The sequence below is a fragment of the Lepisosteus oculatus genome, chromosome 1 (assembly GCF_040954835.1).
Source record: "Lepisosteus oculatus isolate fLepOcu1 chromosome 1, fLepOcu1.hap2, whole genome shotgun sequence".
In the NCBI taxonomy this organism is placed as follows: domain Eukaryota; kingdom Metazoa; phylum Chordata; class Actinopteri; order Semionotiformes; family Lepisosteidae; genus Lepisosteus; species Lepisosteus oculatus.
Window position 1 is genome coordinate 65,128,572 of NC_090696.1, and position 116,698 is coordinate 65,245,269.

The 116,698-nt window shown below is 36.5% G+C and overlaps 2 protein-coding genes across 5 annotated transcripts; one reads left to right on the forward strand and one right to left on the reverse strand.

Moving 5' to 3' along the window:
- The first annotated feature begins 15,380 nt into the window (after positions 1-15,380).
- On the forward strand, positions 15,381-84,651 carry tet2 (tet methylcytosine dioxygenase 2). Of its 4 annotated transcripts, none has more exons than XM_015345718.2 (10): positions 15,381-15,444; positions 62,815-65,997; positions 68,039-68,129; positions 68,705-68,798; positions 70,074-70,282; positions 74,599-74,749; positions 75,108-75,212; positions 75,746-75,883; positions 79,429-79,783; positions 80,218-84,651. In XM_015345718.2, exons 2-10 carry the CDS (start codon positions 62,859-62,861, stop codon positions 81,627-81,629), a joined length of 5,694 nt encoding a protein of 1,897 aa, XP_015201204.2. In that variant the 5' UTR covers positions 15,381-15,444; positions 62,815-62,858; the 3' UTR covers positions 81,630-84,651. The 4 variants fall into 4 exon arrangements, with proteins under 4 accessions (XP_015201204.2, XP_015201203.2, XP_015201207.2 ...); XM_015345717.2 differs by lacking the exon at positions 15,381-15,444 and adding an exon at positions 28,046-28,317; XM_015345721.2 differs by lacking the exon at positions 15,381-15,444 and adding an exon at positions 28,046-28,317 and having other exon boundaries at positions 75,123-75,212.
- A 1,929-nt stretch (positions 84,652-86,580) lies between these two features.
- ppa2 (inorganic pyrophosphatase 2) lies at positions 86,581-111,514 on the reverse strand. Its single transcript, XM_006630009.3, has 12 exons — positions 111,259-111,514; positions 105,980-106,044; positions 99,845-99,889; positions 98,572-98,625; positions 95,533-95,652; positions 94,475-94,561; positions 91,469-91,595; positions 91,149-91,276; positions 90,602-90,687; positions 89,110-89,179; positions 87,387-87,426; positions 86,581-86,758 (listed from the first exon to the last, which is right to left on the reverse strand). The coding sequence occupies exons 1-12, from the start codon at positions 111,431-111,433 to the stop codon at positions 86,730-86,732; spliced, it is 1,026 nt and encodes a 341-aa protein (XP_006630072.1). The 5' UTR covers positions 111,434-111,514; the 3' UTR covers positions 86,581-86,729.
- Between the last annotated feature and the right edge of the window lie 5,184 nt (positions 111,515-116,698).

The following is a 116,698-nucleotide window of genomic DNA, read 5'->3' on the forward strand; positions in this document are numbered from 1 at the left end:
GGCTCTAGATCCCAACAAGTAAACACTGATAAGACATGATAGTACATTACAAACTAATGTCAGTAGGAATGTAAATTTTTAGGCAAATGTGTGATTCATTTCTTGTTATTTTACAGTATGATGTGTTTTGTGGCTTAGGGTTATTTTTGTTTTCCATCCATCCATTTTCTAACCACTTCTTCCAATTCAAGGTTGCAAGATTGTCAGTATGTTAGTAGCCTTCGATTTAATAAAGGACACTACAGTGGAAAGTGGTGGATTAGCTTTTTGTGGATTCTTTTGTAGCTGTCCCCCAACTTGTGGAGGTCAATGAAAGCATTGAAGTCTTCAGAGATTTCTTGGTCCTTAATCATGATCATGTATGCTACTATTGAATATCTTGAGGAGGAATATAATCAGGAGCATGTTAGTGCATGACACTTTTGACTCTCCACTCATGGAAGATGAGTCGCGGATGAGACGCGGGATGCTGACAATATGCTCTGTGACTGCATTCTGTACAAAATGCTTTCTGTGTATGTAGGAGGGGATTCTTCAATTAAAATAATTATTTTTGTGTGGTGTTTTTCACCATTAAACCTTGGTCAAAATTAGTAAAAATTGAAACCTCCACTAATAATGAAAATGGCAAACGAATTATATGAATTGTGTCTAGATTGTTTTCAGTTGAAACTGGACAAAGGCCATACAGTTACAGAGCCTTAGAAAAGCTCTGAGATATTGTATCATCCTTTTGGTTAGCCTACAGTGTGATGCAGCATGTTAACAAGGGCTGCGTTATTGAAAATGTACAAAACCTATGAGGAAATTTTGATCAGATCTCTGGAGGTGTTTTTCATACATTTGAAGTTCTTCTTATCCTGACACTTTTAAACAGACATGCAGAATGTTCTATCAACATCAGTCTGCTCTGTATTGCAGCACTTTGCTCTGGCATGTATTGCACTAGTCTGGGAAGAACCATAATGTATTAGTTGACTGAGTCATCCGAATGAATGTGGTTCGTGTTTTTTGGTTGGCAGTATGAGCTAAGAACACATTCTTCTTTTAAAGTATAAGAAGTGGTTTGGACAGATGACCAATGACACAGACTAGCAGAAATCAAAGTAATAGTGTAGAAAGTGGGGATCTCTGGCAAGAGCCTCTAGAAGCAGCAGATTGGGAAGAACATGTATTACCTGTATAATTGTGGAGGATTAGTGTATAACATTCTGACTATATTGTCAGTTACAAAATGCTTGGTACCTTTACAAGTGCTTTTCATTTTGCTCATCCCTTTCTTTGAAACTTTGCTTCTCTTTAAGATATACCACATATCTCCCTCCTGTAGACATTGGAAAGCCATAGACCAGCTTGCAAGAACATGCTGTGAGTAGCAATGAATCTGTACTGTGAACTACCACAGTTGTGTATTTATCCTTTCTTATTGCATCTAAGTAACACAAGTTCTTGTATTTAGGAGAAATAGATTTACCAAGTCAGACAACTAAGGGATTATGCTTGGCGAGTTTATCATATGTATAAACTTGTTTTCTGTGAAAGCTGCAATTTGTGGGGATCTTCTACTTTGCTGGCAGAAAAACAATGAAAATGGCAAAAGAGGATTTTGGAACCATTCTCGTGCAGGAACACAGAGTCTCTACCTTCCTCTAACAGACTAATTTATGAGTGACTGGGGTATCTTATCTATACCAAAATGTCCTCTAAAACCTCTTCCCCTTGTCTTTTTCAAACATTATCAGACAAACACATTTCGAATCTTCCCCACCAGCAAGTCTTTTTGTGTTTTTGCAGAAGTATCATGAAGACAGGTGACCAACTCTCATCCAGTGTTGTTGGAAGCAGACATTAGGCCGTCCATTTCTTGCTTCCAGCTACATCTTTGACTCACACATTGAGCCTGGTTTTGGCCAGCTGAAATATACAATATAACAGTGAAATCTATTTACAAGCGTTTTCTTTCCTTTTGGATGATGTCATGCATATGGTTGATGTATTAAATGAATATTTCACTCAAGTGATTACCTAAGAAGGAACAGACAACATGCATCAGTCAGTGACTGTCTCTCATAACATAACAAGACAGTGTTATGTTAACATTCCAAAATGTAATCAGTTGTTAAGCAACACACCATAAAGCATCACCCCAGCTCAAGACCCTTATAAGTACAGGCAGAGATAAGTTGCATAGGCTTATATATGTAGTGAACACTATGGCTTCTATTGAGGACATTTTACACGACAATAGCTTCAAAATCAAAGTCTAAGCTAATAAAAACTACTCCTTCGGACAGATCGCAGCTCATCTTTGGTTAAAATTTTATGAGTGTGTACTGTTCAATTCTGTTATTTTTTGTTTTAAACTCTTATGTAAATGGTTTGAATAAAATGTATTTCATTCTGCTACAAATATAAATAGATCTTACAAGTGCTGCAAATTACACATGTTATTTTTTGTCTGCACCATTACATCGTTTTCAATAAAACAGATCAAACTCATTCACAACATTGGTGAGTTCCACTAACAGGCTCTGCTTGCATTCTGTTTCAGTTGTGTATGAAATGTTAGTTATGAGAGCATAGTTGTTCTATAAAATAAGGAGCAGGGAAGGTGATATGGCGACAGTCTCGATATGTTCATTAGCTGCCACTCTGGACACAGCTGTGTAGTTGTTTTGCACACTGACACTGAATAAGCAGAGCAGTACAACAAAGCAACTTGTGCAATGTGCCATTCTGTCTGATATTGCTCATTGTACATTAAAGAACAAATTGCAGAGCCTGCACAGTAAACTGTATTTTCCCATTTTTATATTTGTATTTATAAAAATCGATTGTATAATGTCACCTACTCTACCATTAACTCTTTTTCCAAGCAAAAATCTCTATTTTGATTAGCTAATTTAAGGTGCCAATAGTGAAAACCTATTTCTGTTACTCTGGTTAAAATTCTTTGGAACTATTAAAATGAGCTGTGTCTTAAATTAATTAATTTACAAGAGAATGTAACTAGAAAATGTCAGATATTTTCACCTAAGTATAGTTTAATAGGTGTTTATTAAATTTAATACATTAAAGAATAATGTTGGAGATGAAGAGTGCTACAGCATATACTCTGTAGTATATAGGGAGGCTGACAGCAGTCACATGTTTTGAAATGGCTACCATTGAAACCATTGTCTCTTTTTTGGGGCAGTTTTTGTCCTGTTTGGTCTTCAATACACACAAAATCAGTTAAATCAAAATAAATGTCACAGTGTCTGCAATAATTTGGTTCTGACATTTGTCTCTTTAAAGTATTTGATTTTTAACCACTGTTAAGAAAAAACCCAGGGAATATAGTCAAACAACTACCATTGTGAATTAAATATGTAGCAGCCTTCAGTGTAATTGTTGGTCCTGTCATGTCATAGGGGCCAGAGTTCATCATCTGCCACTCTGGGGAATATGACCAAATGTATACATGAACATATGGACGTACACAATAATAACATGCATATCATATTATACTTATCATTTTGTACCTTTTTATTCTACTTTGTTCAATTGTTGTGACGCGATCTGCGTTTTTTTGTGGTGCTATCTTGTGTTTGTACTGTATGTTTATCTTACGTTCGAGGATGTTTCCTCCAGGTACTCGGGTTTCCCTCTCCTGGTAGGCTAAATGACTTTTGGGAAATTGGCTCTGGTTTGAGTGTGTGTGTGTGCTGTGAAACAGACTGTCTTCCCATCCAGGTTGTACAGTATCTTACCTTGTGCCTGTTGCTTGCCAAGATAGGCTCTGGCTCCCCCACAACCCTGTATTGGATAAAGTAGTTTTCAATATGGAGTGATATCCAATACTGTAGATTCCATTGTGGATTTTTGTGGAAGATATTTGCCCTGATATGCTTAAGCTTACAAATTTAAAGCTTACAGGATAGTGGGTGAAAACAAGACGTGGATTTTGCTCCTTCTAAATACCTCAGAAGCTCAATTCTGTGAGAAGGATTGTTCATGTCTCTGTTAAACCAGAGAACCAGCAATCTGCTGCCTAGAGAAGGTGAGAGGTTCTTCATTAGTATACAATTGGGGAAGACCAAGCTAAAGAACAGCGTTGTGACAGATGATGGGTCAAGATTTGTTTTTATAAAGGATTCAAGGATTCAGGCATAGTGCTGTATATGAAATGGGACTTTCTGCATTTTGAAGCAGGTAAGCAGCTTAGCTGCCTAGCTATATTTAGCCAGGAAATGACGAGTCAGTTAGAGCTCCATGTAGTGTTTTATGTTGTGTTTCCCTCCACAGTGTGAATAAAAAAAAAATGCTGTTTCGGTGCAAAAAAACTGTCTTTGTGTGTTTATTTCATGAGGCCCTGCCTACCTCAGAGACCTGACACCACTTCCCCCAAAATGGAGTTACAATCTGAAGTACCCTGGAAAGTGACAACAAGTGTCTGGCCTAGCAGGTGCAGGTTTGCCATCCATTAAGCTCAGTGTTTTCAATAGAAAAACAAACCTATTTTTTTAACGAAACACAAAAATTCACAAAAACTCCACTTTGGCCTTGAAGGTTCTGTTGCTCTTTACAACTACACCCTCATGGAAGTTATTGATAGTGTTTGCAAAAAGCTGTGCCATTACTTATACTCTTTATTTCCCCTGGTACACAAATACTGTGTGCTCTATGAAGGCAGCAGAAGGCAGCAGGATGATGTCTTGTGGAGAGAGATCAGGGTATCTGCTCATCAACAGGCTTATAAACAACATCATCGGGCCTACAGGGATGCCCTTAACATGGCCATAATCTCTCTTGAAGGAGTCACCATGGTTCTACAGATCTTTTCTCTACCGATTGATGCAAATCTCTCAAACAAAAGACATACAGCATTGACAACTATTTAATTACTTCACCTCAACTGCAATCTTTCCTGTTTTTCATATTCACATTTCACATGTGCCGTACCTGTGTCTTGGACCACATTCCAGTGTTCCTACTCAACGCCAGTTTGTCTGCTATTGTCCGTTTGCTACTAACCTCATAACTGAGTTCCTGAAATAATCTGGGCTCGCTCCTTCTAGACTGAAAGTGTTCTGATCAATAAGACCCAAATACTTAACTGTTACTGCCCACTTTCCAATTTGCCTTCACTTGAAAAAATGCTGCAAGAAATGCATTAGCTCTTGTGTTGCATCTAACAAGCTCTTTAATTCTTTTCAGTTTGGGTTTAGACACAAATACTAAAACTGCCTTTTTAGAGATAGTTATGGGTTTACTGATGGCTTTTGACTCTTGTTCTTTTAATATTCCTCCCTTTCTGGAATAACTTTCTACCTGGGACCTTCACTTTCATATTTCCAATCTGAATCTCAGATCTCACTGCTATGCTCCTATCTAATGTTGTTGTAACTTCTGCACTTTACAAGTGAACTGTTAAGACGTTTGCTTTGCCTATCTGATGCTGAAATATATGCTTGATGGATGATGTAATAAATGGTTTTACTTCATCCTAATTAGACAAATGCAATATCTTAATTACTGGGGTATCTTCGAAAGTATTAGATAAGTCCATTTTAGCCTGAAATCTGCAGCTTGCGAAAATAATGTGTCTGTTCTCTATTAAACGCACTTGGTGTTTGTAGAACGTAGATTGGATCATAAGATTTTTCAGCTCATATACAGTATAAGATCCTATATGGACTAGCATCAGGTTATTTTAAGATGTTTTCCATGGGTGTAGTATTACACTCAATCTGAGATACAGTATACTGATTTAAGCTTCCCTACACTGAAGATCAGGCTCAACACTATAAAGTAAGTGAAAAAGCAGCAACACATCTGGATAAACTGCTTAAAGACTCTATGGCTGTCAAAAGTTCTAAAAGACAGAGCAAGCATTACATGGTACAAAGTGACACATCAGCAAGAAAAAATTGTCCAACCAACATATGATGATAAACATTCTTCACTGGTTTCACTGTAAACATATCGTGACTTCCTGCCTTTAAATTGTGTCAGTTTAGAGCAAATATTAAATTTTTTGCCATTACATATCTGTAAAGAGACCTCATGTATTAAATGTAGAAAGGAACAAATATGTTTTTAAACTTAGATGTTAAATTTAAACTTTTTATTTTTTTTTAAGGAATGACAAGCAAAAGGCAGACTTTAATTCACAATTATTATAGTCCCAGTATTGATATTGTACTGTTATAGAATTATACTGTACTATACTATGCTATATTTGTAGTGATACAGAACTATGCAGTATTTGTACTGATGTAGAACTACAGTATGCTGTATTATGCTATATCTGCAATCTCTCTGCTTCAGTTTCAGAGAGTTACATTACAAAGACTCTGCGAAGTCTCAGACAAAAATTCAGGTTCTTAATTCTTATTTCATTTTAGATTAGAGACGACAAATCTCGAGCTCTTGTGAATTAATATAACGACAAATCTCGAGCTCTTGTGAACTAATATTCTGTTGGCCATGTAAAGCCATAGAGCATTGCTCCTGTTTAATATGGACACTTCTACATCCACGGCCGTCTTACTGTTCGAGTAAATAAATGTGAATCATGGGATGACTCCAGCCATTTCGCTGCTAAATTATGGAATTATGTTCCCAAAGAGATACGAGATATTAGTTCTCTCGATGGATTTATGGTAGATTTTTTTCTGCACGTGTGTTTTGTTTATTTATTCATCTCAGTTTAGCTTGATTTGATCAAATTTTATTTCATTTCCACTTGCGATCGTTCCACACATGCCAACTTTAACAATAATCCTTTATTTTACCAGATTAGTCAATTGAGAACAGAATCTGAATGTCTTTGCATTTTAATGCCTTGCGTGTATTGTGAGCTGACAGCAAGACAACCAGATTAAATATTGTATGTTGTAGAATATGCTGAAGTGGCTGAATTGTTTTACACTCACTATACCTTGACATATATGGTTAGCCATTATTGGTAAAAAAAAGGAAATCCATCCCTTGATGAAGGGTAGCAGGATGCATACAGAAGTGACAACCCAGAATTAAATGCAGAATATATACAGTGTATGAGAGGGAGGGAGGTTAGAGTGAGGAGCTGACTCGGTGTGCGAGCTGTAAAGGAATAAGCAGTGGTTAATTCCGTGCTGAATAGTAACAAGAGAGAAGAGAAACAGAAGGCTCTGCATCTGAAATTATGTGCTTTTAATTTTTTTTACTTTGCAGCATAGAATAAGCCTCTGTGCCTTGTACATTTATAACACACACACACACATACTGTATAAATTCAACGAGGCTGAGGAGGGATTCACAAAAATTGTGTGGTCTAAACTGTCAAATGCAGCCCTTCAGCCTAGAAAGGAAATTAGTATTGAAGGAGAGTCTGAATCAGAGCTCAGGAACGGGTCATTATCAGCTTTAACAAGGGCTGTCTAAGTGCTGAGAGTGGAGTAAAATGCAGATTTCTCATAAACACCATGAAAGACAAGAAGGGAAGTATGGCTGTCATGTTAGTACACTTTCTGTCTTGCAAACTGTGTTGCAATATTTTAGGACTCGTTGAAATCGTTGATTTATTCAAATACCATTTTTGTGGTTTGGGGAGAAAATAAATCATTCCTCCACGTATGTAGAAAGATCACAGAGCCCACCAAAACATGAAGAGAGAAGTCCTCAGAGATTAAGTTCACTCAGAGTAAGAAGCGTTCATTTGGCTTTAATTTATTTATTAATAACATGATATTAAGGCTTTATATTAAAAAAAATGTTATAGAGGTTTGGAAAATGACATGTTCCAGCCTCCATATCAGTATTAGCAGTGTTGATATTCTTTTATCCTTGACCAGAAGAGACACTTGATCAGTTACTCAGACCTATCGATCAGCCCAGCAGGTGCAAACAGAAGACTCCAGGCTATCACTCTATCACTCTAATTCTATGTGTTATCGCTTGTCCATACTGACTGATAGCTGATAAACTTTTGTGACAGTTTCTACAGGTAAACGTACATGGTACTTTTTCCATTGCCCCATGTTTTCACCAAAATTTTTCAATTGCACCATGCCATCCTATATTGTTTTTTGTCATAACTTGTCATAACTGTGTTAATTCCATAGTGTTACCAAGATATGTTTTTATAAGCAATAGAGTATGTCCTCAGACTAAGGGTGTTGTTTAATGCCATTGTGCTACATTATAATTGTAAAAGGAACCCAGCATGATCAGAGAGAACTTTAAATGTATCTGAAGGAATAACATTGGCATACCATTTTGTTTCTTATACACTCTGCTATCAAAACGTAATCAACGGTGCAAGATTTAATTGCTTTTTTTTTAGTTTTTACGTTGACATTAAATGAAGTCTGCCAATAACAAATGCAAACCATAAATAATATCATGCCTGTTGGCAGTTTACATCAACGTCTACTTCATTTTCGTCTTCGTTGACTCCTCATAAATCAGAACACTGACCTGGGCTAAAATAAAATAATTACGTTTAGATTAGCTTTAGTTTGTGGTGTTTTTAATATTGAAGGTAACCTCAATCTATACAAAGAAAAATATTATTTCATAAAGGATATAATGTAGTACTTTCATTTTAATAACTGTTGCAATCCAAACTAGAAGGGCGACGAATATTTAGATTTTAGATGCCGTGCGTTGTGATCAGTTTTAAATAATAACATCACGATGTTTTCATTCACAGAATATTACAGATGAACTGATTTTGGGTGTTGTTGTGGATAGATTAAAATTCGCTGTCTTTGCGGTGATTTTCCGTGCACGCAACCGAAGAAATCATATATAGTACGCTTTGAAATAAGTGCGAGCTGTGGTTATAAACATCCTGCTCAACCATATGAGGAGTCATATGACTAATTAATACATTGAAAATACTGCCCTCTGCTGGTACACTTTCATATCGGAAATTATTAAGATTTCTCAAATTCGTGGACAGGGTAATTTCTATAAACATTTAACACATATTTATGTATAAAAATAAAATTGGACTGATACTGGAGAGGTAAGCATTCATCTTCCCATTCACTCTTTCCCACTTAAAAAAAGCAAAACACCAAAGGAAAGGCCACCTGTTTGGCAGTGAGGTGAGGAACAAAACCTCTGACAAAGCTGGTTTCGTTTTAAGTATTTCTTTCATTATTAATGATGTTGCTAGTGATTTGTGTGAAATGCATTTACTTACTTAACTTTGCAAAATTACTTACTTTTCCCCTGTCATATCAAGTGTGACAACTATGTTGAGCTTGAGAGAGAGACTTCTGTGAAATCTGGGATTACACTGTACCTATTGGAAGAATGTGTAATGTGTTTAAAAATCAGTGATAAAGGCAAGATGTTTTTTTCTTGTTTTTAAGAATATGCCTTTGTGAATAAGGGCTGCACGGAAACAACAAAATCCTAATGACGCCAAATGTATTTATCTGAAAAGCAGTGAGTATAAGGCCTTACTTTTACAAACATTTTAAAAAACATAAAAAACAAGATGTATGATCAGATCCAGAGGTCAGGAACATGTTTTCAAGTCACTGAAAACAGGCCCCAGGATACTTATTTGGATACACTAGAATATGTATCATTTATCATTTAAAAATATATTTTTTTGAATGTAGTAACTATCACACCAAAGTGCCTGCTCTTTAGACTATATACTGTACTATTCTAAGGCTTTGATTGTGGTCTGCATTTAGCAAGAGCTATATTATATTTACTTTGGACAGCTTTACTATAGAAGCAGCAAATAAGACTTATTGAGAGCATTCCAGTTCTGAATGTGCATGAAACACTTACCTGCATTAGTGGGTTCTTCAGGAGTAAATGCAATTCTTGTTCAAGAATCAACAGTGAGTTGCTACAGTATGCCCTCAAGGGGGAGTAATACCCTGTTTATTGCAGAACACAGCAATGCCAAGAGCAGGTAACACTACTTGCACACACTCAAATTACCCATTCACTTGCTGCCAGCCTCCTGTGAATTAAAACCACCAGGTCTAGGCAGCTGGAAGCCACACTCTCACACTCATGGCAGGGTTTCAAACACACAGTTGAAAAGAACAAAACCGATGGCAAGAACAGAATCACAAAAGAACAAATTTAAAAGAATGTCTAAAAAATGATTAAGCTGTCACCTGTCCCATCAGCCTTCATTGTGAATGGCTGCACTAATTACAGTCAGCTCCGATAGTAGCAATCCAGAGACTTCCTCCTGTTAGGTTTAATGAACAGGCTTGCAGTCAGTTGGGAGGACTTCAGATTCACTCTAGGTGAAACTGACTAGGAGGTGTCTCTGAGATCTTGGAGAGCCCATTCATCAAGGTGCTTGAGCCTGGTTATGACATTGACATACAGTAGATGTGAGCTGCTGGGGGTGATTTCAACACCTCTGCTGGCTTTAGAGGGTCCCTGTGGCCTCACACACTTCCTGTAGGGGGAAAACCACTCACACTGCCACAGGTCCACAGCTCTTGAGTCACAACTCAAGAGGTTGGTGACCTCTGAAGTGGCATGCCCCACACTCTCCCTCACAAACGCCGTTACATTCCCAATCTCACTGTTTCGCGATCTCATTCCTACTGAACCCATCACATCCTCATATGCACCAGATTCCACAGATTCTCACTTCCGAACCAATTATCCAACCACGTCCCTCTCCCTTCAGTATTTAAGTTCCCTCACTCACCAACCGAAGCTCACTATTGAGAGTCCTCCTTTAGAGTTCTCTGGTGCGCGTCTTTTTGTCTCGTTGGATTTCCCGGTGTTTTGGACCTAACTTTTCCCTCTTCGATCTCATCTCTCGGATTACGCCTTTCGGATTTTCTTCTCGGTTTGTCTCGAATCTATCTGGTTACCTGATCTATAGCTTCTCCTATCGACCTTCCTTATGGATTACAATTTTGGATTGAGTGCCTCTGCATCCCGCAGAATTCACAGCTACGCACAGGATCCTCTGAAACAACCTGCCGGTTCCTGACATGAAGTTAATAAAAGTCTGTAATAGTCAATAATGGGACAATTTTGGGGAGATCTACTTCTTCCACTGGGAGAGGGAGGGAAACAGAGAAGGTAGAAGGAGGTACTAGCATGTCATCTTTGCAAACAACACACTCTGCATATGGCACAGTAGTCTGTATTCCACTAAAAGATTAAAGGTAGCCCAAACAGTCTGTTGTCTGGCCTCCAGGGCCATCTCAGTCAACAGCTCTGTCTATGGACACTAATAAAAATGAGTCTTGCATTAATCACATTGCTTAATAGCAGTGGTCTACTCTCTTTCCGTCTGTCACGCCCTCTACATCTAGAGGGCACTCCTTCTCTGTCCTGTCCCTGTGCTTTTCTTGTCCTTCCGGTGTGTCGTTGTGTGGGGTTATATATTTCCAGGTCTCCATTTACTCCTCGCTCAGCATTGAGGGTTAGGATGTCTGAGACCTGGCTAGCACCAGGTCGTCTCTTCCACGGCCCAACATCATCTGACCCCCTGAGCCCAGGCTAACCACCATGTTGCCCCTTTTGCCATAATGCATAGGGTCTCTACTGCTCTCTTTGTCATTCCACGGCATGCCCCTTCCGACATCCGTGACACTATCCTTTTCCCACATCAAGAATGTTAGGGGTATAGAAAATGTTGTCTGACAATTCAATCGTGCCAGCAGCCGCTGTACACTGCATTACCTCCAACAGCTCTGGATCTGGATAGGCTGGGAATTATTTGTGTTGATATTGTTTGGTTACAGACCCCCCCCCCCCAAGTGGCACAAAAATGTCTGTATGTTCGAGTGAAGGTGTCTGATTCAGACCCACTTTGTCTTGCTTGTCTCCATGGCTATATTGAAGACCCATCCTCTTTGTGGTTCAAGTTGTCTTGTCCAGGATTTGGCCCTTTGCTGTCATCTTCTTCAGGTGGAAGAAACCTACAGTACATACATACTATCCTGCAGCACACATATGCAATCGAAGGAAAACCTGCAGTTTTGGCCAGGCTCAACAGAGCAGATCAATATCCAGTACTGTGCGATCAGTAATGTCTCATAGCCAGAAGAAATGATAAAAGCTAAGGTTGCTGCTGAAAGAGGTGTAAGTGAAACCAGTAAGAACCACTCACTCTGCGGTCTATGTGGGTCCTAATGCCCCAGTAGAATGAAGGGGACACTGTACTATAAAAAAGGGCTACATCCTTCAGATGGAAACTCAGGTCCTGACTCTCCATGTCATTGAAATCCCAGGGCATTTCTTGAAAAGAGTAGTGGTATTAACTCCAGTGTCCTGGCTAAATTTCCCCCTGGCTTTTACCAATAATGCCCCATAATAGTTTCCATCTATGAATTGGCTTCATCATTCTGTTCTCCTCCCCAATGATAGCTGGTGTGTAGTGTGTACATCATCTGGGTGGGCGTCATATGATCCAGGTGGATGATACACATTGGTGGTGGTGGAGGGGAGTCCCCATTACCTGTAAAGTGTTTTGATTGGAGTGCCCAGAAAAGGGCTACAGTATATAAGATGTAAGAATTATTTTTATTATTTTTATTTTAATTACAAAATAAAACAGAACTATCAAACCATCAGCATGAAAATGGGTAAAGGAAGAATGTGAAAGTAACATGGAAGTGAAAAGGTTTTTTTCCATACTTCCAATAGATTCCTTACAAAATGTCCTGTAGGAAATACGTTTCAGCCAGCAAAGAAACAAAACATAATAAGTAAAACACTCAGTTCATTTCCCTGCAACTGAAACAGCCTGGGATATGAAATGAATTTGAAGGAAAGATGGGAGGTTCAAGTCATCACTAAAATCAATAGACAATATAAGGGACAAGGACATTTCAAGGGCAGGGCTGCTAAAATCACGAGTGAGCTATGACTCTGGGACTAACAGTAAAATAGATTATTTTAGCTTTAACCACAACTTTATAATTGCAGTTCTATCATGGAAAACACAACATCACTGAGTACCCCATCCACATGATATGCATTGTCTACTTTTCTATTACAGAAATAGAATATTATTCTAGTCTAATATTATCATATTGTAAGTCTTTTCTCTTTGTTTGTACTTAATAAACAATAACTAAATTATCAAAATTTTCCAATTCTGGATAATTCTGGAGAAGAGGCTTTACAAGTAGGGGTCTGAACTGACTTAATCAACTCCTTTTCAGATCTGTGAGTTCCTCCATGTAAACTACGAAAAATCTTCCTTTGTTCAACCTGAGGATATTCAGCTCATCTAGTGAGGTCTCACGAGGGACACAAGTAATAGTTGTAGATGTATTTTGGGCTCTTTTAACAGCACAAATACAAGTAATGACAATTATGTTTAAGGGTCAATTTTTATTTTTTGTTGTAATTAAAGAGTTGCATTAAAACAGTCTCCAATCTATTTAGCCTGCCAGTGGCCTCAGCTGGCAGAGGTTGTGCTGAGCAATATTTTCTAGTTTTGTGATTAGGGCCTAAGACTTTCTAACCTATCTGTCTGAGTCCTTTGATTCCACCACCAGTGAGCCATCTCAGCAATCTTAGCATATGGATGTCCATTTGTACATTTTCCATAGTTTAATCAAATGAACAAATCATTGTGACTGTCCTAGACTTTCTCTCAAAATCTAGAAAAATCAAATAACTGTGTAACAGAGATACCATTGTTTCACCTGTCATTCTGGTGATAGATTTCAGGAGGAAAAGGATCCAACCTACTCCTGTCTACATCCATGGGAGTGGCGTAGAGATAGTGAACTCATACAAGTACCTTGGAGTGCACATCGACAATAAACTGGAATGGTCTAAGAACACCGAGGCCATCTACAAGAAGGGACAGAGCCGACTTTACTTCTTGAGGAGGCTCAGGTCCTTCAATGTATGTAGCAAGATGCTATCTATATATCTATATATGTGTATATATGTTCTATCAGTTGGTGGTAGCGAGCGCCATTTCCTACGCGGTGGTATGCTGGGGCTCTGGGATTAGAGCAGGGGATTCTAACAGGCTGAACAAGCTCATCAGAAGAGCAAGCTCTGTCATCGGGTCTGACCTGGACCCCCTGGAGGTAGTGGCTGAGAGGAGAATGGTGTCCAAACTAGAAGCCATCATGGACAACGTCTCCCATCCCCTCTATGACAGGCTTGTGGAAATGAAGAGCATATTCAGCAATAGCCTGATCCATCCACGGTGCGACAGGGAGCGCTACAGGAGGTCATTCTTGCCTTCTGCCATAAGACTGTGCAATGCATCCACTTTGCGTCTGGGCAGGGGCAACATTGACATTGACCTGTTTTTGGACTGAACAGTAAACTGTCTGCTACATCTGGCTTTCCCATTTACAACCGTTTTTGTGAAATATACAGTATGCCAGGAACTTGTCAAATACATTTATATTTATACTTATATCGTGCAATACAACTTTTTGTGTACTGTTCTGGCTTGTTCTTTGTATGTTCTCAACTGTGAGTAACTCTTTTTAGTGCACTTCTCACTGTACTGATTGTATTGTATGTATTGTATTATTATTATTGTATCATTCGTTACACTGTTTTGTGTTGATTGTGTTACGCTGCCGTTGCACTGCAATTTCCCTCACGGGATCAATAAAGTATCTACCTATCTATTCAATCGTCAAGTTGGGGTTGTCCCTTTTCGTGATATACCCTCAGAAGAGGCCTATTCTTTGCAACCCAGCTATGAAATGTCACATTCATGCAGGCGACTTTGAATGACAGTTTATGACTCTGTATTGTGGAAATACAAGTGTATATTGAGGATGTCCACCTGTTGCTCTTTGTATTTATGGTTGCCTCTAGAGCCAACTGTCTCACAGCCAATGGTGTCAAGATACAGTAAACGTGTGTTATGTTCTTGCCAGAGTTGTCATTATTGCAATAGCTTTGAGGTATTTAATAATGGAAACAACAGTGGATAGTGGTTGTTTTAGCTTTAGCTTTCTGTGCAGTCTTTTATAGCCATCCTTTAACTGGTGAAAGTCAATGACCATTTGCCTTCAGTATTCAAGGAGCTCTCTGAGCTTAGCTTTGATGATGCATGCTACTACTAATGAATGTCTGGGGTATATATACCTTCTTTTATACTCCAGAAAAATAGGAAACCTTCAGAAGCTTCAAAACAGTTCCAGAGGTTTCCACTTCACTGCAAAAGACCACAATTTTAATATAGATTTGTTTTGTTGCATTTTTTTTTAAAAGAATAATTAGAGGTGTGAAAAGATGTAACCCTCTTGTTTTTTGGAATTTGGAATTTAAACAATTCTACAAAAAATCACATTACTCTGAGAAAGGCTGTTTTGATAACAGTATAACGTGACAGTGATCCCTTGCCAAACAAGTTTTCATTTCGTCAAGATGTAGTCACCCTACCTGTTTTTTCATTTAATGAGCAGATTTCCACTGACGAGCTGGGCTCTCGTAAAACATTGCCAAAATTGTTCTTTTATCACACCCTTTTGGGTAAGTAATTTTACTTTCATTACATTTTAACTTTTTTAAAAAATAAAATAAATTAAGTCTTTTGCTTTTTTAAAATAAGGTTTTATGCATTTGCTAATGACTGTGCAGTAACAATGTAACTACTATACTGTACTGTAAATGTTTTTTTCTAGCTATTGTTTATACATAAATTGGTTATTTTAAGTGTGTTTCTTGAACAGTTATCCAGCAATGTTATTATTTTTATAATTAGGTCCATTCTGTGCAGTATTAAGGTGTTTCAGGAAGCATTTTTTAATTCTGGAACAAATTGAGATTATAACATGGGAAGTAATGGGAGCAAGGGATTACTATATAACAATTTTTAAGTGTGACACGTTGTCCAGTCCATAACTCATTCTGCTTTTGTTCCAATTTCATCCAGTTTTATAAGTAAATGTGTAGATATTGCCGTAGAGTTAATTCTGAAATGCAATTATTTTAAACTCCAGAAAAGCAGGAGACCTTCAGAAGCTTCAAAACAGTTCCTGAGGCTTTCGCTGCACTTCCAAAGAGCACAATTTTATCCCAATCACCTTATCCATGCCTTATCCAAGTATGTTTACAACCTTTGATGTATGTAAAGATGCATTTCAATGTCAGAAACAAAACGTATACTTTTTGGATTTGATTGATTTATTATTTTACTGGGATACCCCTAGTAGCGCTGTGTATTACTGACAGGGTGAAGACCTCTTCGTTCAGCAGTCAAAATGCTGACATTACTTATACAAACAAAATACCTCAGAGCATGTTGTGTCACTCTAGGCCGAGCCTTAGAGAGTGATCTGATGATTTCATCTTATTAGCATCTTGCTAGGCTACTTGAGCAGCCGTTGGAAAATATGCAGTGGAACCTGCAGCTGTTCTCCAGGCTTGCTTCACCAACAGGTGTCTCTAATATGGGCTGCTGTCGCTGTTTACTAAGAACACTCCTTTTGAATACCATAACTGTTCACTTATTTAAAATTGAATCATTTTGAATCATCTGGGACAGGTTGAAATTCACTTTAAGAGTCTGAACAGCTTAAATATTTGTTTACACTTGATCAAATAATCTGCATGAAGAGTACAAGAGGAAAGGATCCAATGAATTTATGCAGCACAAATGCTCCCAGAACAATCCAGAACATGTCCTTTTATCCTCTTAAATTGCCCAGAACAATTCTGAATTAGCTGGATTATATGCAAGTTTGGATACTCAGGGAGCTGTTGTGAAAAGATTCGGGGTAATTCCTTGCAGACATTGCCTGCCAGCTGTCATCTCAGCAGTTACACAGCAGGCCACGTGCATGGCTCCATACATGTTTTGAATGCATAAGTAAACAAAGTACAAAAAATGTTTCACACCATTCCCGATGGTATTGGAAAGACACTTTCAAAGTTCTGTTAACAGCAAAGCATTCAGTAAACCCAAACCTCAATGTAATCTGTAAAACCAGGCTCTTTTACTATAGTGATTATGATATTTAGAGGTATACAGTATATGACTTTTACTGTTTATGGATATAAATTATGTATTATATATATTAGTTGGTTCTTAATGTGGAACTGCAACCCTAATTTTATATTTCGGGGTTAGAACGAATTGGCATTGATGAGTGCATTTCAAACCACAAAGAAATTAAAATGTACTGTACACTGTAAAGTGTTAAACCCTGACGTTACTTCACAAAATAAATTAAATTTCCATTGATTGAGAAACAAAGGCTATGAAGCAGCCCTATGACGTTGTAAAGAAGCAGGCTTGTGAAGACATCTCTTTTAATCCAATAGAAATAATTGCTCTTGACTTCAAGGCGGTTTTGCCGACAAATACAACATAGTAGTTAAGTACATGCAGATCCCGTTGGGACATTTCTGGGGGGAAATGTCTGCTGACAAATCCAACCTGTACTTGACACGTGACCTGGTTCTGGACATCGCAGCTCTGGCCCACAACGAAACCAGTGGTTTGCGACAATACAGCACTTTCACAAAGTTCACGATTTTGTACTGATTTCCGAATTTGTCAAATTCAGCGATACCGTCACTTAATTTTGTTATTGATATTTAATGACAGATCTGGGAAATTGGGACTGCAGTTTTCTCTTCAATTGTGGAAGGAAGGACTAGCCGCTGCAGTGACACGTGATGCTCCTTTCCTATGTACTACTAATTTGCGATCATTTTCTGTTAGAAGAAGGAATAATAATTCATTTGCTGACCAGTTCACAGTGGTAAAATATGAACAACAGAAAACAAACAACCAGGTGGCATCTATTTAATAATAGTTAAGTTATAGTATATAATATAGTATATAATATAGTAAATAATAGTTAAATCACAGGGGAATTATAGAAATACTTTATAGAGGTTTGATCTGGGAGCTTCACCACCACGTGAGCAGCAAAGCAGATGTTCGTTCATTATGCTGACATAATGTGACTGCTCAGCCTTCTTCAGGATACACCTGAAAAAGGTACAAGTTCCAAAAAGTTGTGTTTTTCTTTTTCCCACTCCATTCCTTTGAACTCCTTCTCAACAGCCGTATTGTGGTGCTTTTAGAGTTGCCAGGATCCTGAAAGGGCTGTGAAATAATGCCTGTCAAAAAGAGCTCTTTTTCTGAATTGCCCCCTATAGAATAGGAGCTGCCAGGGAGCCCACTGTTCACAAGCAGTTGTAAAGAGATCAAAGAAAAGTGGCCTGACCACAGAAACTGCCTATCCATTAAAATGTCCATCCTGAATATCAGAAGGTCTCCGCATAAAATTAGGTCCAAAGGTCACGCTCATTAGGCCTGTCCAAAATCTTACTCATATTGGAGAGATTAAAAAAAGCAATGCTGTGGTGCAAAACAGTAATAATAGCTAGGTAACCAAACAGGGGGCTAGTAAAGAAATGTCTAACTCTGATAGCTGTGCGTATATGGAAATGCTTTCTGAAAAATAAAAACAGTATAACAAATAGTGGTTTGGCTGTTTATAAATTGAGCTATTCAGATGGCAACCTACTGCTGTCCCCCTTCTTTGCAGACAGCTCCCCATCCCCATCCTGCTGCTCCTTTGCAATTAGGCCAGGAAGGGTATACAGATACAGCTCTCTCCCCAGTGCCTCGGAGATAAGTTCTTGTTCTTGTTCTGCTGCAACAGTAGCAAGGCTGAAACAGATCCTAATTAGGATTTGCTCTGTGTATCTCTACTGGCTTGTAGACATACAAGGTGTGGTGTTAAGTGAAGACTGACAGCTCTAGGGTTAACAGGTATGTGGAGTGTGCAAGCTGGCAAAGAAGGTAATCATGGTGCGTTTTGAGACTTTTATCCTTATTGCTTGGGAAAGCTGTCTTCTTGAAATAATTAGTTAATTCAAAGCTAATCAGTTTGTAATATATCACCACAGCTACCCTGTCATAATTCAAAAAAAGGAGCATGGATTATTATCATTCAGCTACCTAATTTATATAATGGAAACCGGGAGAAAAGTTTCCTCATGTTTTGTTGATAATGAGAAAGAACAGTAACTAATGATATTCAGTGTCACTCTATGTTAGCTCAGAGGCTGATAGACATGGCTAATGACTACTTTCTTGCTCAGTTTGTAGGAACACCTACTACAGGGAAAGCATATTTTGATATAGCCATTTTAAACAATTAGGATACAGTGAGATAAACAGAGGTGAGAAAAACATTAGGGAAATCTGATCATAATATAGTATGCTTTGATTGAGAGACCTAAAGAGAAGCAGAATACGAAAGGATGGATATGCAATCAGTGGCAAATGGCAATAGTTTTAAAAAAACTCCTTCCAGCCTGATGCTTCAGGCTAAGCAAATAAAAATGTCTGTATTAAAAAATATTAGCATAGAAGAGACAGAAGTGATACAAGTACTAGATACAATAACAATCACTATACAGGGCACAATATTATTCAAACAATTGTACTTATTCATCATTCCTTAACACAATTCTTCCAGCAACCTCAATACCCTTTGATTGCAAACCATCTATACAAGAGGTGACAAAATCTTATCAATAATTATGGACCAATAAATATTATATCTATTGCAAGTAACATTATGTAAACAGTAGTTAGAAATAAACTAGAGGATCATCTGTATGACAATAAGATAGTAATCATGGATTTAGAAATGTACAGTAGCTCTTGTCTTGCTTAACTAATGTCATGGAGTTCTTTGAACAAGTATAAACTGTAACAGATACAAATGGAGTGTACAATATTGTATATTTAGATTTTTAGAAGGTTTCTCTTAAAATACTAGTTCTAAAATTGCAGATAATATGCACTTAAGATAATGTGTGCACTTAGATTAATTGCTTGATGGACATGGAACAAATAATGTAGAGAAGGGGTGAATATTCACACTGGGGTCAATAAGCAAAGTTCTACAGACATTTCTGTTAGGACCACTGCTCTTTCTAATTTATATAGTTGATCTAGATTACAATATAGTTAGCAAACTAGTGAAGGTCACAGATGATATCAAAACAGAATGATCAGCAAACACTATAGAAGCTGCAAATGAAATACACAAAGACTTCAAACAAATTCAGGACAAGACAAACATCTGACTGATGATGTTTAATGTAAACAAGTCCAGGATGTTATATACGGGTAACAAAAACTAGGCTTACAGGTAATAAAAATTAGGCATAAAGGTAACAAAAACTACATGTATTGAACAGGAAAAAAGAGATTTGAGGGTGAAATGGTGGTGCAATGGTTAGCATTGCTGCCTCATAGCACTGGGAACCTGGGTCCTATTATGGAACAGGGGTACCATCTGCATGGAGTCTGTATGTTCAAGTTTTATTCATATGAGTTTCATAAGGGGTTCTCTGGTGTTCCTCCTATAGTTCAAAACACAGTGGTAGGTCAATTGCTTTTGGGAAGATTGGCCCAAGGCGTAAGTATGTACGTGTTTGTGTTATGTGTTATGTGTTTGCAAAGCAATGGACTAGTGTACCATCCAGGGTGTATCCTGCCTTGTGCCTGTTGTTTGCTGGAATAGGTTCTGCCTCCCCTGCAAACCTAAATTGGATGAGGAGGTTAGAAAATTGTTGGAGCTTCAAGAGGTTGCTTGAAATGCTTAGGTGTGTGCTTAGACACATTATTTCCATCTCTTCTAGACACTAAGCAGTATAATTAAAAAGTATTAAAAACCTTTAACCTTCAGAATGGTAGGATATACAGTAAAGTGTAGAATTTAAATCAAGGATGTTTTGTTAAAATTACACAATGCACTTGTAAACCCTCATTTAAAATGCTACAGTATGTACATTTTGGGTCTCCAAAAAATATTGTTGCTCTGTAAAGAGTCTAGAAAACCTCAGCCACATACAGTACATTCCCTTCAAAGGAATGTCCCTACTGAAAGACTAAAAGAAATTTGTTTTAGAGTCAAACAGAGACCTAATTAAAGTATTTAAAATCCTCAGGGGCATAGACAGTTGTTAAGATTCATCAGTAAATCACAAACTAAAGACAACAGGTGGAAGCTAAGGGGAAATGCATTTAAAACAGAAAAATGCACCCTTTTACACAAAGGATTCTGAGAGTACTGTTTGTAACAAGTTATCCAGCCATGTTCCAAAAGCTAATTCTCTGGCATCTTTCAAGGAATGGCTGGGTAAGATTCTTTACAATGAGCTATTAAAAACTAAATGTATTTTTTTTTGCCAGCATTGTTATGTTCATATGTTCATATGTTCATATGACTATGTAAAAAAATAGTAACACCAAGGTAAAAATATATGGCTTTTAAAGTACTCTGAGTATAAAGATGTAATAGAAGGAGAGAAAATATTTCCATATGATTATGTAATATGGACTTATATATTAACTTTATTTAATTTTATCTTCAGAATTTCAAATTGGAAATAAACAGAAGTTATCATTATAAAGGGTAATGCAATTATCCATAATTTAAATACATTAATCTTATTTCCAGAGATATGGACAAATAGAATAGTAAATTATTATGACTATGAAGCTATAGAAATTTGTACTCTAATTGTTCACTCTACCTAATGAAAGGTATATTCAGCAAAGAGATTAGATTAGGTGTTTGGTTTTTTTATGGGATATGTGCCAGTTGCAATTTGTAAGTTTTCAACACTAGTAATTATATATACAAAATGTTGTAATTATTTCTGTATTGGGTATTTTTGCTTTTCAAAATCAAAATAAACATGTGTCTATAGGATTTTTGGATAGAATAGAAATTCAGTGGTCAATTAGTATTACAACATGAGTGCAATATTTCCACTTCTCATTGGAACAGGATAGTGTGTTTGTTTTGCATCTGTCAATGGATTTATTAACCATGTAGAGAAGCCGCAAAGCTCTTCTGGTGACCCCCTGAACTTTAGAAAACAGTAGCTTTAATCCCCCTAACACTTGGCAGTCAACTTGAGGTGTGACTTCTTTCAAGTGACAAGTGTGTCTGTGTCATGATTACCTTTGGCAGCAGGGCCACTTTCTCCATGAATGAGGTGAGAAGTTTCTACTCAGGGGGGAGGAGAAGATGAATCACAAATGATGTTCTCCCATTTAACGCACTTCTAACGTACTCTTTAGGTGTAATGAAGAAACTTAGCACACCAAAGGTTTGCTAAAATAAAGAGACAGAATGAATGAAAGGGAAATATATTTTAATGTGGCATACTTTCAAAACATCAGAAAATTAGGAGATTGTTCAGTAGTGTTTAATAGAACATCATTTGATTATCTCTTTTAACATAAATCAAAAACAATTGAAGGTGTTAATAAATGGCAGCTTTATTATTTTTTTATATGTGTGTATTAACTAGTGTGTTTCATACTGAAGCTTTTTGCAGATTTTCTTTTGCTTAACATTTTAAACCAGCGCAAACATCTTTATGTTGTTATTGTGATGCCAATCAACTTCACAATTCAGCTGCAGTTTGATCCTCACATTTTATTTTTACTGTTAATGGGTGAAAGAAAGACTACACTATATGAAAACCCAAACACTTGTGAGGAAGGATCCCATAGGGTGGTTCGGTGGCTCTGTGGCTAAGGATCTGCACCTGTTGCTGGAAGGTTGCCGGTTTGTATCCTGTGGCCGGCAGAGGAATCCTACTCAGTTTGCCCCCTGAGCAAGGCCCTTAACCCCAACTGCTCCAGGGGCATTGTATAAATGGCTGACCCTGTACTCTGACTAAGCTTCTCCCTGTCTGTGTGTCTCATGGAGAGCAAGTTGGGGTATGCGAAAAGACAAATTCCTAATAAAAGAAATTGTATATGGCCAACAAAGTGATCTTAGAGGGATAACATTTCATTACTATATTACAATGGGAATAAAATGAGTTAATCTTGGTGATTTATGCATTGTAATCCTCAAACCTTTACAGGCAGCTAAAGTGTATGGATAATAAAATATATGTAAAAAACATATACAGTATAATATTTTGATCCATAGTTCCGTAGAGAAAAAAATTAAATCTTATACTTTTTGAGAAAAAACAGTTTCTTTTCAATCAGCATCTCTTTTTACCCAACTTCTATCTTTACAAAACTTTCTAAGTGTTCACATTAAAACATCCAGATGCCACAGAAAGATGTCCAAAGTTGCTCAATTTAGATAATTCAGCTGACTGCTTTACAAGATAAAAGATGTTCTGGATAATGATAAACAGGAAAGGAAGGACACACTGCATTTTGTGAAGTTTTGTTTTGCAAAACTCGTGGCCATCTGATCATCTTATCTTCTTATGCAGTTGATGCCTCAGGCTCTCATTTCCAAGCTTGTTCAGTTTCCTATCCTCCAATAACAACTGAGCAAACCCAGATTGTCTGTATGGAGAAACTTTGCCCTTATGGCACAAACAATGGGAAAAAAACAAGAAAATTGAAGACAGGGGACTAATGCAAAACAAAATAAGGGTTGTCACATATGCATGCCAGGGTCATGTTTGTAATTAAAATGTGCAGTCTACTGAATTAAATTGAATTGAATTGAATTAAAGCAGCAGTCTACTTACATGTACAGGTATCTGTTTATTTTCTGCCATTTTTTTAAGTTATACCGTGTCCTACTATTTCTATTCTGTGTCCTGCATGTTTGTTTCTGATTTGCATAGTCATTTGCCTTATTGGCTCTCTGTTCCAACAAAGGCTTCCCACTAAAGAATGTGTGAGATTAGGAAATATAGATTAGTTGAGTTGTGTACCAACTACATCAATAGCTTTCATAATATTGTGCAATGTTGATGTCCAAGGATTAGTACACAACCTAACTTTCAACTCTGCAACATCATCATTCCCAGTTGCTTCTGGTAGCTCGTAACCATGGAAAACAGCCCTCCCTCAGCAGAAACAGCCATTGAAATAAATAAAATAAAATAAAAACAGAGTCAGAGTTCTGACGCCAATCCTTATAATTTTTTTTTGATAATTTTGAAAGATAAGGTCAGAATTCATTTACAGCTTGCATTACTGTCTCAATGTGTTTTTCTAAAAATAGTGTAAGTAATTTCATTTTCTTTTCCTCCAGTGCCTGCTCATCCTTGTTACTTTGCCTTAACACTCATTTGCAGCTTTCATCGTAATGGCAGTGTGTCAAAACAGAATGTTCTTACATTATTTAATGTACACAATTGTGTTTTTCGCCTTATTTTCAGTCATAAAATGTTGATGACTAACTCCAGTACAGACTTTGACCTTCTACTGCAGGTTTTTACCTTATACAAAATTCCTGTTTATGACTATGCATTCTAGGTTACTCAGAGAAGGTCATACTCACAAAATCATATCATTTATGAATCCAAAATACATTATTTCAAAGACAGCACTGGAAAGCACAAGACAAACACACTGTGGCTTTCTCTGTGCTTCATCAAAAACAATGGCAAACTTTGTTAGCAAAAACATGATATTTGCCATTTAAAAATGTAATATTTATTCCCACCTATTCAGATTCATTAATATTGATATTTCAATAGATTATCAAGAGATATGGCAGGTTTCTAATGCAAAATAATAATAATTATTATAATAATAATAATAATAATACTAAATGTCGTTTCGTTTGGGGTTGCATATTGCCACAATTATTTTGTTATACAGTAGTTATTATTGCTACTTGTAGCCTGGTTCATATTAAGCTACAGTGTATTCTTTTGTAATTATTCTCTATATAAATTTAATTTTGAGATGTTCGTTTTTTCTCGCAGGAGAAAATATTTTATTTAGTAAGTCCTGTATGTTATATCCTGTTTTTTGGTTAAAAAGCAAACCTATACAATTAATTCTTTTGAATTCATATATGATCTTAAAAGAACAATTCACAATGCAGCATGTAAGATGCAAACATGTCTTTAATTAAATATTTGCTTTTCTTAATTAATGATAATGTTTCTTTATTAGCCCTATACAATTTCTTGCATTAGGAATGCGTCTTTTCGAATACCCCAGCTTTTTCTCCATGGAGACACAGACACAGAGACAGGGAGAGAAGCTTGGGGTCAGAGCGCAGGGTCTGCCATTGTACGGCGCCCCTGTAGCAGTTAGGGTTAAGGGCCTTGCTGAGGGGCCCAACGGAGTAGGATTCCTCTGCCAGCCACAGGATTTGAACCGGCAACCTTCCAGTCACAGGCACAGATCCTTAGCCACAGAGCCACCGCCTCTGATTTCTGTGATCAACATAAAAAATAATATTAAAACTAACATGACAGACAAATACCTACCAAGGAGTTCGTACACTGATACTTGAGATTGAAATAATGCTAGTAACGTTATTAATACATACAGTAATCCACACTAACAGGTGTGTGACAAGGAACCTGAAAACTGGATCAATTCTTCCAATATTTCCAAACTTGCACCATTTAATTCAGCATGAAAAACAGCTAATCAGTAGCACAGTGTCAGTAGTACAGGTATACTGTAGCAGGCTCATTGCAGAGTTTAAGTGCATTTATGGTTGTTGATGATGCTGTTAAATCTACCAACACAATTTTATACTGCATCACATTCCTCAACTGCTTTTGTGATTTAAAGTTGCTTTTAAGTGCCTTAACTATCTATACATCTGTTGTTTTAGTAGAAATGAGGGGAGACCCTTTCTGAGAACTGGATTATATTTTTTCTTTTAAAAAACCCAAAAGCATGATATTTTGCAGACACACCTTTGAATAAAAGTCACTAAAGAATGTGGTTAGAAGCTGACTTTCTAGCATGCAAGAGACTGAAAGCAAGATCAGCTCTCTCTGTGAAGTGGTTGCCTCTCCTCCCCTCCTCCACACTGTGTAAAAACAAATCCCCTTTTCTGATTCAAGCCTGAAACTAGTGAGTCAACAAATGTCACCACTGTTGAGCAGGGGATGATGGGAACAGGGAGGGGTCTCAGTAAAACAAAATGGGTTGATGCCAGAGGCAGATTATTTTCAGACAAGAACCACCTGTTATAACAGCCCTAGGCAGAAAAGAGAGTTCTGAACTAGCAGAAACGGGATGACGAGTTTCAGACCTTCAGAATCTGGCAGAGATCAAAATGCCTTGTTAGAAATGAGGGGAAACCAAGTTTCTATGCATGACCCCCATCTGTGTTAAAAAGCTTTCTTGCCCTGGTTCTCTTAATTCTCCACCCTACCCCTCTCTTGCCTATCTGTGTCTATCTCTTTCTCTTTGAGGTTAACTTAAAAAAAATGCATGTGTTTTAAGTGGGGTATGGGCTTCTTTCATCTTTTTTTTCTTAGAATCTACTGATTCACTTCCTTCCCACCTACATCTTAGTTCCTTATCTATGTAGAGTCATGAAGTAACACATGTGTTTTCAAGTTTTCTTAATGTTATTTTAATGTTGTATTTAGGGTTTTAGTGTATGTATTTATGTAAGCCATTTATTAAGTAACTCTTTCTTAAAAACGAATTCCCTTATATATTTTTGTGACTGCCATTCCGTTATCAGAGAGCTTCTTATTCTTGGTGAAGGTCATAGAATCCTTGCATCTATCCTTGAAGTATAGAGCTCCAATAAGAACTATATCCTGGACTGGTCATTCCAGTCTACAGATATACAAGCACACAGTTAATTTAGAAAGACCAATTCAACTTAACTAGCATGTCTTTGGAAGTCAGAAGGAGACTAGAAAACCCAAAGCAAACAAGGGGAGAAGACACAAACTCTTCATGGGTGAAGCCCCAGTCCAGAATCAAACTAACAACCATGCTAAAGGGTCAGGGTGTCTCTCGTTACTAGGGTTTTGGAATTAGACATCTTCTACATTTATTAGGAAAGTGATCAAGTGTCTTGGTTAACGTCTACCTGGATATTCTGTCCATCCATTTTTTAACCTTTATATCCAATACAAGGCCATGGGGGAGCCGGAGCCTATACTGACAAGCAGCAGACACAAGCAGAATACACCCTGAAAAGGACACCATCAGGGCACAAACACACACACTCACAGCAGGCCTAACTTTCCCAGAAGCCAGTGAACTTGCCTGTATGTCTTTGGACTGTGAGAGGAAACTGAAGCACCCCATGAACACAATGAGAACACAAATCCCATGCAGATAGCACCCCAGGAATTGAGCCCAGGACCTTAACTCTACACTCACTGAGGCTTCGAGGTATAGATATGAGAAATGCTTTAGCACTATGTTGATCAGGATACCCATTAAGATGTTAGCTTGGGGAGCTTGTTCCACTCACAGAAAGGTGTTATTTTAAGCAAGGATATAAAAATCTCACACACAATGAAATTAAAATAACATGTTCATTTCTGTGTGGATTAAAATATTCACTCAGTGAAATAACTATTTGGGCACTTGTTTTATTTTATCACAGTTCATTCTTTACATGGCAGATGGGATTGGACTTTTTATTGTTATTTTTAAAAAGGTGAAGCTGACAAAACAGAAAAAAAACTACTTCCCAACCTCTTGCCTTCTGTAACAATGGTGTGGTTGTGCAGCATTTTTCAGTTAAAACTGTTAAGACTCGTCGGCAACAGAAATACCCGGCGATCAGTTGAATGTGAGATTTAAATACCTCTGGCACACGTGGCTTGTGTAAACAGGAGGTGGGCCTTGGCTCACAGAGACAGAGAAATATGCGGGCTCTTGCAGAGAGTTTCAAAGGCTAGAGTGTAGTTTTACTCCGGTACTAAAAGTAATCTGTCAACCAATGAGTGCCTAAATAAGAGCTAACTTTGTTATGAAGGGAGGGCAGGTGTGTGGTTAGAGTTAAGCATAGTCTGGACAGTGGTACGCCAAACATAAGAGGCTTCTCACAAAATTTCTCCTCAGTAATTAAAAAAAACAACAGAAAATATCAAAAGAAAAGCAGAAGGTTGCTGATCCTTTTCTGTAGACATGTATTTCCTGTCTGAATGGGGGTGGGCTCCTGTGCAGGCAGATAAGGCACTTTGCTTTTACAAACAGCCAAGAGCAGCAGTGTGCACCTGAATGAGGAGCTGGGCCATGTTTTGTGTAATCCATTCCTGTGCTTCGGGGCAGCCACACTAGCACTCACTGTTGTGTGCCAAAGAAAAAAAAAAACTTGTCTTTTGTTTGGGAAGGCCTCAGTAGGAAAGTGATTTGCGATTACAGGGGGCCTGCCAGCAAAGCAGGCTCTCTGACACACACGGCTCACCACTCTGCATGCTGCTGTGTCTGTGACTTGCATATGCAGCTCAAAGAGGCCAACAGCGACACCAGGCTTCTTCTTCTGGTGATGAGAACAGACGTCAGACATGAATATTGATGTGGAGGATAGTCTGCTTTCATAGACGAACAGAAGGAAGCAAGATGGCTGCCCTTTAGGATTTGTTAAAGAGGAGACCCAGACTGTTTGCTGGAATTCTCAAAGTGGAGGGACGCAAAAAGAGGTCAGAATCTGTTCTTTATTTTTTTAAAGACTTTCTTTCTCTCCTCTTCATCTTTCTTTTAGTTTTCTGTAAAGCCAGGCCTCGGCATGCAAATGTCCCCTGTAAACCTAAAGCTACCATAATAAGGAGGGATATTAGATAAAGCTTTCCAACATGGCTGACATTTTTCTTTCTTTTTTGTAGTTTATAAAGAAAATACATCAAGCTTATTTGTCTATCTCCTGGGTCCTCAGACTATTCTTTACTCTGTTTTAGAGTATGGAGTTTGTTGTTCAGCACTTTTCTGAAGTAATTAATACCAAATGCTGGAGATGGTGATGAAGTACACTAGCTTCTGGTTGCATATGCATTTGTATATACATTTCTTTATTTTTTTAGCTGTCAGTTCTATGCCATTAAAAACTGTTTAAAGGGCACATTCTCTAGGGAAAATATTTTCTTTTGGATTCGCCCTAACTCATAAAGGATGTGCGTATTTTTTCTCATATTACTGTGTTCTTTCAGTCTCTCATAATTCTTTGTAGACCTTTTTGATTCAAAGTTCTCTGACACGGCATGCCCTTTTAGTCACTGGGTAACAAGTCAGGAGAGAGGCAAAAGACCTGGGGCTGAATTTGAAGTAAAAGTATATAGTTGTGTGGGGCAGTATTACACTCTGTCTTGTCTGAAGGATATAACCCCCTGAGGAAGAGTAATGTGAAAGATAGCGCCGCTTCTGCATCCCGAGAATCAGCATTCATTGCATTCGCCGGTGAATGACAAGCAGACACAAAGGCAAGCTGAGTCAAAGAAAAAAAAAAAGATTGTGGTGGTTAAGCGCTACAAGGTCAGAGGCTTTAAAGGAAATGAAACCCAATCCTACAGCACCATTAGCAGGGGGGAAAAGAGAGGGAAACTGGAATAGGTTCCATACCATCTGAAATAACCTAGAGAGATTTTCAGCCTTGGTTATATGGATAAATGCTTCCCAATTTGTAGATTCCTAAAATAAAGCTGCAGATCTTTCCTGGACATGAAAAGTCTCATTATGGTGATTTCTTTTTCTTCTCTTTTGTTGCTTGAATTATCACTTAATTAAAAGAAAATAGACTACTATTACTACTGTGTACAAAAAGACCTAAGTCACGCTTCTCTTTCATTACACTACTAATTTCTTTTACAGTGTGCTTAAAGTTCATTTCCCTTTATTTATTGTAAGGGGATCCATAAGGTTTGAAGACATATTTTCTATGTCCATGTTAAAACACAGCCAGAAAACAAAACTGAAGATGACAAACTTTACTGGATAAATTTGCTCTCAAGAAAAGAAAGAGAAAGGTAGAAGTGATACTTTTTTCAATTTGTCTCCTTCTTTAGTGAAAAAATGATAATTACCCTACGATAATTTACTCTACTGATTGATAATGTAAATGTTTGTTGGTAACAATTTTTTGGAAGTGCTAAATGCCTTCAGTCTCATTGCAGTGGGATTAGTTGAAAAAGCTGATTAACATCGTAAAGTGATAATGTAAAGACCCTTGGTAGATCAGCCAATTAGTGATAAAGAACCTTTATTTTGCATTGCTGTTGTTTTTTATTTTGTTTTCTTCATAGGACACACACAGCCTGATTTTCAGATTCTTTTAGTGAGTTTCTAATGCTCTTCTTATTAGGGGACTTAACTGTATCAGGCCTGACCTAGTAACAGCCCAAGGATATTGGCTACAGTGAATTGTTTTTATTGCCCATAAGGAGACCATTCTTCCACTGTTAACATATGAATTGTAAATGGCCTCTGTTTTTTGTGATCCTGTGGAATATACTAACAGTCACATTAGGATTAGCGTTATAATTGCCTCCTACAATATTACAGATAAAAGCCTTTGCTTGTTTGTGTATTTCGCTTGTGTATTCTACTCCCTGCAACTATCATTGGCAGCTCACAATGGTAAAGTTTGTGTGAAATGCAAAATAAGGCATGTTTGTGAAAGGAGACACAAGAGGTTTCTAATGGGATGTTGTAAATAAACGTCTTAAAAAAGGTACAAATGAAAGTTCAAGGCAGAATAAAGACCTCAATATGCCTCAAAAGGATAAGTCACTTGTTAAAAATGTTGCTTGTTAAATTTCCTTCACTAAAAGCATACTTTGCAGCAAAATATAAGCTTTTTTTGCTTTTAACATTTCATTCCGTTTCTGAAAATCTTTTTTCAGAAAAATTATTTTCTGAAACATTTTGTCACTTTATATTTCTGTTGACCTCAGACTCTTTCTTACAATTAAACATTTATCTTGTCATTAGGAAAGATATGGCAAAAGCTAAAAAAAAATAGTTAAATATAGCACTTGCCGATGACTACACTCTGTGTAAACATGCTTGTTGTGAGAGACACCACAAATTAATGGTTGTAGTGTTTTGGTCCTTGGCATTCAGCAAGTGCAGTAGTACTGTTTTGATATGGTGCACATGGTATCAGCATTTTTCAGCAACCAGAGAAAGCATGATTGCTTGAGCTGAAGAGTTTTATTAAGTATTACTAAGTTTTACACTACCAAAGAGCACTGGTCACAGAAACATGACCTTTTCTTGCTCTTCTCTTTGGTTCTTTTGGATATAGTAAGATTAATGGCTGCTTCATTCTGTTTGTAATAAATTAGGAGAAAAGACTTAAATGTGTTTCATTTTCAGCCGCATTTATTTTCTTTTTATTAATCATTTCCTGATAAAGGTATACCAGGTATTATACAGTGCAGCCCAGGCTGTGTGCATATAGTCTTACTTCCAATTTAATTTGACATGTAGTTTGTGTTCATGCTTCATGCTATCATACTTTTCAGCTACAAACAATGCAACAGTACACTGAAAATGTCTTACTACTGTATGCAAAGAGCTAGAAATTCTTTGTGATTTAAAGCACTTTGTCAGTGTTGAAGATTCACAATGTGGGTTAATCATTTGAAGCTGTGCCTTCCACTTGACATTATCAATGACAAGGATTCCTGGAATCTAGTTCAAAAGTCTTTCGATTGTCATTTCAGCAGCAACTAGAATGAATCTTTGGTTAATAGTATCCCTTGGACAAAAAAAAAACTTTTGATCCAGTTTTTCTAAGCAATGGTGTTACTTCAGTTTCTTTCACTTAATTTCACTTCATTCATTACTTGTGCATCATCACTCACTCAAAATGTAACACAGGTTTCCTTGGTTATTCAGTTTTCAAGAGTACAGGCATTGATTGCTAAGAAATTCTCATAGTGGTTTTGTCTTCCTGCACTTTCTAAAAGAGTAAGATGTTTAGAGATAATATTTTCAATGTTTTCTTTTCGTGATGCATGTGGTAGCAATTGGCACAAGTCCACCATTTTGTCTGTTTTTCTGCTTGTCATTATTCCACATTGTGGGATATATTTAAAAATGTTTGACATTATATTGATGAAACCTATTTCAAGGGTATAGATGAATACAATGCATTTTTCTTTGTCATCATCAGCAATTTGAGTAGGGGTGTAGGGATTATCAGTATTCTGACATTCCGTAGATCCCAAAATAATTCTGCAAAATCTTTGTTCTCCATCTACAATCAGCTGTCATCATACAGTTTGAACAGAAATATAAGTTCCCCCATTTAGGATTCCAACATGACTGATGAAGAGCAAGCTCTAAGAATTTCTAGTTAAAACTGCTTACTCCAGCTGGTCTAGGACTAAATCTGTCTTGACTTCAGTTGGTAGCCTTAAAGAAGAGAATATTCATATCAGTGAAAGGTGTTCCTAATTCAATTAGCGTTATATCATTAGGAAAAAAGTAATTCTATTTAAATCATAACATGGCTTCAAAACATACACGAAAATATGCACTTTCTGCTATAGTATGAGCAAAACAATAATATGGAAGAATTAGTCTTGACTTTCTCAGGTTTTTTGCAACAGCAGAAATCTGTTTACAGGCAGTCTTATGAAACGTTATTGTTACTATTTCATGCTTTAAAAGAGAGCAGTCCATTTTAGTAGTCCTTCATAATAAATGGAGTTTAAATATATACTGTATGTATATTTACTTTTTTCTATTATTGACTTTTTAGACATTAGTCCGTTTAGAGCAAGAGTAGGTACGTGTGGTCCTCTGAGTGCCTCTCTTCCTTCTGGTTGTTATCCTCAGAACCTAAGGACTAATTAAGTTGATAAGTCAAACCATCTGTACTTTCCAATTCCTGATCTGGTATTAGCCAAACATGCCTTTAAAACATGCAGGAACCTGGCAAATAAAACAAAATGCTTTGTTCCGTGCAATCAGTAAAAGCAGTCCTTCCTCTCATTATGCTCAATATGAGAGAATAAACCTGAAGTTTGTTTAAATAATGCTGATAGAGATGTTCTGTGGGGGCTACAACAGTAAAGAACTGTGGGATTCCCCTGTCAATCTCATCCTTCTTAGTACATGTCAGAAATGGACAGTTTGACAGATATTGAGATAGGAAGCCAGTATGTTCTCCACATTTGATGATAACTTTGATTACCCTGGATGACCACAACTGATCATCTCTTGCTTTTGGTAAGACAGTGAACCTGTCAACTGTCTACAGCTAACTGTCAACTGTCTACAGTCTACAGCATACTGTATATCTGTACTAAGAACCGGAGGAGCGCTCGTGTATTACCCCACTTATGTGTGTATAAAAAATAACAGTTGCATGAGGCTGTGTAGTGAATATAGAGATTTAAACAAAGATCATTCCTGACTGGAAACCAATCCCCAGAGTGCAAGATAACTTTGGACCACATTGGTAGAAATACCTGGCTTGTACTGCGTTACCAGAGTAAAGCCTGCCATCAAGGCTTCATTTAAAAAAAAAAGCAGGGCTGAGACAGCACTCATCATGCGTAGGGGAATGTATAAATTGAATAGGAAACAATTTGGACTAATGAATGTAGCTGCAGCATTTCAATAAAACATGACTTCAAATGTTGAAAATGGTCACTGAGAAACAGAAATCGAGCTGGGATGAATATCCCTGAACAAAATGCTTTACACTTACAACTCCACTTGTTTGGAATACTGTAAATGAATGGCATCTCCCCTTCATTTGTTTTCTTTATGGGAGGTTACCAGGTCTATCAGAAAGTGCTAAATACAAGCTGATCTGGTATTTGGTTTGGATCAAGATCCAGGTACTGACAATCCTGGCAAGGGAAAGCATACAAGATCCTACACACTCAAAAGGCTGAGCAAAACGTAGGTATGAGCCCAGGTGAGAATTTCAGGGTTACAGCCAGGAGACTGGATTCCAATTTGAAACCTGTCTAAGGGAACACTTCACCCTTATTGCTGGAACAGGGAAGGAGAGGACCCAGTCTGTTGTACTTCTCACTTGTGTTCTCTTATCACCCTGTGACTGCTTACTGCAAAGCATAAGAAAAAGGTGGTGAAGAGAAGATGTACCCTGAATGAAGAGTCAGTGGAGCAAACAAGAGTAAGGGACTACTGCCGATGAGGAACCCGGAGGAGGGATGGATACCAGAGGAGATGTTTACTAAAATTCCCCAGCAACTGGGGAAAAGTGAAGTTGGTGGATTTACTTGTGGACAAGCCTAATTCAGTGTCCCCCCACAAACAAGGGATCCTTAAAATCACCTATTACCCCTGTCTGCTACAGCAAGGAACTTACAGTTAATTAATTGAGAGAAATGGGGTCCACAGGAAAAGGGAAAATGGCTTGGACTGCTACTTGGAAAACCTTCCCTTGTCAGACCTGATTGATTAATTCTCTATATTGAAGGGAACTTAGAAAGTCATGAACTATTAAATGACCAGACTGCATAGAGTGTACTGACAGAGTTGAAAGAATGAATTGATATGGAATTTTAATTGTAATAGAAAGGATACTTTGGAAATGGATACTATACTTTTATAGTACCACTGTTACATTTAGAAGTACAGTTCTAAATGTAACAGTGGTTTTGAAAGTGGCACATGTAGTAAGCTAATGTCAAAAGGCTAATGTGCTGAAAACAAGCTGCAGATCAGGTTGCCCGTTGTACATTATCTAATGCACAGCTGTGGTTTTAACATTTTATATCAAAGTGAATGGGAAACAAGTGCCATTTCCTTAGAATCATGTAGTTTATTATTAATATTGATTTCAGTAGGCACAATTCCATTTGTAAAACAACAACTGCCACATAAAACATTCCAATCTGAAAAAGTAAGCACTTACCATTAAGAGAGGCTCATTGCTTTGGCAAACCATAATTATATCTTGAGATTCATTAATAATTGAAAATGTTTTCGACAGGTGAAAATCCCAAGAAAACTAAAGGTTATTCACAAAACTTTTTAGTTCAAACGGTTTAGAAGCTGACATCTGTGTGTAAACAATGGTCACAGCTTGAGAGTATTTCTAGCATTTCAAAGGGCATAATTGTTGCTTGGTAACCAGTCAGCTGCAGTTGATCACCTTATCCACGAACAGACGTTTTTGATACTGAACCATCTTTTGAATTTAATACTGAACCTCAAGGCTTACTTCTTATTTTGATAACGGTGATAACGGTGAATTTGAAGCTTAGTCCATCATACACAAGGAAATAGGAGTGAGATACTACTGCAGTATTTTACTGTATTTCTGTTCTTTCTTTTTTTCTTCAACTGGCTGTGTGTGTGGCATATTTTTCTGCTGTGTCTAACAGTTATAGAGGGCTCTAGTAAAAATACTTGATTTGGGTAAAAAAAGTATTGATTGGGTATGTGTTTAACATGATAATAGTTTTTTGTCATTGTTTAAAACTGTATATATTTAAATGTAAGACCTTAGACTACATATATCACTTGAAAGGGGTATTTTCAATGGAAGAGACATCTAAGCTTATTTCACAATTAACAGTGGAGTTAGTACAGTTACTGCATATATCTTAAGTAAACACATATCTTTGTTTCTCTTTCGTAATGGGAAGTTGAGACCACAGCAGTTTCAAAAGATCAAGCAATAAAAAGAAACAAAATATTCCATAAATGGTCTTGATTTAGTGTCGCACTAAAATCTAAAATTTAAACCTCAGTGGTGCTGTGCATTGCCCACATTAGTCATAGTTTGAATTGCACAGTTTTTTTCCATTAAGCTCTTAAGGTACAGAGCATTTATGTTGCTCGGAAAAGCAAATGTTATGTCATGAGCTAAAATCAAAACTTTGGGGCAGTTTGTCGTCATCGAGACCTTTTCTTATGAGTGCTATGTTAAGCGGAAAGGATCTTGGCCCATTGCACTCATATCAATGTCAGGGCCTACCTCTAGGGTAAGCTTCTGAGGTCAGCCTAATGTCTCACCACGTGAGTTCCGCGCACATGGCTACTGTTTACAAACACAATCCCAGCATTCTGGAGGGCTTTTATATAACAGCCCAAAAGAACACCATTCTTGAAACTTCTTGCCTGATGTAAATATTTGAACATTTAATATTATTGCCACCGCAGATACTAAAGGTAAAATATACATAGTCCCTGCCCATGGAAAAGAGATTAAGCCATTAATTAACTAGACAGGGGTTTCTTCTTCCTAAATATTAATAATAATAATTGCTTACACTTATATAGCACTTTTCTGGACACACCACTCAAAGCGCTTTAGAGGTAATGGGGACTCCCCTCCACCACCACCAACGTGCAGCATCCACCACCTAAAGGGGTGACGTCCTGTTTTTACAGTATGAGAACTTTAGAAGGTCTAACAAACTGCAAAAGTCATGCATCTCGCAAATAACTCATACTTTGAGACTTTGTCCTCTTAGGGCTCTATTTTCCTGTTTGAAGAATAGCTTTTTCACATAATGAAATGCAATTTAAATGGTGACAGGTTTTATAAATTAAACTCAATTTACTATCAGAGGTTCTGTGTGCCTTCTGAGACCTAAAATCACTAATTAAAGTTAAAAGGAGAATATGTTGCTTTTAGACTTTATAAACTTACATTTTATGCATATTCAATAAAGACAACCCTAAGTAAAACCTTAAAAGACAGTGGAAAAAATGTGATGTATATGAAATATTGCTTAAAAACTTATAAATGTCCTCTTGCTATTTCATTCTTCCCTTGTCAATGGTGCATGAAAGTACATGCATATCGCTTTTCTGATATACTTCAACAGAATATGCTCTATATTCCTAAAATAGGCAGTACCTATGTGTGGTTAATGTCATTTTCGTAACAGATTTTCTCCTAATACTCCATACAATGTGTTTTTTACTTCACTGACAGTAATAATGGTAGATAATGGTTTTGATTATGGCAAATATGACATATTAGTTCTGAAACCAAACATCAGGTTAGATGCATTGTATTTCCCACATGCAAACTTTTTACACTAAATCAGATTTTGTGTTTTGATTTTTTTTCATTTCCTAGCATCATTATCTTTGGTGACAGAGAATTTCTATGTAGAGGTGTTAATTCTTTGGTAAATGCGGTTTCAAGGAACTGTGGGGTTTACAGTAACCATCTGTTCAGCTTTAAAGGAATGTGGATTTTTTTTTCTAATGAAAACCGAGGAGGAAATACCAACATCTGAATAGTGATAAAACTTTGCCTTTGTGACACTCGTAACAATTTCCTAAACAGTTTCTCGCTCTTTTGTTAATTTTTGAAAATGTATCATTGTTAATTACTGGTTAATCAGCTAATTTGGAAAAAAAATGACACAAACTGACATGACATACTGTACATAGTACTAGATACTGTATCTCAACCTGTTTTCCACATTTTGATCAGAAAAAAAATAATTGAAAGAAAGGAGCAGGATTTATTGCACACGGCCAGTATTAATAAAGATGGACTACATAGTACATTCATTAACATGCCATTAGCAAGTCTGGTTTCCTGGTAGCGTAAATCCTAATAAATGTAATATATAATACAATTGCATTTTTCTGTAACATGATACTGTCTGAAATTACATTTACAGCTAGCAGTATGTAATCTGCCCTAAAATGCACATTAAAAAACAGTTACATAGCAGTACACAGAGCTATTTGAGTTGCCCTGGTGAAACATGTAAATACTGTATGTCTGGTGTTTATGTGGCAGACCAGACTGTTGTGTGGGATGATGTATGGGTGTGTGCTTCAATGTTTACAAAAACAAATGCACATTCCGAAGTGTTGCCAATAATCATCCTACAATACAAATACCATGAACAATGCTTCCAGAAAAGGGGAGCTGATAAATCTAGAAATAAATTGTTGGTCACTTGAAAACAAATATTTTTTGTCGAAAAATCAAATATGAATATCATCACTCAAATGATTTAGTGATCATTTACTTTATTTATCATAAATTTACTTTATTTTTCATTTCTTTTCATACAGGCCAGTGCACTGTGGAAATGAAAAGCATGTTGTAAAGAAGGTTGTGCCTCAGTATTGTGTTATCATAGCAGTGCAGCCTGTATAAAGAGAGACAGCTGCTTCTGAATGACATTCAGAGCTGTAACTCCATTAAAAGGTTTGAATGACATCATTAACTACTCCTGTGGCTTTCAAGTGATTTAGGCCGGGCTATAAGGTTTCATCCCAAGGATCTGATCACAAACCAACTGGTGTCCTGGGTACTCTGTGTTAGTTAGGAGACCTTATTTTGTCAGGTCACACTTAATTAAATTAACTAAAATCAATTTTCAAATAGCTACCTGTAAGATAAGTTTTATAGTAAAGTCTTGTCAGTAAGATAGACACCTCCAGTACCCTCAGCCTGTTTTCCAACACACGAACTATCTGATCAACACTATTTTTTATATTGTATTTCTAACTGTGTTAAGTAAGATTATCAACTTCTAGTTTTAATAAAAGTAGAATTTGGGAATGAAAAGAACTGGATCACTAACTCTATGTACAGAAAAATTATGTCTCACAGTTTTTAACTTAGTCTGATGAAATGTTTTCATTAGTTGAGCATAAAGAAGAAGATCTGGAAAATCAGCTAATGGATCTGGTTTAAATTCACTGGAAAACCTCAGTTCAAAGCTTAATGAGAAACACCTCCAAATCTAACATGCAGCCAGTCTATCAAAGACTGAAAGAAGGGCTAGATTGTTCTACACTATTGAATCACCCAAGACTTACTGTACACAGCAAGGCTTTGACAAAACTGATGTCTGTCAAGTCATTTTACAGAAATGCTAGTATAGAAGCTTTTGCAATAGACAATTCAGTAACTGATGGCATGGAATCATCTCTTGACATAAGGCAAAGCAACAGAAATTTTTGTGACTTTTTTTTGGTTAATTTTGTGCATGTAGGGTTCTGAGTACTATTGTCCTTCAAATTTCATTAGCTTGAAAAGCTTGAAGAAAATGGTAGGACTCTATAACCCAGTGTGAAAAATTGGTGACTGGACAGCAAAACATGAAATGTCACTTTGTTTGTATCCACTTAAAGCTTACTTCAAAGTAATGCCATGATTACCCATTTAGAAATCACCATCTCTGAGTTATCCGCAGTGGTTCCAATGCTTACACTAAAAGGAATACACTACATTTAGAGGTGAGGTTTATAATGACATGATTGATCAAAACAGTTTACATAAAATAATGGTTTATTTTGATTATGGAAATAAAAATGAAGGATATAAAGTCAGTTTACAGTTTTAATTTGATGGGTAATTCAAACTCTTATTATTAATTATTAAAGCTTGTTTCGATGATTGTTGTACTTTAACATGGGTGTGAACATGGGGTAACTTCATCCTTTACTTTGAGATGAACTGAGTATAGTATGCAGTATTAACTGCATATTATTTAAATTATTTAATTATAACTAACTATGCTTAAGTGTTTAATCACTTTAGTGTTTTCAAAACAATTTTGAACCTTAAGTAAAGCTTCCCTTTTTTTAGCTCCATCGACATGAATATTAAATGTTAATACATTAATTTTAAAATTGTAAATGTTGTAATTGTGATACTGTACATAAGATATCTCAGTAGTCTGTGATGAGTACGCCTATTTTAATTCTGCCTCCTTCACAACTCTATTTACAGTACTATTTGTCCTTTATCTCCAGTTCTCTGTACTTCAGTTACACCATAAATCCATAACTCTTTACATTAAAAAATCATCTTGTAGACATGTATTCAGTTTAATTTGTAACTGTCTAGCACTAGTAATTTGTTACATACCAAACAGTCCATGCAGTGAGAGATGTATAGGAAAGCATTTACAACAATTCGCCAATCAAAATGATGGTGATTGCAGTTGTAGTAACAGTTGTAGCAGTGGTGCTTTAACTCCTGGCCAGAACAATTACTACTCATGCACGCTGAGATCCTGCAAGCAGCCAGTCCTGCCTCTAACTTGAACCCCAGGCAAATACACCTGTGTCATCATTGGCAGATCTTGACCTCTAATTTGCCAGTCAATCGAACAGATACATACTGTTCAAGCAGATATGTACAAATGCCACGATAGCACTCACTAAAATAGCAATGATTAATATGTTTTCATTTACAACCCAGTGTGCAGTAACCAAGTACTATTCAGTTTGTAACTTCACTACACTTCTGCATTGACCTTGAGGAATATGAATAACGTTCTCCTGCTCTGATCACTGAGGTTAGTTAGTTCCTTCTCTACCACCAAAGAGAACAGAAACAGTCAAGTTAAAGTGTCAGTTGGGGAAGAGATCTGTGTCTTGCACATGACCACTGTAAATTCCCCAAGAGAGAAAGCCAGCAGTACAGCCATTATTTGGCACAGCAGTCTCCAAGATTCAGGCCTCCTGCTGTACTCAGTCCAGAGAATCACTTACTGCTCCTTGCTCTACTTTAAAGTGTTTAGGTAAATATTTTGAAAAGCAAACAGCACAGCCGATAAATGGCTACATGGTAACTATAGAATATCCCTGTTTCCAGCTGTATGACCCTGTGTGCCATATTTGGTTATTTTATTAGATCAGGATTTGAAGTATAAAGATTTTACATTTTCCATTCACACTACCAGATTCTACATATTTTGAGATTTCATTCATTGATATAAAAAACCTGTAGTTATTACACTTGTATTAAGAGAAGCATCAACATAGGAGACAGTAACTTGATCAATATATTATAAAACAATATTATTCTGGGAAAATATTACACCAGTCTTTAGATATTGAAATATATTTTATGTATAAAAGCATAGCCTGATCATTTAGGACTTTGAGTGTAAAAGAAAATGTGCTGCACTTAGTGCATTACAGACAAGCATTTGTTAAAGGTTTATTCATGCCTTAATTGAAAGTAGTAAATTGTCATTTCAAAACAGGAAACATGAGGTCTAGTTACAACAAATATACCTTTACATGGTTATTATTACTCTTCAAACTCTAAGCTTTTGAACTAATAACTGAAACAGTGACTTGGAGTTTTTAGTGTTGTGCTTTGATCCCACACAACCAGTGCTTGAAGCACATGTGGGACTGCTAAAGTATGCATTTTGTTCCTCCTAAGTTAATGTTTAAAACAGATGGGTTTCATACACGAATAAGGAGGTAACTATGGATACTGTGTGATCTGAAAGAAATCAACTTTGCACTGCAGACACGTTAACTAAGTTGATAATATTGACTGACAAACAAAGGGAGGGTGGGCATGAGATCTTGACAAAACAGAAGACATTTTGTATGGTTTTCTGAGAGCCTTACAGGTCTTTACTGTAAGGTGATTTGGATGCAAAGCCAATGGTTTTGATCTTCCATTAATGAAAGTCATTTCTTTCTACCATTGCTCAATGTATTCAACAGCATATGCACCGGTTTTTAGGTGATTTTTCTGGGTAGCTTTTGCTATCACCATTCCTGTTGAACAGGTTTGGCAGGAATTGAGGAACAATGTTTCTTCTAAAACACAAAGCAGCCAGGCAGCTGTGCAGACATGAAGGAAAAGTACTAAGAATAATAAGATATTTTTAATTGCAGGGATTTTCATAATTCAATACATTAATATTTTAGCAACTTAACATTGTCAAATAAAAAAAGGGTGCAGTCCTGCCTTGTGTCCTATGTCTACGCTAGGCTTTAGGTTGCCACATCTAGGAATATGAACACCTACTAGGAACAAGTGAATTAAATTTTTTCTAATTTTAAATATGTATTGATGGAGGTTGTGGAGTACTCTGTGAATAAACTATAAATAAATATTTCTTATACATATACACACCTGTATTCCTACTTGTACTCAACATTATCATTCAGCTTGTTGGGCATTTAAACTGTTTCTGTTTGAAAAGCAAACAACATGATTAGTGTAGAGAAAGATTGAGATTAAATCTGTATGTCATCATCTGAGATGATGTTGGACCTCTCTTTGAAGTGGTACATTCAGAACCAAATCACAACCAGCAGTATTTAAGCAGGACATTTTTTGTCATCTATTTATTCAGTAGAAAACAAAGTTGGAAAGATTCTGCTGAACTAGTTGTTTTTACATTGGCGAAAATGTGCTGGAAATTAAGTATGTTATCATCTGCTGTATTTGCTTTGCATTTAAGGTGCCGTCAAACTATCGAGGCAAATAAACTAGAATGCTAAAAGGTTACCTGAAAGCCTTTCCCATCATTCACAAATGAGTATTGTGAGTCTGGTTCTTTTATCATGTGTTTCAGTAAAGGTTTCACACTGACAGTTTTGGCTGTGCAAAGAGAAGAAGGATTAAACATGCAATTCAGATATCTGCTACTATACGTTACCAGGCTTGTGCAAAAGCAAGGAAATTGAGTAACTGCAATTAGGACTTTAAAACAGTTGATTTTCAGTTCTTCTTCCTCACCAATGTGAAGTCTTTGGGATTTTAGGGGCAATCCTGTGACACAATTGTCAGCCATTGAGCCACACTTCTATGTGTTATGACACAATTTGGTGATTAGTTCTCACTCAGGAATATCCACAGGATACTGACAGATTTTAAGAGACTCACGAGTGTGAATAGAGGTAAGCCAGGAGCAAGTTCTAAGCTGTGTGTAAAACATAACTTCACATTTGCATTGATCTCTTCCAGTTTTTGAAGACTGGGGAAATATAGGCAAATTTGATCTCTCGATGGGAAATTCATAAAGATGAAAAATGTTATATGTGTAAAATGTAGTTGAAATAAGTTATAATATTATAACTATTATGCGCCTATGTTATGTGTACGAATTACTGTATGTTGTTTCCATTATTAGATTTTTATTGATTATACAAAAAGGCACCAGGAAAGCAACAAATACTATTGATTGTTATACTCTTGTAGTAAATTTTTAATACTTCAGTAAATATGAAGGTGCATTTATTAGTGGGCAATATTAAATAAATCTATTTGAAAATGTTGTAAGTAATGTTTTCAGCTGATTCCAGAAAGAACTGAGCAATTTTCACTGAAGTACTTAAGCATATTTTAGTATAACTATATTAAGTAACTACAGGTATGTCATTGTAGAATATGTGGAATATTGTGTGACATCTACAATGTAACTTTGGTAATAAATTGTATCTAATGATTCTTGTATGTGTGCAGGGTAGGGACAAAAGACCGTTTTTCTTTTAGAAACTTTTCATTGTTTAATTCTTATGTTTATTTAAATGTTTTTGTATGCCTGTACATTCAGTACAAAAAATTATCATAGCCAATCAAATATAATAGTGTGTTTAGGTAAAGAGTTTGTTTTATGGCAGAAACAGGAATTGGTTCCATCGTGGTTCACACTCGAACTTCTGCTGGCACTAACTGCAGATTGCTGATAATGTTATATCAGAAAAAGGAGAAACTCTAAAAAGCCAACAGTAATTATTTCATAACAAAACATATTGGCACACTGTAGTGGTCACTTTTGAGTTAACCACTCTGCTGGGTTTTCTGAGGAACATCATGTGATCACACGGATGACTTCCACAACTGTTTGCATATTGCTGCAACCAAAAATATTTTTTAATAAGGATTCATCCATCCATTGTCTAATCACTTTGCCTAAAACAGTGTCACGATTGTCATCCCTCCTCTTAAGGGCGATCCGACCCTTTTGTATTTTAGATTATTACCTGCACCTGCCCCCTGTTTTGCCTGTTATTATTTAAGACTGGTGCTCCCGCTATGCCTGTCTCAGCATTGGAAGATGGACGCCACAAGGCTTGCCTATTCCCCAGGCTCGCAGGTTGCCCGAGGGCTGGTCTTATTCCCCAGAGCCCTGACCGTCTGATTTCGGGACTCGGAGCGCTTGGCCTCGTTATCCTGTTTTGAACTCCCTGTCCCTGTTCCAGATCCTGTTCCAGATTTTAACCTTGTCTGTCTTGGATGGTTCTCCCGGCACCTGTGATATACAGGGCCTCAGGAGAGCCAGAGCCAATCCTGGCAAGCAACAGACCCAAGGCAGGATATACTGTACTCGGGATGGTACTGTACACCAGTGCATCACAGGGCACACAAAGACAATTAACATCTATAAAATGACATGTATACTATCTCTATAAATTAAACATTATTATTACAAGTATTATTGTTTTCTCATTGGTACAATTGAAAGCCTGAAACACATTCCCACACTCAGAAGCTATGTATCCACCCCAACACACTGCAGTGGATGCAGTTTCCACTCACAAACATCCCACTCCACGCTTACAGACCATTTTATTCTTTCTTGTATAAGATGTTTTCAATTCAATAATTCAACACTCCCATTTGCTTCACCCATTGTTTTTTCAATAGCAATGAGTAAACTAAAAAGAAAAAAAGAAGGAATACCCGTTCATAAAATAAAGAAGACCATGCCATCAAAGGAGCCCTTTCAGCGGAAAGAAAAAATGTTTTGAAATGTTTTGAAGTTTGAAAATATAATTTGATAAAGGGAGATCTGACTTTTGTTTTCATAATAAAACTATAATGGAATTTGCTCACTATTTTTCAGTACATTTAGTTTGGCTCTGTTATTTAAGAATGGGATTTAAAAAGGCAACACCAACCTTAAGGAAACGTTAATCTAAATCTATTCAAGGGCTAAGGCAGACGAGCAAACCCACAATGTACAAACTGTTCTTTCTTTAATCGTTTACATGATTTAGTAGCAGGAATGTAGCACTAAAATATCTCGTTCTGGTCCTTTCATTCATGTCAGGAAATCGAACTGTAATTTTCTTTGAATTTTACATAATTACAGTTTTAAAAGACTGGACTCCGAGGCAGCAATAAGAGAGAAAAAATACTTAACATCAGTTTAATATTCTGCCACTTCAAAGTTAGGCATTCTTTAATTATACTTTTGGCGGATGTCTTTGTAACTAGGATGGTATTTGTGCTTACAAAAAGGAGAACAGGAAACTTTCAATACGAAGCAAAGCAAAACAATTATTTTAAATGGAGAAATTATAATCAAAAGGACTGATTATACAACATATTTATCCATACTGTTGATTGTTTTTACGTAGAAAAGGGAAGAAACTTATTCCTAACAGCTTTTTTAAGTCGCTTGTGGATTCATTAGAGCTGTATTTGGATCAATGCAATGAAATGTGATGAACATTGCCAATTTATATAAAATGTATAAAGAAGAAACCCTACTGATTAATTTAATAGGGCTTTACAACTGTGAAATTAAAACCATTAAACTGGTCATTATTTTTATTTCTGAGCAATATGAGCAATTTGAAATGTAAATAAAGCTAAAATCACTCAACACCCAATATTAGGAGATTCCTCCATAATGGTATTTCATAGAGAAAAATTATTAATTAATTAAAATACATCTTTGTTACCTGGCATAGCCAAGAGATGGAAAACAGAAAGTCTTAATACAGAAGGTGTTAAAATAAAATAAAACTAAATCAAATTTCTGATTTCCCATTGCTCCAGGGTAAGCAGTGTAATAACATTGAATTGAATATGTTTCTATACAGCTACTGTATGACTGGATTTTAAAAGCTAGAAAGAAAATGATCCAGAAAGATTTAAATACAGGAGATGTCAGGAGATCCTCAGTAAATTGTTACTAATGGGGTGGCCTTCTAGCTTTTTGTGTACTGTGTGCAGTGTCTCATCAAATAAAATAATACTTTACAAGATAGAAGTAGGTGCTCCTTTTCTAAGTAGTTTGAAAAACAGCCTCCGAGAACTCTGGAGACATGTTTGGGCAACAAACATTGAAAAAGAAACTGGCTTTGATTTGCCAGTTTGTTTCCTCACACGTGCTTATGTCTTCCTCTTCAAAAGTAAAAGTACTGCCATACTCATTTTCGTCTTATTCATACATGAAAGTAGCAGAGTCCCTTCATTCATTGAGTTCTCCTGGTTTGTCTTCAATCTCTTGATTCACTATATCATCTTAGTTATCACTTGTTAACATAATGAATATAAAAATCTTAGAAGTGATACCAGTGAAGGAAAGTGCACCTATCTGTACAGTATGTAACACACTGCACAAACAGGCCTAATTCTATGACAGTATGGCATTCCAGTGTTGTATTAGTATCCCACTGAATGTTGTATTTCCTGCGCAGTCCTGTGAAACTCTGCCACATGCACACTCCATTCTTCCTTGTGTGTGTGCCACATGGTTGTGTAAATCTAAACTGGTCTCAGACTACCACTCAGTATACTTGTTTTTTTAGTTTTTGAACCTAAAGCAACTGTATTTCTAGCAACACACAGATTAATTTGACTATTCCTAAAAAAACTCATTTTAATACCATTTGTGTCTGAATCCTGCCCACTTCTTTCCAAATAATGTAAAATCTGCATATGTCCTCAAAAGCTGGATAAACTTAAGGAAGTTTGAGAGGTTTAGCAAACAATTTTTTTTGTCTTTAAATATTCCAGGTAATTCCAAATTAGTAAAGGATTCTAGTAAGCTCTCTGAAGGTTGCTCAGAGTTTAAAGAAGTGTTGTTTACAATTTGTCTCATAACATGAAAGATTTCATAAGAACAAAATGCAAAATAAAAAGGACTAAAAAGTATTAGTCTATTTGTTTAAATAGATAAGTCAAAACATTTTTGCATTAATGCCAACTGTATTACACTTCCAATTCCTCTTACTCCAGTTCTTCTGAGCTCCACATGCTCTCAACAAGCATGCAGCTACTCAGAAACTTTTGCTGAGAATAAGAGAGGAATAAAGGACAAATATTTTTAATATTTTTAGGACAAACATTTTAACAAATAATAATAAATAAAACAAATATTATTTTGTCTAAATGCTATTCATACCGTTCCTGAAGAAACATTCATAGGTTGTTCTTGTAATAAGGTAATCTTGTAATTTGTGAAATCTCTGCTGGGTCAACACCTATCATGCTTTTGGGATTTTCTTTTTTGACCATTTCTGATGTCAGCAGTAGTACAGTACAGCTACAGCACTAAATTGAATTGTAAAGCTGGGCTACATTCAGCAGATATACATGTAAGTAGCCATCATTTGCTAAAGCTTGATTTCTACACTCTTGACATGTGAGGTTTTCTTGTAAAGGACCAATGATAAAACTCAAAAGAAAATTCAAACTTATTTTTATGTGAAATATATAATACCTACTAAGCAGTCCATACCCCTAGACTTGTACTGTACACTGATTGTAAAAGGCTGAGGTTGTTCACAGAAGAGTGCTGTTTGGAAGAGATAAGACCATGGAAGATGACTCTAATGTCTGAAAGTATCCAATTACTTATTGTCTTTTATTGTAGTACACAATTCTCATTTACAAATTTCTGTAAAATTGAATAACTGGAAACCAGCTTACATAAACAGTGATTAATCATACTGAGGAAGGAGTCATATTTATATGAGTAATTTGAAATCTTTTCTTGTATGCCAGCTCTGTGACCTAATTTTAGGTTTAAAGAGGAAAGTTACTCAGCTTGAAATCTGATTAGTTCTAAGTCACTATGTTGAAATGGATGACTTGCCGCGTGTATCTGTTAACATTAATAACTTTGGTTTGGCAATGTCCTGTTTGTACCTTTTCTTAAATGTGTAGTGATGCTTCCAAGTTCTTGATGACCTCCTTGTTTTTCTCACTTTGTGACTAAATCAATTTGTTATTAATACTGTGTGGGTGAGCTTACACTTGTTAGATAATTTATATAACAGTTCAACATGAAAACATAAATAGTTCAGACTGATTTAAAGATCACAGTAGCTCATGTGGAAACCAGACTTTTACAAAGTGCTCCAAGTACAGTATATGATGTTAGTCATTATGACTTTAATACCTTTTATCTCTGTCAGTTCCATGTAGAGGAATTTGGAATAAACCACAGGCATATTTCTCAGCAAAGAATTAGTAGTGAAGTCTTGTGACTGTCTTTAGAAAGGTAGCTCATAGAAATATATGTTTTCCCCCTTTCTCTTCTTCTCAGGGCTTAAAAGATGAAACAGAAGTAAAATAAAACTTTAAAAAATAGATTAAGCATATTGTGTACATGATAAATATAAATGTGCCCATCGACACTCAATCAACACAGTATGATTTCTGTTCTTAACTTGAGGACCCACAATTAATAGCTTGTATATCAGTAATTGTAGAACACATAGGCAGATGTCTAGAAGGTTCCAGTAATATGTTATTCTTACTGCAATTTGACAGTTTATTGACTGTAAAATTGATTAATTCTGAACTCCAGAAATAATACCCTCCCCTCTTGCCCTTACCACAAGAATAACAATATAAAGACTATGAGGGGATACAGAAGGTATACTTTTTCTTTAAGGTATACTGTATCAATACTTGACATTATAACAGGATTTCTATCACATCGTTTAATGATAATTGTTGACATTATAACATGGTGATGTCACAGAGCATGCTTAACTCAGCATGCTGAGTATGATGAAAACTCTAAACCTGCAGAATCTGACATATTAAAAAGATTGTAGACTATACCAGCGACTTCAAAGGGTTGCTAGGCTAGACTACCCATTCAGTAGCTCTTTCAGCTTGAGATTATGTTGCGATCCCATAAATTTAAAACCGAGGGAGTTTGTAGAGGGGAAGCAAGCACTCTTTGTGTGAATTTAAGACAGGAACAAATTAAGGGTGCTACTCAGTCCTGAAGGGAAATGACACTCACGATAATGAGCTATTTTTAGTCCTTAGGATAAAGGTGCTGCCGCCCATCTGATTTACGAACTTTCCCACACTATATCTTGATATCAGTACAGCAGAATGGCTCAGGTTTATGTCAGAGTCCCAGTTTGAACTTGCGAAGCATGATTTGGACTAGCTGTCATTACCAGTAGATGTCACTGACTGGCTGCCCCTTCCCAACAGATGAACCCGGTAGAAATAAAACTGTCATTTTTTATTATGCCTTCTAGCTGCAGAACAACACCTTCTAACTAGAGAAGACTATCAGGACATTCCTTTGCAATTTTTTCTACTGCAAGCACACGTTCACAGATAAGATCCTATATACTGTAAAAGTTTCACTCACCTTCATAAGCTGTCGATTTTTCAATTCTTTTTCTGAGTTTCCGAACTTAACCGTCAATGTCTGGCAGTGCAACACTTGGAATGAACATTTCGTCGTCTTTAAAGATGAGGCTTAGGAATGGATTTTAGTTGGCGTTTGAAACCAAAGAGAGGAGCAATTTTGTAAAAGGGAAATGATTTGAAGAATTCACATTCTGATGAATTCATACTTTTTGCCATGTTTTCAAGACATTATTGCTGAATTTCCAGAAAACAGTTGACAATAAATTTTGCATTGAATGATGTCTCCAAACAGTCTATAAACTGCAGAAAACAAAATATTCTTCTGTATTAAGCAAAGAAATTCAGAGTTCACTTTTTCATTACTCTGCTCCTAATAGAAATGACTGTGGCTGATATTTGTTTTTTACTACAATGTTATTGTTTCCCAGTGCTGTGAGATACTACTGAGAACTCCTCTGCAGGCTGTAAACCTCAACTGTTCTACTGCTTCAATGAATTTGACCATGGTGTAACAACTGTAAAGCAGCTTAACCTAATTTCAGTGTTAATTAATTTACAAGACATCTCTGAGCTGTAAGTGCCTGTATAAAAGATGTTTTAAGCTTCAGCACATTTTTCAAAAGCTGACATTAAATAGGAAAAAAGAAAACATTAATTTATCTTTTACATTCATGTACTGTCTCTTTTATAAAAATCCAGTTATTCTTAGCAAAATATTTTTTCTGTTGTTCTGAAGTGAAAAAGATTGCAAATCCCCCGGTGAGTTTAAACTGCTGTACATCCATTTCACCTGGGGGTAAATTAGTTTAAAATCAAATGCAATTAATACTTTTATCTCCTGATTAGTCGTAAAAAAATCCTAAAAACACAAAAAAGAAAAAGATTTTGACCAAATTAGAGCTGGGTGGATCAAAAGCAGGATATATCTTTCACTCCAGACCTAATTGGTATCACAAAAGATAATAACAATGTTACCAAACTAGAAACGGGTCACATTACAATACCCAAGAACTTCAGAATTCCATAACTTTGAATTTATTTATCCCAACTTTTCAAAAACAGTTATTCATTGCCATTACAAGATAGAGATCAACTTTATATGCTATTCCATCTTTTAACATTAAAGAAGCAGAAGCTGCACACTATTAAACTGTATTCCATGTGGAAGCAGGATTAACACTATTTTAACACTTATTTTTTTATATAGAAGAGTAAGGAAAAGGAGAATTGATTCACTCTTCAATATGTGGAATGGAGAACATTGCCTTTACTGTGCTATTGTGTCAAAGCGCAGTCAACGTTAAGCATGTGTGTGTGTGCAGTGCTCAGTTAGTATCTCTCGCTTTTTGTTATCTTAGGTTCTCAGGCCTTTTTTTTTCAAGTGTGGGTGTACCGAACTGTGACAAGCAGCAGAGTCTTTCGTAAACTCTGGTGTGTCCCTCAAGGCAAGATTGGAGCCATTTTCAGCTGAGCCCTTTGAAAGTTAATTTAAGCACACTGCAATCAGCTGACCATGCCTGCCTTGTTTTCAAGATGGTGGAGGGCAATATTACGCAACCACATTTTTGCTTGTTGTTGAGGTTAGGTTTAGTCAAGATAACATAGGAAGACAGATTAATTAAGAAACAGTTTCCTAAGCATAGTGAGACATATTCAGATGCTCAGATCTGGAAGCTCAATTTCTTTTCAGCACAGAAGATCTGAGTAGAATGTGATCACTGGTTATTGTGAAATTCTCCTGAATTCCTGTATGAATAAAAGCCTTATCATCATGGTATTGCTGAAAATAAGTCCTAATTGACTACTGTTGTAGTACAAATGTTTGTAATGGAATTATACAATACAGTCTTAAGAGCAGTACAATATGGTCTGGTTAATTCAAATATATATAATTAAAAAAAAGAAAATAAGTGAGACTTAAGCTGTGGAAACATTGTCTTGTGGTTTTAAAAAGCTACTTCTTATTATGAGAATTCAGATGTTATACAATGACTATTATTTTTTTCCTCCAGTTTTAGGAATTGCAGGGTACATCATTGGTATTTCTCTAAAGAAAGATATTGTTCATGAATTAAATTGCAGGATCAATGAAAAAAATAATAGACAATGAAACTCCATCTATATTCCCCATCTCATATTCTTTGAACCCAACAGACCCTTTCAGTTCTGGCAGCCTTCACCAGATTTATTGTCTGTCATTCCTCTTGTGCTAGAGACAGGAGTTAAAATAGCCTCTTACATTACTTTTACTGTGCTCGTTAGCAGATGCCTTGGCAGCTTAACAGCAGGATTCTGAATTGCTAATGTTCTAAGGGGATGACACCAGGGTAAGCTGCTGTGATGTCTAGTATTGGCCTCTACATTATATTTTTAGTCCTGCTTCAACACAGTCATGGGACGGGCAGACACATTAGAAAGTAAGAAACTCACTCCTGAGAAAAATAAACCTGTGATACAGTATGTCCCAGTCTCAAAACAACAATCACAAGAAACTGCAACCTTTTCTCAAGAGTTATTAATGGATAAAATCCTGTTTGTCCTAAGCTATTAATAGATAAATTGTGTAACACGTCTGCTGACATTTTATTGAACAGATTGATTTAGGTGAATTCATTAAGTTTATTAATATTTGTGATCAACAGAACTTATTAACAGGGGGTCTACAGTGAAAGATAAAGGCTAGTAGTGTGCAGAACAAGCTCCCAACACTATATCTGTGATGCATGCATACTACTAGGTTGCAAATGCTGTCTTGTGAGGTTTGGTATCATTTCTCTCATTGATACTTGACAAGCACATGTTTGTTCACTGGTCTATGAGCCCTAAATGCTATGCATTGTCTGAGATCATCCCACGAATGCTCAATGAGGATAATTTCTGATCATCCTCAGCATAAGTCTCATATTCTCATCCAGTAAGAAAGCTATTGTTACATGAGCAATGTGACAAAGAGTGTTGTCCTTCTAGAATGCTGTCAAGTAAGGATGAACCTGCAGGTATGCCAGCAACCATGTTCTCAGCTCTCGATCATTGTGGTGGCATGGAATCAGGTTGCCATCATTACGAAGTTCTATAGCGAATAAACACTCCTCACCAGAACATCCCACTTGGACCTCCTTAGTAATAGGTCAATTATCCACTATAATTAACGTATCATTCTGAACATCTGTCCACACTCATTGACACTCCTCTGACTCTCTGATGAAGAGGTCTTGGCACCACTGTTGGCAAGTCCACCTGAGACTTTGCTCTAACACACTCATGACATAAAGACTATTAATCTCTTAATCTCTTATTTGTATTCTCTTGATGTGTGGGGAATACTGACTGATGTGTGGGGAATACTGATTCTGATTTTTACCAGACTTGTCAATTAACAGCTTCATCACCCATAAAGTGCCCAATCTGCTTTCTCTCACTAACAGTTTTTATTCAGTGCTGTGCATCACGGGAGTAAATAATGGGCAGTCATGAATGGACAATGAATCAAAATGAAGCCAATGGCACTTAATCAACATCCAAAATATGTATATGTTTAGGACTTAAAGTCACAAAGGCGAGTGTTCACAATGAGTACAATATGATTAGTGTCTTGTCCAAAGGATGGTAGCTCCTTCAACAGAGTGCCCCCAGTCACCATATTGGACCAGAGGTAAGAATGCCACTTACTGATCCAGCAACACTATTTACAGGAACAACCAAGTTTCCAATCCCAGTACTATCCTGGACCAAAGCTGTTTAGCTTCAAGGTGATAATACTGCTGTTGCAAGCACCAAGGAATACTACAGTACTGTACTGTATATGTTCCTTAGAAGTGTTTTACTGTGGTATACCATGGTATCCAAATGGTCTAGAGTGGTAAAACACAGTGTAGGAATGTTAAAACCATTGGAAAGCATGGCAAAAATAATGAAATAACCACTGTAAAACGCTAGTCAGTTTTCAACTATATTCCAATGTCTCAGAACTTTTTTTTCTCTCATAATGAACTGAGACCTCTTCTGTTGAGTATGTATAATATACTGTATGCTGCCACGTTTTTGATGTTGTGGTTCGAATGTCCACCTTTATTCTGATGCCATTCACGTCTTCTCGCAAACCAAATTTGTATTGTTGTATTTAAATGAAAAAAAAAATTATAAGAGTGAGGCCACATTACTTGGTTCTCCGCATCAAAAATCAAATTGTCTAGAAAATCAAATTGTTATGGCTGTCAATGCTGGTCGAACTGGGCTTTGTGATAAAATTAAAATTGCATGTCCAACATGTCACATGTCATGTCTTGGACACATTCTTTTCATTCAACAGAATGTAGAATCCAGGATTGTACATGTAGAATCCAGGATTGAAAACTCTAATGCCCTACTTGCCAGGCTGTCAATGAATATTTCCTAAAAACTATTAAAATCTCAGAAGCTTAAACTGGGACTATGTTGCATTCTAGCAAACATACAATTCCTGTCTTAAAAATCCCTGCTCTGGTATACTATTGAATTCTGTATATATTCCAAATGCTTGCTTGTGGATTTTAAAGCCGTGAAAGGAAGCTCTCATGAGTGATAAGTTACACTCCTGCCCCCACTCTCCAGTTTTATGATGCTGGTCTCTTGTTTGTCCTCACAGCAAGACACTAAACTGTGGTTGACTTCCCCATGAGATCAGGAACTCTCTGGTTTACAAAGTTATCTTCAATCATACTTGTTGAAACCGGCAGTCCTATAATATCCAAAACATAAGAAAGGTTACAAATGAGATGATGTTATTTGACTAGTATAGCTTGTCTGACTACTAAAAGCCAACTGATCTTAGAATTTTTTCCCAGCAGTTTTTTGGAAGAAGCAAGGTATCAGTTTTGATAATATCGTTAGGTAGTATGTGCCTGACTCCCAGAAAAAGTGCTGATGTTCTTAGTTTTAAATGCATTGTAGTTTTCATTTTTTTACCTGAAGTCCATTTATATACAGTAAATAGACAATACACTTCCTAACATAATTAAAGCTATAATATTGATTATGTTTTTAAACAGAATTTAGGTAGAAGGTTCAATTCACAATCTTTCCCGCTTCCACTTATATACAATACACAGAAATATATTGCTTACTGAGCAATCCCTCCACTCTTCGTTCTTGCACCTTTCCCTCTACTCCATTATCACCTTGGGAGCAGCTCCCTGGCTCATTCCATATGAAGAGAGGGGAGTCTTGTCATTGTTGTCCTCACAGGCAGGAGGCAGTGCTCTCTGCCAGGCAAGTTATGCTAAATGAACTTCATTCCTGCACCTCTCTCTGCCCCATCTTCACCTTGGCAGCAGCTCCCTGGTTCATTCCAGAACAGGCTTCTGTTCCCTTAGCAAGGCGAGTTATGCTAAATGAACTTGTAATGCATTGCATTAATTAGAATTTGACTCAACTGAATTTGATTCTATACTGTATATACTGTGAATTTAATTTTTTTCTTTGTTTTTATACAGAATAAGTAGTACTTTATCAAGTTTGTTTTTTTTTCAGCAGTGGAAATTAAAACTTATTGTACTGTACTAAGGGGAAGTTACAAGCAAAAACAAGTCTTAAAGTTAGCATGTTATTTTTTGGTAATATTGTTTCTGTTTGTGTTGTTGATACTGTATGTGTTGGTCAATTTTGATCCCATTTATAAACATGACCACCTGGGGTGTATTAGGGGATACTCCATAAAATCAAGATCTGACAGCTTATTTATTTAGCAGGTGGTCTTTTCAAGTGCTCCTTTTGCAAATGTTTACAAGCTTTTTTCTTCCATTCTAAAAATATGGAAAGTATTGTATGTGTGTAAGTAGTTGTTACCTATTAGCGATGCCACCATCCTGCTCAAATTATCTTTATGCAATTAGATATATAGAACAGTCTTTCCTCTGCCCTGTTCTATGTATAGTAAACCAACATAAACCATACAGAAGTGTAAGACAGGTTAATCATTTCTGACAGGCTTCATAAATTAATATATTTAGTTATTTTGGATAACATGCTATACATGATTTCATCCATCCTAAATGGATGAACGATATAATAATGCTGGGCTTTTTTTTTCTTTTGCTTGGCAGTGATTCTAAAACTGTTTAAACCAAGGTTGAGGAAAACAGATGTAGCCTGAAGGTGACAGTTCTTCTTTTGTGTTCATAAGCAAGTGTAATGGACTCCAGATGTGATAATCAGTTTCAATGACAGAGAATTAATTTACTGAAAGAATCATATTGAACTCTGTGGCATAGAATTATTCCAGTTCCTAAAGAGAAGCATTCCATTCATAAATTGATGAAGAGCTCTGTTTCTACTTTATGTATCAAAGATTGAATCACTGTTTCTTCTTATCTTGATGGCACATTAATGCTGTTACAGTGCTGTATATCCAATATCTTTTCTGTTGTCCAAAAATGACAGAAAGTTTAAGTGCTTCATTTACATGGGGAAATTATATTAATCTGCTCACACTTGCTTTCAAAGACAAGATCTAAATAACAATAAAAAATATTATTTTAATTAACATAAAGAAGTGTTGAAGAAAAGGCAATTAAACTGAGAAAATCAAAATTTGGTTGAACAATTCTTATTTCCATATACTCTAACTAATATTTGTGAACTATGAGGATTGCTGTTTTAATATATGTTTTAAAGGATGTTCTTTTTTATGGTAATGATTCATTGTATTGTTGGCATTATATTGGACCCTGCCTGATGATCTCGGTTCAGGATGATTTAGCCAAAGTAATCCCAAATTATTACTAGGACCCTATTTGGGAACTGATCCAAGTATTTAAAATCTTCAAAGGCATTAGCAAAGTCACCCTTGTTGACGTCCTGAGAATCAGCAATGAAACACAAACCAGAACACAAAGAGGGCACTTTCTTACCCAAAATAGGGTTGTGGGAGTAAGGACCAAACCATGTTGTTGAATCCTTGGGTCAATTAACTATCATTCAGGCTAGATGGACTGAGTGGCCTCCTCTGGTGAACCATTCTTATGTTCACAGGGGATTAAGAAGATATTGGTTCATGATTCAACCCTTAAAGTAGGGGATCTTGACGTAACACTGGCTGAACAAAGTTTATGGTTTCTACAAAGTAAACAGTGATCTTTTTTGTTCTTGCCCCTTTTTTTCAATTGGGATTTCTTATACACTCATAGACGTACAACCACAATTTGAATGCAATGGTTATTTCAACAAACTAGAATATCCCAAAACAACCAATTAATATCTTACAAATTATAAGACGAACGTAAGAAGTACAAGCAAAGTATTGTAGATCAAAAGTTAAAGATGACAAGCTCAAAAAAGGTTGTGTTGTGCTTGTGCACTTTACTTATAAACAGCTTACTTATTATCAATTGGTAAGAAAATAGGATTCCTTCTTAAACTGATCCTGAAACAAAAAAACGGTACGTAATGTTGTGTTTAAATATTTAAGTTTATATTTATATAAAGACAGGCTTTCAGATTTTAAATGAACTCTGTTTTGTGAGATTATCCACAAATAGCAAAAACATATATCCAGGAGATTCTCTATAGAAAGATAGCATGTTAAAATTATACTGTTAGAAATGAGCAATAATGACCATTTTGAGTTTTAATTATATAGATATATTTTTCAGATTCCTTATATTGTGAGCTATTAAATTGAATTTATATGCAATGTTCTGTTTTCTTTTGACTGACACCAAACTGGGGGTGCCAATTTGGACCAGATCAGCAGTTTTGCCACAGAGTGACTTCCTTATTTCACGGGGAATGAGGGCAACTGAAGATTCTGTGAAAACAGAATCATTTCACAAATATGAGTTTGTGAAAACTTAACCCGTGTGGTTTAAGGCCAATCTCCCAGGCACAGAAAAGGTAGGCTAGGATCCTCATGCTCAGTGAAAGGGTGACCAAGGGGTAGCTACAAAGGTGGAGATGGGGCGAAGTGAGGAAGAGGAGTGAGTGAAATGTTGTATATATGGGAATTTGATAAATTAAGTCAGGATTAGTTTTGGGTTGCAGCAGCTGAGTTTAATTAGTCCGACTGCCCTCATCCTCCTGAATGTTTGTTAGAACTCCATTAAAATTGAGTACAGGCTCAAAAAACACTGCAAAATCTAACACATTAGCACTTTGCTTACTAAGGACCAGTCTCCCTGCCCTTTTCACCCTCATGCTAAACCCAACAGGAATTAACATACAGTAAAATGAGCATCACATTTTTGTTTACAATTAAATACACTATGGAAAACCATTAGAAAACCTGAAGAAAATATTTTCACACAAATGCGGTATTTGAATGGAAAATCCTGAGAATTAGATAAGATTTACAAATTTCTCAGGAAAAATGCCTATATTTTACGATTACAATATACAGGCATTCAAAGCTGGATACTTAAAGTCTTTTAGGCTGAAACAGGGCCAGCGGCTAATGTTAGTTGCTTCACAAGTCAACAACAGCCATCGTTTAGGGTGCCTCAGTTTTTTCCTTGAAATCTGCTTTTTTTAAACCAGCCCCCCACAGCATCTGCAAAGAGGCAGGTCATAATTATGACGGATTAGACTGCGGTGTTTGGCCTGGCTGCAGTAATTGTTTCGCAGATGCTGCTGATGTGACGTGCATTAATAACTGTTGTGCAGCAGACAAAAATCAATGCTTCGAGTGCAATCAGTTCTAGTGAGTGGCCGAGAGGTGCCGACCAGTTTTTTTGTTTGCACGTTTTATTTTATGACATTTGAAGCTCTTTTCATACTGTGTTTCTGTTACAAAAAAGAGGAAGGCATTGCTTCTGCTTTTCATTTACGAAAATAAATTTGATGTTAAATTAGCAAATATTAAGAAAGTCGAACTATGTACTGTATGTAGCCTGTGTGATTTGTTTTCATTCTAACTCTCTTTTTACATACTGTACACAGTACTGTTTCAGCTTCATGCTCAGTACTTGATACAGGGTTTCTTATAACAATTTGGAATTATACAGTATTTACTAATTTGTGAATCATTGTTTCTTATCTCAATTTCTCTGCTTACTTGTCTTAAATGTACTAGATTGCTGTGAGCTGTTTCCAATCTAAAGTTGATGAATACAATTAAAAATACAATAAAAGTCTGTTATAGAATATTGATCAGGAAAAAAAGGCTTCAATGCCAAGTTTTGGGCTCCAAATGCTCAAGGAAAAAGAAGATACACAGCTACTTTACCTAGACTTGCAATGTCGTTTGCTTTTCCTAAAACCTGTCATTTTTATAGGTCTATTTGCCTTTGATTATTATTAACATACTGTTACTGCAACCTGTAGTGCATTAAAATAAAACACAGTCCCAACACTCCAACTGTCTCTTAATTGTATGATAGAGCTTTTAGATTTCAACCCACAGTAAATACTAGCATCATAACAGTCTGCTCTTGTTTATTTTGTGCTTTGAAACTTCACTGGTCTGTGTTACGTGAATGTCTTCACACCAGGTTTGCCATTTACCCAGGTGATACTTGAGTGAACACATGAACATGCCCATTTTCAGAAGGATGTAACCATTATATAGTTCACGGATGCTACAGTTAAAATCCGTTTGAACAAAACAAGATTTTGGCTGTCAAAACTATTGTAAAGTGTTAAGTTTTTTTTGGTAAAGAAAAAGTTTTAAGGTTTTGAATTAGAATTAAACTAAGGTGATTTTGGTTGCTCTTAAATTAGCCACTGTATTCAATGCAACTTTTCTAAACCTTAGAGCAAGCTGTGCCTTTTGTACTTGATTGTGGCATTGTCACAGCGATTGTGAACTACCCATATAATATGTGTGCATAATGACTAGAATAAGGCTATACAGCTAATGAGTGCCGTGCACCCCACAGAGCAGCCGAGACAGAATGTAAAGCAGAGAGAATAACAATAAACCAAGTAAAGTGAGGTACGTTCAAATGCTGACACTGAGCATATTTCAAGTTAGGATCAGGGCACACCATCTGTAATATCGACCTCTTTATGATAAAGAGCTGCACAGGAATGAATGCCTAATTTGGGAAATTAAATAACAAGCATAGGACCTCGCCTTTGATCTTCTGGAGAGTAATTTCTGTGACATCCCAATTCGAAGAACTCCTTTTCCGTTCCCTCTAACTTACACACATTACTTTTGAAATGTTTAAGAAATAATAAAGTTGTGTTACACATCTCCATTTTGAAAATACCTCACTTTCACTTTATGATCTGTAAACGTCAGATTGTCAAGAAAAATTGACTGTACCAAATTTCAAACTTTAGCATCTCTAGATGGAAGACAAATACATACTGTAATATATATCACATATTTTGCATATGCAATAGTGTTTTCGTCTCACATGATCATGCTGTGAGGCTCGATAAGTACTGCACATAATTCCTTGCAAATTTAGAACAGTTATTTTGTAACATGCCACAGTCATGCTGCAACATTTGGTCACACAGATAAACATCTGTGTCTTTGATGTTCACCTCGTGATGGTAGACAGATTGTCTGAGAGCCAATGTACAGTATTTGAGCTTTATGGGATTCAGCAATTAGTAAAAAATGTGACAGAGGATATTGTGGATAGGAAGTTAAAAACATTTTAATACTTCAGTTAAATGCATGGTTCATTAATAGTGTATGAGGCAGCACGGTAGTTAGCATTGCTGTATCACCATGCTGGGGCCCTGGCTTCAATTCCTGGGGTGCTGTCTGTGTGGAGTTTATTATGTTCTTCTCATGTTGGCTTGGGTTTCAGTTTCCTCCCACAATTCATTGCGTGTCCGATGCTTGCATCAGTGGTCTGATTTTAATGACATTCAGGAGAGCAGTAGGAAATTACGCTACTGCCACCAAGCATATGATTGGACCCATAAAAAGTTTTTTTTTCTGAAACTGAGTGGCAAAATGTTCTGAGACATTCCACTTATTCCTTTTTCTTTGAAGTGAATATAGTAAATACACAGTACAGTAAAATGTTTTATAAAGCCATATGGGTCATTTATATCTTTCTCTATCTATTGTACTGTGCTGTTAATTATTTGGTTGTATGGCACTTAGCACTGCTACCTCACAACTGAATGGTCCTGGGTTTGATTCCAGTCTTGATGATCTGTGTGGCATTTGCATGTTCTCAGTTTGTGGGTTATTGACAGATGCTCCAGGTGCCTACCACTTCCCAAAAAAAGACTGGCTCTTCCAAATACTTGCTGTCTCTGCTGCCGTGCAAAGGACTTGTGAATGCCTAGCATCTGTTTAAAGGGGTAGAACTATCATATGTGCTCAGTTCAATTTTGAACATTATGCTACCAGGATAGACTCAGGATTGCTACTGTCCTACCAGGATAAGTGGCTGCCTGAAAATGGATAAATGGATGCCTAACATCCTGTGGAATTTCCTGTCAGACTTTGATTTTCAAGGAATGTGGATTTAATATCTCAAGACAGCCTACAGTAAGTCATAAATGCACATATGATATAGTTTCAGCATTCCACTTTTTGCTACATTATGATAACTTGATTATAGATTTAAAAGGACACAACAAGAATTCTTCATGACATTAAGATTCTTGCTGCTCACAAAACATATACTGTAAATCATATAAACATTGAGTACCAAACCCACATCTGTAAATAATGGTGACTTGTAAGTGGGGATCATAATCCGTTCATTTTCTAACCATTTAATTTTGGGTTGTGAGGAAGCCGGAGCTTGTCCCAACAAGCAACAGGCACAAGGCAGGACGCCACTCCATTGAATGGCAGACAAACAGACACAAATACACGGTCACTCACACCTAGCGTGTTCTCAGAAACCATTTAACCTACCATTATGTTTTGGACTGTGGGAGGGAACTGGAGCACAGGAAAAACATACAAATTCCACAAACATACAGTAGCACCAAAGGTGTGGAATTGAGCCCCAGAACTGTGAGGTAGCAATGTTAGCTGCTGAGCCACAGTGCCACCCCTGAATTTCAGAGACATGACTCTCTGTAGGAACCTGAGCTGTGTACTTCTGGAATCCTGGTGTAAGCCTTGTTGTGAGATTCAATATTGGTGTTTATTGAATAAAACAGATATTCTAACATACAGTAAACTACAAAGACAAATGATTTGAAAATATTTGGGCAGATTTTGTCACTCTTCACCATAGTCACAGCAGGAGTAGCCACCTCCGGAGAAGTAAGTCTTTGTTTAAAAGGCTGCTACCCCCCCTAAAGCAGAGCACTGTTGAAACAAAAGGGCTTGTGTCTGACTTGTTGCTTGTTGCTGGAGGTTGAAAAGAGGAAATCAAAAACTAGAGCAACAACATATTGCTCATCTAAATGAGGGGTGTTTTCACATTTTCATTTTCTCTTTGAAGGAATAAAGTATTCTCAATGATATTTAGCTAAAAACAATGCACAGTACCCTAGGCTGCCTTTCATGCATCCATATATAAACATATATTAAAAGCACACTCACATTAGTTCATTAAGGAATGACTTTAATTTATCCCAGTACACCATTTAATTAAAGCCAAATCTCTGTTCTGTTGAGCTTGTCCTCGTTAAAGAGTGAATAGAATCTTGTGCACTACATCATTTCCTTCTTCCCATTAGGGGGACTGATTCACCATCAGGTCAGGGTATACTGTAAGCTTTTTCAAGGAAGCTAAATTAATAGGATTAAGAATTCCTTTGATAGTATTGTGTACAATAGTATATAGACTCCTCTGTTACAGTGCATACTCTCTGCAGTGCTGGGCTGAGAAGGCTGCTGGTTTCTGAAGGGCTGTCTGTGCTGTATTAGAAATGCTGAGCTGGCAAAACATGTGCTTTAGCTTTTTAATGGGATGTTACTTCAGACTATTTAAAGAAAGTTTTTTATGCCTTCCTGAGTTAGGGGGGTGTTGTACTTCCTGAATGTAGAGTAGTTTTTAAATAGCTTTTCTTTTTTTTATTTGCAGGAATATCTTTTTAATTCTCAAGAGAAATTATAAGCTTTTGCTGCATTTTGAAAGCAGAAAAACAGCATATTGCTTAATGCCATAAAGTAATTAGTCAATTATACTGTAGCAGAGTATTCAATTATAGTATTTTATCTGTCCTCTGAATAGTCCTGCTTTAAAATTTTATATATCCTATTATATTGTCGAATTCACATCTTCGCTTTAATATTCTTGTGACATTTTGTTCAAAATGTTATGTACTGACTTATGGTTTCCAACATTAAGCTCTAATAAGACCTGAGAAAGCTTATTGTTCATTCTTGGAAAGCAGATTATATGGTGAAAACATGAAAATTTTTGAAAATTATCATATTAATTCTGAAAGAAAGAACATTGAAACCACTGTATATCTGAAAGTCCCAAAACTGTCTAAAGTGAAATAAATTTGAAGTACTTTAAGTTTAAAATTTAAGGGCTATTAAATAATTAAGATAATAATTACAATTTGTGTATTATAATTACATAATTTTAGCATTGTCTTAAAACATTTGAAAAAATAGTGGATTAACCACCCGACACATTTGTTTTGATTTTCCAGACTAATTTTTAAGAGGGTTACAAAAATATAATACTGGGTACAGAAACCCAAGAAATGAACAATTTGAGTAAGGAATGGTCGGCATTAACTGTGGTCGAACTTGTGGAAAAGAAATGTGTGATGATGGGTATCTTTGCTCTTTTATCTCTGTCATAACTGGATAAGAGAAAACAGAGAACAGGTATCCACCCCTTTGGAGTTCACAGTTAACATTAGCTTGATCTTTGCCAAATCATCTTGTACACAGGTACAAGTAGGGATCTGCATCAGCGTGCATAGGCTATAAAAAGGAACAGGTGAAGGTTCATTCCATGCTGAAAGTTAACAAAAAGAAAGACCATGTTTTGGCTTTGGTGTGTCACCTGAAAAAGGTTTCTAAAAATGGTTTTATACCTTTCACAATTTCATAGCATACATTTTACTGTAGATTGAAGATAATGAAAGTGTTAATAAGTTAAAAATCTTAAAAAAACTACTGTATATACAGTGTACTGTATGTTCTTTTCTGCACAACTATCTCTTTGTTTTGTTTTTCTTTTGATGATCAACAGAATTTCAGAGGATGAAAAACATGACTTTTCTTGTCTTACAGGACGCACAGAGGGCAGCCTTGTGGATGGACCCAGAGCAGGCCAGATGGAAAAAGAAAGAGCCAGTCATGTGGCGGATGAAAGACTGATATTTATACAATCCAGTAATGTTCACCAGTCCGAAAACCTGATCACAAAATTGCATAATGGAAACCAACTACAGGAAGTGCCCCCACAGCAGACCAATGGGGATAGCAACTGGAACCATTTTAAACCTAATATGGGAATCAACCAAATGAAGATGTATCAAGAAAACTGTTCTAGTCCCCCTGTAAAGCAAGAGCTATTAGAACAATCCCAGCATATTAAGAATGGAGGAATAAAACATGCATTTAGTGAATCATCATTACTGGAGCTTTGTCAGTCCAAAAAACCCCGGATGGATTCGGAGATAAATGGGCAAGGAAGTCAGATAGCGAAAAATAATGTGATCAGCTCATGGAGTAAAAATGAATCAGCAGAGATGGAAAGAAAGCTAGGCAGCTTCCCTGAGCCTTTGAAGCCTTCAGAGTGTAGTGATGTTCCACAGTGTCCCGACACACAGAAGGAGCTCAACCTGAATAAGGAAAACTGTAACTACTCCAACGGGGACATTTTCTCACTCTCCAGGGACAAGAAAGTGCCAATTTCAAATGGTGCTATGGTTACTTCTTCTTCCATGGAAGACATGCCTGACTACCTGTTGGAGCAAACACTGTCTCAGTATAACCCAGCCCATGTTTCCATTACGTCACAGAACAATGAATCTCAAGACAACGCCATCAAGAGCCCAGCTGAGAGCAACTTGGAAGAGCAAGCCAGAAACTCCCCATCACATGTCTCAGGTTTGCCCATTTCACCCCAGATACCTGTTTCTGTACAGCTGGATACAATATCACCAGAGATCCACACCAAAAGCATTTACAGTCCCAGGTTTGGCACAGATGGATACTCTGGTGCATTTCAAGGAAAGCACCAGAAGCAGCCACAACAAGAGTCTTACTCTCTCCAAGATGTTCCAGGCAAAGATGAGCAACACTTACAAAGTCAGGAGGGGCAGGTCCCCAGCATTGTCCTACCTGCAAGACCCGATGGCAGCTTACAAGATCAAATCCATGTGGAGTGCTTCTCAGACAACTTGGAGACCTCAGATACTTATGTTAAGTCTAACAAAGACTTCAGTCAGGAGCCTTACCTTTCTAGGATGGAACCTAAGTTCCCACTTGAGGAAGGTGAGACAGACAGATTGATTCATTTCAATGATAAAGCTATGGAAAGAACATTGAAAAGCAAAGAATCAGAAACCAGGCAACAAGAGCTACTGTTTGAGAGTCAGAAGCACTTTGACCACCCTACTGCAGGTGGGACCAGCCAGTCTCCTGCTCCAGAGTTAATTAATATTCACCATGTTTCAGCCAACAGTCCGCAACCTCAGCCATCCTATAAACCTCAGCAGGATCAAAAGGCTCTTCGGCACCTTTTAGCCCACCAAGCACCAAGCAGTAATCTGGAGCACAAAAGAGCCTTTAAAGAGGAGGCAGGGGAAATGTTGCAGCAGACCAATTCCTATGCCGAGACGACATGGATAGATCTGAACTCATCCCAGCCTCCACAACAAGGGGACCTATCACGGTTATGGAAGGATTTCAATTTACGGCAACAACAGCAAATGTCAAATCAGAGTCAGGAGAAAATACTGGATTCTGACAATATGCAGGGATTTCAAATCCAAGGATTCAGTCACTCTAGCATGCAGCAACAACAGAAGCAGTTGTCGGATGTGTATAAACCAAATGTAGAGCAAGATCAAGCTCAGCGTACTGATACTGCTGAATGGCAGCAAGTGAACTCCAATACCCCTCCTGGTGTACAACAGGTAGAGCCTCAAATGCAACCAAATAAGCTACAGCATCAATCTTCACAAAGTAGCCTTTCCCAGCAGCAGGTACAACATCCATTTCAGCCCAAAATGCTGCAGGAGGGCGAGTGCAACAGCACACAAGAAATAAAACAGAAATACTTATCTAATTTTTTACAGCAACAGCAGCAACAGCCACCCCAGGATCGCACAGAAGAACATCAGGTACTCAATACTCTTCAGCAGCATCCTTCCCAAGACACATCAAGTATAGGAACAGGTCAGCCAAAAGACTCCTGGAAGTTGGAAGAATTCATTAGGTTAGAAAAAGGGTTAAAATCCTCAGACTGTAAATCCCAGCCACCGCAAGTGCAGCAGCAAACAGCAACACTTTCACCTAGTACAAATACCCCTGGATTTTTAGATTCCTCATCGCCCAGTGCACAGCCTCAACAAAACGACTCATCGCACTTTACCTATGGAAAAACCAATAACACAGTAATGCATCGGCACTGTAAATTCAGTAATGCAATGGAAATCCAGCAATCCCAATACTGTCCCAATCCTGCTGCCCCGAAGCAATATGTAGAACAGCAAAGGATACGAGAACAGTCAAACCACAGAAATGTCTCTCAGCTACCACCCCCATCAACACAACGTCAACCTCAGCAAGGTGCTTTAAACCAACACATCCTGGGACTCATGACTGCGCAGATGTATCCTAAAACTGAGTCACAGGACTCATGTGCACAAGCTCAGCAAGGGCAAAACCAGAACCACCCAGGAGATCTTCAAAAACATGCCATATTGCGAATGCACCTGTTGCAGAAACAGGAAAAGCAAGCTTACCAGCAGAATCTGGAGGATTTCAGGCATCTGCTGCAGTCCATCAAAAAAGAGAACCATCCTATGTCTGAGCCACCTGTGCCTCAAACAGCCAGAGATCTAACGAACTCAGCTGTGAACAATATGATAAAGCAAGAATACTCACAGATGGACTGTGATCAGTCACGGCAGAAGAGCATCATTGCCACAATGGAGCACCAGCTGAAGCAGTATCACCCCTCACCCTTATTTGAAAGGAAATCGCTAGTCATAAAGTCCCCTAAGCAGGTGAAGGTTGAGACCTCAGGTCCTGTAACAATATTGTCAACGAATGCTGACCTAGGAAATGGAGACATTGGAGCTGCCTCCCTGAAAAAAAAAGATTGTACGCCAACGAAGAAAACAGAGGCCAATCTCAACAGCTTCATAGAGTCCCCAATGAAACTGTTGGACACTCCCATCAAAAACTTGTTGGACACCCCTTTTAAAACTCAGTATGAGTTTCCATCATGTCACTGTGTTGGTAAGACTAAGACAAGTATTCTAATAATGGGTGTTAAATTTCATAAACGTCAAACCAAAGAAAAATATAATATCCTAACAAGAATCATTAATGATTGGTTCAGACTTTCCTAGAATACCTCCAAGAATTAAAAACCATCCAAATTTTAAAATGATCTAGTGTGCAGTAAATACATATGTAAAAGGGTAAAAGAAGATAATGGATAGGATAGTATCCATTATCAAGTAGTAGCAAGTAGTGTGTTGCTGGCAGTAAATTTTAAAACCAGCAACGCCAGGATTCATTCTAATAAGATCTTATTACATAAAAGACACATTGATAAAATGGTTTGGTAATTTTTGGTAATAAATTAAAAAAGGCAGATAAAAAGATAAATTTAAAGATAAAAAATGCTTTGAGTAAAATCATCTGTACTTGAGTCCATGTATGAATTTGAGTGTGCACACTCCTGGGGTAGAAGCTGTTCACAAGGAAGAGGCTGTTTCTGCCATTGTTAATCCCCTTTACATATCTAAATAGCTTAATCATATCTCCCTGAAGACTTCTTTCCTCCAGGCCAAATAGCTTCACTTCTTTTAAAACTGCACTCTTTAATTGTGTATTAAAGCACATGCAAGAAAAGTAAATCACAAAAACGGGATGAATTTAATCCTGCACAGTAACTGTACATTAAAAGTGCTTCTGACTCATGCTATAAGGGACTTATTTTCAGCACATACATCCAGATAGATTTTTACATTGAACTCACAGAAATATAATGTACACTAAGCTATATCTATTACTTTTATGTTCACATGTGTTATTTTAAAAGTATTGTTCTGAAGGTCTGAAGGACTTTTTAAATAAACTAATCTCACAGATGTGTTAAAACTGTTAAAAAATGAGTGAAAGGTGATTTTTCTTTGTTTTTCTTTCATTGCAATCAAGTAATTTCTAATTAATGAAATTTTTTTTTTAACAATCTGAATCAGATTACTAGTTTAGTGTAGTTTAGTTTGTGTGGACGAATTCCTTTGTTAACCATGACTACAGCCTGAAATTGATCAAAATGTGTGCTTTACAATGCAGGAGATTCAAAAATTATATCCTTTTTGCACCAAAAGATTTTTTAATTAAATAACCCTGATGAACTACTGCATGCACTTCAGATATAAATATAATATATATATAAATTTATATTTAATATAAATTTTAAACTATAACCTATTCAAATCAATCTCCTTTGATAAATACAGATCCTTAGTTTATTCAATGTGAGCAGAGACGAAGTGCATTTTTGGGACTTCTCTTTCAGTTCTTGAGTTCTGTTTGCCTGGCCTCTTATATGAGCTGTGTTATCCTAGACAGCAAGATGAAACCCAGAAGCACATTTCTTTCATTTTCAGACAGGTCAATGAGGCAGTTAAGCCCATTATATACAGTCAGATGTGATCAGTTAAGATACGATTTTCTAGTTACCTCAGGCAGTTTATGATGCATTGAGGTGCAACTTTATGGGACTGGAAGTCCTATACATGTTTAATATCTCATGACCTGATTACCTCACATAATGTAATTGTTTGACACATATTCACAAGTCTGAATTCTGAATTACAGTATAAAGGCTTTTCAGAGAGATACCAGCTTGGTTTGGGAATTATATACAAACAAGCAGAAAGGTAGAAAAATAATTCTTATGCCTTTTCAAATATTCTGTAGTTTTATATGAAAAATTAATAGTGATAACCTTTATTTTACATACTGTAGCACCTTTCTTGGAACATCAGCTCAAAATTCTCTTAAATAACAAAATGAAACAAAAAGACAGGCATAGTTATTTTCTTCTTAGATAAATCATCTTTCATTCCTCGCTTCTTTTGATCTAATTTTGCATTGCTTCATCCTGTAATGGGTAGTGCCCAAGCAACATGTAAGAAATGTCTAATTTAAATGTGTATTATGTGTTTTTTTCTGTATGGTAATACTGTATATTATTACATTATTCTACAGTGATATAAATCACTATGAATCGTTAATTACAATTTTTTTTTTCTCCAACTAGAACAACTCTGTGAGAAAGATGAAGGCCCTTACTATACTCACCTGGGGGCAGCTCCAAATGTAGCAGGAATCAGAGAAATCATGGAAAAAAGGTAAAGTGTGAAATTAGCATATTATCAGTAATTCTAAATAGATAAAATGTGATTAATTTGTTAAACAGCTGCTGTGTGGCGATCTGACAAAAGAGCACAATAACAAAAATGTGCACATATTATGAATTTGTTAATAAAAGAAGAAAGACAAAATTTTACAAATCATGAACTAACCAAGCCAGATCACGACTTGATGAAAATATAGAGTAATATAATTTGGGTAGAATTCAATATAATGAACATTTACATACAACATTCAATTTTACCTATAAAAATGTAAATTGGAAGTTATATATTAATTAAAACAATAACCATTTTGACATGAAAATGATCATATACAAACTGACATCCAGCATGGGCATGGAATTCAGCCCTCTTGTGATCCATAAACCAGCAGTTACTGACAGTCTGGGCCAGTCCAAAATATAGGATGAGTCACTCAGAAGAGGATATATTACAACAGTAAGTCACATGGATATGAGCATTTGTCCTAGTGAGATTTCTATATGTCATAGACTTGAAGGTTATATTCAAAAACACTGATTTTTATATGTGCTTCATATTTTTTTGGCCAGGTTTGGCCAAACAGGCAAAGCCATCAGGATTGAAAAAGTGGTGTACACTGGCAAAGAGGGTAAAAGCACACAGGGATGTCCCATTGCCAAATGGGTAAGGTAGTTTTATGTATCATTTTTTCCCACGCTAGCACTTAGCTGTGCTTTGTTGAAGTATACAGTACATTGGCTAAATATTATGCTGTCCAGGAAATAATTAGAAATTAAGTTGAGTGCTGAGACACTGCTGTTGTGCCCTTGAACCAGGCACTTCAACCTTACTTGCTCCAGTAAAATACTCAGCAGTATAAATGGGTACAAATGTGTCACTTTGAAAAGAAAACAATTTAAAAAATCGCCATTTAGGCTAGTGAAAACAGGGAGTATTGTCTTGACATTACTCTACACTTTTGACAGAAACTGGGAAAAACAATGTTTCATCTACTCAGAGTGACCTTATATGAGCAAACATCATAACCCAGATTTAAATCCACCTTTGAATCAGTAGCTTCACAAAGTCCAAAGATGAGCCATATCTTGTAAAAGTAGAGTCTGACTTAAAAAGCACTTTCAATCAAAGGCTTGCACAGATTATAAAGACAAGTTAAACCAGTAGTTTTTAAGATAATAATGAAAATAATATCAAAACTAAAAAGTGGCAAAAGGAATTTGTAAGATAAAAGGATGAAAATAATTCTTTCAGAAAAGAGTGCTCAACAGGTGGCAAATTAATGAGTAACTTTCAAAAAGCAAAATCACAAGAGAGAGTATGTCTCTTAAGTTTTGTTTCAACTCTTGTAGGCACAACATACTGTATAAGTAGTTCTTGGGGGGGGGAGTACTTTAAGAGCTCTTTGAGGGCTTTGTTACCTACCATTAAGGTTTCATTCACATATTTATGAGCCACTAAAAATAAAACAGGAGCCATCTGAAAGCCTTCCACAGGCCAAAACAAAAATGAGAAAACACTTCAGAGGTGTGCAAGTGGATTTTTGAATGGTTTCTGAACTACGACTGCTCTGTACAGTACACCCAAATTAAGTATTGAAGATAAGACCCCTTTATTAGCCATATACAATTTCTTGCACATACAGTACCCCAACTTGCTCTCAATGAGACACAGAGGCACATAAATAGGGAGAGAGAAGCTTGGGGTCAGAGCACAGGGTTAGCCATTATCTATATACTGCACCCCTGGAGCAGTTGGGGTTGAGGGCCTTGCTCAAGGGCTCTGCCAAGTAGGATTCCTCTGCCAGCTGCAGGATTTGAACCGGCAACCTTCCAGCCACAGTGCCACCCGCGGACTCAGTGTCACCTGGAGTTTTCTCCTGGACAGGGTTCCCAGAATACCTCCTGACACTGAGCACCAGCTTCGGCCTTCCTCTTGCAGGTGATACGTCGGAGCGGGGTGGAGGAGAAGCTGCTGGTGCTGGTGAGGGAGCGTGCCGGGCACAGCTGCAGCACGGCAACCATCGTGGTGCTCATCCTCATCTGGGAGGGCATCTCTCCCACTCTGGCTGACAGGCTCTACTCCGAGCTAAGCCAAACCTTGAAGAAGCACGGGGCTCTCACAAACCGGAGATGCGCACTGAACGAAGAGTAAGGGGCACTTTCCTTCATCTTTCTCCAGCCTGTCTGCCAACAGAATCTCTTCCCCCATTTTATGTTCTCCCATTTTCGGTGATTTAAATAGTCATTGATGTTTCTGTAGAAGAACCGAAAAGATCTATCACAAGACAGCACAGCTTTGTCTGTGTCATTCATGACAGTTCTGACTTAAAAAGCATGCCTGGCTTGGCTTGGTGTTAAGCCTTTTACTGTATCAGGCATCTCACGGGCTGAAAAAAACTAAAATCATCTTCATAAAAAATCAAACTTCACAAAAAAATATTAAAAGGCAGCCAATAATGCTCACTCTACTCCAAACTTTTCTATGAGAAAGAATTTGATTTTTCTCAATAAATTATAACTGAAGCACAATACAGTATTAACTGTAGACCATTTTAAGTAGTGCCTTTATAAGCAATCATTACAATACATACAAATCTCATATTTCAATAACATAACGATTTTCAAAATAGACAATAATTTATTAAAAACAAAAAACTCAAATTCAAACACAGTACAAAAATAAGTAAAAATAAAATAAATAATTACTGAGAAACGTGAGGGACATAGACCAATAATGCCTCTGCAGTGCAAAGTGAAAATATTGTGTTTGTGAATATCCATCAAAATTGTGTCAAAATTAATGTCTTCAAGGTTTTAGTATCGGTTTAATATAATTGAAGGTAAGGACCCAATAAAATAGTCTAAGTCTTAACACATTGAAGATATTGCTGTCATCCAATTTTTTTTATATACAGTTAGTACAATCAGAGAATAGTAAATCAGCTACCTCAGTATTAGGCTTAGTGGGTTTACAGGTCAGAAGTGACAATTCAGACTATGTAAGTTTAGTATGTGACTGAGAAGAAATATGCAGATATTAGGTAGCAGAGGGCCTATAATAGAGTCGTACATCTCCAAAGACTTAGATATTCCAGCAAGAGAGAGAATGTCAGTGCTCAGCAAAGTAAGATTTAAGGGCAGTTTCAGAGATGCCAAACCCTGTAGCCAATTAAATAGAATATCATGATTTACAGTATCAAGTATAGCACTGAGGTATAAGAAAATTAAGATATAGTTCCCAAATCATCTGTCATTATCATGAACAATTTTAACAACAAAGCTGTGTAATTGTTTAAATCCAAACCTAAAGAGTTCCAAATGCTCTAAGACAGATGGAGCAGCTGTTGTATTCATGTCATGCCACTTGGTTGTTCTTAATTTGAATAGTTTAACCACCTTATTAAGTACTGGTAGAGTTCCAAGCTTTTGTCTAATTGAGCATCACTGGATAAACCTGAATATATTAGTGATTATAGTGGATTCTTCATTGAACAGATCTTTAAAAGATGTTGCTTGCAATGACATTTGAATGCCTCCTTTCCCTTGGTCAGTCCTGTCCCTTCCTTTTTGATCTAAAGAGACTGGTTCATGGATACTTGTGCCATAAACTGTTCTTGAGGCAGTAAAAAAAACTACAGATAAAATGTATGTCTGCGAAATATTGAATTACCTGTTCTTCATGTCAGAGGTTCTCCTTTGATTCTGTGTCTTTGCTTTTGGTGATCCATCTTCTTCTGCTTGGATGTTGGGTCACTGTCATTCACAGAAAGACTTGCACTTATGATCAGTAAGATCATCGATCATTGATCTTCTGGTCACATTTGGCATCTTTTGTGGCATTAAATCCCATTGCTTCTTCGCAGGTATTTGTGAAATGTGTCTAAAAGTGTCAGTGGTTTGACCATCGATTTTGCCAGGATGTTTTGGGTATGTTTGTTTTTTTTCTGCAAATTCAGGAAGTTGACAATACTAAACATTTTTGTTAATGAGAAGAATACCATTAGAGTGGACAGTTTCATCTCCTTCTGTATTAGTCAGACCATCTTTTCCAACTTCAACTTGTTGGCCAAAAGATTTGTATAGTGTGCCTATGAAGGAATACATGGCATCTTTTACTATAAAGAAACAGTTTCAGTCCAACTTGTATATCATGACAGAATGTGATCTTGACCCAATGGCATGAAGATTGAGGGTTTTGGTGGTTTCATGCTGCTGTAGTCTGTCTGCCAGAATAGATGTTTCAGCTGGTAAATCTTTTGCTTGTTCTGCCTTTAAGCCTCTCCCCGAGTATGCAGAATGCATGAATTCTAACATGCCTTCCTGGTTACTGATGCAGCACTGGAATTGAAGGAGTCCTTCCTTACTTTACCCTTTTGATGCTGACTCTACATTAGCCATTGTTTCACAGGGAGGGTGATGGTGTGGACTTTAAAACCAGGCACATTCTAATATTTTTGCAAGGAAACAAATACTGGATATGTGCCAACAACAATAGACATTATTCACATTATCCAAAGCCATATAAGGTATTCAAGCATGGACATAACTGAAGCAGTTTAAAAGCTCCAGGCACCATGCCAGAGCTCAGTTATGTATTATGTTGAGCACCAAGGGGCAAAGGTCAGATAAACAAGTCAAGATAAAACAAACGGAATAGGGCCCAACAAACAGAGATGAATTCAATAACGCACACAGGTGTAAATTGTGCAAGCAAGATGTGGTATTTTAGAGGCATGAGAAGAGGTTAGAATGTGGTGCTGGATGTAATTGAGCTTATTTGTGAAAGATTTTAAAGAGGTTTTTAGAAATGAGATGAAGCAAGTAATGTGACAGGACAGCAAGGTGTTATTAATTGGCTCCTGGGAATTGGCCTAGGTGTGAGTGTGCGTGTTTGTGTTTTTGAGTGCCCTGCGAAGGACACACATCCCATATCCTGCCTTGTGCCCATTTCTTGTTGGGACAGGCTTCAGCTCCCCCATGAACCTAAAATGGATGGATGGAAATCCCATAACATAAAGCACAGGCTGTCTCTTAAATGTCATTTTTGACTTAGACATGGCTTCTGAAAATTGGGTAAGAGTATTTTGTGTTAGAAATACTGTAGTAGAGCAAATGTTAAATAGAAATAAAAAGTTGTAATATACTTCAAATTTCACCATAGCTATGTCAAGCAATAAAAATGGTATGCCAACTTAACAGACATTCCTCTGCAGAACACCACATGATATAGTTTATTGAAATTTGAAACATTTTTGTAAAAGGTCTTCTATTAACGAAAGTAGGCCAGTAAAGCTGTCTCAGAATCACATGCATGTAAAATAAGATGACATTCCCAGTGCATTAGGTCAATGAGAGTTCTACATGAAAGGCGTAGTTGTCTTCAAAATGTTAATGAAGCCTTTTATGCCCTTTGTCTGCAGTCTCTCGGGGCTTAATTTTCTTTAAATTCTCCAGGAATTTATTACCAAGAAATGAATAATTAATAAGAAATCTTACTGAAAGTATTGGGGTGGTGGTTAGAGGGTATAATTGTCCCATGCTATCCCATAGTTCTTTTTAGAAAGTATAATTGAAATACTGTTTAGAGTCCTGTACTATACTAGGGGACCACCAACAGTCCTGGATTTCGACCTTAACTCTTCCTGATCAAAATTCCCTCTAAAATATTTTCTGTCATACATATTTTGAAATCTAGCAGGTCCAGAAAGTTAGTGAGATTTTAAAAGTACACATTAAGTGCTGATTGACTCTAAAGTTGATCACAACCAAAAGGCCAAGAAGTGAATCAACAGAATGTAAGAACAAGAAGTGAATTTATAGACTTTAACTCATAATTTGTAAGTCACAGTTACATTCAGTTACAGGACTGAAACTGATAAATAATTATGTTAATATCTGTGATGACTACATCACGCGTATCTGTGAAACCCACATATACATGGTGTGGGGAGTACCTACATTTTCAAATGATTTCCCTTATTTTACCATTGAACAAGAATATGACAAAATGTTCAGTTCATCTGATTATTAATTAAAACAAACCTGACTTCCCATGTTGATCAATCCCTCTGGAAGCTGCAGAGACAAGGCATACTATTGATTCTGGCAGAATAAACAAATAGTGGATCACTCATAAGTCACCTAATTAATGCCCCTGCCAGCGAAAAAAGACCATATAAAACGTTGGGTCGAAAGTCAAATTAGTTCCAAACCAAAAAACAATTTAGTTTTGAGCCTCAACTCCATTCCTAGTGTTCAACTGACAACATATATATAATTTAGCAAATGCAACATACTATTGGTAACTACAGAACCTCAGCACACTGTGAGCTTTAGAGCCACTTAGAGCTCATAAACTAGAAAAAACTATATGTAACCCACCCCATACTGAATGCAAAATGCTTCAAATGAAAGAAAGACTTTTAGAGATGCTATTTACAATATGCCATTGATTCACTTTCTAGGAGGACATGTGCTTGTCAAGGATGGGATTCAGAAACTTCCGGAGCCTCCTTTTCTTTTGGGTGCTCATGGAGCATGTATTACAATGGCTGTAAATTTGCCAGGAGCAAAGTTCCTAGAAAATTCAAACTTCTTGGCGATGACCCGAAAGAGGTGGGTAGGATACTAGAATATTTTGTTTTACTGGCTCTTAGCTACATAATGTAATACAAAACAATGACAGCCATAAGTTCAAGTCCATTTCATGACAAAAAACTGATTTTCATTTACATTATTAACTTGCCTCTTTACTTTTTAGTTAGTCTGCATCTGTAATTGTAATATAAAGGTTAACAAAAAGAAAGTACAATTAAAACCTGGACCTGCTTTGCTCTTTTGAACTCTATGTGATTCTGTTTTGACTTCTAGAGTGGAACAACTGCTAACCTAACATTTACAAATATGAACATCAAGGTTTTGTGTTTTAAGCATGTACTGCTTACAGCCATAGCTAAATTTTCGGTGTTAAAAGTTTGGTTTTACACAGGAAGAAAGGCTGGAGCAAAATCTACAGAATCTGGCAACATTAATGGCACCTGCTTACAAAAAGATGGCACCTGAGGCTTATGGAAACCAGGTATGACACAGTGGTTTCAACGTCAGTTTTAATTGTTCCTTATATACTGTAGATTTCCTTATATATAAGCATTATATAGATTTACCTTCTAATTTATTTATTTCTGTGGTGCATACCACACCTATATGACCTAGCTACATGAAAAAGTTGAATAAGAGGTTAATTGAGTTAACACTAAATAAAAGAAAATACTTTAATTAACAATACATGCTGAACCAAAAATTCCCTGTTTACACATTTCCCCATTGCTGCATGATCTAACAGGAGTCCCCAATACCCCTGGTGCTGATTTTGATTCATTCTAATATTTACCTAATCGAATCAACCTTATTGATTGGAATGTTTGCATGTTTGGTTTTCCTGGTTTGAGATGTGATTTTACTTTGTGGTATCCTTAAGAATTAAAAACGGTCCAATGGTTCAGTCAAATTAAGGCAATTAAGAGTTCAAGTGTGTTGGATGGATCAGATCAGTTAGTTGCCTCTGTAGGATATGCTTTCCAAAGTCATCTAGATTGCCTTTTTATTTTTCAGGTTGAATATGAACACAGAGCGTTAGACTGCCGCCTGGGGCTGAAAGAGGGGCGTCCATTCTCAGGAGTTACTGCCTGTTTGGACTTCTGCGCTCACGCTCACAGGGATCTGCACAACATGCAGAGCGGCAGTACGCTGGTGAGTACATTGTGAACAAACAGTGTTCCTACTCCAAGGGGCTCCCAAACATCAGAGCAATAATGTCAACACAATGAAAATAAAATCCATTAATTCTTGAATGATTAAGATATTTCCTTTCGAGATCAGGAGATCAGGAGTTTACAAGATGTCTATGACTCTCTATTCATAGTTGCATGGAGCCATTCAGTGAGATCGGTATACAAATTAAAGATTTGCAATTCCACCAAAGATTACCTTGTCACTACATCTTATGGTGTAGACGAAAATATGGAACCTTATCCCCAGAATAAAAATGTATCCATTTCTTCATGCATACACAATGCTATTTCAATGCTATGTTCTTGAGACACTATTTTTACTCTCTTACGGTTTCTTTTCACATATTGTTCTCATAAAAAATAATCCTTTACCTGGATAAATTAACATCTGATCATGTTTCATGTTTATTCCTAGAAATGACTGCAACACTGAAACACGAAGAGTATACATGCGGTGTCTTTAGGGCCTGAAATTGAAATAATGCTTAATAGGAATCTTTCAGGATCTCCAATCAAAACATAGGGATAATATTTTTCACATGTCATTATTGACAATTTGGCAATTTTATCTGGTACAAGTTAGCTTCCCCTATGTATGTCCTCTCAGTCAGTACTATTACATAGTGAAGGATTTTTTTAGTTTCCTCATATACTGTATGCTACCATATTAAGTTTTTGGAAATGCACAAACAATATCGTATATTTTTTTCCTGCACCCACAACATATGGTCTTGCTATAAATTACTTTACTTTTTAAAATAATCTGAAACAGAACAAAAACAGCACTAAAACAAAGAGTAGGATTTGTTGAAACTATATTTAGGGTCACTGTATCATTCATGGTAGTCTTCTTTGTCTACTAAAAAAATACAAAAAAAATGTTATTTTGTGGATTGCAAACTAGGTATATACAGTGCCTTGCGAAAGTATTCGGCCCCCTTGAACTTTTCAACCTTTTGCCACATTTCAGGCTTCAAACATAAAGATATAAATTTTTTATTTTATGTGAAGAATCACCAACAAGTGGGACACAATTGTGAAGTGGAACGAAATCTATTGGATTTTTGAAACTTTTTTAACTAATAAAAAAATGAAAAGTGGGGCGTGCAAAATTATTCGGCCCCCTTGCATTAATACTTTGTAGAGCCACCTTTTGCTGCGATTACAGCTGCAAGTCGCTCGGGGTATGTCTCTATCAGTTTTGCACATCGAGAGACTGAAATTCTTGCCCATTCTTCCTTGCAAAACAGCTCGAGCTCAGTGAGGTTGGATGGAGAGCGTTTGTGAACAGCAGTTTTCAGCTCTTTCCACAGATTCTCGATTGGATTCAGGTCTGGACTTTGACTTGGCCATTCAAACACCTGGATACGTTTATTTGTGAACCATTCCTTTGTAGATTTTGCTGTATGTTTGGGATCATTGTCTTGTTGGAAGATAAATCTCCGTCCCAGTTTCAGGTCTTTTGCAGACTCCAACAGGTTTTCATCCAGAATGGTCCTGTATTTGGCTGCATCCATCTTCCCCTCAATTTTAACCATCTTCCCTGTCCCTGCTGAAGAAAAGCAGGCCCAAACCATGATGCTGCCACCACCATGTTTGACAGTGGGGATGGTGTGTTGAGGGTGATGAGCTGTGTTGCTTTTACGCCAAACATATCGTTTTGCATTGTGGCCAAAAAGTTCGATTTTGGTTTCATCTGACCAGAGCACCTTCTTCCACATGTTTGGGGTGTCTCCCAGGTGGCTTGTGGCAAACTTTAGACGAGACTTTTTATGGATATCTTTGAGAAATGGCTTTCTTCTTGCCACTCTTCCATAAAGGCCAGATTTGTGCAGTGTAAGACTGATTGTTGTCCTATGGACAGACTCTCCCACCTCAGCTGTAGTTCTCTGCAGTTCATCCAGAGTGATCATGGGCCTCTTGGCTGCATCTCTGATCAGTCTTCTCCTTGTCTGAGCTGAAAGTTTAGAGGGACGGCCAGGTCTTGGTAGATTTGCAGTGGTCTGATACTCCTTCCATTTCAAGATGATCGCTTGCACAGTGCTCCTTGGGATGTTTGAAGCTTGGGAAATCTTTTTGTATCCAAATCCGGCTTTAAACTTCTCCACAACAGTATTACGGACCTGCCTGGTGTGTTCCTTGGTCTTCATGATGCTCTCTGCGCTTTCAACAGAACCTTGAGACTATCACAGAGCAGGTGCATTTATACAGAGACTTGATTACACACAGGTGGATTCTATTTATCACCATCAGTCATTTAGGACAACATTGGATCATTCAGAGATCCTTGCTGAACTTCTGGAGTGAGTTTGCTGCACTGAAAGTAAAGGGGCCGAATAATTTTGCACGCCCCACTTTTCATTTTTTTATTAGTTAAAAAAGTTTCAAAAATCCAATAGATTTCGTTCCACTTCACAATTGTGTCCCACTTGTTGGTGATTCTTCACATAAAATAAAAAATTTATATCTTTATGTTTGAAGCCTGAAATGTGGCAAAAGGTTGAAAAGTTCAAGGGGGCCGAAAACTTTCGCAAAGCACTGTAACTGTAGTGTTACTGAGAAAATGTTGCAGTTCTTGGAGCCATATTTTTCCCAGGATACTGCATAGGCAGAAGTTAACTAACACAGCTTTAGCGTTTGTGTGCTTTTCTGTGCTGTTAGGTATGCTGAGTAAGTGTAAAGGAGATAGTGTTGATAGGCTTAGTGTGAAGAAGCAGAAGTGGTGGTAGAGTTGTTGGATAGGTTAGCCAAGGGTGAAAACATGTCTTCTGTTGGGAGCCAAAATGGCCTGAACCATAAAGTATATTAAGAAAAGTGAAAAGAAAATAAAGTCAATGTCATACAGTATGTGAGTTTTTGTTAAATTGTATGAACATTTTATAACTTGTTTTTTAAAGTATTTTGTTGTATAGGCTAATTAAAGCCAAATTTTAGTCTTTATTTTTCCTATTGGAAGTTAGATTTCCACGTAGGATTTATGTGGATTGCACATTTTCCAAAACGTACACCTCACGACGGCTGAGGTTTTGTTACATTGGTTTTATATGAAGGGCCCCAATAAATTTAGACAACTGATATTTTAACTGGTAAGTCTTTTTCCAGACCCAGTAGGTTGATTTCATATGTGTAACAAATGAAAATGATAGAAGTAGAGTCATTTGTTAAACAGATACCTGCATGTGGTCTGTTAGACCAACAAATCATATTTTAAGAAAAGGACATTAGTAAAGAATCATCTTAATAACATGTCTTGTATCCTGCACTATTTAATTCAGTATAGCTGTTCAACAATCCTTGCTGTGAGAAAGTTCGTTAAACATTTAAGATCTAAAAATAATTTTCAAACAATTTGATTTATTATGCCACCCAGTGGTAAACCCCTGTTTTGGATACTTGGTGCCAACTCTTGTCTCTGCGTCTTTCCGCTATGCATTCAGCTAAGGGATTACAGGGCTGACCTCTTAAAAAGTTTAAAGATAAAACTTCCATTTGTACCCCATGCAGGTATGTACTCTAACTAAAGAAGACAATCGAGAGATTGGAAAGATACCAGAAGACGAACAGCTCCATGTACTGCCCTTGTATAAAATCTCCTCAACTGACGAGTTTGGCAGCGAAGAAGCGCAGCGGGAGAAAATGAAGACATGTGCCATCCAGGTCCTAAGTTCGTTCCGCCGGCAAGTGCGCATGCTCCCCGAACCAGCCAAGACGTGTCGCCAGAAGAAGATGGAGGCCAGGAAAGCAGCAGCAAATAAGCCTTCAAACCCAGAGACGCCCAACTCCAAGACAGAGAGAAATTTGCAAGCAAGAGTGAAGCAAAGCACTTTCGAAAGCAATGGCCAAAACATGTCCATGTCAGGTGTGTCTTCTTCTCTTGACTTATCAGTTTGAGATATTTAGCGCTGTTACAGCACGGTCAGGGGCAATAAACTGGCATTCCTGTGAGGAAACACTTAAGCCACTGAGCAGAAAAATCTGAAGCGGTTAAAATGTTTCAAAGTTTATGGGTTTTTTTCTATTGGGAAGAATTTCCACTCCACATCTCAAAATTACAAAAAACAGGAACAATCTTTATTTCAGAAACACAATATGGCACTACCTACCATAGTATTCCATGTGCTCATTGAATTTGCTCTGCATTTCTGTGAATGCCATCTAAAACAACACTTCTTACCTTTAGAACCAATATATCAAAGATTCGCTACTCTCATTTAAGTTACTCTCCAGTCTAAGAAGTAAAAATAAGTCAAGACTCCTTACTCAATAGTTGTTTTCTTGTCACTCTGTTTACAGGTTCTCATCCAGGTCAAAGTCACATAGGGTCCTCTCACCTTGGCCCTCAGCAAAACTCCCTCAGCAGTCATCAACAGAAGAATAATCTAAATCATCATCCCAATTCACTTCACCCACACAGCTTTCAAAGATTTCCTAACCCCACAGATCAGTTTCCAAGCACTTCCCAGCCAGCAAACCTTTACCAAGAGTCCACCACCCCCACAAACCCTTACCCGACCTCCCTGCGTGCAGCAGACTCCTATTTAAATGCATCAACACCTATGAACTCTTATCCTGCTTCTTTAAATCCCAGCAACCTTCACACAGCATATCAATGCAATGGAAGCATGCCAGTCGACAACTGCAACCCCTACTTTGCCTCAGATCCAAAGCATATTGACTTATACAGACATCAAACTCCAGAAACCATGAGCAAAATTGGTTTGTCACAGCTTTACTCTCAACAGCAGTACAACCCCCATCAGCACTATGGACTTAACTATTCACCTCAGTATGGTGATCAAAACATACAAGTCAATGGTTATGGTAATTGTAACATGAGACCCAATGTTCATTCAATGGGTCCCTACCCCTCCTTTGGTCCCAATGCTGGAACTGAGGCTCAGTTTTTTGAGGCCATTTCTCGACCTCCTTCCACTCGCCCAAATCTGGACTATGCAGCAGTTAACAAGGGCAACCAGTACAATCGATATCCCAACCCGTATTTAGTCCAGAATTCTTCAGTGTTCAGTTCAGTCCATGACAGTTTTCATATGCAACATAAAACAGAGGTGAATTTGCACGGCCCTAATGGGATAGCACGGGTGCTTCCAACACTTGGAAACGAATGTCCAAATCTCTCGCAACTGGGATATGGGTTAACGAATGGGAATTTTCAGGGGAATCTCAGTGAACCAGAGCCTGGAGCACAGAATCCCAAGGAGTCGAATGAGGACGTGTGGTCAGACAGTGAGCACAACTTCCTCGATCCCGACATTGGTGGTGTGGCAGTGGCACCCAGCCACGGCTCCATTCTCATAGAGTGCGCCAAGAGGGAGCTCCACGCGACTACCCCGCTGAAACACCCTGACAGGAATCACCCCACTCGCATCTCGCTGGTGTTCTACCAGCACAAGAGCATGAACGAAGCAAAGCACGGGTGGGCGCTTTGGGAAGCCAAGATGGCCGAAAAGGCCAGGGAGAAGGAAGAGGAATCTGAGAAGCAAGGTTCTGATAACGGGCCTATCAAGAGCGGCAGTAAGAAAATCAAGCGAGAACATTCCGAGGTGCTAGACCAATCAGAACCTCCCTACAAACGCTTCATCCAAACCCTAACACAACGAACCGTTTCCTGTACCACCAACTCCATTGTCAATACATCTCCCTATGCCTTTACAAAGGTAACAGGGCCTTACAACCGGTATATTTAGCTTTGTATTCAGGTTTACTGTATCAGAAAACATTAATTTTACAACTACAGGCGCTATAGTAGGTTAAAACCTCATCGCACAAGTGGCCACATGTTGCGTAAAGCTCATTCTAAAAGTGTGGTTGCCTGAAAATAATGTTTGATTATTCTATGCAATGGCTTAGGTCCCACATTCAAAGAAATAATATAAATGAATTGGAAGACATGCACATTACTCAGTCACAACTTTTGATACATGAGCTTTACTAAATCTGGGGTGACATTATAGCAGTATTTTTCTTTTGAATTTTGCGAGATACATACTGTACTAAACCTCTGGTGCTTCATGTCCTCTACACCAGGACTTATGATACTGGAAACAAATGTAAATTGTGGTGGGTTTTATTTTATCGTTGTTATAAAATAGATTTACTGTAGATAGATTTATCATACACATAGAAAATGTAATCTTGGCATAAAACACTGACTTCTTGGGTTATTTAATTCATGGTGCTAAAAAAGAGTGTCTTTAATATAAATTTTCCATTTAAATGCCTTCAAATTCAGTGAAAATGTCTACGTTTTAAGGCTAAACTCAACAAGCAATCTAATTGTTTTTGAATGATGTTTTCTGCATTTAAAATGTAGAAATTTGAAATTAATGGTCTTCAACGATGAAATGTTGGATTATTAGTGCTTTTAAAGCAGTTTGTATGATTAAGGTGAAACTTTTTGAAGGATTAAATCATACCTTTAAATTAAAAGATTCACCTTTGAACTGTAAGATGCCAGAGAAGCATCATTATTTAGTACTTTAACCTTATGTGACAGGCTACATATACAATTTTAATACAATAACATACAAGGTTTTACAGAAACACTTAACATGGTGCTTATTTTTTTAAGTCACATTGAAATAAAATACAGATCTTTGTAGTTCAGATACTTTACTGAGCCATTCAAATGGTGCATTTTTGAGTAATATTATCAAATGAAACTGAAGACCAGCATGTTTAAATATTTTTCTGTAATGGTTAGCCCACTGTCTATGATGGGTATCAGAAAAGAATTCACAGCAGGTCCTTTTGACAAATTAAAGACTCATGTATAGTTACATAACTTGGCAACATAAATATGTTCTACGCTCACAAACGTAAGAGGTGAGGAATGCCTGGGCAAAGAACATAAAACAGGGTTAGCTATAAGTAGTTGTAACAGATTCAAAGGCAGCTGGCTTGCTGTGGAGTCTTTAAATCATTGTAATCTAGGTGTAAAATAATAGTAATTGAAAAAGAGTAAAATTTGTACAGTAAATTAAATTACAAACATTTCTGAATTTACGCTTTAGAGTTTAGTACTGTAAAATATTATTTCTTTGGGTTTGAGCTGATTTTATTTCAAAATGGTGCTATTTGACCTGCTATCTACATGTATAATGTGAGACTCTTACTGAGTGGTGAGAAGGCTTATGAATGATGTTTCCTACTTGTCATATACCTCAGAACTAGTTTGGCAATAGGATTATGATATTAAAGCATTGTTTGTACAGTTTTATACACCATCTCTTTCACACAAACATCAAAAAACAACAACAAAACCTAAGGATTATAGAGAGGAAAAAAATATGACATTACTTTTTCATACTTGATCTCTTAGCAAGTATAACTTGAAATTCAAGATTTGATTTTAAAACAAAATCAGGGATATTTCAGCTCATTTTCCATGTATGCCAACATTGCCTGTGTTAATGTTTATCCTTTTTATTTTATATTTTTATTTCCTTCAGGGATTTGGCTTCTCAATTCTTAATCCCTTTCTTTTCCAGTACAGTATATTATTAAAAGCTAAACCTATCTTTGTCAGTGAAAGGGTGGCATTTTTTTTTAATATACTGTTTTGTACATTGTGTTTACCTTTAAAGAAGTAATTTGAACAAACAGTATGCACTGAACTGATAAAAGGGAAAAATATTACCTGGTAAACAATAATGTATTTGCTCTGTAATCAAGACAAAAGACTACGGCAGTAAATGAACATCCTTGTATCTGTGTAAAATAAGGCAAATATATTTATAACCACTAAACAATAATATTGTGCTTAATCCCCACCCCCTTATTTACAATCAAAATGATGCTGAGTAATTGTACACACGTTGAGTGGGTGTGTGCAACATGACACTCTTATCCTTTCTTTTATAGTAATCTCTGCTGAAAGCACTTCTTTTTAAAAAAATGACTATTTAAAATTGGAGAAAAAAATCCAAATGTAGAAAAGTAAAACTGTTTTAAATTATACCACACTGTAAATACAACACACTGTTTTGTTTTTTTTGTGTTTAAATCCTTTTTTATTGGTTCACATTTTGTCATCTTTTTTTAACCGTGACCCATTTTTTCTAGGAGAAAACAGCAGATCATTATTGTTTTGTTTTCTACCTGCCCAATGAACCTGAATTTGCTTTGAATATCTGGAAGAATGTTAGAAAAGGAAAATGTTTTGGCTTCTGCAACTGGCATACAGTGCTGTATATTACATTACTGCTATATCACACAGAAGAATTTGTAAAGGACTCTGGATCTGTAAAATAAAGTGTAACTTAAAGGTGTACAGGACCCAGCTTTAGTAGCAGGCTGTGATTGAGAAAGAATCAAAGTATAAACTACTTCGGGTTATCAACATAGCCATACTTGAAGTGTTACGAGTGGTGTCAACAATACTTGAATGACTTTCTGAGCTTGGTTGACCCACATTAGTGCACAGCTCTCTTGTTAAGCTACCAGTTTATGTACACATGTTGGCATTTAGCAGTTAGACACTAAAGTTTTAAGTTTCCTTGTGTTATTTTACTGCTTTTGTCCTTTTTTTACACTTCCCTTGTTTCCAAGATGTTTGGTATGTTTAAAAAAAAACTAAGGATGGTTATAAATACTGTAAGTAATGTAATGTACTGAATGCAGTTTATTTGAAAGCTGTTTATTATATCATTCCTGATATTGCTGAGATGTGGGTGTTTTTAATAAAATTTATATTTATTTAAAGCACTATCTTGGTGTTGCAGAACATGACCTTTGCAAGGTTACAAATATAATGCAGAACATTAAGCATGAAAAATTCTGCATTGCCTTGATACTATATTTTACTATATTAGTTCACCATTCTCATTTCTTATGGGATTGGAATTTGCACCCTTAAATTCTCACTGATTCTCACATACTTTTATTACAGCAAAACTAACACTTAAAATACTGCAGGCTTGTGGCAGGCCAGGCCAATAACAACAATAACAGATCACTGATTAGGGTTTTGCAGATTTGTAAAAAAGCTCACTTTGATGTAACACAGGTGGTTTAATTGGTTCACTACAAAACACATTTAGTTAGTGGTTTGATGTGTTTAGGAGCATATCAGTGAATGGGAGCCCGTCACAGAGTTCTTCACAGAATTTGTTGACACGAACACAAGTGTTTAGTTGCTATTAGAATGTATGCATACAAAACTGTATATACAGTACTACTTTGTTTAAACATGTGTACATAATGGAACTTCTATGATCCAAAATAGCTTTTTACCCCACTTTCAGTGAAAAAAAAGTGCTCTCTTGTCCAGATTGACTGAGCTCTTACAGAACTGTGCATACACTACATCTGTAGGTTTTGGTTATGTTTTATATTATGCTATAATTTACATGGTAATTATCAGCGGTGCAGTTAATTTTATTTTCTAATTACTGTGGGAATTTTTGTTTAGGTATTAACAATTAAATTGGTAACTTGCACGATATCTGTAAGTATATGACTGACAAGCAAACAAATATTGCACATCATAAAAACCAATTTCTCACACAACAGGCCTGTCATTTTAAAGGAAACTAAGCATTATACTGAGTCTTCAGCATCAGGTCCAATGTCAAGAGGTAGGACAACAGTGACATTCATTTAAAGAATTCCTTACCAATCTTTGGGGGGGATTTTATATCACTTCCGTCTCAGTTTTTTTCCAAGAACAAAGAAACCACCATGACAGAAAGACGTTGAACTTTAAAGAAAACATCCCACGTTTTTCAATTACACTGGATTCCTGTAATTCCTGTATCAAATGACAAATCTTATGCTTCAGTAATGTTTTTTTTAATTAAGCCCACATTTGATGATAAATGGTCCCACAGCTGTGGAAAAAACAATCACTATTTTCCTGCCTAGGTGGTTTTTTATTGAGTCAGAATCGTCAGGTTCTGAATGCCATCTCATTCTGCATCGTAATCGGCTATCCAGCTACAAACAGAACAGAGTGAAACCCATTACTGTGTCATCACAGCTCATCTTTTCTTACGGCAGTTGATAGCATCACGCATTAATAGGAAAAAACTAACAACGAATTGCAAATGAAGTTGTTCCAAAGTTAGCTTTTACACAAGCAGTACACAAACAGGCTAGTTTGTCCATCATCATATCCCTTTATTTACCAGAATAATAATCACGAACACTGAAATTGTGACTGTAGATTATAAAATACACTATTCTGTAGCAATGGTTTTTATTTAAAAATGAAATCATTGAAATTTAAATCTTTCTGTAAAAGACAGAAGTCAGCTTTTTGTGACTTGCAAACAAAATGTCACTGCATTTTAATACTTTTTTACAATTTAAAATAACCCAATATGTCCTGTATATTACATTTACTGATAATTGACTAGGTTTCAAGAGCATGTCTTAAAAATATAACACTATGGTCCTAGCACTTTCTTTTAAGTGCTTAAAAGTATTTATTTCAATGATAAAAACACTTCTTACACTGAATCATTCATTGTCTATACATTAAAAAATATATACTTAAACGTAAGCAATTTGTTGACTTGAGATTACACCATTTCCTAAACTAAGAGTGATTTTATTATGAACTTCAACTTGCAGAGGAACAAAATAGTGTGCAAAGATGTTTATAGAATACTACAAAAACCACGAAAGAAATTTCAATATGTTTCAAACACTCAGTTTCAGGTCTTTATTCTGTTAAACATGGCAGTCTTTTGTGCATTAGATACTCATACTGTACATGTGTTTTTCACAGAACTCTTTGGCTTCAATCAACAGGTAATGGAAAAGGCTCCATTTGTGTTCGTGAGTCATTTTGCGAGAAAATGCCATTTATTCACTGAAACAGAAAACATTTTTTAATTAGAGACTGATGCCTTTTAACAATATATCACAACAATTTTCATCAGGCTAATTTGTCCACAAATATAAAAACAACTTATAATTGCCATCCATAAAATTATTTCTTTTAAAACTCAAAACTCGTAAAGAATTATTTGAATGAACTTGAGAACTCATTATGCACATACAAAATGCATTAGATTAAATGAAAAGTTAGTGTACCTACAGTGTGCAAATGGAGAATCAACAATTCGCTCTCAAGAACCAGCAACTTGCATCATAATGTTGATTAGGATCACATTTTGAAAATAAATAATTTGCAAATCCCACTTTTTTACACAGCTTTTCAAGCACTTTAATTTTTTTTACCAAATACAAGGATTTCTGTTGGAATATCATCTATACTATTCATCTGACTTCCTTTTAGCCAGTGCAAAAGATGTTGCAATATCGGAATGATAGCTCTTAACAAACCCATACCACTGAATTTCCATCACCTTTCTGTTGCATTTTCACAGCGTCATGTTTAAGAATGAGTAACTGGCACACAATGATAAAGCAGTTCGTACAACTATACATTGTATACCCAAACAGTAAAACTAAACAAAAAGGAAAATGACACCTACCTTCAGGAGGCAGTGGTTCTGCTTTTCCATATTCTGGGGCCTAAAAGATAGAAAATTAAAAGGTCAAAATAAAAAAGAATTTAAAAATATTAGAACAGAACTATTTGCCCATGAGCTTAGAACCTTCGGTACAAGAGAGGCCAAAAATAACGTCATACAGATAAGTATTGGATGTAATTTTTGATTAAGTCACACATCTCCTACTCGAATATAAACTGCTATGTAGGAAGTCAGTGAGCCACTGATTTAACACAGTGGAAAAGTACCCCATAAACCAGGTGACAGGATTATTTAGATTGCATCTTAACTCTCTACCTTTCAACCTATAAACTCTTACCACCAGCTCTGCATTACTCTCAACATAAAAGACCATATCAGAGGCTGTTTTTGTCACACTCTTAGTTCTTTTAAGTAGCTGCTATTTACTGTGTTGCAATACTACACCTTATCTGAGGGGGTTGCTCACACTTTTTCTTGCACTGTATATTTGCTTCTGTGTTACAAAGTTGTATCGTGTCAGAGCTCTCTGTTTAATCTCGCCACATTTAAATGTTGTTTACACCTACCTTTCAGGCTTTAAACTCAAATATGTATTTGGTAATGTAATCAATAACTGCATAATAATCTAATTGAATAGTGCTAACGGGGGGCTAAAGTATTTTGTATGTTTGTTTTAATGTTATTATTATTTTGTAAGAAACAGCAACCCTGTGCAAAAAACAGATTGTTATATTTTAGCAATGTTAATTTGCAGATAATGCATCTGAGCAGTGTTAGGTGTTCGTGCAGTTTCAAGGTAGAGGTGTAGACATGTACAGCTATTTTGAATAGTTCTATGAGCACATAAGTTAATAAACAGAACATATTAAATCTAACAGAAACTGTAATTTATTTGTGCAAAACCCTTTATTTTCTGTTTGGCAGGAATGGAACACAGGGCATTTGGCGATTACTTAAAAAAGGAACGTACCCATTTGACCAAATACATTCCACAAAACGGATTACCAAGATACTTGGAATGCTTCATTCGTGTGCAATCAATTTCATATGGACATAGTTTTCTTTCATGTCAGCAAGGGAAGCATACTTGCTCACAAGACATATGAACATTAGAATATAAGAGAGGCTCCAAACAAAAGGGGTCCACTAGTTTATATTGTTTGTTTGCTTATGTAAACTGATGTAACCTGGTGAGTTAAATTAATCTAAAATTGTTCTTTGCACTTTGCTTTTGAACTTCTGTTCCCAGTTCACTACTTGTAAGTACTGCTTCATTCTTTCATAGTCTGCTTTACCCAAACTATAAATCCACATTTTAAACCTTAAGCTTTAGAAATGTAAAATGGTTGATCAAAGGTTGTCATATTATTCATGTGATTTTCAAGGGGGTATGTGCTATCTATTCCATTTATTATATCTTGATTGTTTGTAAAGACTAGATTAATAAGAGAATCTTCAGTAGTAGGTAACTTTATAAACTGGGAAGCAATCATTAACAATTTCAACCATATAAATTTCAGTTTCTGTGTTCATCACATAATTTCTCAATCCGTTGGAAAAAAAGCACATCTCTCAAAGTTTACAAAAGGTGATGTGGTGATAGAAAGCCAGGTGTTAGCAATCACCTCAGACATCCTTGTCTGGTTTGATATTTAAAAAAATTAAAGACATTACAAACAGCATCTGGATAGTTTTACTTTGTTTAAAAAAAAAATCTTCTCACCGAATGAACTATTTTGATAGCTTCATCTCCGCTGCATTTAAAAGGGCTGTCACACACCGACACATTTTTACTGGAAAAAGAAAATTAAGAAATTAATATGTTAAGGAAAACGGTCTTTGAAATTTCATAGACATTAAACTATTTCATATTTTGCAACATTTTTATACAATTTAATCAATTATTTCCTAAATGTTGTAATGCCACATGTGACAGATCTATCTCTCTCTCTCTCTCAAAATACATTCAATTGCATTACACTGTAGAATCTAAAATATACAAATCAAGAGCTGTATAAAAAATATTTATATTTTGTATTAATTTTCTTTAGTATTTAGAATGTAAAACTCTATTAGACTAATAATAAATATTATTGAATTTTTGAGACATTTACAGTATGTTATATATGGAAGAATGTTTCATGTTACAAGGGTACTGAGTTTGATATGAAGACCAGCATCTTGGGAACATTTCTGTTAGAGAGGGGCACTGCTGTACCCTGTATGACTGAAAACTATTGTTATGCATATTGGTTCAGCCACTTTGAGTGAAGTCTAGACTGCTCAGAGAGAAGAACAAATGTGTCTAACAATCCTGCAGACTGAATTGTTTGACTCTTTTAGACACTCCGTCTGTGTGTCTAAAACTATTGAGCTATTACTCAATAGTGTTGATGATGATGGAGACTGCACTCTACTACTTACTAAAACCAGCTAGAGTGAACTTCTTGATGACAACATAGAACAACAAGCAGAAATTCTTACTACGACTAGTAAAAAGCAAAGCAAATACTGGGAGAACACCATGATTGTGTGACATTAATGCTACATTTGATTATTTCTGGCAAGACCTTCCCAGGAATTTAACTTTCTGTGTGAGAATTTGTCTGCAAAACAAAATAAAATGTACTTATTCAAACAGGGGAAAAGGAATACTAAACCACAGAAACTTATAAAAGAGTTATCTTTAGATATAAATCATAATTCAATGTGTTTTAAATTAGAATTTTCACAAAAATCCATAAAAAACGGGCCCTCACACTTGCAGACAAAGAAATGACTGCAATGACCTAAGACAAATGAACACTTTTAAGTGTTCCCAAACAGGCTGTACAATTTATTGAATAATCAGTGATAAAACAATGATGCTTCTCTAAATCTATCCGCTTCTACAGGCAGGAAGCATCATTGCTGAACAGCTTTATTCAGATAATGTTAGCAGTTTCAAGCATAGTTCAGTTTTGTTTTCACATTTTTAACTGAGACATTACAGAGAATTTTAGATTTAAGTCTCATGTATAGCTCTGCAGTTGTCCCTTTTATTTTCATGGGGTGAAAAGTGAAATACTATTCAAGATAAGTACAACAAACAACAGCAGGGAAGAATAAAACAATAATGGGAGCCCAAGAGACCCATGCAACATTACACGAATTGTGTGTTTCTTCAGTCCATAGATCTTAAGAGCACCCTTGTGGAAGATTTCCCACTGACTCACCAATTTATCGCTCCTCCATTAGCCTGTTTCTGCACCAGTGCCCTCCAGTGCTTGTGAGTGGACTTAATTATCTCTATTGCAAAGTCCTGCCAGAACAAAGAGACTACATTCAGCAGCAAGGCAGTGTCCTGATTTCCTCTATAGGTTAACAGGTTAATATTTTCAGTATTGCACCCAGTGACAAGTAACTCTAGCTTGTTGACCGAGCACCGACTTGCACTAAAAAACATTTGACCCCTTTTTGAAATAAAATATAGACAAATAATGCCACACATATTTCTAGATTATTTTCGCAGGCTTAAACTTTGAAATGGACAAATGTACTAACTGCTTTTTGAGTGCAAAATATTCCACTATGGTTACAATGGGATTCCACTAATTAAACTTAATGTAAAGCAAAACCATCACTAACCAGCCTGCACCACATCATCTTCATGTACAGTAAATAAATAACACCTAGTAAATGATTTTGAGATGAACGGGACTAATGCAGTATGAAAGAAGAAACCCCGGAAAGAAAAAACTTAAATGAGCCTGATAAGGGTACCTTGTTTTGGAATTGTCCATTAAAAGCAAACTGATTTTCTGGCTTCCCATCTGGCACCTTGTATCTTCTGAACCAGTCTACTGTTGCTTCCAAATGACCAGGTCTCTGTTTACGGACATCTTCAATGCCTTTCCAAAACACAAAGTTTTGCAACATAGAAAGGAACAACAAAAATACATACAATGAAATAGAGGTGTAATTTGTAGAAGGACATTTATAGGGATTTATTATTTTTTAAAAACTATGGCTTTCTCTTGGTCCATTATAAGCTTTTTCACAATAAATCCAAAACATTAGTCATTTTTGTACCAAATGCTTACTGTTTAAGGTTGGAGCATCTGGGTCCTCAGCATTTATAGCAATTATCTTCCAATCTGTCTCACCTTCATCAATCATAGCTAGAATGCCCAATATCTTCACCTGAATCACCTCTCCTGGTGAGCATACCTGCGCATAGTATGACAAGTTAACTTCAGGATCAAAAGACACCAGGGCAACACTACACAAATTAAAATTATGAATAACATTCTTATGACGATGCAATATTGTTATTCAAGATGGTGTCCACCTATCTTCCCATTTACCTCATGTTTGCCTTTTTCAATATTCATCACATTAACATCTAAAGCAAAATATAGCATTAAACTATAATAACATTAGAAAATGTGATGATTTACTTTTTCCCAAAATATACTGAACAAATTACTAACACCTGGGCATTATTTTGCTTGTTTGTGAACTCATCATTCTGGAAAGCATCTGTATGGCTCCATATTATGTACCATTTCAGAAAGTCTTTGAAAAAATATGTTGTAAAAGTGGTATCTTTTTAGCTTTATGTGCATGCTCACTACAAAGCTCTGCTTTACAACTGTCCCATGCAGGAGACAAAATCAGAGATTTGCAGATCTTATGTACTTATGAAATTTTGTAATTTAGAGAATTACCATTATAAGGCTTTTCACACCACTTCTACTTTGCCTAAACTCATGTTACAGTGTGAACATCTCCCCTGGCATTTCAAGTGGTATTTCAAAGTATTTTTTAGATTGCATGCTTTATCGCTATGTGCTTTTCTAATGATGATGGCTTCATATCATCATTGAAAAAGTTCTTCAATAAAAAAACACATTAGGACATAGGTTTATATTTGTGACCTACATCTGTAAATCTGAAGTGCAAGTTGGCTCTGCTGTATTAAACTTTCTGACTTTGAATTTTCTTTCAGCTCCTTCCTTTTTCTTTTCTCCTCATTTTGAAAGTTGCAAATATCAACTTTTATGTTTAGAAAAATGAGCAGCTGAACTCACGTATTGACATTACTTAAGCCCATCAGCCTGGATGAATGGAAAGGCACACAAACCCCTTAATGGTAAAAAAGTAGGACTGTACTACATTAAAGTAGACAGTAAGAGCAAAAACGTTCAGCTGCTACAAATTAAAGTTTAAATATAAATGCACAGTGCTGTACAGAGAAGAGGTTTTCTAATACATCAGAAAATAATTTCTATGCATTTCAGTTGGATCAAAAGGTTGTGTCATGCATTCACAATCACTTATGTACAGTATGTTCACTATTGTTTCCTAATCAGTTTGTACACCAGCCTGTGAAAAGTTGGTTGGTTGGGATTCCCAAGTACACAAATGGTCTAGTCTCTACAAAAGGTAGGCAGGGTGCCATGCAAAAGTACTCAGACTCTTGCATAGAAATTAATATTCGTCATATACACAACTAACTCTACATATTCAAAGCAAGAAAAATACTTATTTCAATAGGTAAAATCTATTTTATAAAATAAATAGTAAACAGATAATATGAAAGTTATAATATGAAATAGATATTTTTTAAAGATTGCGTAAGTATTCCAACCCTTTGCTGTGGCAAACCAAAATTAATTTACATACACACAATTAGCTACATGATCACTTGTCTATATGCAAGATTAGTGGTCCTCATGATTTCAGACGCACAAAAAAAACATCTCTCTCTTTGAGGTTCATTGGTCAAGTACCGAATTTCAGATAAAAATGCAGCCATTAAGACAAAGGATCTTTCAATGCAAGTCAAGTATAAACTAACCAGTATCTAAGCACAGATCAGGAGTAGGGTACATAAACATCAGAGCCTCTGAATATCCCTGTGAGGGCACACTACCCAATCATCAAAAACAGGAAGGTGGAATTTACTACCCTGACACTGCCTAAATTATGCCACCCCTCCAAACTTAGAAGCCATGGAAACGGGTTAGGGACCAGCAACAACTCTGAAATAACTACTGAGTTCAATGGCTGAGATGGGCGAATATGTCCCAAGTCGACAGTATCACAAAGCTCATCTATATGGCAAAAACCTGCACAGAGTTGGCAACAAATCATTTAAGCGAAACTGTAAACATGTTGCAAAAGGTTTTACGTTCAGATTGGCCATACCTTTCTTGTATAAAAGCAAACCATTATGCCTGGAGCAAACTCAACACGCTGCATCACCATCTTTACTGTCAAGCATGGGGGTGGCCACATTATGTTTGCTGGCTGCTTCTCATCATCAAGAACTCAAGATTGAGGTAAATTGATAGAGGCAACACAGGCAAGCCTGAACAGAAAACTGTCTCAATCTGCTCAAGACATAACTGGGGAAAATGTTCATGTTTCTGCACGAGAATCACTCAAAGCACAGTCACAGCAACACTGGAGTTGCTTAAGGATGAGAGAATGAATGTGCTTGAGAGGTCCATTCAAAGTCTTGACTTGAATCCTACAAAGAATCAGCAGAAAGATTTGCAGAAGAAATCCCTAAACCACTGGAGTGTGCTTCAGCAAATCTGCCAAAAAGAATGGACAAAAAAGTTGGTGCAGACCTACACAAAATGACCTTTACCCTAAAAGCTGAATACTTTCACTAGGTTCCATCTGTGAAGATTTTTTTACACCTTTGCTTAGTTAGAGGCATGCAGCAGGCTGCCCATTTTCTGATAATAATCCACAGTCAGTTACTGTTGGAAAAAAAAGTGTATCTACTGCACTGCATATACAGTAGAGAATCTGGGAAATTTAAATTCTTTACTCAATCAAACTGAACATCTGCACAATAACAAAGAATCAGGCAAGAATTAAGACAACTGTAGAGTCTGCAATGTGATGTGTTGTCAAGGCAGTTGCATCTTTTCACACAGTGAGCCCACATTGAGACTGATACATCTTCCAAGATGACTGGAGAACTGACATTTCTACGTCACCACTTAAACACAGAAAGCCCCAAACGTCCCCTTGAAGACCTTTTCTTCGTACCCCAAAAATTTGTCCTGAGTGTTAAACTAAAAACACACCTTTGAACCAATGTCACAAACATCGATTGGATCGTTGTCACCACAGCACTTTGTGTCTTTGTCCGTGTGACTTGGGTCTTCCCACGTCTGTTAAAAAAAAAGTGTTATTCAATCAAACTGAACACCTGCACTATGACAAACAATCAGGCAAGAATTAAGACAACTGTAGAGTACATTTAACATAAGTAATTTACATTTGGATCCAGATTTATATAAAATTTAGGAGCACTGCACTTGCAAAAGTACACTGAGTTCAAGGCAGCCAAGAATCTGTCTTTTCCTAAATTAATAAAATACTGTACTTTTAACTTAAAACCATTGTAAGAAATGTGTTTTATATTATGTTTGCTTTCAATCTGGCACGCATAATTTATATTCATTTAAACTGAAAAAAAATGGATAATGTAAATTTCTGTACATTAGGATGTTTTAAAACATTGGTGTCAAATTGTTCTTGGTTCGCTCATTAATTGAACATTGAACATAAGCATATTATCCCTTACATATAAGATTTTTCTTAAGGTCTTTTGCAGTGTATTTTACAAAATGTTCACTTAATTTTGGATGTGGCTCTCCATTGTTGTCAGGGTTTGTTGTGTTCTAATTTTCAATTGATGAAGAAAATAAAAATGTTCACAAAATTAAAGGTACAGCTACCTGTAACACAACACAACAACACAGCCTGCTTAGAAGTATTGTTGATATGCAGTTATAATTAAATAATGAGACCAACTTTGTAACTGAATACTCAAGTGGAAAAAAAAACCAAGCCCATTCAGGGATCGCAAGGAGTCTAATACCAATTTCAAGAAACAGAAGACATTTTTTTAATAAACAAATACATTTAGAAACTGTAATGCATAACATCTTACTGTACATAATATAAAACCTTCAATGTCCAATCTTCCCAAATGCCAATCTATCCAATTTTCATGTTATGTACTGTGTGCATGTTATACGAAATACAGGACTTAATGAGTTTATTAACATAAATTTAAAATGTATGGTTTTAGTTCAGAGAGGGCTGTTTTTCACACAAGGTGAAGTTCAGGTCTTACCTGGGGAAGGGCACCATAATTCCAAATATATCCTTTATGGGGAAATATATTAGCAACAAACCGAAGTTTTCCTTTCTTTACGTCCTGTTTAATTGGGTTCAGCGGGTCTTTTGTTGCAATCTACAGAAAAGACAAAACAATCATTTATGTCATGAGACATACTGTATATCCACCCCAGATAGACTCTCTGTTGTGAATTTCAGGTAAAAGCAATTTGTCACACCCAGCATTCCAGAAAGAACTGTGTGGCACGAAAAAGGAATCATTATGTTTAACTTAATAAAAAATACTTCTCAGAACTCCAAAGCACTTACTCAAAAAACTCATTTTTTAAATGGCGACTAAATTAGACAAGTGAATACAGAGCTTTAAGTTATGGAGAATGTTTTTAAGCGCGAATGAAAACAGATCCAAAATCTGGAGTTCCAAGTGGGGCAGTGGATTTGGAAGGCAAATGATCAAACACAGCGCTCAGGCACTGATAATTTTGTTCATTAGTGATTTTATTCATTCATTTTTCATAACTGGCATATCTCAAAACCAGAACAACCTTTGCAGTGACTTTGATGTTGGGAGTTCGCTAGTTTACAACCTACGGTGTGCCTAAAGTGTTCAAATATCATTAAACTTCGACTGCAGAGGCTGCAGAAGCATTAAAAATTGAGTGCACAGAGTTATTTTTAGGACATTTTTGGTTCCAACTTTCCACCCTCACATTTTTCGAGACCTAATCTGAAATTATATAACAATGTTGCATTTTACAGAAAACAAATAAAATTGATTTTTACGTTTTCCCACAGAAAATGGTGGGAAAAAGATAGAAGGACATTCAACATTTGTCTTTTTCACTATATTGAAAATAAAAGAAAGGGCTGAAGTAAACTGCTAAAAGCATGTGTTTGCTTCAGTGGACTGCAAAATTGCTCTTAAATTCTGTTACAGCAAATGAATCAATGATTTCCTATCTTCCTTCAAACTATCATCTTAAACGGAGGTTGTCAAAATGTATAGCTCATGCCTTTTGTCAGTAATGTGGTATCCTTCCAACAGGTGGCAGTAAAAGGGAGGGATTAGTATTTTTTTTGTTTTTGTTCCTGTTGGTTTTCATTCCATGGCACCTTAATTAGATAACTGAGGTCTTTTTAAGAAGTTGTTTCAATTGAATATTTGCATTTTGTTTCAAGTCACAAAGTTTGGCATTTTATTTCAAAAACAAAATACACGGTTAATGTGCCAACATGTTTAAGAGCTGGGAACAACCTGTTCAAATGAATCTTATTATCTATAATTATTAAGTCAATGAAGGATTTGACTGTATATCTGAAGGTGTGGCTGGAACAAAAACCAACAGGCGTTTGGGTCACCAGGCCCAGAATTGAGAACCATTGCTCAAAACCATGCACACAATTTTGGATAACATAAAATTCCGTTCCTTAAGTGGTCAATTTAGTGCTAAATTCACAGAATACACACAGATTGCAAAATAACATTGTAGCCACTACACTTATAAATTTAAAGATGACTGATAGCTTCACTTTGAAGTACTTCAATGTAAACCACAAATAGACCATGAATAGAACTAAAGACGCTACAAGTAATAGGTTCTCAAACGCTGAACATAATTATCTCTGTAATTTTCTGAAATCCCAGATTATCAAATGTTTTATTATGCGTAATTAAATGCAGTAACCATGACTAGTGACAAAGCACTTCCCTGGAGATGATGTGCTGCTTTTGTCAGCATTGTAGAGAACTCCAATACAGTTTAAGAAATGTTATTTATTTCAAAATGACACCTTTCCCCTTGTTTGTTGCTGGAAGTACTTGGTAATCACACATACATTTGTGAAACTGCTAAGAATTAAGAGCTGGTCAAAACACTCAGATTTATTGAATCTGTAACGTCACAGCATCCTGATTTGTGACTGAGTTGGTCAAGAACACAGGAGAAATTCCAAACAGGAATTTCCTGTATAACACCACCACAACTTCACTGTACATTTTTTGTTCAAAAAACACCACTACATTCTTTACTTTTGGGTATGTACATATGTATTGTTTGTTTGTGGGTTTTCTTTATATTGTCTGCTGCTCTAAACCAAATTGCCCCTTGGAAATAATGCTCCCTTTCTACATGGTTTGATAGAATACGCTTTGTACCTTGATAAGTATCCTCATTAATATTAGTAACAAACTCTTCATTTTAGTGAAGGTCGCAATTATCGCAAAATTGAAATGTGATGATTCATGAAAGATGGGTTTTAGTCCCACGTAAACTGAGATATATGATCTGAATACTCAAACCACAAAATAAATTATTAGATCTCATAATGCCACCATAAATGTCTTTAGTGGCAAGCTACCTTTACAATCTTTCAAATGTGCAGCACCAACTATGGCTCATTTCTCAGTGAATTTAAGCCACTGCATTTAAGCTATTCAGGGCTGTGGAATGGCTGTAGCATTTTTGGTTTAAAAAGCACTGTAAAAGCTTTGCAGGCCCACCTTTCAGGAGGGCATTTGCTAGTCTGTTTGGTCATTAAACAGCATGTTTAGTATGTTTGGGTGCCAAACTGTGAGGCGACAGTCACCAATCTAAAACCATAGTTAAGCCCTTAACCTATTCTGTAGGACTGAGATTAATTTAAAGTTACTTACTTAGCTAATAAGTAAATACAGGAATATACAGCATAAGCACTCCTAGAGGTGTCATATATATTTATTCTACCCCATACGCTGCATATCACAATATAAAAGTAAAGTTTGGTCATGTATTGAGAAAAACCTCGACTTCACATGTATAAATGGTGCTGAAATGCAGGAAGGACTTCACTCAATGTTCCTAATGTTCCCTGCAGTACACTAAACTAACAGCTACTGTGTACATCCACTTGGAAAGAAGATATGAGAGATTCTATTGTATCAGCTTTCAAAAAACACAGCCCATGATTCAGAATGTTAATGCTTTTATAGTCCATATCTATTTAAATATGTTGCCTAATAGCAGAAACATGTATGAAAAAATAAACAAGTACTTGCCTCCATTTTGGCATTTGTCCAGCGTGGCACCTCCACGACCATATTAAACAAGGTCTAGAAAATAAGAATCAAAGTTTTATTTGTTTAAACAGGTCGTTGTCAGTTTAACATTTTAAATACAAATTCACATTTACATTTTAAATTACAGTTCTATTTCAAAATGTCTTTTTTATCTTTTGGGTTTTTTATTAATATGAATATTTCAGATTTCTTAAGATACTCTCTTAAGAGTGTTTATGAGCAGGGTAATATTCTGTAATTAGTCAGAATATTTAGTGTGATGTAAACACTTTATTCAAAATACATTTACACCCCAAATTTCAAGTAAAGTATTGAGCTAACATACATGTAGATTATTCTTAGAATACAGGCTTATGTCAACAAATTACTCTGAATAGTGCCTTCATCTAGTCTTGCTTACACACCGACACAGAAAATCCTGATGTTTACTTTCCTCAATGTTAAAAAAAATCAACAAGAATGTATATATTTATATGTTCTTTGTATGTATGTGGTCACTACATTTTAATGTCAAACTGAATCCATTTTGAATTATTCAGTCAAGCACATTTTAAAATTCCATTACTAATCTCCAATTCTCCTTTATCTCACACTTCATTTTTGTGAGTGTGAGTGAAATTCAGTCTGAAATGGGTCAGGCTTATCATTATTTTCACCACGTTTAACCGGAGATGTCCTGACAAGTTTTCATTTGTTCAAAGTAACCGTTTCTATCTGAAGGTGAGCTCCACTTTGCGCTTTCTTCAAAATAAAACTGTGATTAATGCTGTGATTTTGAAAAAGCACAGCACTTTCTGAAATTTGTTATCAGGCAAAACAAAAGAAAGCCATACTATAGTATCCCTCACTTAAGAACTGCAAGTAGTTTATTGCAAAATCAGAAAAATCAGGTTTTGCATCAGTAATCCATAATCAAATTCCACAATCAGGTATCAAGAAACGGTGTAAAAGCACCTTGATAGACTAGCAAAAAAATATAACAGCTATTAGTAGAGACTGTGAGCCTGAGAAATGTTATTCTTCACTGGAATAACCACATAGTAAAACACAAAGTTGTGCAAAAAATGTTTTGCTAAACATACAAGTACTATATTTATGATCCATCTTTTGTCAATGACTTTATCAATCTTTAGCATAATAACTACTTCTGATCTGAATGTTTACATTCTTCTGTCTTCGCCACAGAAATGTGAGAAGTCTGGAAAAGCAGGGTATGTTCGTCTCAGGAAACGGGCTGACAAACCAGAAATACCTCATTTTCATTTTTCTTAACCCTCTTGGAAGGGACATCATTTTCCTGTGGGGGGAAAAATGTATATGCATATAACTTAGTTAACAAAAATATTTCACATATCAAGTGTTATCAACATATTTTAGTCATTTGATAGGCATAAAGATGGAGTAAGAGTAAAAAGTGCCGATACAGCCAAGGCCTGATATGTTCAGTAATGTATTGCTCCTGACTCCAAATACAACTCAGCATCCAACATCTTTACATGAGGTGAATGTGTCATGCCTTCATGCCATTCTTTCCATAGCTCAAGACACTGAACAATGGGACTGTTCTTTTGCTCCAGGACTACGGAATAACCTCCGAGCCCATCAAGTCTGTCAAACCTTTTCCTTACCATTGTTTTTATATTTCAGAATTTACTTGTTTCATTTCCTTTTTTTTAATCTGCACACAAATATCTCATTTGTTTTGTTATTCAGTGCCTAGAAATCCTATGCCATGAAAGGCACTGTATAAAATAAAGGTTATCATTATTCAAGAATAACAGTAGCATGGACTGCATGAGCTTTAAGGTGGCATTTATAAAATGGGAGTTACAGCACCTTAGTACTGTTTACTGGGGGCTTCACCCTTCATGATTCCTTAATGTGTGTTTAGATACGTTAAGCTTGCCAGGAGTCCTACAGTCATGAGACCCAGAATAAATAAAGAGAGCACACTACTGAATACTTTTCTTGAGTTCTTTAAAAAAAACTGACCACACTTAGAAAATGTAAAAAAACAAGAAGAACATGGTCACACAAAGTCAACATCAAAGACTTTATTTCAAACCTTCTTCCATGCAGATCTTCAGTGTAGATTTCAAACAATGCTGCTGAAAGTGAGGGATACAACACCACAGAGTGTCACACCCCACTAAGACAAAAGCAGATATCGTGGGTCTTCATACAGTAAATGATCTCCACCCGAGCTCTTGAGGGACAGAGGTCAGGTTCAACTGGTCAAAGTGACCTCTGCTCTTCAGTTCATAGGCTGCTGATGTAGAGACTCAGGATATCTCAGAAAATGGGATTTGGATCATCCACCAGGTTATGGAGACACAGGGCTTTGTGCTAAGGATGTAAATGCTGACTGAGTCATATGTTGCAATGGCTGACACCAGTGTGACTGTAAAAGCATTTTACATTCTAGGTTCTAGGAGCATTCTAGGTTTTTAAAAACTTCTTTCTAACCTCTTTCAAACTCTGAAAATCCGTATGTTCTTTCAAGTTTTAATATCAGAAAACAGTAAATTAAGTTGCAAAGTTCATCCAATGCTTAAAGTTTCCTTTGGTCATAAAACTCCACAGAGAAATGCCTACAGAAATACAGTTCAAAATGTGTTATTTTCGCAAAAACTGTCTATGTAGGATACGTAAAAATTAAACTCTCATACAAAATAAGAGCTTTTTCCCCCCCTCAGGCAGATTTTTACATTGCATAACATACACATACAGGCCTATACAGTAGTAAATGATTGCATCACACCTCTGGCTTCCTTAATTAACACATTATCTACAGTTAATGACTATTAATTTATTAGGTACATGACAAAGCAAGTTCAGTCCATTCTCCAGGATCTTCTCATCGTTAGTTCCATATTAGCTTCTTGTATCCGTTTTCAGTTTAAATTAATTCCTCTCTGCAAAGCATGTTAATAGGAGCTGCTCCTTTTCTGGAATACAATTTGCTGCATTCTGGAAAGGAACAGTTGGAAATCTATGTAGGACACATTAGTATTGACAAGACCTCTGCAAAAACACTTAACCTTTCACACTATTCAATTAACATTTTTTTCCTTGTCGGATTGAATTATGCTTTTCAAAAGGCTTTCTGTCTTCATGGTTGGAGGCTCAGAAATCAATGCAGAAATCTGTGGCTTATATATTCATACTTGGTGTGTGGACTGCTGCATGAAAATTACTAGTTAAAGAACAGCTTGCAGGCACTTTGAAGTATTCTATGCCAGTACAATACATTTAACAATCGATCCTGTGCTGTTTTCTTGGTTTACAGTGTCGGCATCAACAACAAAAGAAAAAAAAGACTACCAGAAAATACCTGTTTTTAACTAAGTTTCCAGAGATAAAACACCACTCCTAACATCTAAAATGAATCCCATATTTTTTTCTGCAGTACAAGAGCTTGCGTCTTTAAGCTCAGCAAATGAACCATTAGATGATCTGTATGCCTAATGCAAACACCATACCATTACTGGATTCTGATTATTCTGTTAAAGTGACCTTTTTTCTTTTGCACTGAACATTAAGCCTTTCCTAAAAAAACATACAAAGGTAAGGCTGATTTACTGTACCTATAAGCGATTCAGTCTGAGCAGAGTAACTGTTTTACACCAAATGAAATCAAAACCCTGCGACATATGTATATATGTTTGGGCTAATCCTTAAAAAATGTAACTGCAACTACTGTAAATGAGACCAAAATCATGCATGGAAAGCCGCATGACCTTTCAGATGAGTATAATACTGCTTTATTATTCCACCTGGAGTGTAGTATTCATTATTTTTTAAAGGGATAACAGAAAATGACATTATCTGGCATTTGGATTTTATTTATCTTATGAAAATTTAGTTTATAAATCCTGAGATGTAAAAAAGATCCAGAATGGAATGTCTGTTCAGTAACTGAAGTAAAAGAGACTGAAAATGGAAACCACTCGTTATTAAGTGTTTGACGTTTCAGCTGAGCCTGTCTTTACAAGCCTCTACATTTAATAACAAAATATTAATATGGTTGTCAAACACAAGAAAGCACAGAAATGTAAGAATGCCATACATTGCCATACAATGCTCACAAACTCATTTGGTTATTGGGCAAGTGAACCAAGGATGTCATCCAGCCATCCCTTGAATGAAGCCAAGGTATCAGCGTCAACACAATCACAGAGGATTAGGTTGATAATTAAATCTGAAATAATGGACCTGATATTGTTTGCTGGAGTAAATTCAGGTCAGCAAAACCAGGATATAAAGAGCTGTGATGGAGCAACCATTACACCTTGCTCGAGCAAAGGCAGTGACTCGCCAGACTTGGCTGCAGTGCAGTTTCGCACGACTCCTGCAGAGGAAGTCAACTTCTTCATCCATCAGGAAACCAGCACAAAGACAGTATCATCTGGCCTGACGCCATGACAGATGACATACGGACAGCATCTCATTTTTCAAGTGCACAATAGCTAGCAGCAGTATGAAACAGTAGAATTCTCCACATCTTGCAAAGCACTTAGTCACTTACACGGATACCAATGTCTTACATAGATTATCCTTAAGGGAACATCTTGGCCATAACCCTGAAGAAATATATGGAAAAAAAATCTAACAGCCAAGAAAACTCTATAGAGCAGTGGTTCTCAAACTGTGGTACGCTTACCGGCAGTGGTACGTGGAGTGCCGCCAAGTGGTACGCCAAATGACCCTGGAACTGTGTCGTGTGCGCTGAAAAATCGGGACGGGTTTTCATATTTTGTATTTTAATACATGTTGAATACGCAGCCTACGTACTACGATACAGTGCGCGCTAATACTTCAGTGGACACAAGAGATACTCTGTAATTCTATACCACTCTTTAGGAATGCGTGCTACGGATGCAAGTGACCAATTGTATTTAAAAAAAGCTACTGTATCTCCAGCAAATAGGGAGAAAGGAGAATGTACGTGATTTTGGAACAATGCCAACGTTGTAAACACAGGAATACATAGAAATACGTGCTACGAACGCAGGTAATCTTGTGAGCACACGAAAGCGTGATAACAGAAAAATATTTCAGAACTGTTCTAATTTGAGAAAAATACACCGAGCGTCTCTGTGTTTCGCTCCCATGCACATGAAATAAAAACTTTAAATAAATATGGAAATAAAAACGTAAACGCGGAAAAATGCAAGCTTGCGGATTGCTAAAGCAGGTAAACTACACTATTTATGAAGAACCTTATTTACTGTTGGCAAAAGAGCCGACGTATTATGTGTAGAGAAAAAGCTGCGAAACAGCTCGACCTGCTGCCCCCCTCCCCCTGAAAGACACAGTCATTCATAGAATTATTGAAATGAAGGATTATATCAAAAGTACACTGATAGAGCGCATTAAGATGAGCAGATGTTTTTCACTGCAATTAGATGAGTCTGTAGTCGATTTGGCCAATTTGCTCGTTTATGTTAGATACGGGTTTGAGGGCATGTCCCATGAGGACTTTCTGTTCTGTAAACCGCTACCAACAGGAACTACAGGAGAGCACATATTTCAGCTTCTGAATGAATTTATCGAAGAGAATGGCCTCGACTGGATAAAATGCGTCCGAGTTTGTACAGACGGTGCTAGAGCAATGACAAACCGACATAACGGTGTAGTTGCACGAATTAGATAGGTTGCTCCAGAAATTAATGTACGCATTACAACATCCACCGCGAGACCTTTGCCGTCAAGAAAATGCCTGACGATTTAATATCTGTTAGACTCTGTTGTGAATTGTATCAAGTCTCAAAAAATTAATTCACATCTGCTTTGCTCAACTAAACAGGCTCACCCCTCTCACTGAAATGGTGCTTTTTTATTAGTTGTTGTTAATGTTTTTTTTTCTGTAAAACACTTTGAGAAGCCACCTTTAAAGGCGCTATATCAAATAAAGTTTATTATAATAATATTTATTATATGTATGTGTGAGTATGTGTACACGTGCGCTCATGTTGGTCATTGAGAATTTCTGGGGTTCCTATGAGTTGATGACTTGTAGGTGGTACTAGGATGCTTTGGTTGGATTAGGGGTGGTACTTGGTCCAAAAAGTTTGAGAACCATTGCTATAGAGGATATACATAACTCACCTACTCCTAATAATTTTACAGTATACTCCATTTGCACTGATACAGGAAGGCTAAAATAGTCCAAGAGGAACTGTGAATATTGAATCCCCAAAGCACCACCCCTATAATTTCTATGGAAAAAGCCATGTGTACTGCAGTGATGGGTTATATCTAAAGAAAATGGATAGCAGACAGCTTGGGGCAAGGATCTATTAAGAAATTCCAACATGTTTAAACTAGAATGGAAGAGAGCAAAAGCCAAAGAAGATCTGCAAGGGAGATACAGCCAAAAAGACAATCCCAGAAGAAATGAAACGCCATTGGACCATGTCATTAAGTACTCATACCGAAATAATAGGAGTATCAGGACAAAAAATGCAAAAACGGAAGCTACTGAATCCACGGGAAATTGTGATATGGAATTGCCGTAATCTGGCTAACGGACAGTGACAAGAAAAAACACAAAATTAATGTTTAATGTTCCAGAGAACGAAAGAAGATAAGTAAGAGGGAACTAGCATTATGAATAATTAGAAACCAAAGGGTCTTACTTAAATTACATTTAAGGATATGAAAATGATCATTAGAGCTAAGCTAGAGGACAATCCATAGAGAGACAGGATTCTAAGACTGATTTAGAAAATGTAAGCATTAGTTTATTTTGAACATGCAACAGAGGTAATGGAAACGGATTATCATTAATGTTCATTAGGATTTTCAAAAAGCTTTTGATAAAGTTCCTTGTAAAAGTTTGCTTCTCAAATTGTAGGCAGTGGACATTCAATGTAACGTGTGTATTTGGATGAAGAAATAACTTGATGGATAGTAAACAGAAAACAGATAAAGGGCAAACGTTCAAACTGGGTTAATGAAATTAGTGGCGTACCGCAGGGACCAATATTAGAACCAGTACAATACCTAATTTATATTAATGATCTAGATTGTAGTATAGTCGATATCTGAGTTAATAAAATGCGCCAAAATACCAGGGTTAGCAAAAATTGTACATGTGACAGGATATTGAAAAAGGCTTGGACATAATTCAAGCTAATACCTGGTAGGTGTCATTTAATACAGACAAGTGCAAAAAATGATTGAAGGAGAATGCACAGAGCTACTAGCAATCAAACAATATTATGGATTGGATGGTATTCTCTCATTTGTAACCTTTCTTATTTTCAGTACAATCAGCGGTAATCCTCTATGGTAATCCCGTCATGCTATCTCTTTAAAGAGGTGAAGAAGCGTAGCAAGCTATACTCATACCTAATTGGTACATTAAAAATCTCCCATTTACCTGCTCATCTCCAACGAAAAGTGGAATATCATGGAAAGGCGAGATATATTTTCCCTCTGAGGATTCTGCAAAAACACAAATAAAAAAATAAAACAATAATATCAAGAATACTTTCAGGAGGCCAAAAGGAGCCGGTTTTGCATAATTTCCTTATATGCATATATATCTGAGCACCTCCTTTTGTTTTCCTATCACAGTATTTATAAGAATGTTTCACGCCCCAGGGCTAAGCTGTTTCACTTTCCAGTCCTGCAATTAATAGCAGTAAGATAATTGTAAATAGTATCCTGGCTTTTAGTCTCAACCATTCTATGCATGTATTCTATGTTCCTGATGTATAAAAGGAATGGCCTGAAAATGATTGGCTCTTCTTACAGTATGACCCTTCTCTAATGTGTATTAACTGCAAGAACACCCCACAACCCTGTCAACAACTTTGGTTTTGTCAAACTCAAGCGACAGCCACATATTGCACATTACTAAATCACTGAGAAACTGAGAAAAATCAAGAAACTTAAAAAATGTCAAAGTTTGGAAACTACACACACAGCCAGCAAGCATTCCAAATTTCACATTCCAGTTTGAAGTTGAAGTGGGCGTGCTAAACTGTGTTGCATTTGTTTCAGCATTTGACAAAGGTTAGAAAATGAAATACAAGACAGTTACATTGTCTGGGAATACAGACATTCTTGTAATCATACTTTCATGCTAAAGACAGCAATATAAAGTTGAGCTGTGCTGCTGTACTGCAAAACAGGTGTAAGTACACTGCAGCAAAATAAATTGGGGAAAAACAGAAATTCCAGAAATAATCATTTTTTTATTTTTCTCACTGAGAATGATTTAACATATTATTATTAGTAATATGTAAAGTAGGCTAACGAAAATACCTAATAGTTTTTCTTTGTGAACCCTGAATGTTGTATGAGTTACAAACATCAGTTTTTCATAGCTGCAAAGATGCTGAGAATTATCTTACGAGACATGAAATTCTCCCTTCACTGAGCACGGAACTAGGATTATACTTTAAATAAGAACAAGATTTACAAACAATGTTAAGCCTCTCCAGCTATATCTCTCTAATCCATGAGAATGTGTTCCTCTCTCTTCCTGACTTTACGTCACCAAGACGATCAAGAGGAGCCATTGTGCTCTCAAGACCACTAATCACAGAGAAAGTTAAAATGCTAAAGAAGACAGCTTGGAGGTAACTTTTACTTAAAAACAAGAATAATCACATTGTTTTCCTATTCAAACATCTCTCATCAGAAAAAACAAATTTCCTTTTGAGGACACACACTGTCACAGGTGTTGTTTCAATTCTAAAGTTAACCAGCACACCCTATGTGTACAGTACATATTAGTATCCGAGTAGACATGGAATTATTAAAATGTGCACAATAAAATATGCAAAAAATGTTCTAGCTTTATCATTTTCAATCTTCCAACATCAATTCAGGTTATAAAAAAGAATCAAAGGACTTGCTTGACTCAGCTCTGTCAGACACGTGTTTAAAGACTTTTTTCCCAGCTATTGAACAGTCAGACCTGCTGTATGACTTGATTTTAGCCAGTCAAGAGACCATTCATTAAAAGGTCCTTTGATGTACTTGCACTATTCAGTTCCTGGCTTATGGTAATGGAAAAAAAATGTTCACACATTCATAATCATGTACTGCTCGTGGTTGCCATGACTATTTTGAAAATTGAAACATACTGTATATAAAAAAACACTCTAGACTGACATAGCCAAATAGAGTTCATTTCTGAAAGAACTTAAACTAAAATCAGGTTTTGGATTTAAATCTGCCTTTCAAAATCTTCAAATGCACACACACATATATATATATATTTCCTACACATGAAGAAACAAACGCAATTGTCTCGGGTAATATAACTTACTCATCCACAACTGTACTAAATTCAGTGCACAAGGAGGGTCAATTACTACTAATTGCACACATCAAGCCAAAGGGAGCATAATGATGCGATAAAACTCTCCTTCAGCATTTTTTATCCTTGTAATCCACCAGACATATTAACTTTGCGCCACAGTTAACATCTTTCAGTGATGGTGATTTATGGATGAACAGAGATCTCACACAAACAGTTTTACAGGCCTATCACCTGTCCACTTAGAACACATGCCTTTAATTGGTGACATACGAAAAACATCTTTATTGCATGCCACCAAAGTGTGTTCATCCTTCACACTACATTACACTGCCTGAAGTTTTAACTCAAAATGTCAGCCGACAAAGCCTTCCATCGCAGCATTTTTATTCTAGAAGTATTTGGCTTCTGTTCAACGGAAATTCATTAAATACTGAGCCTTACTTTGCTAATATAAATTTAAGTTTTACTTATCGGCACTGTGTACTTGGAGTGCCTTTCTTGTCACTCCAAATGATAATCGCCTCTTTCCTCAATGACCACGTTATAGTTTTCCTAAATGAATAGCAGACTGGGTAGGGTATTGAGGCTGGATGTGTGTTTTTTTTAATAACCACATATTCAATCTTTGGCTTGTAAAATATCAATGATCGTATCCCTTGGTTTTCTAAAGATCAACAAAAAGAGAAAAGCTCTCATTATTACACACTACTTGAACATAATCCAGAATTTAATACGGTTTAAAAAAAAATGCTGTCTTATCACCATTAAGATTATTGTGCTTTAAAATTGCTTTCTCTATGGGACCTCCTCATCTTGTAAGCTACAGATATTGGTATTCTTCAGTGTAAACACAGTTTGCTTTATTACAAATTCTAAGCCTAATTGATTTATCATGTTGTTTTTCATAGCTAGGTCTCAGCAGTTAATATTTAACTTCCCTGGTAAAATAGGGGTTAAAATAAAATATGAATTGTCATAAACATACATCTTTCCCTGTAAGTAGATGACAGGCTGTTCAAGTGATAAGCGAGGGCCATCTACAGATACAGGCACTATTCTGTGCCTTAACTACCATACTCTACCCCTTAAAACCAAGCACGGAGATCCATCATTTTAGTGTTCGGTACACCACTTCATCACACAACAGAAATCAATGCACATAAACAAAATGTTGCATTTCTGAGAATAAACAGCTATAATAAAACAACTAATTTCATTGCAAAAAGGACAGGATTTATGTGATCAGAATATCAGTGATCCCTTGACCATCAAGACTTGCCTGAACCGTAAGGTCTAGAAAAAGACTTACAGTCTATGTGCTAACATAAACATGCAGCACTGTGTGACAAACAATCTCATTTTTATTTATTTTGCATTTCATGATAGTTTTATCATGCAAGAAACAAAAGCCAATACAAAGTATTATAACCCACACACACACACAAAAACAGCTGACAGCACAAAGTAATGCTGTCAGACTGGGGCAGAAGTGATGTGTCTGTGAGGGGTAAACAGAGATCTTATATGAAAAATGGGGGGGATTTATTCCAAAATGTTGCAGCCAAGGGAAACTCCCCATCCCTCCCCTCCTAGACGAGGATGAAAGTGACCCGCCACTGTGGGGATTTTCAAAACAATTGCTAACAAATGTGTAACAACTACATTGTGCACTTGGGATGTTGTAAAATCTCTCCTTAAGGCATGAGAGGAAAAAATAAATTAATCTGAGTGGAACTCCTGTCATTCCCTCTCTACCAACAGTACAGGATGGAAACAGACACTTTAGGAGGGAATAGATCCATACTGTAGAAATAAATTCAGTAAAACAACAGGTACTTCTTGCAAGGCAGATTGCGAGTGCCAGGGTACACACTGTGTCTGTGTGTGTGTGGGGGGGTTTATAAAATGCTGTGTAGTCTGTGGAGACCTGAGGATTTGAACCCAGACCCTCAACAGCCACCAACCAGCTCTGTACAAGACGAGCCACAGCGCTGCATGTGTGGCAGGATACTGCAGGCAATGAGTTATAACAAAACTGTCTGAGGATCACCAAGATGTATTTACAGGCCCAACACTGTCAACCATATATATGTACATAGCGACACCATTACCGACACCTAAGAAAAGGGGTGGGAGAGCATGTGAAGGGACAAAACAAAAGTCTAAGCCCCTGGTTCCCTACCCTGGTCCTGCTCAAATACTGTCTCTGAGCTAAGAAAATGAATTGCTTAACCAAAGGCTCACTGACTTTGGTTTTCTATTAGGACATCTTTGTACATTTGCTTACAGCTCTTAAAGGGTCAAATGTGATGTATAATTGGTATCAACTCTTCACCAATTTCTGAGTTTGAGAACTGCCCTCATTGAGGTGTGCCGTCAGAAATGTATCCAACGGGACCTCTGAAGAAGGAGAAACGCTCATTGCAGGCTTGTCTCATACAGTGTCTGTTCATCACTCACTGACCAACTCGTAAGGGGTTGTTTACTCAGAAATAATGGCAAGCAAGTCAAGACCTGTGTAAAGGTCTGTACGTCTAAACAAGCAAGAATGTCAATTACAGTTTGCCACCAATTAGCACTGGAACCTCACAGCACAGCTGGAATGATGACCAGGAGAGTGTGTTACTCTAGGACCAAGGCTGGACACCCCTGATCTCAACAGCCATAAGGAGGCTTGAAGCACCCAGTTCATAAATTATACATTAGGTACCTTATCTACAAACTGTTTTAATAATGCAAATGAATCTCAACATCTCTTTACCTACATATTTTGTATTGCTTCTTATTCACATGGAGAACGACGTTTGGGCTGTTATTATTAGAAAATCGATGACTCCTTTATATAATAAATCCATTCGTTACAAACACATCCATTTTTAATAATCCACGGGATTGATGGTCACAACATTAGACTGCTACCAAGCAAGAGGCATTACTTCTATGCCGCTACAAACAAACCCTGAACTGTAGCCAATAAACGCTGCGAAACCGTTTGCCTTTATGTTTTAAAAAGTCATCTTACAAATGAACAGGTCCGATGTAAATACGATGTTTCATTCGTTAATGATAACTACTGCACAGTGGCAATGGGCGCTGAAATATTAATGCGGAGTTTCACAATAATGTAATCTGCTTTGTGTGTGCTCTTTCAGAAATAAAATACATGCTAAAAGAACAGGGCTTTCCATATTTAAATATTCAGATCACCGAATATTAATATATAATGCAAAGTAGCCTGACCGGAAATGTCAAGTTCGGTCGTTGCCGTGTTATCCGGAAACAGGTCAAATCCGCTGCTAAATGAATGAGGTTATGTTACACGTGAAAGGCATTTTGAAAAATCCGCATACAATTCGGATTTCTCGGGGCGAGACATAACTTACTAAAATAGATCCTGTAGTCAAGAGTATTCGGCCGTCCTCTTTCCTCCGTTTGATAATGCAACATTTTTCTTAGGTACGGGGTGACTGCTTGCAAACCGAGCCCGTTTTTTAAACCAGACCTTGAGCCCAGCAATACCAGTGAAATCCTACAACAGGGGCTTAGGAACACACGCATTCTTCAGCTTCCTGCTTCTGTCCACAGCGCCTATCATCATGTGCCTATTTCCTCTCCTCGGATCAGCAGTTTCCTCTTTGAACTCCCAGTCCCATACTGCCATCTAACTGCAGAACCAGAAACGTGCTTCCTTTTGAACAACATGGAAGACATCGACCTTTTGCCAAGAGAAAATGGCTGACATTGTCGGACCTGAAGGCGAAAAAACTATTCTAAGTGTACTTTAACGAGATGTCAGCTGTCACACGTTGTTCAAATATGTGGATAAACTCTTCGTTGAATGCATATAACAACAGTTGTTAATTCATTAAACCTTTTTTAGAGATGCCAGAGCATATATATTAAAATTAAACAATATTCTTAGTTGAAAAAAAGCAAAATAGTTTAGCTTAACCCTGAACAGTACTACAGAAGTTGTATACTTTTATTAAAAGAATTACATCCTTTCCTACAAAGCTATTTTTTAGAATTATATCCTATCGTTTCCGTATCCTTGACAGTATTTTTTGACCCATAAAACTGTTGTTTGCTATCTTAAATTGGGAATTCTCTAAGGTTAACTGGACTGTTTGATCATTGCGTTTCTTTAATTCTGCAAGAAATGTTGAGGGTTTTTTATGGCTAAGTAAAAAAGAAACTATTTTGTAAAACCTTTGAAGACACAAGTAATTAAAAACCTATATGGTTCACAAAAATAACCTATAGATAACATACAGTATAGGTTTCTATAGAAATGTCCTAATTCTCTGTAGAATCTTATAGGTCAATTTCAAAAGGGTAATCCCCACAAATGCCTTCACAGTGAATCTTTTAATGTTTTATTTCCTGTCCAATATAGTTTTACCAATGTTTTTTTTTCCAAATATATTACACTGAGGTCAAAGAATAATATGGTTTCATGGAAATCATATCATTCCGCTATGTGATTCCTGGAGTGAAGCATACTGTACATTATTAGACCTATGTACTGTATAGGAGTATGTGTATGTATTGGGGGAGGTCAAAATTGTGTCTTTTGACATGCCATTACATTTAACTGAGTCTGTAAAGTACAGGCAACCATGATTTCAAACAATATTCAAATTTACAGCTTTAGCAAAGCATGATACCTGTTATATTTTGCTACAAAGTTCTTAAGTTTTGAAATGAAAACTTACTTTTTTAATTCAAAGAAATTTACAGCTATGCAACCTGAATTTTAAGGGTGGTAGGTCAGTCCACAGAAACTCCTAGCCGGGCTTACCCATTCAGACTAATTTGCTATGTTATATAAGACAGCTCAAAGTTGATTTATTACCAGCCATATACAATATATGAAAAAATGTGCATGGTTTACCTTTCGTCTGAGGAACATATAATGTCTCCTGTCAATGATTATTTGTCTCTGGGAGAGCATTAACATTTTTATAAGTGCATTTTCAGTTCATAGTAAATCTGAACTCTGAGCATTTTATTATTTCACGCCTTCTAATGCATTAAAGTTGTAGAATTTTCTGTCGTTTATTCTTTCTTCATAAATGAATATAAGAATGTTTAGGTTTTCAAACTTACTGGACATCTCTAGTGATTGTAACGATTTTTAATTTCCTGATATCTATTTCAAAAGTATGAGTAAAAAATAAAGAGACGAGTAAGATCTTTCGTCTCAAGGTACAAAGATCCGAAACTTGTTTCAATTTCACAAAGTTTTTATCTCTGACATTTTTTAGTTCTGAGCTGCAGAATGATTTGAATAGTACTGGTATGTTTTTACATTTTTGCTGGTTTCACAATACTGTAATATAACACTGATCTTTTGAAGTAAAATGTTTTGTTGAAGTTGATGTGTTTGGTCTGCCCAGTACTTGGGTAATTTCTCCAGTTCAAATGAAAACTGGTAATTAATTAGCTTTGCATTTTCCATGTGTATGTGTGCATTCCTCCTAAATAAAAGATTCCTCAAGTCTGTTAATTTAGGCACAGCAGGAGAGATGCATCTGTTTGGCCTTTGAATTAATAGCAGGGGTTGAATTACATTTTCAAACTTAAATCCTTAAATTAATGTACCATAGCTCTGTATTTAGCTTTTAAAGGTGAGATTTGCTAAGCATTCTCATTTCTGGATTATTAGAACCTTAAAATAAACTAACACAGCACATTTAAATTCCAAAGCTGCTGGTTTATTGTTGTATTTATGTGCAGCAAGTGTATACATTGATAAATCAAAATAAATTCTACTCACATTGTTTGATCTTCTGTGTATAATAGTTTTCTTATGATTTAGCTGTTGGCACTCTCAACAACGTGTGACAACATGAATTATAACACATTTCAAGGCAGTTTCTCTATGTGTAGAAATTGTGTATATTCAAACATTGGTATATATTGTGTCTCTGGTTTCATGTTTTTCCACAAAGAGCTAATATTTAATATCAATTGCGGATTAATTGCTAACGTGTAATACTGCAAGATATTATTGTGTACTTTTTTACTGTGAATTTCTTTTGTGCTTTAGTGGCCTCTGTGATCAGCGCCTGTAATGCCTGTCGTGATTATCAAAGTCACCTTGTACTGCTTGAATTTGCTCTGTGTCTGGAGTTGTTATTGTGTCAGTTTATATACAGTTTAAGCCTTAAAGGGTGAAACTGCCTGCATCTAACACAGTCTTGTGTCCTATTTGAGTATGTACTTTGTAAGTAACTTCAAAACTCACTCCTGGTGCTCGCTAATTGACATGAGACAAAAATATTGTTGCTGTGTTCATTAAGCTTGTGGCCCTAGGCATATTTTTTTTTAAGTAACACATAACAGCAATATGCAAACCTGCTTCTTTTGCACCATAGCGCATAAGTTGCTATGATTCTGATCATGGAAAAACCTTGGTATATATTATCCACAGGCAAACTATTGTAAAGTGATATTCTTGAATAAACCAAGATTGAGGCTTCCATATTATTCCACATTATTCTCCACATTATTCCAAAATCCCAACCTACCTTGCCTAGGTGGTAAAATCCAAGGTTTAAGGGAATCATCCAGGCACAGTTATATATATTATAATGTATAAAATATATAAAATTATAAATGTTGCATAAATGTCAGATTTCTGCTGCTACAAAAACTTATTTAGCCAGTGTACTACAAACTTAGGTTGGTATAATCATGAAAGTAAAGCAATTTACATATGTAAAGTAATATATCTACATTTTTAACATCACTGATTTCTTATAGATAACCTATAGTGATGGTGATTACTGTTTAAACAATTATTTCCATGACTCTTGCTGCCCTCTTGTGGTTACTAAATTGAAACAGTAACCCTTTAAGACAGATACCTATTTTACACCTTTATACCTTTTATAAGTTCAGCAGCATTTTGATGATTATTGTTTAAAATCTGAATATTATTAGAGTAATTAAGACATTACCTCCATAATTATACACGAGAACAATACTGCAGTTTATTTTGATGAAGGTTCATTCTGTCTTCTTGGCTATAAGAAGAATGATGTTTCTCACTAAATTACAAACATAACTGTACCTTACAAAGTAATTTCAGTTTGAAATCTGAAGCCAATTTTATATGTGTATGAGTAATGACAATACTGAAGATATGAATAAACGTTCTTCATGACTCATACTTATATGACTGCCATATTCTACAGTATTTAATAACAGTCAGTTCTTGTTTGTGCAGAAAGGAAGGTGTGAAATGTTTGTCTGCAGGGTTTTCTCACCTTAAGCTATGGATAGAGACAGGACTGCCAGTGTGACTTTTCCCAGGGATTACAAAACCGACAGTGCTGCTACGCAGGCCCCTGTTTTCAATGTCACCGCTATAGTTTAAACAAAAAAGGCTCTGTTTGTGATAAAAACAGGATCAGCACACTATGTAGCTGGATAAACAAGAAACATGATTGTTCTGCATGGGTAAAAAAGCAGTTATCAGTGAAGGCATGATAAGCACCCATGATCTTATATTTTCCCTCACTCTACTGCATAATGAGGGCATTGGTGCGGAGAAGTTGCTCCCTGACTGATTTATGAGTGTGCATGAAATACCTAACATGTGATCAAAGTGGGTTCTGCAGGTGTAAGTGCATGTTGTAGTGCATATTCTGTTCACAGAGGCAACAGAGATGATAAATATGCAGTAAAGCCTTACTTACCACAGCAATTTGTCAAATCTCTGCTTGGCCTCTGTTCTTTTTTTTTTCCAATTCAAAATCTAACACAGCCACTGAAAAGACATTTCTGTGTAAAACAATGTTGCTTTGTTCTACTCTTCTTAGTCATTGGGTTTGCTCCTTTAGGCAAAACGCAATTCTGAAGAGATCCCCGGCTAAAATACTGTATTAAAAAAAAACCACTTTGCTTCAAGATGACGGTGAAATTTTCACTCTTAACAAATCCATCTATACATTTTCTAACCTTGTTATCCAATTTAGAATTGTCCTGGATCCGGTACCTATCTCAGCAAGAAATGGCTGCAAGGTGGTACTGTATATACCCTGGACAGGACAACAGTCCATTTCAGGGCACACACAGACACATATACAGTATACACACTCACATCTGGGCCAATTGTTATCTGTCAGAGATAATAATAATAATAATTCCTTACACTTACTGTATATACCACTTTTGTGGACACTCCACTCAAAGCGCTTTACAGGTAATGGGGACTCCCCTCCACCAAAACTAATGTGTAGCCCCCACCTGGATGATGTGACGGCAGCCATAATGCACCTGTATGAGAACAGAGTAATGAAGCTAATTCATAGATGGGGATTATTATGAGGTCATGATTGGTAAAGGCCAATGGGAAATTTGGCCAGGACACCAGGGTTAACACCCCTACTTTTTTCGAGAAACACCCTGTTTTTTTTAATGACCACATAGACTCAGGACTTATCCAAAGGACGGTGCCCTTTTGCAATATAGTGTCCCTGTCACTATACTGGGGCATAAGGACCCACACAGGCAGCAGGGTGAGCGCCCCCTGCTGGCCCCACTTATACCTCTACCAGCAGTTTGAAACTTATCCAGAGATAGGTTCTACCTACTACTGGTGAGGACTAGGTGAAGGTTAAATATGCCTTAATATATTAAACCATAAACTTTTAAGGGGGTGTACTGTACTTCCTTTTTCAGCACACTGCATTTGGTAAATTCCTGATTCTACTGTGTACAGCAAGGTAAAAGGGTATATAGATTACAAATTTCATTGGATTCTTATTGTATGTGATTCCTGATTTTTATTATACAAGCACTTAAATAAATACT

Excerpts from the sequence above, each read along its gene's own strand:
- tet2 (XM_015345718.2), top strand. The coding sequence starts at position 62,859 with ATGGAAAAAGAAAGAGCCAGTCATGTGGCGGATGAAAGACTGATATTT. Across the intron at positions 65,998-68,038 it reads TCCATCATGTCACTGTGTTG|AACAACTCTGTGAGAAAGAT; the intron begins GTAAGACTAAGA and ends TTCTCCAACTAG. Across the intron at positions 79,784-80,217 it reads CCAAAACATGTCCATGTCAG|GTTCTCATCCAGGTCAAAGT; the intron begins GTGTGTCTTCTT and ends CTCTGTTTACAG.
- ppa2 (XM_006630009.3), bottom strand. The coding sequence starts at position 111,433 with ATGCGTGTGTTCCTAAGCCCCTGTTGTAGGATTTCACTGGTATTGCTG. Across the intron at positions 106,045-111,258 it reads TGACTACAGGATCTATTTTA|AATCCTCAGAGGGAAAATAT; the intron begins GTAAGTTATGTC and ends GTGTTTTTGCAG. Across the intron at positions 99,890-105,979 it reads TTTTCGTTGGAGATGAGCAG|GAAAATGATGTCCCTTCCAA; the intron begins GTAAATGGGAGA and ends TTCCCCCCACAG.